The sequence below is a fragment of the Canis lupus genome, chromosome 22 (assembly GCF_048164855.1).
Source record: "Canis lupus baileyi chromosome 22, mCanLup2.hap1, whole genome shotgun sequence".
In the NCBI taxonomy this organism is placed as follows: Eukaryota; Metazoa; Chordata; class Mammalia; order Carnivora; family Canidae; genus Canis; species Canis lupus.
Window position 1 is genome coordinate 8,550,748 of NC_132859.1, and position 114,489 is coordinate 8,665,236.

The following is a 114,489-nucleotide window of genomic DNA, read 5'->3' on the forward strand; positions in this document are numbered from 1 at the left end:
CTGTGGCCTATCCTTCCCCCAGTATGTGCTTCTGCCTCCTGAACAACCAGCCCTGCATGACATGTGTGCCTCTTGTTTCTAGGGGAATTATAATATTTCTTTCCATGGCATTGGCCTCTTTGTGTCATCACAGAGTCATCTTTTATAAATTAAGACTCAGGCACAAATCAAAGTGTCAAGAGATATACCGAACGTATTACCCCAGCATGGAATAGAGGCAAGAGGGAATGAGGTTAAGCACAGCAAGAGAAAAAAAATGCTTCAAGAAAGCCACACATTGAGGGGAGCCTGGGTGGCTCAGTTGGTTAAGCATCTGCCTTCGGCTCAGGTCGTGATCTCAGGGTCCTGGGATGGAGTCCCCACATTGGGCTCCCTGCTCAGTGGGGAGTCTGCTTCTCCTCTCCCTTCCCCCCTCCCCCTCCCCTGCTCCTGCTTCTCTCCCTCTCTCAAATAAATGAATAAAATCTTTTTTTTTAAAAGAAAGTCACACATTGAAGTTGTATGCAATCAAACCTTGTGAATAGGTTATTCTTTAATCTTTTATAAAAATAACTCTACTATTTCAGTTCTCTTTCATTGCTAACAAATCATATACTTTGATTTCTACATTGCTCACAGCATAACAAGAATGGAGGAAATGGAATCCTTAAGCTGTTAGAAAACAAATCTTTCCCGTTGTGATGGGGTCATCAACACCATCGAGGCTTTTGCTAGATTGGAATCTAGACTTTTCTCTTTTCCTGCCTGTGACATATTTTGCAGAGGGTGATGAACAGAACCTTGACCTGTTAATGGGCAGCCAAAGGGGATATGGAGCAACCAAAGACCAATCTGTGTGATCAGTCCCTAAACAGTCATGAACTGAGCAGTAGAAGAGGAGAGGATCAGTCGAGATTGTGCTATACTAGTTCAAGTCAGGGGACTCATTATCAGAGTTCTGTACATAACCACACTCACTGATAAAATTCCAGAGTTACACAATTTCCTTTGAAAAAGATAACATCGTGGTGGTCTGACTGGTCATGTACAGAATGACCTGCTGTTTTATACTCAGCGCTTCCTGCTGTCACAAAGTGAAAGACTGTCCTTGGCTGCTTGTTTCTTAGTAACTCTGGTAAACTAGGTTAAAAGCCAGTTTTCATGGATCAACCAAAAAGAAACTCGAGGGTATAAACAGGAATCGTGGAGGTAAGGAGAGATTGAATCTTGCCGGACAGATATAAAGCTAAAGCTTCCTTGACTTTAGCCATTATCAGCCTCATGATCTTTTTCTTTTTTAAATCTTTTTTTTAAGGTTTTCTTTATTTATTTGAGAGAGAGAGTGCGTGTGTGGGCACCAGCACCAGTTGGGGGAGAGGGGCAGAGGGAGAAGTAGATGCTCACTGAGCTGGGAGCCCACCTGAGGACTTGATCCCAGGACCCTGAGACCATCGCCTGAGCTGAAGGTAGACCCTTAACCGACTGAGCCACCCAGGAGCCCCCAACCCCAGGATTTTAATCGCTAAACACAGGTAAGACTCACTCAATCCAGAAATCTTTAGGACAACAAAGAAAGAAATTGTGGAAAATGATGAAAACTTGTGCTATGTCACTCTACTCAGGTTATAAACAGTCACCTTGGGTGTGCAGTAATTACTTATAACAAACTACAAAGGTGTCCCCCAGGGTTCTGAGGTAACAACCTTCTGACAGCTGCAGGTAAGTGGATGAGCTATTTGGTCCCATCAGGGTTCCTCTCTTATTTCTTGCAATGCTCTGGGGCTGCGGAGCCTCTCCTGGTGGGCCCCCTGCCCTTCCCGTCTCACCCCAGCTTATGCGGAGGCTGGGACACATTTCTTGACCACAGGAGTTCTCAATTGCAACATTATTCAAAGTTCGCTTTTGAGTACCAACTCTGGAATCACTGTAAGGGGGTTTGCAGTAAATGACCCCATCAATGGCTGGTTGCTCATTAGCCCACAGCGGCCTCTTTTATTTAGACAGTCCTGAGGCTCAGAGCATTCCCCCTACTCCCAGCCATTCAGCAGCTCTCTGCCTTTTAGTAGGAAAGGTAACTGTCACAAAAGAGGACAGAAATATGGACTTCTTGACTCCTTCTGCATTGCAACATAAAATATTTACTCCCACTGGGCAGAGGTGTTACTATTTAACCATTTCATTTCACCACCAATATAAGGGATGCTATAGAAGACTTCAGTAACTACTTGTTAATGTTTTTTTAATTTAATTTAATGTGTGTGGGGGGGGCAGTGAGGTAGATGAGCTGAAAAAAGTGACAGGACTATTGCTGTGATCTGATCACTGTCCTCACATCCCTCGCGGCTGAGTTTGAGCATGGAGTAGACAATGAGAAAGACCGAAATGCCCAGCAAGTTGCTGGCTCATATGGTGGCTTTGTGCCATTCTTCCTTTGGGGGAATGAACTGCTAAAAGATGTCCCCTCTGAGTAGACCATTTGGAAATAGGAGCCCTTCTGAGGTTCCAGGATTGAAAGGGAACAGCATTTGCTGTAGGGGTAGATTTGGGGCAGTGGTCCTCTCAGTGGGCATGGGGGCACAATAGTTAAAGGTGGCTCTAGAAGGAGGTCTCAGGACATCCTGGGCAATGTGACTCAGCTTTCTGTATCAGGGCAGTTAGTTACCATTATTAGGACCTGGTGAGAGAAGCATCTCTACTATGTGCCTTAACATGATGGATCATTTCAATTACCACCTGGATATCAGTCTCCTGGGCCTGAGATTTTACAGGTGAGGAAACTGAGGCCAAGGTTAAGTATCTTGCCTGATGTGCCATGGTGCCATGAGATTTTGATCCTCATCCCGCTGTCTTCCCTGGCACTCATTATTGTCCCTCTCTGATTGGTTTTTCTCCATAGTACTTGCTGCTGATATTAGCTATTTCACTCTTCATTTGTACATTATCAACAAGTAGAAGGTAAGCTGATGAAGGTAGGGATTCAGGCACTTAGAACAGGGCCTGGCACACAGCAGGCTCTCTCTGTAATACTTATTAAATTAACGAATTGTCCAAACATCAGGATCCTTTCTCCTATACCAATCTATTTCTATAAACTTTGGGCAAATAATAGTGCGTTGAAGGATTCTGGAGGCAAAGGTCATATTAACACAAAGTGTGCAGTGTTACAACCAGGATTTTCTGCTAATAAACTTCTGTTTACTCTGATAATAAACTACCATTTACTAAGACCAACCTTTGCCTTTGAAAACAGATTTACTGATGTCTGATATCTTTAATGATAAAGCGGAATTAGCAACCCCTGTTATGCTCTGTTGGTTATTTGCATATAGCAAGGCAGAATAATCTGGTAAACTTTCTATGCAGGTGTGTTCAGAGCATACAAAATAGATAAATCCTTCAAAATAAGATTCTTGTTGTGGGGTACTTAAATTTGGCATGCTAAATACCATGTTTTGTATCATCAAGTTGCAACTAAGTATTGTTAGCCATTTCAAAAGTAAAGAGTGACCTGTTTTAAACCATTTTGCATAATTTCCTCCCAATTTATTAAAAGTTCGCTGCGTGCAGGGCACTGTACTGTGGCTTATTGTTCAAAGAACAAAGGGAGCATTTAGACATGATTTTTGCCCTCCTGGAATTTACACAATAAATGGAAGAAAGCAGTGTTATGCACACTCTAGTGGCTCCAACAATAACTGTTGACTTTTTATTTGTAATCAGAGAAGCCTGGCAACAGAAAACTTTTCTTTCTGGGCTTACGAGAACTGAGCCTAAGTGGGAAACGTTATTTGTTTTGACGAAACCATTTACTTTTGTGCAACATTAAGTTGTGTCAATCAAGCAAATAAAGGAAGAAAGCCTTATTTATAAAATTGTCTGCTTCTGATTTCACTTTATTGCTTCTCAGGCTCCACCAGGAGAAAAATAATGAAGATTTTGCTGCTGGGAATTTTTCTGTTTTTATATAGTAACTCAGCCTGGGCAAAAGAGAAGCATTATTACATCGGAATTGTTGAAACAACTTGGGACTATGCCTCTGACAACAAGGAGAAGAAACTTATCTCAGTTGACACGTAAGTCACTATTTTTATTGTTTACAGACCGAATTTATACGCTGTCAATTAAAAAATTGAAACAGTAAGATAAATTATTTTATTAATTTGTTGTCTACAGAAACTGCAAAATGTGGACTTGAAATCCAGGAAACTTTAATAAATCTTCTCTAAATTCCTGGGCATTTTTTGTCGAGGAGGAAGGCTTGTCCTACTTCTTTCCCTTTGGTCCTGGGGAGTCTGCAGGGGCTCCTTATTACCTCCTCTGGTTATTATTGCATCTTTCATCAGGGTCCAGTCTTCTTGTCTGTTTATGCAGAAGTTCTTTAATTTAAGCAATGGCTATGTAAAATGTTATATTCATTATGCCGTTTATTGATTATTAGTACATAAGAATACAATGTGTTTTTTCATTCCTTTAAAAGGTCATTCATAGAAATAAAACACAATTTTAACAAATATAACTGTGCCCAATACCTGTTGGATGACTCTGGACAGTTAATTTAGTTTGTCTCTCTCAGACTCAGCTTGCTAACCCGTAAAATGGGGATAAAGAAGACCTCATAGGGTTCTTTGAAGAGTGGGTACATATAAAGCTTTTAGTACAGTGCTTGGTACATCACACATGAACAAAAACTGTGAGTTATCTATTGCAATGGTCCCCCCCAAAAAGACTTTGTGTAACTTAAATGTTTTCATGTTTTAGGTGAAAGGCCCCTTATTTTAAGCAATAGTCACCATATAGAAAAACAAGAGTATGATTCTCCTTGACATTTTTATAATGGAAATTTATACTGAGGTCATTACTTTTAATGCTAATTATTTTTCATCACACCCAATGCTCACTACTTTAAAAAATGTATTTTAATGGTGATAAAGCGCAAATGAACCCAATGACCATCAGCTGGTAAAATTATATCCTTAAAAATAGCTAAGCAAGTATGCCAATTTTCTTAATTGTTGATTCTGTTGACGGGGTATATGCTGTTCTCATTCATTTTATGTGTGTTTGAAAATTTTCACAGTAAGAAATAAATGCATAGCTGACAATAATATCTAATTGTTAAATAATTAATTTCATAATATACAGTAAGAAAAGTTTCTGGCCTAAAAATTACTGATTGTTAACAAAACTAGTACCTCTTGCAATAATTTTTTCTTAAATCTGGTTTTGAGGTAGTATTCTCTTCTTCGGAAAACGACCTATTTTCATGATTTCACCAAATTATTTTGTATGAATGCAGTATTTTCCCTGATTAAATACAACATACATTATATTTCTATAAGGAAACAAAACATAAAAAAAAAAAAAGCACTGCTATACTCCTTGCCCCCATCCACCATTCTTCTGCTGTTATTCATGATCAAAAATCCAATCAGCTTTGCTGGGCATAAACTAAGTGCAAGACATTGCCCCAAGCAACTTTTAATAAAGAAATATGTAACTCCAAAAGTGAAAGAAGAGAGAGTTTATTAAGAATGGTGGGAAATGGGGTTGGGGGGCTGTGAATTCCTTTGGTTTTAAATATTCTTTTGTCTTGTCTGTGTTTAGGGAGGTTATGCAACATTGGTTTGGTAATCTATGGCTTCAACAACAGCCTAGAGTCATACGAACTCTAAATGGCACTGCTCATTCTGCCTGTGATCTTTTTTAAAAAAATATCTAAACTGTGACTATTTAACAGAGCTTTAGAAATTTCACCAATAGCATACTAAACTTTTTTGTATAGACAAGTGTAGGTAGCAACTTGCTCTCCCTTCTTTGTCTCCAATTACCAGCATGTCTTAGTTTGTTCAGGCTACTATAGCAAAATATAACAGACTGGGTAGCTTATTAACAATAGAAATATATTTTTTAGTTCTAGAGGTCAAGAAGTCCAAAGCCAAGCTACCAGCATGGCCATGTTTTAGTAAGAGCTCTCTTTCTGGTTCATAGCCTTTTCACTGTGTCCTCACATGGTGGAAGAAGCTATGAATCTCTCTGGAGCCTCTTTCAGAAGGCACTAATACCATTTATGAGGGCTCCATTCTCATGACCTAGGCACATCCCAAAGGCCCCATCTCCTTATCCATCACATTAGAGGTGGCCTTAAACCTCCAGAACCTGTGCATATGATGAGTTATCACTCTCATGATCTATACTAATTCAATGGTGCAGTTGACTTTAAAATAGGATGATAACCGAGCAAAAAAAAAAAACAGTCAAGAAAATTAAAAGGCAATCTAGGGAGTGGGAGAAGATATTTGCAAATGTCTTATCAGATAAGTGGCTAGTATCCAAAATCTATACGGAACTTACCAAACTCAACACCCAAAATACAAATAATCCAATCAGGAAATGGGCAGAAGACATAAATAGCTATTTCTCCAAAGAGGACAAACAAATGGCCAATAGACACATGAAAAAATGCTCAACATCACTCAGTATCAGGGCAATACAAATAAAAACCACAATGAGATACCACCTCACACCAGTCAGAATGGCTGAAATTAACAACTCAGGAAACAACGGATGTTGGCAAGGATGCAGAGAAAGGGGAACCCTCTTGTTCCTGTTGGTGGTGCAACCACTCTGGAAAACAGTATGGAGGTTCCTCAAAAAGTTGAAAATAGAATTATCCTAAGACCCAGCAATTGCACTACTATGCATTTATCCAAAGGATACAGACATAGTGATTCGAAGGGGCACATGCACCCCAATATTTATAGCAGTAATGTCCACAATAGTCAAAACATGACAAGAGCCTAGATGTCTATCGACAGATGAATGCATAAAGAAGAGTCTATACACAATGGACTACTACTCAACCATCAAAAAGAATGAAATCTTGCCAGTTGCAACCAGGTGGATGGAACTAGAGGGTATTATGCTAAGTGAAATAAGGCAGTCTAAGAAAAACAAATACCATATGATTTCACTTAGATGTAGAATTTAAGAAACAGAACAGATGAACATAGGGGAAGGGAAGGAAAAATAACATAGGATGAAATCAGAGAGGGAGGCGAACCATAAGAGATGCTGTACTCTAGAACTGAAGGGCTGCTGAAGGTGTGTGGGGGGGGGCTGGGATAACTGGGTGATGGGCATTAAAGAGGACTCATGATGTAATGAGCACTGGGTGTTGTATGCAACTGATGAATCACTAAATTCTATCCCCGAAGCTAATACAGTATATGCTAACTACATTGAATTTAAATAAAAGAAAGAAGAAGAAAGAAAGAAAGAAAGAAAGAAAGAAAGAAAGAAAGAAAGAAAGAAAGAAAGAATGTGCCTAATCTAAACCAGAGAATTCTTTAGCAGAAGAAGAGGAAGAAGAAAAGAGATTTGAGGTGATTCAACAAACTGCTACTGACTTGCATATAGAAGAGGCTACTTGAGAAGGAAAATGGGGGGGCCATGAAGAGCTGGTTAAGCCAAGGTCCTCTTCTTACCACCAGCCAGGAAGTGGAGATTTCAATCCTAGAACCACAGTGAACTGAATTCTACCAATAACATGGATGAATTTAGAAGTGGATTTCTCCAGCCCCTCCAAGATGAGCACTCAGGCCAGCCAACACCTTGATGTCAGCCTTGTGATAACCTAAGCTGAGAAGCCAGTTATGCCGTGCCAGACTTCTGACCCACAGAGCAGTGAAATAATCCATGGGTGTTGTTTTATTTTTTTTATTTTTATTTTTTTTAAGATTTATTTATTTATTTATTTATTTATTTATTTATTTGAGAGAGAGAGAGGCAGAGACACAGGAGGAGGGAGAAGCAGGCTCCATGCAGGGAGCCCGACGTGGGTCTCGATCCCGGGACTCCAGGATCGCGCCCTGGGCCAAAGGCAGGCGCTAAACCACTGAGCCGCCCAGGGATCCCCAATGGGTGTTGTTTTAGGCTGCTATGTGATAATTTATTATTTGTCAATAGAAAACTAATGTTCTGTGTCTCAACTGATAAAGCCAAGAATCCAGAAACTTTTCCCATGTATTATCCACATTTTAGTAATCATGTCTAAACATAAACCAAGACCACCCAAGTGCATTCTGAATTTATGGAAGGATGTAGCATTACTACCATCTTAATAAGGCAGTATAATTTTTTTAAAATTCCACTACCATTAAAAACTCACTTCTGAGTCTGAATCTACCAAAAATTGTAAGAGTTGGCTATAGGATTCTAGAAGTTGGGGTGGGGGATAAAAAAGAGGGATATGATTACTGAGAGGGAGACTATCTGTTGTAATGAGTAGAAAAGAGTATGTTACAATTGTCAACAGGAAGAACCGCAATTAATGTAAATTATCTGGTTCAAAGATCAACAGTAATGGATTCTTTTGACTGAATATCTGACTGGCAAACTTCCTGCAAGCTTCCAGTAACTGACCCTTGTCCCCAAGCTGTGCTCTTGAAATTAAATAGACATCTTCCATCTTCTAATGATCCTTTGATGTTCCTTTGGAGACAGAACATAATCCAATAGACCTCCCCCAGAGTTATCATGTGATACAAAATATTTCCCCGTTTGGTTAATTTTATTAAAAAAAAAAAAAAAAACAAGATGGGAAACATTTTGCATATTGCTGTGAATATAAAAGGAGTTTCAAATGTTAACAACCCCGAATGTGTTGTAACTCCAGATCAATTATTTCAAAAACAGTTTTTGCCTCCCCCCAAATCTCTGTGTACAAAGAATGAATCCCGAAGCTTCTGCAATGCTCCTTCTGTATGGAGAGGTGATTAGTACACAGGGGAACTTCCCTGCAATGAAGGCATTCCAACAAAACCCACTACATTTTATTGAAATGGGATGTGACATATTCTCAGGTGTTTCAGAGTCACATTCAGAAAATATAAACACCCAGTGTATTGGAGTGAAGCCTTAAGAATTTGAGGGCTATTTTAAAACTTTGGCCTATGTAAAATGTGTATCAACAGGGCATTTCAGAGCATGGATTTGAATCTCTAAGTATCACCAGGATGAATCTCTACCAATAGGAGACACCGGAGAAAATTTACCCTCAGATTCAGATGGGCCTGTGTGAGACCGCGTGGGCCCGGGCCTTCTGGTGTGATTGGGGAAGAACCTATCTCTGCCCTGGGAGCTGTGCTCCAGCTCTTGTGTGTCTCTCTCAAACTGTACTCGGGCACCTCCTCGCAGCAGGATGGGCTGGATGAATCTGCTTTTAATCTCAGCGGCCTTCAGTGCCTCAGCATTTTGCTGCTGTTAAAACATCTGCTTATTAAGACTGCTCTCGTTCATACCAACGCTGCAGTGTGAGAGGAACAATTCACACCCCTGGCCTGCTGTTTTCCTGTGCATTTTGATGTCCCTGAAGTCCCTCTGAGCCTCCCGGAATTCGTTTTTCTATTTTGTTCTAATGAAATGGAAACTCCAACATTTAGAAAATGAAGACAAATTAGGAGAAACGAAGCAAGAGATGTCCCTCCTTTGTTTTCTGACTTCCAGCTTGGCCCCCTTTCCATTAAAAGGGTTCATTTCTCAGCCAACAATTTGAGAATCCTGGAGTTCACACAATCTGGAAAAAGTGGGGTCCTCGGTGTGTGGGGACAATGATGAGATACTCATCAAAGTCCCCTGCTCAACTCAGGGCAGGGTGCTCTGCTATTTTCTTTAGGTTTTTTGTTTTTTTGTGTGTGTTTTGTGTGTGTGTGTGTGTGTGTGTGTGTGTGTGTGTGTTTTAGATTTTATTAATTCATGAGAGACACAGAGAGAGAGGCAGAGACACAGGCAGAGGGAAAAGCAGGCTCCACATAGGGAGCCCGATGCGGGACTCGATCCCGGAACCTAGGATCATGCCCTGAGCCAAAGGCAGATGCTCAACTGCTGAGCCACCCAGACATCCTGTGCTCTGCTGTTTTCAACACCTGCTACTGCCCGAATTCAGCCACCAGAGCCACTGCGGGGCAGCTGGGCTCCCTGGCTCCAGGACTCAGCTTTAATCTGATGTCCTCATGCAACTATACCAACAGGGGTCTGGCCATTGCCAGCCTATGTTCTAGAAACAGAGCCTGCCACTTTCCTATCTTACAGTCCTGAGAAATCCCACTGCCTCTGGGATTAGGCTGCTCTCTTCCCCTTCATTTTGGAGTCTCATGTTACCCAGGGCCCAGAGCTGCCTGCCCACAACAGAACACACTGGGGTGTCGGTCGGTCACTATGAGTGCCTGAGCCCCAGGCCCATCAATTCTGATGGTGCGCATCTGGGCTGGGCTCAGGAGCTTGCATTTCACCAACGTCTTCAGTAGATTCCCATGCACATTAAAACTTAAGAAATATTAGGCTGTAGCCCTAGATTTTTGAAAAACTAGCCATTTAAGTTCTGCAGCAACAGAAGTCCAGAACTCCCAGGCAAGCGCTCCTCTTGTCTTGAAGAAAAGAAGCAAAAGTATCTTTCACTCTTTCCAATGAACTTACAGCTGAGAAAAGAAGACGAAGTTTATTTTTCAGTCAGATCATCCGGCTCCACAGGGATTAAGGAGAAACCGTAAGGCATCAAAGGTCACTGAGGTGAAAGTTAGCAAAATACACACATACATACACACACACATACACTCACACAAAGAAACACAAACTCCAGATCATCAGCCTGAGTGTTAGCATTTTTATTCTACTGAGGGAGATCTCATTTGTGGTGGGAGCTTGCCAAAATTCGGGTTTAAGCGGGTCCTCCTAAATGGGTAGATGGTGTTACAAACATCTCACTGAGCTATCCAGAGCTTTCTGTTAAGGACAACATAAGAATCACTTTAAAAGTTTGAATACCACTACCTGAATTTAAATTTTTAAAAAAGTCTGAATACCAAATTCTCCTTCTTTTCCTTTCTTGTCCTTCTCGTCCTCTCCCCTCTGCTCCTCCAACCTGGCTACCATTTACTTTGCGAATATTTTTAGAAAAGTTTTGAGTGACTATTAATCAGCCGTGAAAGCAGAATATAAACATTCAATGTTCAAGTATTTTCAGTAGCAAGGGATTAGAAGAACATAAGGGCAAGATAATTTTAAAACCCATACATATTGCACGCATCAATTCCAATCTTTTTTTAAAAAGGTTTTATTTATTTATTCATGAGAGACACAGAGAGAGAGAGAGAGAGAGAGAGACGCATAGACACGGGCAGAGGGAGAAGCAGGCTCCATGCAGGGAGCCGGATGTGGGCCTCGATCCCAGGACTCCAGGATCACACTGTGGGCTGAAGGCAGGTGCCAAACCGCTGAGCCACCCAGGGAGCCCCAATTCCAATCTTGGTTTAGTACTTTTCTTTAGAAAGAAAAATGGTAGAATTAACTTACCATCATTAATGTTATTTAGGAAAACAAATATATACACGTGTTGAAGTCTCAAATATCCAGATTAACTGCTTATAAACTTTTCTTTTCTAGCAGCTGAAAGAGGTAGACCCTAAGTGAGTAATGTCTTACCTGCTTTATCTTAATATTTCACTTTAATTTTGTCTTCTATTTCATAATGCCTCTGTGTTTTAACATAAAAAACCTGTAAAAAGGTGTATCTTACCAGAGTAAGATACCACATGATTCTCTGCTACACACCTGACGTGGGAGGCCTCACATAATTAAAATAGCACGGTAAGTGCCTGTTCACCTCTTCATCTTTTGGAAGCATCCTTACAAATGATAGGCAAACATTTAATGTGATATAGTTATTAATTTCTCTTTAATTACATGAGGTGTTATAATTATAATGTATCCCCAGAAGTGATGGCTCCTGATAGAGTTGTCTTCTTTTCCTTTTCAGGGAACATTCCAATATCTACCTTCAAAATGGCCCAAATAGAATTGGAAGGTTATATAAGAAGGCCCTTTATCTTCAATACACGAACGAAACCTTTAAGACAGTTATAGAAAAACCTGTCTGGCTGGGGTTTTTAGGCCCTATTATCAAAGCTGAAACTGGAGATAAGATTTATGTACACTTAAAAAACTTCGCCTCTAGGCCCTACACTTTTCATCCGCATGGAATAACTTACCGTAAGGAATATGAGGGTAAGTTCAGCTCATATCCTAGCTGGAATTTCTTCTTTTCAGTAGGAGCATTTTTTTTTTTTTAAACTTCTATCCTCCCCTCCTGGATAAGACCTGTAACTATGTCGTTTAGCTCGAAACTATTTCATTAATAAGTATTTTGGTTCATCATAATAATGCCATGTTTCCCTTGGTGGTGCTTGCTTGTGTGCAGTGTGAACGTGGTGGGGCTTCTGGGTAGACTGGTAAGGTAGTCAGTGAGAACTGGGACTTCCCTCCCAGTGCCCCGCAACTCGCCAGCCAAAGAGAGTGAGAGAGCTAGGCACTGTGCATTAAGGCCTAGAAAAGGCAAAGATTCAAAGGGAGGAAACAGGACTCGAGATCAGGATCGTCTCACCTCTGAAATTCCTGTGTGAGAACATGATGTGGCCGTTGTCACGTCCCAGGCTAACTGGGGATAAACTCTATCTCTGCTAAGGCGGTCTGGGTAGTCTCCTACATCAGCCAAATGGTCCATGTGTCTGCATGACCCCAGAGTCACGGCTGAGATACAGGTAACCAGAAGGTCATTGGAATGTAGGACTTAGAAAAACAAAAACAAAAAAAGGAATGTAGGACTTAGAAACCTTAAGGATGGTATAGGAAGACACAGATTAGATTTGACATCTCTGATCTCATTTTTAGTACTTGATGATGGTAACAATGATGAAAAGAAGTGGTGTTTTGTTGTGGATAAGAGCAAAGGCTTTGAGAGCAATAGACCAAGCTTGGAAGACAGCCTTGCTTTTACTGGCTGAATGATCATAGGCAAGTTTCTTAAAATCTTTGTGCTTCAGTTTCCTCACCCATAAAACAAGGACAATAATAGTACATAGTAATAGCTCAATCAACATCAGGTATTATCATAAGCGAAAATGCGGAGGCTATGCTAATTGAAATTATAAAGATTAACTCTGGAAATGAAAATAAAATTAGATTTTTAAAATCAATTATTAGTTTTTTTAAAGAGGTATTGCTTTAGAAAGTGGTTGTTTTGACCATATATTTCTGTTTGTTCCTCTGACACAAACACATTCATAGCATAGAGGCTGACTGCCATCTTATTTCTTTTTTTTACAATTTCATGGTATATTAGGGCATTACTCATTTTTTTAAAAAATTTTATTTATTTATGATAGTCATCACAGAGAGAGAGAGAGGCAGAGACATAGGCAGAGGGAGAAGCAGGCTCCATGCAGGGAGCCTGACGTGGGATTCGATCCTGGGTCTCCAGGATCGTGCCCTGGGCCAAAGGCAGGCGCTAAACCGCTGCGCCACCCAGGGATCCCGGCATTACTCATTTTTAAGATATGGTAGTTACATTGTGTTTCTGTTAAAAGAAAAAAAAAAGAGTTCTTATCCTTTAGAGGTACATATTCAAGTATCTATGAATGAAATTATATGATGCCTGGGATTTGCTTTAGAATAATTTGATGGTGGGATGCCTGGGTGGCTCAGTGGTTTAGCGTCTGCCTTTGGTCCAGGGCGTGATCCTGGAGTCCCAGATCGAGTCCCATGTCGGGATCCCTGCAGGGAGCCTGCTTCTCCCTCTGCTTGTGTCTCTGCCTTTCTCTCTGTGTCTCTCATGAATAGGTAAATTTTTAAAAAAAAAAATTTTTAAAGAATAATTCGATGGTGATGGAAATAAGAGTGGGGGTATAGATGAAACAGGATTGCCCTTGAGTTGATCATTGTTGAAGCTTGGTTGATGGGTACATGAAAGTTCATCGTATTATTTTCTTAACTTTTACATATTTTTGGAAATTTCCAAAATTAAAAGTACAAAATTTTTAAAAATCCATAGTTGCTTCATGGGAAAAAATTTGATATCACACAAGATGTTTCAAATTATGAGAGAGTAGCCATTTTGCTCATACTTCCATACCATGACCCCAGAGCAAAAGTGGTTCTTTAAATTGTAAACCAAAAGTCGCTATTCTCTATTACTCCTCCCCTAAGATTCAGTATGTATAAAAAATTAAAACCAAATTTTCTGTAAAACTTCCAAATCCCCTAGTCATTAGCCTCTTACTCTTCTCTGTTCAAATAGGACATCACTACACCCCCAAGAGGGCACATACTAGAAATTGAATAAATGTTTGCTGAGTAAATTAATGGACCATCTATTCTCTCATTTAAGTTCAAATACATTCACTTTATAACTTTTTCCCATCCTAGGGGCCATCTATCCTGATAACACCATAGGTTCTCACAAAGCAGATGATAAAGTGCTTCCAGGTCAGCAGTACACATACATATTGGATGCCAGCCAAGATCACAGTCCTGGTGAGGAAGATAGCAATTGTGTGACCAGGATTTACCATTCTCACATTGATGCGCCAAAAGATATTGCCTCAGGACTCATCGGACCTTTAATAGTCTGTAGAAAAGGTACATTTTTTTCCTTATTCATCCTCATGTATCACCAAAAGGCAAGTGACAGGGCAGTTTGTTTTTAAAACATAAGCCAGGTAAGTTGGAAAGGGAGTGAATCCAGAAAAGAAAGAAAGAGCAGGGCAGGAAAAGAAGGGATAAGTGGAATAAGCATTCACTACATTGCTAAGCTGCAAGAAACACGCTTTCCTGGAAGAGAGGTTTGCTGTGTCCAATTTCCAACAGTGATGTCGAAAAGACGTGTGACTTTACTGAATGTGACCCCCTTAGCAGCACTCCATGGTGATAGGTTTGTAGTTATCCATATTGTGTTGGTAAATATAAGATCACAGTCTCTATTTCTAAATAAAAAAGATAACATAGCTCAAGAGTTTGAAATATAAATCTTTCTTGAACAATAATGAGTTATCTGCAAAGACTTATTGTCTCAGCTTATGGCTATATGCACCAGAAGAGATACACATGACTTTGAATTCCAACCTTCTCATTTGCCAAAAAGTGTTAAATAGCTATGTGGTCAGTGGACATCCAGGTATATAAGTATCTCCAATCCCAGGATACTTAATGTAAAATTTCCAATTTCCACATCTGTAAAATGGAAGTGACTAATCCAGATTTGACTATAAGAAAAAATCTTTAAAGCTATAAATCATCTACTAAAAAATACATGCTAAGGATTAACTTCTACTAAAATAGCAATTTTCACTTCAGATACCCTGGATAATGAAAAAGAAAAAAATATTGACCAAGAGTTTGTGGTGATGTTTTCTGTGGTGGATGAAAATCTCAGCTGGTACCTAGATGACAACATTAAGACCTATTGCTCTGAACCAGAGAAAGTTGACAAAGATGATGAAGACTTCCAGGAGAGTAACAGAATGTATTGTAAGATCATAGAAAATGTGTTAACTTTATCTTATTTTTCTTGATCCATTAAGTCTGCTAGGTTTATTCCTTCACATGAATAAGTAGTGTGTTTCTAATCTCTGGCCCTGAGAAGGAGGCATATTAAACATACAACTTCATATCAGCTAAACAGATCAAATCAAAACTCTGTGTCAGGTAAAACTAGGAATCCCAAACTGGGGCAGCCCCGGTGGCTCAGCGGTTTAGCGCCGCCTTCAGCTCGGGCATGATCTTGGAGACCCAGAATCAAGTCCCACGTCAGGCTTCCTGCATGGAGCCTGCTCCTCCCTCAGCCTGTGTCTCTGCCTCTCTCTCTCTCTCTCTGTGTCTCTCATGAATAAATAAAATCTTTAAATTAAAAAAAAAAAAAGGAATCCCAAACTGTTCCCAAACAGTATTTAATAAAGATAAAACAGTATCTTTATTAGATAAACAGTTTATTAGATAAACAGTATCTAATAAAGATAAAACATCAATTATGGTTTAATGCATATGCATGTCATATTTATTTATAAATATTTCTTTATCCTCTAATCTCATTCCAAAAATTATTTGAGGCAGCCTAAAATTATTAAACTAAATGTTTAAAATTATACTTATATCATAAAGCATTGAACTGCATTTAGGAACATAGTTCTAAAAGGTATTTCTTTTACATATACACTGTTCCTCTGCATCATTTTTTCTATCTTTTAATTCACTTTATTTCTTTTAGAAATGCTTTCTTTACCTCCTAGGCTTCTCTTTAATTCTTAAATCTTAAGTGTCCCCAGACACAAAATGATGAGCTTAGTAAGATTGCCTATCCCTCAGAATTTGCCTAAGAAATCACATCTGTTAACATCAACTAGACCAATAACTATAGATTTTTATTTGTGTTTAGCTTCTTCAAAACAATCTTTACTCAGAAATCGGGAATATAAAAACAATGACCAAAGCAGAAAAATAAACTAATTAATGAAGTATACGGATTTTTTTCCCCCAGCTTTTGTTATTTCTGTGTAGAAGGCCCTCTTTCTATACTTCAATCCTGCCTCTGTTATGCACTATTCATAAATAGATGTTAGAAAAAGATACTCAAATGTCTAGTCTGGGGAGGTCTGATTATACCTCTATTGTATCAGGTACATTCACGGTGCTTTCCAGAACTAATTTCCACCTTACTTCTAGACCACCAGGTTTGAATAGTGATACTAAGTTCCTTCAAAGGGTCTTGCTTGGGTCATCCTGCCTTTGAACTTTTAGAGCTTTGTGGCTCTGGTATTGGTCCTTGGGATCCTTTTCCTGAATTCCTTTTTCCCTCCTTCATATCTCTTCCACTTTTGTCTTCCAATATTAAAAAAAAAAAGTTTTCCTCATGTTCTCATTACAAAATTCATATTCACTGTAGAAAATCGGCAACGTTCTAATAAGCAAAAAGAAAACATTGAAATCATTCATATTACAACTATCAACATGATACATGACTGATTCCTAAACAACCTTCAGTCTTTTTAAAGTTTATGTGTGTACATTTTGTATATACGTATGCGTATATGCACATATTTGTATTTTCAAATACACATACACATGTAAACAAACTAATATGTATAGCTTATAACAGAGAGAGAAAATAGGTTTCATCTTCAGTATTGTGTTCATCTGCTAATGTTGTGTTGAAAAAATTCCTGAGGCTGAATTCAGGTCCAAAATAAGGGTGCTACAATTGATTAGCAATGTCTGATGTGGATATAGGAGGGAGGAATAGCAGCAGGATGTGTGCCAGGTGTTTTCCACCCCAATTTCATTCTGTTTCTATAGGGGTGACTATTATCCCAGGTATTCGTGTCTGTTAGTCACAATCTCTGCTCTTGATTCACAGCTGTGAATGGATACACTTTTGGAAGTCTCCCGGGACTCTCTATGTGTGCAGAGGATAGAGTAAAATGGTATCTTTTTGGCATGGGTAATGAAGTGGACGTGCATGCAGCTTTCTTCCATGGTCAAGTGTTGACTAATAAGAACTACCGGGTTGATACAGTCAATCTCTTTCCTGCTACCCTCTTTGAAGCTTTTATGGTGGCCCAGAATCCTGGAGAATGGATGCTTAGCTGTCAGAATCTAAACCACCTGAAAGGTAAGGCATCTTTACCTACAATGAACTGTCAGCTGAAAAACGAGTCATGTCTCAGTTACACTACCAATGGGGGTGATTATTGGGGATCAGAATGTAAAAGTTCAGTGTCTTTGGAATAATCTGAACTTTGAACGGATAATTTTGTTCCTATGATGATATGCCTCATAATGTAATAAAACAAAAGACTGAAAGACTGGAATTTTATAAAGTAATGAAATCTGAAAACATATTAATTTTGGGAAAAGAACAACTGGTCCTGAATGTGGAGTCCTGTCCTAAAGTATAGTGCTGTATAGAACTTCTCGGCTTTGTAAAATATACAATATTGTAAACACCAGAAGATCTGCATGTTGTGAAAAAAAGTAGCTTTTCTTTTTTACTTGGTTCTGTCAAATATTACCAACTTTGTTCTTTGAATCCAGCTACTCTTTGATTTAACTTGCTAAATCTCTCCTCCATCCTTCAATATGAGAACATTCCTAGCTCTTAAAAAATATTAGTTTGAAATAATGATCTCTTGAAGAAATTAACTCTAACCTGGGTCTTTTAATATGTTAACTCTGACCTCCAAACATAACCTCGCCTATTAAATATGACTTTGGCCTCAGAAGACCCAGGGCAATGGGTGCGTAACCATTTTTATTTTGTCTGAGAACAATAATCATATATGCTCATTCAATTCCTCCTACCCCACTCTACCCTGCCCCTTTAAATATGGCCAGATCTCTCTTCATTAACTTATCTATCAATGTGTCTTTTTTTCTCATCAAAAGACCTCCCAAGTGAAACTCTACAGAGATTGGTTCCATATTTTTAAAAATACTAGTATTAAAAAAAAAAAAACTAGTGTTTAAAATCTCTTCTCTGAGCCATATAGAGAAGTTTTACTGCTTGAATTTTCCATCTACAACTGTTTAATTTTTAATGTTGTTTCTAGCTGTATATTTCTTCAATTTCCATCTGTGATTTCACCAGCAGTGTTTACAAGGCAATAGAAGGGGAAAACATTGGCTCCATTAACCAATGTCTCCTTCCATGTGGATTTTCAGCTGGTCTCCAGGCCTTTTTCCAGGTGCAAGACTGTAAGAAGCCTTCATCAGAGAGAAAAATCCGCTGGAAATATGTTAAACATTACTACATCGCTGCTGAGGAAATCATCTGGGACTATGCACCCTCTGGACTAAACAACTTCACCAAAGAAAACTTAACAGCACCTGGAAGGTAGTTCAGAAAAAGAACTATTATTTTAAAAAATGCCTCCCTAAAAAAAGGAAGGAAGGAAGGAAGGAAGGAAGGAAGGAAGGAAGGAAGGAAGGAAGGAAGGAAGGAAGGAAAAAAGATGGATTCAGCAATTAGCATTTTAATTGGTACCTGCAACTGAGTAACTAGACTGCTAAATATTTATTAAGGTGTTTGCTATGACTCTCAGTTTGAGAAATATGACTTTTGAGTTCATGAAAGAAAATGGGTTTAAAAATTATTAGATCATCAACAAATTCCTCAGAAAATACTGAATATAAGTAGACTGGTTGATGCATTTGATTTCCTTTCATGAAAACACAGCATTGTGCAATCCAGCAGCATTAAGTACATTCACAAAGTTGTACAATCATCTACACTATCCATTTCCAGAACTTTGTCATCATCCTGAGTAGAAAGTCTGATTCCACTAAATAGTGGCTTACTAATCCCTGATAACTCCTACTTTCCATCTCTATGAATTTGCCTATTCTAGGCACTTAATACAAGTGGAATAATGCAGTGGTTGTCCTTTTTTTGTCTGGTTTACCTCACTTAGCATAATGTTTTCAAGGTTCATTGATGTCGTATATTCATTTCTCTTTAAGGCTAAATAATATTCCATTGTATGCATAAACCACATTTTATTTATTCATCTATCTGTTGATGGAAATTTGGGGTGTTTCTACTCTTTGGCTATTATGAATAATGCAACTATGACCTTGGAAGTACAAGTATTGTTTATATCCCTGCTTTTAATTGTTTTATGTACATATGTAGGAATGGAATTATATTTTTAATTTTTTGAGGGACAACCATACTGTTTTCCACAGTGGCTGTACCATTTTACATTCCCACAAGGGTTCCAATTTCTCTACAACCTTGCCAATATTTATTTTCCATTTTTTTAATAATAGGTATCTCATTGGGTGTGAAGTTGTATCTTATTGTGGTTTTGATTTGCATTTTCCTGATGATTAGTGATGTTGAGCATTTTTTCATGTTCTTGTTGGTGATTTGGAGAAATATCTGTTCAAGTCCTTTTCCCATTTTTAATTGGGTTGTTTACTTTTGGTTTTGATGGTGGTGTTATTAAAGTATATGACTTCTTTATATATTCTGGATATTAATCTCTTATCACATATATGGTTTGCAAGTATTTTCTCCTGTTCTATAGGTTTTCTTTTCACTATCTTGATAGTGTCCTTTGATGCACAGAAACTACTCCTGGACATGTCCAATGACCTCCACAGCCTCCTAGTCATTCTTCCCCACTCAATCTTCCTTTACTACTGTCCATTCTCCATGAAGCACCCAGTCTTTTGAAAATGATGAGATTGTATCACACCCTTGCTTCAAGCCTCTGCTCAAATATCACCTCCTAAGGAAAGCCTTATTTGCAACCTATCAACTTAGAAAGGTTTAGTAACTTATTCAATGAACCCCAACAGGTCAATAGCTGGGTTTGGTTCTCTACCCAGGTCTGTGACTCGTGAAGCATAAGTTTAAGTCCCAGTCTACACTGACATGCAGATGCAATGACTCTAAAGCTGGATCTCCAGCCCGGAAGGGTTTTGTAAATTGCAGGTTTGCATTTCCAGTTGCTTAAAAGACACCCCACTTGGATGAGGCCCCTCCAAATCAGTATGTCCAAATCTGAACCTATTGTCTTCTCTGTATATCTTAGTTTCCTCCTCTCTGTGAATAGTATCACTATCCATCCATTACTTAAGCCAAAACCTGAGTACCATCCCTGACTCCCCAGTTCACCACCCCCTCCTTTCCTCACCAAGCACTACCTCGTTATACCCTAAATGTCTCCAAAAAATTGTCTACTTTTTCCTCACATGAGGGATCCTCTTAAAACACTACTCTTGAATGCTCACATCTTTCTAAGCTTTCCCACTGCTCTGGGATGGAGTAAAACTTTAACTAGGTCCTGCTGCCCACCACCCATTTCTCCAAGCCTCATTCTCTCTCTTCTGCTCTCTCTCTTTTTGCTCTGCCCTGTACACTATGCTCCTGTCATATCTTGTCGAACAGGTCATATTCATTCTTTCCTTTGAGCCTTCCATAGGGTACTTCTTCTTTGTAAACACCCACCCCATCCTCCCCACCACATATACCTTATCTTTTTAACTCACTTTCCTCTCGATAGTTTTTAAAAATTGCTTTCTTTGGAAAGGTTTTGGGGCCTCTTCCCACCACTTCCTCCAATCCCAGGAGAACTGCTCCATAACACCCTGTGCTTATTTCATGTTATTAGATGGATTATATTGATTGGTTCATAGCCTGTCTTCTCTGATAGATGTACAGTGGACAGGGCTGGGTCCAGCTTGCTTATGGTTGGTTATGCCATCAGCACATAACAAGGTTCCTGGCAAGAAGCAGGTGTCCAGTACATTTGTCAAATGGGAGGAGAGATGAATGGGATGACTTTGGCAAGTCAAATATATGCCTTTCTGAAATTTAATTTCTTCATTTGTAAAATGGATAGAATAATGCCAACTTTGTTACCTTATCATGTAAGTTTCAGATAATAAATGAAAGCTCCTAAGTACCCGGCTGTGTTAATATGCAATAAACAATAGCTACTATATTTTTAAACCCTTCATAATTTGTTTAAAAGAGTCTATTGTAGAAAAAGTAATAACTATCAGAGAGAGGTTGGCATAGGCCATCTTAAAATTTTTCACTTCACTTGCAAAAGTGAAACTTCTACACCATGATACCCCACTCATGTTGAACATCTTTCTGTGAAGTGCCTAGTACCATCTGCTTCTGTTTGAATATTTGGCAAATCATAAATATTTGGCACTGGTCATAATTTTTCTCTTCAATTTCTCCTGTGTGACTACTTGCTTTCTGTTCTGCTTTCAACTGCAGTGTTAAACTCTTTTTCTTTTGGCAGTGCTTCCGAGGTATTTTTTAAACGAGGTACTACAAGAATTGGAGGATCTTATAAAAAGCTGGTTTATCGTGAGTACACAGATGCCTCCTTCACAAATCGAAAGGAGAGAGGCCCTGAAGAGGAACATCTTGGCATCCTGGGTGAGTCCATGCAGAGCATTTATGACTATCTTGCTCTTGTCCTGGGCGACCCAACTTCAGAAAGAACAGAAACTTCAGGACCTGCAGTATGATTTCTACATATAAACTAGGGATGTGGAAGGCCATTCTATAATTAAATGCAGCAGCTAATTACTTTCCCAGTGCAAATTACCAATAGTAAATCTTCATCACTAAAACCTATGCTGACTTCAAATGATTTTTTTTTCTTCAAGAGGTAAAGAGAACTGTGTGTTTATGACTTGGTTTAAATAGACAACAAAACTGTTAGCCTCTATTCTTAGCTGAAGGTACATTCCTGTAGAAATAAAATTCAGGCTACTAATAAAAAAGGCAGGGTCTGTCCTAGAGCCTTGTGCACAGCCCAGACACCTGTTCTTGCTCAGGCCTTCAGACAGAATGTAGTGGATGAGCACACAGAGTCTGGATTCAGACTATCCTCACTCCTCTCCTATTAGCTGTGTGATCTCCAAAAATACTCGGTTTGCTGTGCCTGTTCTATTTCTGTAAAATGGGGGCAATAGTAACAATAATAGGCCTTACCTCATAAAGGTGTTTTTAAGGATTAAAGGAGTTAATACACATAAACACTCAGAAAAGCACATGGGAAGCTCTCAATAAATATCATTTTATGTATTACATAAAATATGTACTATATATCTATGTTTTCATTTTGTATTTGGGAAGAATATTAATTTTGATGATGGAAAATCCACCAAAGTGTTACTGTTCACCTCCAAGACAATTTAACGTACCCTCTTTGAGAGGTCAGGGTTTACCTAAAAGCCCCCTGATGCTTGGGACAAATATCACACATCTGGCGAACAGAAGACTAGGATGAGGAGAGTATAGACATTGAATAGTTTGTATAAAGCTGGTAAACTGACTTGGATAAAAATGATAACCAATTTCCTTAGCCTGAATTTAAATAAAAAAGCCCTTCTTACCTCTTTCTAACCTTGCCATGTCAAGTTGATAACGGACTTTAAAGAAACAGGTCTTCCACAAATAGGATGTTGTTCCCAGCAGTTTCTGCCAGAGGATGAGCCAAAGAAAATAACTATCTTGTGTATTTTGTATTTTTTATACCGAGGAAGGATAACAATGCTCTCTTGGTTCCTAGGTCCTGTCATTTGGGCAGAGGTGGGATTTACCATCAGAGTCACTTTCTATAACAAAGGAAAATATCCCCTCAGTATTGAGCCAGTTGGGGTGAGAGTCAGTAAGAACTACGAGGGCACATACTATTCTTCACATAACAACACCAGGACTGAAAGTGAGTACAATGTTCTGTAACCAAACAACATTTAATAACCCACACTGCTGGTCGCCCAGGGATAACTGCCCTGCAAAAACCGAAGGCAGAAACTTCCAAGGAAACTGCTCCTATATCATTCCTAGGCACCATGCCAGGAAGCAAGTAAACCTCTTCTTCCATTTCCAATTGGTGTATGGAATTTGGTCCTGCCTTAATTGCATGATTTTTAACAATGCTGGTAGTCACTTATGGGGATTATATCAGCTATACACTTCTAGAGTACTATTTGGGTGATTTTTAAATTTGAAAAATGTTCTTGCAATGATAAGGTTAGATGCTCGTTTTAGAATATTTGAAAAATATAAAAAGGTACAGCCAAAAATATGACCTATAGTTCTATAGACAACCCCTATTACATTCTTAGATAATTCCTCCACTCTTTCATCTGTGTACATATAATATATATTTTAAATGTGGTTGAGATCATACTGTATAAAACACTTTTCATTGTAATTATACTGAGTTTGTTTTCTTAGCATTATAACATTTTGATATAACTTTAATAACACACAATATTCCGGTATGCATGCATTTAGGTATTTTTATATGTCAGGCTGACTGATGAAGCCTAGCGCCTTTGCCACCCTCTGCAGTGTGACCGTGGGCATGTTATTCAGTCTTTCTGGCCTCAGTTTACCCAAGTATAAAAATCAGGATATTTGAACAGAATCATCTGCAGTTGCTTTCTTTTTTTTTTTAAGATTTTGTTTATTTTTTCATGAGAGACACAGAGAGAGAGGCAGAGACATAGGCAGAGGGAGAAGCAGGCTCCCTGCAAAGAGCCTGATGCAGGACTCAATCCCAGACTCCAGGATCACGCCCTGAGCTGAAGGCAGATGCGTAACCGCTGAGCCACCCAGTTGTCCCTGCAGTTACCTTTTAGTTCTGAAATTATTTTCAGTTCAGTTTTGTTCAATAGAAAATGTATGGATTACTCTCTGTTTTCTGTTGTTCTAACAAAGGAAATGTAGGGATAACGTTTGCTTCAAGAAAGTGAAGTTCTGTTTGTGGGGGAAGTACACATAATCTAACATGAAAGTGTTGGGGACATCCTCAGGCGCTGAGAGAGCAGCCCTGTCTTAGTCCGTTCAGGCTGTTATGACTAAATACCACAGACTACGCAGCTTATAAACAACAGAAATTCATTTCTCGCAGTTCTGAAGACTGGAAGTCCAAGATCAGAGGGCCAGCATCGTTGGATGAAGACCCTTTTCTGGGTCTCAGACTTCTTACTGTATTCTCACGTGGTGACAGGGCCTAGGGAGCTCTGTGGGATCCAATCTCTTGTAAGGGCACTAATCCTATTTGGAGGAGCTCTACTCTCATGGTCTAATCAGCCCCCAAAGGGCTCACCTTCTAACACTATCACATTGGGCATTAAGATTCCAATATGTGAATTCTAGGAGGACACAAACATTCAGACCATAGCAGGCACCAATTGTGGTTAAGAGGAAGCGTCCTAAAGGAAATCACCCCCATCCATGACCTGACATAGGAGCACACGTAGGTCTCCATCCAAGTAGGGTTTCATTGTAATTCATAATAAGGAACTGAGAAGTGGGTCTTAGACTGAACCCAGTCTACTCTGTGGCTCAAATGACCACCTCAGAAAGCCTGCCTAACCTCTGCAATGTGACATATCTCATAGGTACGCCTCCTTCAGCTTCATATGTGGCACCTGGACAAACATTCACCTATGAATGGACTGTCCCCGAAGAAGTGGGACCCACTTACAAAGACCCTGTCTGTCTATCTAAGATGTATTATTCTGCTGTGGATCCTACCAAAGATATATTCACTGGGCTTATTGGGCCAATGAAAATATGCAAAAAAGGAGGTTTACAACCAAATGGGAAACAGGTAAGTCCCATAAGGGAAAATAAAAATGATTTCCCAATCCCTGTGAATTATCATTATCTCTTTTAAAGATTTTAATTTATTTATTCATGAGAGATACAGAGAGATAGAGGCAGAGACACGCAGAGGGAGAAGCAGGCTCCCTGCGGGGAGTCCAATGCAGGACTCGATCCCAGCACCCTGAGATCACGCCCTGAGCCAAAGGCAGACGCCCCCCAGGAGTCCCTGAATTATCATTATTGTAAGGAAAATTCTGGGCTTTGAGACACTGAGGATTTAACACATAATATTTATTATAAAGTTTTCTCAGGCTCCTGAGAGCTGTATTGTGCAGATTCCCTGGCTAACATGATAATTTCAGGATGAGCTGGAAACAGACTTTCTTTGGAATCCAAGGTCTTTTATGATACATTTAGACGTCAACACACAAATAAAAAGTGATAATTGGTCACTCAACATTCACTGAGGAAAATATTGCTTAAAACATTTTTTTAGAAAGGAAGAAATGACCTTTGACCAGGAAATAGAAATACCTAGCTCCATCATATTTTTATCTCTAAATTAAGTATTCAATATGAACTTTTAAAAGATAAGGACTCTTTTAAAAATACCTTCAATATAATTACCATACCTTAAAATCATCATCATAATAATCTTAGTATCATCAATTTTTTAATCAAATTTTATCATCAAATTTCCAATCAATGTTCACATTTTCCCAGTTGCTTCTTAATTATTTCAAGTTTGTTGTTTGAATCAGTACCCAAGTAATTACACATACACACATTGCATTCGGTTGATATGTTTCTCAAGGTTATTTCCTTGCATTTTTTTCTGTTGCAAGGGTCATTTATCCTATGGATGTTTCCCAGGCCTAGATTTTACTGATCGTATTCCTGTGGTGTCATGAAACATGTTCCTTTCCCTTTCCCTCAATTTCTTATAAATCAGTGGCTAGATCTAGAGGTCTGAACAAATACAGGGTAGATTTTTTTTTTCAATACTACTTTGTGTATGGCACTGGGTATTTCCATCAGGGAATATATAATATATAATTGGGAATGTTAAGCATTTCCTAGATTCGTAATTAATCTTTCATCTATATCTCCCTTCAGCTGCACTGAAAAATCTTTCTCAATGATACAACATAAACATTCACTCAATTCATCCCACACTATACATATAACAACCTCAGAATCATAATTACAACATTACAGCCAGGAGTAGAATTACTGAAAACAAAGTAAGATTTGTTTGCAGCCCTTTTTGTCTGTAGAGTAGATCTCACTGGGTATGTTCAGTCAAATTACAGAGTCAAAGCCACTTGGAATAGTTCCTCTCTGTGTAGTTTTGCCACCACCAGATATACAGGTTTATTTAATTAGCTTTATTTTTATTTCTTTTAGGAATTTCCTTAAAAACTATAATATTATTTTACAATAATGTAAAATATTTACCTGGTTCCAACATCAACTCTACAAAAAGAGGCATATTCAAAGAAGTCTAGCTCCTATTCTTTCTCCCCTCTCACCTATTCCCTTAGTAAAAGTACCTTTCATTTTTAGCTTTATAGTTTATTTTTTCAATACTATTTTTGTCAACTTAATTTCCTAGAGCACTTTAAGATTAACAGCAAAATTAAGAAGAAAGTACAGAGATTTCCCATATATCCCTTACCCCCCACACCCACAGCCTTTCCCAATATCAACATTTCCAACAGAGGGGTGCATGTGCTACAATTGATGAACTTACACTGACACATTGTTATTATCCAGAGTCCATAGTTTACCTGAGGGTTCACTCTTGGTGTTTACATTCTGTGGGTGTAGACAAATGTATAATGATAAGTATCCACCGTTTTGGTATCATATAGCATATTTCCACTGCCCTAAAAATCCTGTGTCCTGGGTGGCTCAGCGGTTTAGCGCCACTTTCAGCCCAGGGCCTGATCCTGGAGACCCGGGATCGAGTCCCACGTCTGGCTCCCTGCGTGGAGCCTGCTTCTTCCTCTGCCTGTGTGTGTCTCTGCCTCTCTCTCTCTCTCCCTCTCTCTCTCTCTGTGTCTCTCATAAAAAAAAATAATAATAATCCTGTGTTCCACCTATTTATCCCTTAATCCCAATCCCCATCCCCTGGTAACCACTGGGTTACTGGTTTTACAGTTTTGCCTTTTTCCAGAACATTGTATAGTTAGAATCATATAGTATATAGCCTGTTCAGACTGGCCTCTTTCACTCGGTAACTCATGTTGAGGTTTCTTCCAAGTCTTTACATGGCTCAATAGTTCATTCCTTTTTCTGCATAACGTTCCATTGCCTGAATGTACCAAATTGTCTATCCATTCACCTACTAAAGAACATCTTCATTACTCTCAAGTTTTGCCAATTATGCATAAAGCTGGCATAAACATCCATGTGCAGGTTTTTGTGTAGACAGGTTTTCAGACCCTTTGGGTAAATACCAAGGAGCCTAATTTCTGGGCTATACGATAAAAGTGTAATTAGTTTTGTAAGAGAATGCCAAACTGTCTTCCAAAATGGCTATACCATTTTGAGGGTTTTTTTTTTTTTACATTTAAAAATTTAGATTCAATCAATTAACATATAATGTATTATCAGTTTCAGAAGTAGAGGTCAGTGATTCATCAGTTGCATATAATACTCAGTGCTCGTTATATCACATGCCTTCCTTAAGGCACATCACCTAGTTACCTCAGCCCCCTCACTCCCCTCCCCTCCAGCGACCCTCAGTTTGTTTCCTATGATTAAAAGTCTCTTATGGTTTGTCTCCCTCTCTGACTTCATCTTATGTTTTTCCTCTCTTCCCCTATAATCCTCTGTTTTGTTTCTTAAATTCCACGTATGAGTGAGATCATATGATAAATGTCTTTCTCTGATTGACTTATTTTGCTTAGCAAATACCCTCTAGCTCCATCCATGTTGTTGAAAATAGCAAGATTTCTTTCTTTCTTTCTTGTTTTTTGTTTTGTTTTGTTTTGTTTTTTTGACGGCTGGAGTAGTAGTCAGCCAGATTGATATACATATCAATCACATCCTTATCCATTCATCTGTTGATGGATGTCTGGGCTTTTTCCATAGTTTGGCTATTGTGGATATTGCTGCTATGAACATTGGGTGCAGGTGCACCTTCAGACCACTACATTTTTATCTTTAGGGTAAAATACCTAAAAGATACCCTCAATTTGTTTCCTAGAGTTCAGCATCTCTTATGATTTGCATCCCTCTTAATTTTCATCTTTTTTCCCTTCTCTTTCTCTATGTTTATCTGTTTTCTTATGTTCCACAAATGAGTGAAATAATATGGTATTTGTCCTTCCCTGACTGACTTATTTTGCTTAGCATAGTACCTTCCACTTCCATCTATGTCATTGCAAATGGCAAGACTTCATTCTTTTTGATGGCTGAGTAATATTCCTCTCTCTGTGTGTGTGTGTGTGTGTGTGTGTGTGTGTGTGTGTACACCATCTATTAATCCATTGCTGCTATAAACATTGAGGTGCATGTGCCCCTTTGAGTCACTATGTTTATATCCTTTGGATAAATACATAGTAGTGAAATTGGTGGGTCATAGGGTAGCTCTATTTTCAATTTTTTGAGGAAAATCCATACAGTTTTCCAGAGTGGCTGCATCAGCTTGCATTACCACCAGCAGTGTAAAAGGGTTCCCCTTTCTCTGCATCCTCAACAATATCTGTTGTTTCCTGACTTGTTAATTCCAGACATTCTAGTTGGTGTGAGGTGGTATCTCCTTGTGATTTTGATTTGTATTTCCCTAATGCTGACTGATATTGAGAATTTTTTCATGTGTCTGCTGGCCGTGTGTATGTCTTCTTTGGAGAAATATCTGTTCATGTCTTCTGCCCATTTCTTGATTGGATTTTTTTGTGGTTTGGGTGTTGAATTTGATAAGTTCTTTATAGATTTTGGATACTAGCTATTTATCTGACAAGACATTTGCAAATATCTTTTCCCTATCTGTTGGTTGCCTTTGGTTTTGTCAACTGTTTTCTTTGCTGTGCAAAAAGCTTTTTATCTTGATGAAGTCACAATAGTTCATTTTTGCCTTTGTTTCCCTTGCCTTTAGAGACATGTCTAGCAAGAAATTGCTGTGACCAAGGTCACAGAAGTTGCTACCTGTGTATATCTTCTAGGATTTTGATGAATTCCTGTCTCACATTTAGGTCTTTCATCCATCTTGAGTCTATTTTTGTGTATGGTGTAAGGAAGTGGTCCAGTTTCATTCTTCTGCATGTGCTGTCCAATTTTCTCAACACTGTTGAAGACTGCCTTTTTTCCATTGGATATTCTTTACTGCTTTGTCAAAGATTATTTAACCATAGAGTTGAGGCCCATTTCTGGGTTCTCTATTCTGTTCCACTGATCTGTGTGTCTGTTTTTGTGCCAGTACCATCCTGTCTTGATGATCACAGATTTGTAATAGAACTAGAAGTCTGGAATTGTGATGCCTCCAGCTTTGGTTTTCTTTTTCAACCTTCTTTTGGCTATTCAGGATCTTTTCTGGTTCCATACATATTTTATGATTATTTGTTCCAGCTCTGTGAAATAAGTTGATGTTATTTTGATAGGGATTGAATTGTATAGATTTCTCTAGGTAGCATAGACATTTTAACAGTATTTGTTCTTTCCATCCATGAACATGGAATGTTTTTCAATTTCTTTGTGTCTTCCTCAATTTCTTTCACGAGTGTTCTATAGTTTTCTAAATACAGATCCTTTGCCTCTTTGGTTAGATTTATTCCTAGATATCTTATGGGTTTTGGTGCAATTGTAAATGGGATCAACTCCTTAATTTCTCTTTCTTCTGTCTCATTGTTAGTGTATAGAAATGCAACTGAGGGCAGCCTGGGTGGCTCAGCGGTTTAGCGCTGCCTTCAGCCCAGGGTGTGATCCTGGAGACCCGGGATCGAGTCCCACGTTGGGCTCCCTGCATGGAGCCTGCTTCTCCCTCAGCCTCTCTCTCTCTCTCTCTCTGTGTGTGTGTGTGTGTTTCTCATGAACAAATATATAAAATCTTTAAAAAAAAAAAGAAAGAAATGCAACTGATTTCTATACATTGATTTTATATCCTGACACTGCTGAATTTTTGTATGAGTTCTAGAAAATTTTTGGTGGAGTCTTTTGGGTTTTCCACATATAATATCATGTCATCTGTGAAGAGTGAGAGTTTGACTTCTTTGCTGATTCAGATGCTTTTTATTTCTTTTTGTTGTCTGTTTGCTGACACTTGGACTTCTACTTCTATGTTGAACAAAGGTGGTGATAGTGCACATCCCTGCTGTGTTCCTGACCTTAAGGAAAAGCTCTGTTTTTTCCCATTGAGAATGATATTTGCTGTAGGTTTTTTTTCTAATTTTTATTTATTTATGATAGTCACACACACATACACGGAGAGAGAGAGAGAGAGAGAGAGAGAGAGAGAGAGAGAGAGAGAGAGAGACACAGGCAGAGGGAGAAGCAGGCTCCATGCACCGGGAGCCCAATGTGGGATTCAATCCCGGGTCTCCAGGATGGTGCCCTGGGCCAAAGGCAGGCGCCAAACCACTGCGTCACCCAGGGATCCCTGCTGTAGGTTTTTTGTATATGGCTTTTATGGTATTGCAATATGTTCCCTCTATCCCTACACTGTGAAGACTTTTAATCAAGAAAGTATGCTGTGTTTTGTCAAATGCTTTTTCTGCATCTATGGAAGGGATCATATGGTTCCTATCTTTTCTTTTATTAACATAGTGTATCACATTGATTTGCAGATGTTGAACCATTTTGCAGCCCAGGAATGAATCCCACTTAGTCTATGGTGAATAATCTTTTTTAATGTACTGTTGGACCCCATTGGTGAGAATTTTTGCATCCTTGTTCATCAGGGATATTGGTCGGTAATTCTCTTTGGTGGGGTCTTTGTCTGGTTTTGGGATCAAGGTAATGCTGGCCTCATAGAGTGAGTTTGGAAGTTTTCCTTCCTTTTCTATTTTTTGAAACAGCTTCAGAAAAATAGGTACTAATTCTTCTTTAAATGTTTGGTAGAATTCCTCTGGGAATCCATCCAGTCCTGGACTCTCATTTGTTGGGAGACTTTGATGACTGCTTCAATTTCCTTGCTGGCTATGGGTCTGTTCAGGTTTTCTATTTCTTCCTGTTTCAGTTTTGGTAGTTCATACATCTCTAGGAATGCATCCATTTCTTCCAGATTGCCTAATTTGTTAGCATATAGTTGCTCAGCCATACCATTTTGTATTTCCACTGGAAATGAATGGGAGTTCCTGTTGTTCCATATCTTTGCCCATATTTGGTGTTTTCAGTGTTCCAGGTTTTGGTCATTCTGATAGGTGTGTAGTGGTATCTCATTCTTGTTTTAATGTGAATTTCCCTAATGATATATGAAGTAGAACATCATATCATTTTCATATGCTTATTTTCTATATATGTATCCTCTTTAGTGAGGTGTCTGTTAAGGTCTTTGCCTATTGGTTAATTGGGTTGTTTGTTTTCTTAATGTTGAGTTTTAAAAGTTCTTTGATATTTTAGAAAACAGTTCTTTATCATATGTGTCTTTTGCAAATATTTTTTCTCAGTATGTGGCTTGTCTTTTCATTTCTCTGGACATTATCTTTTACAGAGCATAAATTGTAATTGTAATGAAGTCTAGCTTATCAATTGTTTCTTTTACAGATTGTATCTTTGGTGTTGTACCTAAATAGTTATAGCCAAGGTCATTTGGATTTTTCTTGTGTTATCTTTTATAAGCTTCATAATTTTGCCTTTTACATTTAGATCTGTGACCCATTTTGAGTTAATTTTTGTGAAGAGTGTAAGATATGTGTCTAGATTCTTTTTTTTTGCATGTAAATGCCCAGTTTTTACATCACCATTTGTTGAAAAGACTGTCTTTGTTCCAGTGTATTGCCTTTGCTCCTTTGTCAGAGATCAGTTCACTAAATTTATGTGAGTCTACTTCTGGTCTCTATTCTTTCCATTGACCTATTGGTCTATTCTTTCACCAATGCCATAGTGTCTTGTTTGCTGTAGTGTGGTAGTAAGCTTTGAAGTTGGAAATGTCAGTTCTTCCAACCTTGTTCTTCTTCAGTATTATGTTAGCTATTCTGGGTCTTTTTGCCTCTCCATATAAACTTTAGCATCATTTTGTTGCTATCCACAAATCATTTTCTGGTATTTTTATTGGGATTGCATTGAATCTATAGATCAAATTGGGAAGAATGGACAACTTGGCCATATTGAATCTTCCTATTCAAGAACATGGAATTTCTATTTAGGGTAATATAATACTGAACAGAAATCCTAGTTTAGATAAGGTGGATATACTGTTTGAGGTGAGATCTAAATTTCAAGGAGGAAGGCTTACAAAGATCTAGGGTAAAGTGGAGGGAAGTGCCAAAATGTGTAATTTAATTTTAAAAAATTTTAGATTACCTTGAAATTATTATATATCTCTTCTCCTTTGACCTGTAAGCATGACCAACTACATGAAGGATTTCCTAATGTTGAACCAGTTTTGCACTTCTGCGGAAAAACATTATGACTGTGGTTTTTTGTTTTTGTTTTTTCTTGTCGAAATTTTATTTAAATTTTAGTTAGTTAACATACAGTAAAATAATGGTTTCAGGAGTAGAATTCAGTGATTCTTCACTTACTACACCCAGTGCTCATCATAAAAGTGCCCACCTTAATACCCACACCCATCTAGCCCACCCCTCACCCTCTTCCTTCCATTCACTTTGAGTTTATTCTGTATCATTAAGAATCCTTCATAGTTTGTTTCCTTTTCTCTTCCTCTTTCCACATATGTTCTTATGCTTTATTTCTTAAATTCCGCACATGAGGAGTTCTCATGGTATTTGTCTTTCTCTGATGGACTTATTTCACTTAACATTATATACTCTAGCTCTATCCACAACATTGCAAATGTCAAGATTTCATTCTTTTTAATGACTAAGTAATATTCCATTGTGTGTGTATGTATGTGTGTATATATATATATATATATATATATATATATAAAATACATCCTCTTTACCATTCATTAGTTGATGGACATTTGGGTTCTTTTCATAGTTTGGCTATCATTGATAATGCTGCTATAAACATTAGGGTGCATGTACCCCTTCAAATTTGTATTTTTGTATCTTTTGAGTAAATACTGAGTAGTGCAATTGCTGGATTGTAGGGAAGTTCTATTTTTAACTTTTTGAGGAACCTGTGTACTGTTTTTGAGAGTGATTGCACAGTTTGCATTCCCATTAACAGTGCAAGAGGGTTACCCTTTTCCCACATCCTTGCCAACACCAGTTTCTTGTGTTGTTAATTTTAGCCATTCTGACAAGTGTGAGGTGGTATCTCATCATAGTTTTGATTTGTATTTCCCTGATGATAAGTGACATTGAGCATCTTTTCATGTGTCTGCTGGCCATCTGGATGTATTCTTTGGAAGAATGTCTATTCATGTCTTCTGCTCATTTCTTGATTAGGTTATTTGTTTTTTGGGTGTTGAGTTTGATAAGTTCTTTATAGATATATCAGATATGTCATTTGCAAATATCTTCTCCCATTCCATAGTTTGCCTTTTAGTTTTGTGGATTGTTTCCTTCAATGTGAAGAAGCTGTTTATCTTAATGAAGTCCCAATAGTTCATTTTTGTTTTTGCTTCCTTTGCCTCCAGAGACATGTCTAGTAAGAAGTTGCTATAGCTGATGTCAAAGAGGTGGCTGCCTGTGTTCTCCTCTAGGATTTTGATGGTTTCCTCTCTCACATTTCGGTCTTTCATCCATTTTAATTTATTTTTGTGTATGGTGTAAGAAAGTGGTCTAGTTTCATTCTTCTGCATGTTGCTGTCCAGTTTTTTCAAAACCATTGTTGAAGAGACTCTTTTTTTTTTCCATTGGATATTCTTTCCTGCTTTGAAGATTAGTTGACCATAGAGTTGAGGGTCCATTTCTAGTTTTCTATTCTGTTCTATTGATCTATGTGTGTGTCTTTATGCCAGTACCATACTGTCTTGATGATTACAGCTTTGCAATAACAGCTTGAAGTCTGGAATCATGAATCCTCCAGCTTTTCTTTTCTTTTTCAGGCTGCTTTGGCTATTTGGAGTCTCTTGTGGTTCCATATAAATTTTAGTATTGTTTGTTCTAGCTCTGTGAGAAATACTCGTGAGCACTGTGGTTTTTAAATATTTTTAAAATTAAAATTCTGTATTGAATTTGATAGTGTTTTATTAGAATTTCTCACCTAAGCTATAAGTGATATTATTTTAGATTTTGTGTGCTTTTTAAAAGTATTATATTATGGTTATTCTATCTTCATTAAATAAATTGGGACAATTTCCATGTTTTGAATACTTTGGAACTGTTTAAATAGATAGGAATTATATACTGCTTAGAGATTTGAAAGAAATAGCCTGTAAAATTATTTCAACTGTGTGATTTTTTTAAAAAAGTAGTTTGGCATTTTTCTCTTTTTTTTTTTGTCTCTTAAAATGTGTTTTAATTACATTTTTATTTATGCTTTTGCCTTTATTAATTCCATTCTCCTTTTTTCATTTTATTTTTCTAAAATTTTCAGATATTTAAAAACATTTATTTTTATTTGGTTTCACTTAAAATAAAGAGTATTTAAGGGGTGTCTGTGTGGCTCAGTTGGTTAAGCATCCAATTCGATTTTGACTCAGGTCATGATATCAGGGTCATTAGACAACCCCATGTCAAGCTCCACACTGGGAGTGCAGCCTGCCAAGATTCTCTCTCTCCCTGTGCCCCTCCACTCTTCCCACTCCTGTGCACACATGTCTGTGCACTCTCCCTCTTCCTAAAAGAAACTTAAAAGATATTTCAGACTCTTAGTTTATATGTTTAGTTATATTCCACACATTATGCCTTGTTCTCATGGACATTGCTTACTAAATATTTAGTAATCCATGTTTGCTTCCTCTCTGATCTAAGATTATTTAGATCAAATACGATCTTTTTAATTTTATTGACTTTTTGTCCCTTTATTAGTACTTTTTAGTTTTGTTGCATTATGATCAGAAGACATGGCCTGTAAACTTTTCACTGAAGTTTTCTCTATAGATCAGAATACAAGTGATTGTAGCAGTCCTCTAATTAGAATCCCTACACATCTGAGAATGTATTTCTGTTGTTTGCTAGGTTTAGAATTTTTGTATCATAATCTTTTTTCCCTCAAAAACATAAATGCTACTCCATCTTCTTCTAACATTTATTGTGCTAAAGAAGTTCAATGTTTATGATAATACTTTTAAAATGACTTATTGTAGAAATTTTTCTATGTCTGAAATTTAAAAATCTTGTCAAAAATATTTTTAAACATAAATCTCTATGACTACTTTTGCTTGTTTTCACTGAAGCTTTTGAATCTGAATTTTCTCTTTATGGTCGTAAACATTTCCACTATTACTTATTATCATTATGTCTTCCCCTTTTATAATGTCTCTCTTTATGAAATCATTACTATATATATTTTTTCATCTTTGAATCTTTTCTTCTGATTTCTTAAAATTATCTCCATCACAGGGGCGCCTGTGTGGCATAGCCAATTAAGTGTCAGACCCTTGGTTTCAGCTCATGTCATGATCTCAGGGTCATAAGATCAAGTTCTGCATCAGGCTCCATTCTCCATACAGAGTTTGCTTGAGACTCTCTCTCCCTCTGCCCCTAGCCCCACTCTCTCTTTCTCTCAAACCAATCAATAAATCTTTAAAAAATTATCTTCATCACTGATTCAGTTTTAGAATCTAACCTTCAGGTCTCTGCTTTTGTTAGTTTTTTAAAGTTTGATAATCAGGGATATCTGGATGGCTCAGGGATTGAGCGTCTGTCTTCAGCTAAGGCCGTGATCCTGGAGTCCCTGGATTGAGTCCTACATCGGGCTCCCTGCATGGTGCCTCCTTCTCCCTCTGTCTCTCATGAATGAATAAAAAAATCTTTAAAAGTTTGATAATCATGTTTCTCATCTGAAAAAAATATCTCAGAAGAAAGACATGCAATAGTCTCTAAATTTTTCTCTTCTCTGAGGGAGCATCTAGTTTTTAGGGGCTCATATGCTTTGATTTCTTAGACTGATTGCCTTCTTCTGAACTACTGAAACATTTCATAGACCAGATAGCATTTCTGCCTGCTTATTTTTCACCAGGAACAGGGGCAGAGGAAGTGAGAATGTTTTTCCAGATGACTGGAGATTGTGTGAATTCCTGGCCCCGCTCATTTGGCAGACTATGTCTTTACTTAAGATGGTTCCTATCTTACAGAAATTCTTCAAGTTTTCATGAACGCAGATGTCACTTTCCTTAATTTCTGGCACAGGCACCTATTCTTTCCACCTTAATCATTGTTTTTGGTGTGTTCACTTGGTTTGGGCAGAACTGGCAGGAAGGTGGGGAAAGGAGTCAAAAGTTGTGGGTGCCAAGAGAGACTTAGATCATGTTGAACCAAAAATCTTCTACACAGATAGTAGTGAAAACTCTGGTAGTCAGCTGGACTATTTCATGAGCCCCATCTACAAAGAGGAATGGAAACTTCTTATCCTTCCTTTGGTGAGTTTGTGCACAAATAGTATTGTGTACAGGGAAGTCTTTCTGCTTCGCTTATCCTATCTTCACCTCATTGTTCTTGTTTTACAGAAAGGTGTAGACAAGGAGTTCTATCTGTTTCCCACAGTCTTTGATGAGAATGAAAGTTTACTCCTGGATGAAAATATTAGAATGTTTACAACTGCACCTGATCTGGTAAATAAGGAAGATGAAGACTTTCAGGAATCCAATAAGATGCACTGTAAGTATGAATCATCCGCCAATATTAGGTTATTTCAGTACTGCACATGGAATGCTTTCAATGAAACCAAAAATACTAATAGCTTTGCCCATTGCTTAATTTTCAATAAATGATTAAATACAACTTGGAGGGTAATGTTGATATTTAAGGTATCAGTCAAATATTCTTCATTTTGCTTAATCTATAATAATAAAACATATAAAATAGAGCAATTAGATGCATGGTCCTTAAAATGTAGCCCCTGGATCAGCAGTTTCAGCATCACCCAGGGACTCGTTAGAAGTGCAAATTCTTGGGCCCCAACTCCTACCTGTTGAATCAGAAACTTTATTTTTTATTTATTTTTTTAAGATTTTAAATTTATTTATTCAGAGAGAGAGGGGCAGAGACACAGGCAGAGGGAGAAACAGGTTCCATGCAGGGAGCCTGAAGTGGGACTCAATCCTGGGTCTCCAGGATCACACCCTGGGCTGCAGGCAGCGCTAAACCGCTGCGCCACTGGGGCTGCCCAAATCAGAAACTTTATGTGTGGGGCTAGCAATCTCTATTTAACAAACCCTCTACATCATTGTGATACTTGCTTAAGTTTGAGAACTACTGGATTAGATGCATGTCTTGCCTGTGGTTCAATGGTGACAGCTTCATTTTATTATTCAATATGAGGAAAGATACAGTCTCTGTTTTCAATGAACTTCAAAGATTCTCACCCTTGTCTATAAATTAGAATCCCCTGGGAGTTTTATTAAAACTGTTAAAACTATTTTTTAAGTGCTCAGGGTAACCTCCAGGAATGTTTACTTCATTAAAAACCTAGCATCAGATTTTCTATTTAGTTCCCAGGGTAATTCTAAAGGTCTAGAGACAGTAAGCTAATTGTTCAGAATGTCCACACTGTTAATGGCCAACATGTAAAAATCACTGTAGTAGTAAGAAGAAACAAATGTAAAGTTGGGTTACAGACTGATGTTGTTTTTCTAATTGGATCAATACTAGTCGCAATCATTAAAATATTCCTTTTGGGTTTGCATTTTTGCATTTTGGAGAAGTTGAGACTATTACCTATTAGTCATAGCAGTGAGAGAAAACTTCCTGTATTCACTCTTACCTGTTATTCAAGATGAATCAGAGAATTTACCATCCAAAGCGACAAACACATTCCCAGTCCACAGTGCCCAGGAATAGCTGTTATTATTCATACATTTGGGTGCTTACAAATATGACTGTTGAGAGAACTAAGAAGTGGCTAGCTGGGAAGAACAGTGCAGAACTTTAAGAACCCCGCATTTGGCTCTTCCCCTTCCAGTCAGGAACTGTTCTGGGGTTGCTGGGTACAGCAAGGAGTTGCAGAGACACTCCTGACACATAAAGAGGTGGGGCAGGCATGAATGAGTCTTTCAAAAATTAAATAAACAAAGTTGGCTCTGGAAAATCTGGGAGGTTGTCATGTAGCAGAACATAAGGTCAACCACTTTTAAAATATCATTTTCCAACTTTACAGCCATTAATGGATTCATGTACGGGAATCAGCCTGGTCTCAACATGTGCCGAGGAGATTCAGTTGTGTGGTACTTATTCAGTGCTGGAAATGAGGCTGATGTACATGGGATTTACTTTACAGGAAACACATATCTGTCAAAAGGAGAAAGAAGAGACACAGCAAACCTCTTCCCTCAAACAAGTACTACACTCGTAATGCAGCCTGATACTCCAGGTATATTTCTTTAAAGTCAAGACAAGTCTCCATTGAATCAATTCATGTCATTTTGGTTTAAAATTTTGTGTTGGGTGATAAACTCATCTCTTCCCCAAGTCTCCCAAATGCCCTTCCTTCCGTTGAAGAGCACATCTGGGCCACTATTAGCTAAGTATGTGCCAGATAGGTCCATTTCCTTCCTGTTGAGAGGAAAGGAGTAACAAGTGAAGAGTAAACTGTGGTTTCTCCCATTTCCACATAGTAGAATCCTCAAACTGTTCTCTTTTTAAATTATGGTCCTTTTAAAGATAGCTGGCAAATCAGATTGAAAGGGAATGACTTTCATAACAGCTCTGCGGTTAAACTTTTTGTCATCTCTCTGCAGCTTACATGTAATGTTGGCTTGTTGGTGGTTTGCAATTGAGTGTCCTATACTAGAAATATAGCCATGCAAAATGAGAGATACCTATAGGCCTTGTTCTGAATGAGTAAAGCAAACTAAAACAAAAAAAGAAAGAACTTTAAACAAAACATGAAACATGCTAACTTGCTTCAGGCCCTATCTGGTTCATTCTATGCCATTGCAACATAAAACAAGTCCTATGTCATCTCTTCCATTATTCATTAGACAAGTATAAATAGAAGAGTGAAACAAAAATGATAAACTGCTCTTGTGAAATGGAAATTCTAGTGCAGGGACACAGACAAGAAGCAAGTATATTAATATATATAGCAAGTAGGGTTATCAGTACTACAAAGAAAAATGGCAGAAAAGGGGCTAGTGACTGATGTGGGAAGGTGAGTAAGAATTCTCTGAGATGGTGACAATTAACCAGGAGGCTAAATGAAGTAAAGATGTGAGCTATATGGATATTTTGGGGAAGAGTGTTCCAGGCAGAGGAAACAGCACGTGCAAAGGCCCTAAAGTAGGCACATACTTGACTTGTTCTAAGAACAGCAAAGAGGCCTCTGTGACTGGAGCAGTGTGAGTGGTAGCTGATGGGATCATCTAACCAAACCATGTTAAGGACTTTAGTGTTCATTCTGAGTGAGTTGAGGAGCCATAGAAGGAGCTGAGCAAAGGAGTGACATGCTTTCTTATCTACCATTCCAGGGACTTTTGACGTTGAATGCCTAACAACCGATCACTACACAGGAGGCATGAAGCAAAAATACACAGTGAACAAATGCAAGCAACAGTCTGCCTATGTAGGCCACTACAGATCAGAGAGGTTCTACTACATTGCAGCGGTGGAGGTGGAATGGGATTATTCTCCAAGTAGAGAATGGGAACGGGAGTTGCATCTCTTACAAGAACAAAAGTAATTATCTAGACTTTGATTCCCAATTTTAAGTTTTCTTTTTCAGAGAATTAAGAATTAGGCTAAATTATAGAAAAACAAACAGTTGCATTAATCAGTAACAACAGAACAATGACAAAATGCTTCCCAGCTGGGAACCTTTCCTTATTAATTTCTGTTCTCACAATTTTCTCATAGGAAAATTTCCATCTCCCTCATTTGATTCTTTTTTTTTTTAAGATTTATTTATTTACTCATGAGAATACACAGAGAGAGAGAGAGAGAGAGGGGCAGAGACACAGGCAGAGGGAGAAGCAGGCTCTGTGCAAGGAGCCTGATGTGGGACTAGATCCTGGGTCTCCAGGATCACAGCCTGGGCTGAAGATGGCGCTAAACCCCTGAGCCACCTGGGCTGCCCCTTCATTTGATTCTTTATAGTCACTCATCTTACTTTCTTTTCTGTTGGATTATCTTCTTATATTCACGTGCCATTATCTTGCTATCGATTTCAAACTTAAACAAAAATTAATGCCTATATTCAAAGCTAAAATATTATTTTCCTTACCAGCTGTTTGCTGCTTATCTTATCTTTCCTCCAGAGATTTCCTTATCAGTTCAGTAATCCATTCTTTTGCATTCTTAAAACTATCATGTGTGAAGAATATTTTAAATTCTTGAGGGCAGTGTAGTAGATATGAGCTCTGTCCAAGAACTTATAGGGAAAATATGCTTCAAAACCACCAATAACATGTACATTATGGAAGTGTTAAAAATAAGTTCATTGTGAATAAATATAAGTGCATCAGTTCTGGAGCTTCAGAAACTACATGTAGAGCAGTATCACTAGACACTTCTTGAAGATCCTTCCAACCACTTCCCACCCCCCCTCATCTTATACAACATGGATATGATTTGAGAGATTGGGATGGACATGTGTTCAGATCTGGGATGCACAACATGCCTGGTAACCTGTAGCTAAGCTAAGGTTAGCTGGTTAGTTTGACTGTGATGGGGAGTATGATTTGTAGCATAGAAGAGTAAAAGGTTATTTCAAGTGATGGAAGTAAAATAGTCAAGTGTCTACAGGAGCCATGAGGAGTCAATGCAAACTTTAGGGAAAGGGAGTGGCTGGAAACACAGGGCCATTTCAGCTCTTATAAACCAGAAATACTACATCAAGCAGGGAATTCTTCATCCATGAGATCTGGGCTCAGAATTTTGGAGCTGCAGAGAAACCTTAGAGATCATGTCATCTCCTACTTCACTTTAGGGGTGAGGAAACTGAGGGACCACTGGCCAATGACTAGCTGGAGGTCATTTTAGCTAGTGGCAGAGTCAGCACCAGGTCTCAGATGGCTTCGCTCCCACCTAGAAGCACTTCCTACCAAATCTTTCTGTTTCTAAAGTCTTATTCTTTCTTGCTGAAATAGGAGAGTACTATTAAAATTAGCATAATTACTTAAATGAAAACTGTATTTTTATTCAACATTTAAAATTCAACTTCAACTTCCATTAAGACAGATACTAACCTTAGTCGTGTGTCTGTTTTGTTTAAGTGTTTCGAATGCATTTTTAGATAAGAAAGAGTTTTACATAGGCTCCAAGTACAAGAAAGTTGTGTACCGGCGGTACATGGACAGCACATTCAGAGTTCCTGTGAAGAGAGAAAACAGAGAAGAACATCTGGGAATTCTAGGTACTTTAATCATCGGTGTGGGGTAGCGATGTGATACTATGTGCAATAAGAGTACATGTCCACAGGTTTAACTTCCCAGTTCATAGTCAAAGGTATTCAAATAAAAATAAAAGTTATACAATAAAAACAAGAAGCCTATACTTACTAAAGAATATGGCATAATAAAAATATCGCTTACCTCTCTTAGAAACAAAGCATTATCCCATATACTAATGAAATTGTATGTATTTGGTGTTCGTCAAATTGATGCCTATCTTTTTGGTGAAATTCCTAGAAATTATTTTCTAATGAAAATCTTAGTCAGACTCTCCCTGTTATTCTGCCCATCTCCCCCTCCCAAGTCATAGCTATTTGTCTTTAAAATAGCCATGTGAGTGATTAACTCCAAGAAATAAAAGTACATATAGACAAGGAAATAAAGAAAAGAAAAATTGTTGCTGTACACAAGGCATGGAAGAGTTGCTTTCCTTTTTTCAGAAATCCTTTTAAGAGAGAATGTCGAAGAATTTGACCAACATTGGTCTTGGGAAATTTCTTCAAGATTACCCAGTGCAAGGGACATCATTCCCAGCCCCACTGTATTTCCATACTAACAGAGTACCCTGGGGCTTGCTATCCTCAACCCCTGGAAGAAGACATGCGAGGGAGAATGGCATTGTTGCTGGGTCTCAGAAATTCTCCTAGCAGCAGACAAGCTAAGATTGGCTAGAGAGAAGGTAGAAATGGGAGGGGGTGGCCCCACCCACTCTTCCAAATGCAGTACTGCCATAAACTCACACTCAAGAAGGCCTGGAAGTCCAAATGCTGAGAAATGAGAGCAAGTGCTATACAATGACTCTTGGCCAGTGTAGGGTCATAGTTGACTCATCAAGATTGGGGCATTGCCCTGCAGGGGACTTTTAGGCCAAAACCTCCCATAGCACTCTTGATGAGAGATGCACCCTGGGTTTCCATTTATAGAGGCAACCATTACTAGTGTTTTTATTCTGAATCTTCTGAGGCCAGGTGTAAATCCAAGAGTAGTATAGTATGAAGCCAAAGTTTGGGCGGGGGGAGGAATAGACTCTGGCCTTAATGCTAAGAAAGTTACCTGCTATTTGCTTCCATTACTGAGTTAGAATTTTGCATCTGATAGGTATAAGCCACTCTTCTTTCTTACTTTTGCCAGGTCCACAACTTCGTGGAGATGTTGGAGATAAAATTAGAATTACCTTTAAAAATATGGCCACAAGGCCCTACTCAATACATGCCCATGGGGTGAAAACAGACAATTCTACAGTTATTCCAACTTTACCAGGTACTCATGCGGGGAGAGGGGTTGCATTTTATTAAGAATTATAATTTGGGATCCCTGGGTGGCGCAGCGGTTTGGCGCCTGCCTTTGGCCCAGGGCGCGATCCTGGAGACGCAGGATCGAATCCCACGTCGGGCTCCCAGTGCATGGAGCCTGCTTCTCCCTCTGCCTGTGTCTCTGCCTCTCTCTCACTCACTGTGTGACTATCATAAATAAATAAATAAAAAAAATTAAAAAAAAAAAAAAGAATTATAATTAAGGCTTTCTACAAATGACTGTTATCATCAGAGAGGCATTCTTTCCAAATGGATGGTGGTTAAGAGGGCATGCAGGGAGGTGTATCTGTGTGTATGTCTCCATGCATCTACAAGGAAAGGGAAGGGAAGGGAATGTTAGGGAAGGAGGAGTTAAGGACAGTGCTAAGGTTTTGGGCATCTGCTATGGGTGGCTGAGCAGGCTGGGGAATGGAAGATAAGGAAATGTTATTTTTTTGGTTTATGAAGTTAAGAGTATAGATGAAGAGATGATAATGTTCAGGTGGTGAGTCTATGCTTCATATTCTCAGTGAAATGTTCTGCTTAGAAAAAGGGTGATGAGGTAGGGGTAGGTAAGATGGAGAATTTGAGGAAAAAGTCTTACCACATCCCTTGAAACCACCCTTCCTGTCCTGCTTGATTGTCTAGAAAGCATTTGTCAGACTCTGGCTAATGAAAGTCTGACAGCATGAATATGTAACAGTGAGGCCTATGTAAATGGAGTAGATGGTGAGTGCCCACAGCTAAAAGTCAAATTGGACAAACTTGGACAAAACTCTAAGAAGACTGGAAGCAGAGATCGGCCTGGAGAAGAGCCCACAGCAAATGGAAGACAGTAAAGGCTTTGACAAATTAGAAGGGTGGAGCCACTGGCTATCCTCAAAGTGTCAAGGTCCAGGGTATGGCAGTGTCCTATATTTGACAGAGCTGTGACGAAACAGTGTATGGTATGACAGAATGGGACAGACCAGAGAGGGGGTCACTGTGATGAGTCAGTGACCCCTGAGATCACAAGGTCTAAGGGCTCCTCACCAGGAATTGTGGAATCACTAGGGATAATATTGAAAAAGGAGAAAAGGAAGGCCCTGGTAGAGCACAGGGAATTACTCTGGGCAGTCCAGGTATAAGCACAGAGAAGACTTGCACACGTGACTAGGGGACATCACTTGACAGCTGAAGACAGTGTTTTACAGAAACATACGTCAAGCTAAAAAAAGATGTGTCACAAAGTTCTTTCAAATTATAATACTGATATTGCCACCTCCTGGGTTGGTGGTATTGTATGTGTGTCATGGCTAGGTAATTCATAACTGACAAAGAAGATCTAAAAGTATGTCTTAAAAATAAATAAATAAATAAATAAATAAATAAATAAATAAATAAATAAATAAATATGTCTTACAGTTTGTCTAAAAACTGAATTCCTGAAAGCAATTTTGAGTTCCACTACTTTTTAAAACTAATTACCTTGACATTTCCAGTTTCTAGGTCACTGGTTATCAAGGCTTACTGTGTATATTTATATGTATATCAAATATGTACCAAATGTAACCTGATGTGTTAACACTTGATTAATCTAGGTAAAACTCGCATTTACACATGGAAGATCCCAGACAGAGCTGCAGCTGGTATAGAGGATTCTGCTTGTATTCCATGGGCTTACTATTCAACTGTGGATCAAGTTAAGGTAAACTTTAAATCATTTATGTTTTGTGAAAAACCCCAAGATAGACACATAGTTGAAGAAAGATGAGATTAGAGTTTTCCTATGATCCAGTTCTATCTTAAAATCCCAGCAAAGTAAGCTTCTCTACAATTCACTTTGGTTTCATTTTTTGGTTTGTTTCTTTTTAAGGATAGAGTTATAAACATATTAACCCTATGCTGATTATGGGTAACAGAATCAAACATTAATCAAACCAAATATGAATCTATGATTAATATGAATATATTAATATAAAAGTATTTCACCTCCCTTTTGACGTAAAAATACATTAAACCAAAGAGCTGAGGTACATGATTTCAGAGCTCTGTTACTGTATGATAATAAAAGTGTTGATCTCAGTAGTCAATCCAGCACAACTAAAGCTACTTGATTGAATATTTCAAAGCCACCAAAACACTCAACAACTGCAAATCAGAACTTGCTCCAAGATTCTTTTGCAGAATTAAATCTTGAGTCCAAATCTCTCTCCAGGACTTCTATACACCAGCCTACTGATCATCTCCACCAGCATGTCCCACCAGCACTGGAAACACAACAATTCTAACATGGAATTGAGATCATCCTCCACCTCTTGTATTTCCTATTGCAATAAGTAGCACCATAAATTCCAAATCTACTCATTTGTTCAATCTAGAATCCTGGATATGAAGTATCTAATTCTTCCCCCTGGCTCAGACAGGCAATTCAGACACCTACATATAGTAGTCTATTCTTTCTATCTCCATAGATCAGGTTCTTATAATTTGCCTCACTACTGCAATAGCCTCCCAGGCCCCAGCCTCTTTCTCCTTCAATCCTCCTTTCACTCCACCACCAAGATGATTGGCCTAAAATGCAAATCTGCTGCCATGCCATGTTCAATTTTTCAATGGCTACCTATGACCCATAAGATAAAATCTAAAATTCCTGAACATGATATGGCTCAAAGGCTCTTCCAGACTTAGTCTGCCATTGCTGACACCCAGCCAAACCAAACTTCTCATAGATTTGTCAACTATGGTCTTTCTCTTCTGTATTCTTCCCATCGCAACAAGTGATTCATTTCTTCCATTCTCTATTTCTTCTACTAGCCTGAGTTCCTGGAGGACAGGGGCTTTGTTTGATTCATCTCTGGATTTTTAGAGACTGGCATAGTGTTTGATTTATGGAATAGGCAAATCAGCACTATTCATTTGGGGTTCTTTTATTTTTTTTATTTTTTTTATTTTTTTTTTCATTTGGGGTTCTTTTAAATGGCTGCTCACTAGCTGAGCCAATATTTGGCTCTGGCACACATTTCTATTACTTCAGCATCACCCATTCGACCTACCTACTACTCATCATGAGTCCAATTTAACTACAAGTGGAAAGTGACTGACCCAACAGCACTATGGTAGGCAAAGCCCACTATTTAAATGAGTCCTCTTAAAATTCCCAAGGTTCCAGTTCTCTGAGATGCTGACTTACATCATGAGGATGACTGAAGTTTTTGCTTGTTTTCAGGATCTCTATAGTGGATTAATTGGCACACTGATTGTTTGCCGGAGACATTACACGGAATTCTTCCATCCCATATTAAAATTGGAATTCTCCCTTCTGTTTTTGGTTTTTGATGAAAATGAATCCTGGTACATAGATGACAACATCAAAACATACTCTAACCACCCTGAGAAAGTAAACAAAGATGATGAAGAATTCAGAGAAAGCAATAAAATGCATGGTATGATACATTATTTTAAACTCTATTTTTTCCCTTCTTTCAAATAAAATTAGCTTGGAGACTACTCATTTGTTTAATTTTTCTTCAAGATTTTATTTATTTATTCATGAGAGACACACAGAGAGAGGTAGTGATATAGGCAGAGAGAGAAGCAGGCTCCCTGTGCGGAGCCCAATGTGGGACTTGATCCCAGGACCCAGGGACCATGCCCTGAGAGATGCCCAACCAACTGAGCCACCCAGGCACCTTCATTTAATTTTTTAATAAACCAGTTCTGCCTCACTGTGCATGTGAGAATTCTGTTCAAAGCAAAAACCATCTATTAACTTCTCTCCCAATTCCAAAGTCTCATTCCATTTTAAACTCACAATTAGGATTAAGGCTTTTGGTGCTAAGTGACTAGAAAACCAGTGTGACATTATTGACCTTAAAGTATTCATTTCCTTATCTGTAGTGAAATAATTTCCATTACCTCAAAAAGATCCCTACATTAACCTATTGTCAGTGAAATTGCTATTGATTTAAAATATCCTAAAAGGTAATGCAAAAACCATGTGCTTTCCCCAGCTATTAATGGGAGAATGTTTGGGAACCTACGAGGCCTCAGGATGAATGTGGGAGATGAAGTCAACTGGTATCTGATGGGAATGGGCAATGAAATAGACCTGCACTCGGTACATTTTCATGGCCACAGCTTCGGATACAAGGTAAGAGTGATCCATGGTCATTAGTCTTGCTCTACTGGAAAATGTTTTAATTCAAATGAAGAAAATATTCATTAAAAAAAAAACGTTTCAAGAGACAACTATATTATTTTCAAAAAGTGAACCACACAGCAATTTCAATTGCAGTTACCAACTTCTGTACACATTGGGCTCTTTCTTGGATTTACAGGCTTTCGTGGGTTTTCATGGAATTCTGCTCACATATTGCTAGGCAAGGTATTTGGATAGAACTGTTAGCAGAGAGGTTAAGAATGTTCATATAATGATGAGTCAGTAGAGACAAGACTAATTTATAATCTCTACCTGTTCTAACTTCTGAATCTTAAATGGCCTAAAGTGAAAAATGTTATCATTTTGGTGTCAGGCAACTGATTGGTCCCCACATCTTAATGCTACTACTTCTACTTCTCACCCAGTGCTGATTTCAGCAGAAGTCAATAGCTCCCTTTCTTACCTTGAGTTAATGTAGAAAATTCAGAAGCAATCACACAGCCCATTGCAGGAAAGGCCATTTTGCTACCTGTATTTTGGTTTACATAGATGTTATATTCTTAGGGGGCTCTCAATTTTGTCCCTGCAGAAATGCCGCCCAAGGGCTCCGTGTCTAGTGTAGACTCTCCCTGAACTGCCCCTGGTTCTGACTTCTCCATTTGCCTCCTTTTCTGCTCCCTGCATTACCATCCCTGCCACAAACTTTCACAGGCCAACTAATCCAGGTTAGGTTCAGCAAAAGTGAAATTAGGACTGAAATAAGAAAAAAAAAAAAAAAAAAAAAAAAAAAAAAAAAAGGACTGAAATAAGATCAGAGCTAAATTCCCTTGCGTAACTGAAGTGCTCTGATAAAAAGGCAAACGGAGTGTAAGAGGAGCCAGGTAGACCTAAAGGATGAATGACTCTCATCACATCTTTTCTTCACACCCATTTTGTGGCCCATACTGCCAAGCATTTAGCAGGAGTTCAACGACCACACATCTCACTGTTTGTATTGGATGCAGAAATATGTAAAGTCTCTCTCTCTCTCTGCCTCTTTTTTAAAACAGATTTGTCCATTTTCCCCATATCCCTAAACTGGCCAATGAAAAAGTATTTGAATGAACTATTACATATAATACACATTATATAATATTTGTCATTTTTCTAATCAAGCACAGGGGCATTTATAGGTCTGATGTCTTTGACATTTTCCCCGGGACATACCAAACTGTAGAAATGTTTCCAAGAACACCTGGAACCTGGTTACTCCACTGCCATGTGACCGACCACATTCATGCTGGAATGGAAACTACTTACACGGTTCTATCAAATAGAGGTGAATATCGAGTTAGTAATTCTAGAAGTCGTGTATCATGAATATAATCAAGATGTGCTACTTTGCCTAAATACTTCACCCAGTGTGAAGCACCAGCTTGAGGCACTGTAATTATTCCTAAAACTGATATGAGAGTGGTTGTGTTATATACAAAAGACTGTAACTTATAAAAGATGCATTTCGAATTTAATTTCTTAATAAAAAACATTTAACCTTTTTTCTAGGTAGTACCTGATACACAAGGAAGTCTCCCCACCTCCCGCCCCGGTCCCCCAAATCAGTATAATTTCAAATAGTCAATCAGGCAGAAATGTCTTTCTGCACTTCTAGGGGTGAGGGGAAGTATTATTGATTATTGTTTGTCAGAGATTATCTAGTCCATTCAGGCTACTGAACAAAATACCAGACTGGGTAGTTTAGAAACAACACATATTTATTTTTATAGTTCTAGAAGCTGTTAATCTGAGATCAGGGTGCCAGCATGGTTGAATGAGAGCCCTTTCCCAGGTTGCAGACTTCCTATTATACATCCTCACATGGTGGAAGATAAGCTAGCACTCTGAGGCCCCTTTGATAAGGGCACTAATCCCACTCACGAGGGCTCCACCCTCATAACCTCATCACTTCCCAAAGGCCCTACCAAGTTCCTGTCATCATGGGCATTAGGTTTCCACATATGAATTTTGGAGGACACAAATTGTTCAGACTATAGCCAAGATCCAGGAAAAAAAAAAAAATCTAAATTTCCTGTTTCCCCCACCCCAGCACTAATACTCTTTCCTATGTACATACACATGTGCACAGGACACACAGAAAAATGAACAGCCCTTTAATGGGTAAATAGTCACAAACTGTGTTCTACAGAGGGAAATTCCTGCTGTGTGGTTGCAGGCTTTGGGTGTTTCCTGGGTCTTCTGAGTTCAGAATTGTTGGAGTTGGCAAAAACAAATCCAATAGGGGGAAATGATGCAGAGAAAATGACTCCTTGTGTTTCCTCTTCAAAATGGGCATAAATGGGGACAAATAAGTGGAAGAAAATATAGAAATAAATCTCTTAAAAAAATAAAAGTCACTGAAAGATCAACTGTTAGTGCAAACAACATGTTTTCATGTCTGCTCCCGCGTTTTTACACAAACACCTCGTAACATAAAAAAACTATTCTATTAAAACCCTTTATTACAAAGGGTAGTACTGAGAGTACTGGAACACCAAATACAGGCAAATAAACCACTGGGTTTAATACCAGTAACTACTAAATGAGGTGAAGAGTCAAATATGAGAAAGAAAACTTAAATAGTGTTTAAAAGAATATCAGCACACATGTAAACCACCACACAGAAGGATGGTCCTGCTCAGAGTAAAAACCAAGAGTGAGGGAACACGGAGGCAGACATTCTGGAAATTCATGTGTGCAAAAATGCATAACCTGCAGAGGATGCTGCTGCAGGGTGATCCTACACAGCCCGACACTGAAAAGATTCCTGCTATAGAATTAGCCTGGAAGGGGAGGGAGATGATTGCTTGGTTAAGAAAAGGGAGATTTTTTTAAAGCCATAGAGAAAACTGTAGAACAAATAGCAAATGTAAGGGAAATAGACTTACACTGGGTAAGAGATGAAAGAGAAATTATCTTTTATAGAAGGAAACTGTAAACTGAAAGAAGCAGTAATGAACAAAAAAGATAGTTGGAACTATAAACAGGAAAATGGGGAGCCATGTTTACCAGTCAAAATTATCTTTAAAGTTTGATAAAGCTTTGAGTAAGTCCATATTAATTCTGAATCTTAGAAAATTTTCTGGCTATCCTGACATAGAAAAGAAAGCACATCAGGTTAGAGTAAAATTCTGCAATATTATGCACCAGGAGACAGGCAATTTCCTCCACAACGAAAAATATCACTAGAAAAGAATTGCAGATATCCTGTCATACTTAATGTAATGCTTCATTTCCCTACTGGAGGAAGGATAATAAAGACCTCCTCTGACAAATAGAAAAGGTATTTTTTTTTTTTAAGATTGTGACATTTCTACTATAGTCAGATAACCTTTTGGAGGAGTCTGTAGGAAAAAAGCTTGCCTCGCTTTAAGTTACTTATAGGCAGGGATGGCATATTCTGTATTTCTTCTATTAAGTACCCCAATTCAATCCAATATTCTGCTTGGTAAATATCTAACCACCTGTTAATTCAACAACAACAAAAAAAGAATTTTAAAAAAGTTTTTTGGACAAAGTATCAGACTTACAGAAAATTTGAGAAAACAGTACAAAAAATTCCCATATACCCTTCACCCAGATTCCCCAAATGTTAACATTTTAGATAGCCACATTTGCTTTCCCGTTCACCTGACCCCCACCCTCTCTAACACACATACAATGGTAAATATATATACTCACATTTTCTAAAACTAAGGATATTATTATATATAAACACAATACACCTATCAAAATTAAGACATTAAAGATGATTCGGGGCATCTGGGTGGCTCAGTGGTTGAGCATCTGCCTTCGGCTCAGGTCATGATCCCGGGGTCCTGGGATCGAGTCCTGCATCAAGCTCCGGCAAGGAGCCTGCCTCTCCCTCTGCCTATGTCTCTGCCTCTCTGAGTGTCTCTCATGAATAAATAAAAATCTTAAAAAAGAAAGAAATTAAAGATGATTCAATACTACAGACCCTTTTCAAATTTCACAAATTATTCTAATCACGTTCTTCACAGAAAAAGAAAATCCCACTCATATATTATGTTTAGTTGGCTTGTCTTCTTAGTCTGGAACAGTTTCTTGATCTTTTATAACTTTGACACTTTAAAAAAAGATTTATTTATTTATTGAGAGAGGGTTGTGCAGAGAGGCAGAGGGAGAGGGAGAGAGATAATCACAAGCAGACTCTCCCCTGGGCATGGAGCCCAACTTGGGGCTCCATCTCATGACCTTGAGAACATGATCTGAGTTGAGAAGAATTGGGTGCGTAACCAAATCAGCTACCCAGGTGCCCTGACTTTAGCATTTTTAAAGAATACAGGGCAACCACTTTGTAGAATGTCCTTCAATTTGGGTTTGTCTAATGTTTCCTCAGGTTATGCATTTTTTGGCAAGATTCTTACAGGAGTGATATTGTTTTTCTCAGTACACATAACAAGAGGCAAAAGATGTTGATTTTTTTTCCTTTACCAATTATGTCAAGTTTGAGCATTTGATTAAGGAGATGACTGTCAGGTTTCTCTACTATAAAGTTACTATTTTTCCCTTTATAATTAATTCCCTTTATAATATAATTTTGCAAGGAGGAAAGTAATTTTTCTTTAAATAAAGCAGTACTAGGATGAGATGTATTTTTAAGTGTATGAAAAATGGACAGATGTCCATTGACAGATAAATGAATAAAGGAGATGTGGTATATATATTTGCAATGGAATATTACTGAGCCATTCAAAAAGAATGAAATCTTGCCATTTGCAATGACATGGATGGAACTAGAGGGTATTATACTAAGTGAAATAAATCAGTCAGAGAAAGACAATTATATGATTTCACTCATGTGGAATTTAAGAAACAAAACAGATGAACATAGGGGAAGGAAAGGAAAAATAAAATAGAATGGAATCAGAGAGACAAACCATAAGAGACTCTTAACTATAGGAAACAAATTGAGGGTTGCTGGAGGGGAGGAGGATGGAGGAATGGGGTAACTGGGTGGTGGGCATTAAGGAGTACATATGATGTAATGAGCATTGGGTGTTATATGCAACTGATGAATCACTAAAATCTACCTCTGAAACTAATAATACACTATATGTTAGTTAATAGATTTTAAATTTAAAAAAAACAAAAAGTGGAAAAATAGAAATGAATCAAAAATAATTAAACAAAGTAACTTTTAAAAATTAGAATATATTTAAACCATATGGTATATATAGTAGTCCCCCCCTCTTATTAACAGGGGATATGTTGATCCCCAGTGGATGTCTGAAACTGTGGATAATACTGAACCCTATATATACTATTTTTTCTCCTATATATCCATACCTATGATAAAGTCTAATTTATAAATTAGGCCCAGTAAGAGATTAACAACAACAATAATAAAATAGAACAATTATAATAATATACTAGAATTAAAGTTATGTGAATGTGGTCTTTTTCTCTCTTGAAACATCTCATACTGTACTGATCCTTCCTGTTCTTGTTATGGTGTAACATGATAAAATGCCTACATAACGAGATGAAGTGAAATGAATGACATAGGCATTGTGACACCGTGTTAAACAACTATTGACCTTCTGAGGAACATCTGCCGCTAGACACAGTTGATCGTGGATAACTGAAGCCATGGAAAAGGGGGGACTACTTACTGCTTTTAATAATGGTCTTAAAATTTCTTTTTCTATAGACGCCCAGTTTGGCTGAAAGAAATAAATTGGTGATAAGTGGAAAAAAAAGGAAAAACAATGATTCATAATAATGTACATGAAAGTGCTGAAGAAAAAGTTTACTTTGGAATGGCTATAAGCATTAAAAAAAAGACAGAAAATGTACGCTTTCATGAATTTGTGGGGGAAACTGTTACCTTGTTTCATATGAAAAGATCAACAGACACATGACTGACTCTAATACACTTACAATTGATTTATATAGGTCCTTCATATATCAGCACCAGAACTTTATAAAACTGTATTCTCCACTCCTACCCCCAAAATCTATGACCAGATGTTGTTCTTGATGGTTCTTAAAGGATCCCTATTAAGATTCATTGAAATGTTCCCAACCATTGGCTTCCCACATAAATCTCTCTAACATGGTGCTAACATCATTCCTAATGCATCAGGTGCATCAGGACATGAGGGCATAGGTGTAGAGAAAGTAAAATGTAAAAAAATCATCTTTAAATAATAGTAAATTAGGGATGCCTGGGTGGCTCTGCAGTTGAGCATCTAACTTTGGCTCAGGGTATGATCCTGGGGTCCCAGGATCGAGTCCCACAGTCCCACGTCAGGCTCCCTGCATGGAGCCTGCTTCTCTCTCTGCCTGTGTCTTTGCTTCCCTCTCTGTGTCTCTCATGAATAAATAAATAAAATCTTAAATAAAATAAAATAAAATAATAAATAAAAAATAGTAAATTATTTTTTAAATAAATTTTTTAAATGAAATAAAATAAAACGAAACAAGATAAAATTTTAAAAATTAAAATAATGCCAATCTATCTGGATTTTGTGAACCCTTGAAGAGATGGTCAAAAGGTGAATAATCTGGAACTGGAAAAAGCAGAACTGACAAACAGTTCTACAGATTAAATCCTGTAAAGATGAACACTGACATCAGGTGAAAAGTTTCAAAAGACAGCTGTGGCATGGGCAGCCCAAGTTGCTCAGTGGTTTAGCGCCGCCTTCAGCCCAGGGTGTGATCCTGTAGACCTAGGATTGAGTCCCACGTCGGGCTCCCTGCATGGAGCCTGCTTCTCCCTCTGCCTGTGTCTCTGCCTCTCTATCTCTCTGTGTCTCTCATGAATAAATAAATAAAATCTTAAAAAAAAAAAAAACATAGCTGTGGTAGATGCTGGGTGAGTAGCATTTTTTTCCCAGCTTTAACTAATGTCAAAGCACACTATCAATGAGCTGAACTTGGACTCAAAATTGTTTAATAAAAGATTAAAAAAGAAGACACAACTGTGAATGCAATGATATATTTCTTTATTTTCACATATACTCTAGCTAAAAGAGCAAAAGTACACATCAACAAGAAATAGAAACAAGGCTTTGGCTGAAAAACATGCATCCAACAAATTACATTAATGGCCAGACAAGAAGAAAGTTGACTTTGTAAATTCTACTTCATTGACTCAGGGAAAAACCACAGCATAAGTTTCAAAAGTAACAAAAAACTTTGAAATTTCTTACTGTGGGAAAACATTAACCTCTTTCACAAAATTATGAAGAAGAAGAGGAAGAAGAAGAAGAAGAAGAAGAAGAAGAAGAAGAAGAAGAAGAAGAAGAAGAAGAAAGAAAGAAAGAAAGAAAGAAAGAAAGAAAGAAAGAAAGAAAGAAAGAAAGAAAGAAAAAAAGAAAGAAAGAGGAGGAGGAGGGGGAAGGAGGAGAAGGAGAGGAAGAGGAAGAAGAGGAAGAGGAAGAAGAGGAAGAGGAGGAGGAGGAAGAGGAGGAAGAGGAAGAGGAAGAGAAAGAGGAAGAAGAAGAAGAAGAAGAAGGAGGAGGAGGAGGAGAAGGAGGAGAAGAAGGAGAAGAAGAAGAAGAAGACCACCTAATTGAGAATCTGGGAAAATCAAGAATAAATTCTGGACAACTTGGAGTGACATTCTTTCAAACATACCTACAAAATGGTTCTCTCACTGATTTGATGTTCCTTGTAATAAAAATCAGGGTATGTCTTTAAAAACATATGCCTTCTTTGAGAAAATTGTTTTGTAACTTTTTTACATTCTGGACAATTAAGTGGATGCAGATCATAAAGTACCAAACTAATATTACCACTACATAGTAAGGTAAGCATCCAGAAAGTATCTGCAAGAAATGTAGATATTCTATATGAAAATCCTTTATTTACATTTTTACCTGACATTCAGTTTGTTTGTTTGTTTGTTTTTAAGTCAGTCTCTTATGGCATTGTAGTATTTTTCAAATGATACCTTCAAGTCAAAGATTTCTTTCGACTGCAGTAGAGAAGATACGGCAAGAAAAAAGCTGCAGTGCCGTCTTCTGGGAGGACATTCAAGAAATCCCTCAGTTCTAGTTCCACAGCAACAACTGACAATGTTTCTGTTGGTAGGACAGAGTATCTGAGTTAGAACTGAAAGTCTTTCATCCAACTTTCTTATCACCCAACCAATTTGAAGCTAGTTCAGGCAACAAAATGTTCTGACTACGAAGGAAAAAAAAAAAAAAAAGATCAGTCTTTAAAATCCACAGACTGCTTATGGTTTTAACAACTTCTTACTCATTCTTTCTAAAATGCTTGGAGGCTTATTTTATATTAGCTCTATGCAGTTTTGACTATTTCATTGCTGGATTATCACATTATTTTTCAGTGTACGTCTATTAGTCTCTAAGGAAAAATAAAATCATTTGGATACTATCTTTAATGTTAGGGCTATGTTGCAGCTAATTTATAAAGATTGCTAGGACAGGAAATACTGTTAATTAATGGATGACATCTTCCTAAATCAGCTCCTCTCCATGAGGAGATTTCCATGTTATTAATAAGTACAAATCTGTCTTTATGACCAATTTTTCCAAACTGTAAAATAATGTGCTCTAGTGTAGACCTTCAATTATGAAGGGATTTAGTAGACATTTTTATAAAGAGAACGATGCAATTTTAGGATTCTACTGTTTCTTGATACATACGTGCTGCCCTCTGCTGGGAAGAGAAGGGGGTGATATTTAAGAACAGTGTTGGTAAAAAACACCAGTTCCATTTCCTGTGTGATCCGCACTGGCCCACCACTTATTCTATTTGCAGAGTGACAGAAATATAAAATCTCCTGCTCAGACGTGTGTGCATCTATTCAAAGTCATCTCTCTAATATTCAGCAACCTATGTCATCCCTTACACAAAGGAAATGACGTGCCCATGTTGCTAAAATGTTAATGAACAGATCAGCAGTGATGTATGGGAAAGATCCCTAGCTCTGGAATCAGACAGATTCTGTGACTTTAAGAAAGTCACTTAACCTTGTGAGTCCTAGTTTCTTCATCTATAATGGGGTGGTACCAATTGCTCGTAGCTTCTAGAGTCCTTTGAGAATTAAATAAAATATAATGATGCGTATCTAAAGTATTAATAGAAACTTAATAAACAATGACTACTAACTACTTTGCAAAACCCATATGAAAAACAAGAATTATCAATACTTTCCTATCAAACCAGTTTATGTAGTCTAAATGTGGAGCCTAAAAACAGTATCCTTGGTATTAAAAAACAGAGTGGGGGGCCAGTATTGATGTTATAGAGCCAACAAAAATCTTGCCACTACTCAGTGCTCCTCTTCTGCCAACCAGTAAGGGGCTAATATAGGTTATAACTTCAAGAATAAGGTCAATATTTTAAATCTGTAAAGGACTTTAAATCCTCCAGTGTGTCTAGAAAATATTCATCAGATGCTGAAAATCATTATTTCTGGCTGATGGGATTTTAAATGACTTTCTAAACTTCATTTTTGTAATTTACTACAGTGGTAAAATTTTCAATAATAAGCACAGTTCATTATGCCACAAAAACAGTAACAAATATTTCCTGGAAATAAGCCAATCACTAGCCCCAGTTTCAATGGCTCTGCATTAGCACAATGGTTCTCAACCCGCATGATTTTGCTCCCCAGGAACATCTGGAAATGTCTGGAGACATTTTTGTTTATCATAATTGGGGGAGCGCTATTGGTATTTAGTGGCAAAGAATGCTGCTGAACATCCTAAAACACACAGGGGACCGCTACACATAAACGAAAGAATTATCAGTCCAAAATGTAAAATACTGCCAGGGTTGAGAAATACTGCATTAGATAGAAAAGAAATCCAAACTCCTAAGCATATTATATAGATTCCTGACCTCCATCTCCAACCTTTCCATCTTATGATTTTGCCTAACGTTTATTTTGGAGTCAATCTTAAACTTCTCATTAGTCTTGGGATACTAAGGCACTGGCTTGTTTCTGGTCACTCAGTAGCAGACCTGGAACTAATCTTGCTCTCCTCTCAGTGTACTACAGCTGTTGAAAAAAATACTTTCCTTGAAAATGGACCTGAAGTTATTCAGGTGTCTCCTCTTCAAATCAATAAATACAGAATGCTTCCTAGGAGAGGCATACTGCTGGTGAGAAGGGCACAACGGGAAAAGTGAAAAAAACAAACAAACGCTATACAGTTCTTACAGTTCTCAAGTCTAGTAAACATAAGTTACACACAGCACTTAGTCCTATGAGCCACACACGTACACACGTACACATATCTATGCATACGCACTGACATTTTGATGATACGGGAAAATAGAACGTTTAGAGGAATGATGATGCATAGGTTAGGGGTAGAGAGTATGACGATGTGGATGAGAAAAGGATGAAGTCTTTTGACTAGGTAATGATGCTGCTGAGGTATGAAGATGTGGGACAGCTTCACTGGAAAGTGATCCATCCACACAAATAATCAGTTCCAGGTTATGTGATAAGTGTGACACAAGTAGGACAAGGCAATCAAATATCTGAAATTTCCACCTTCTGAAGACCAAAAAATCACCCAGAGAGATAGGTAGGACAAAAAGTTAGTATCAAGTCACCACAGCTTCACAGTCACAAGCATACAATTTCACTTAAAATGGGCAACTTCAGAAAAACACCTTCCAACGGCACTGGTTCTGCCTAACACTTTAAAAACCAATTACGTCAGTTGGAAAATACAGTTCCAGCACTGCCAGTTTCTAATCTTTTATGCACAGTGAAATCAATATAATCACAGCCTTTGTCATCAGGCCAATAATTATCTGGTGATATTAGCATATAAGACTAGAGAAATTGATAACCTGTCCAGATTGAAAGGTGGATTGATATCAACTTGTTGATAAATCTATCAAGATTTACAAGTAACTATGAATTATGAAAATTCAAACAATACCTATTCTGTAAAACACTGCACAATTTATAGATATCTAACTTTTAAATCCTTGAGAATCTTGTTATTCCTTAGTATTTGCTTACAATTATAATTAATAATAATAATCTTAATTTCCTATATGAAGTAAACTAAGCACTCAGAGCATCAATAAAAAATGTAATTGTGGGGATCCCTGGGTGGTGCAGCGGTTTGGCGCCTGCCTTTGGCCCAGGGCGCGATCCTGGAGACCCCAGATCGAGTCCCACATCAGGCTCCCGGTGCATGGAGCCTGCTTCTCCCTCTGCCTGTGTCTCTGCCTCGTTCTCTCTCTCTCTCTATCATAAATAAATTTTAAAAAAATTTAAAAAAATAAAAAATAAAAAAAATAAAAAATGTAATTGTATTAATGGCTATTCAAGTTTTAAAAATACTGAGATTGTGCATTTCTAGGACTATGATAATTTGTTAAGTGTTTGAAAAGATTGACTTAAAAGCATCAGCTCCATGGTTAGAAGAGATAAATGAATATCCAACGTGATGGATGTCTTGAGATGATAATGCTAAGACAGCGTCACATCATTTGAAAATCACATGAAAAAAAACTAGAGAAAGCAAGGCTTCTACAAATTGTGGGAACTAAAATTAAGACCCAAAATTATAATCAAGCAAAAAAGATTATTTTACCTTTTAATGATGACAAGTAAAGTTGACCTTTCTCTCCACCGCATTTTATTCTGTGACAAAGTTCAGGAAGCAGTTTTTTCCACCATAAAGTCTATCTTAGGAAAAAATGAATAAATTTTAAGTTTGATATATTTTACATTCAAATTTCCAATGAGAATAAGATTGTGCAGGAAAGCACAGGGCAAAAATACACTATTTTGATTAAGGCACCAAACTTTGTTACATCAGAAGTTACATCAGCAGCTAGTCTTCTGCTTAAATTATAACATAAATCAGGTCTGTAACTTGAAAAATCTAATGATATGTATGTTATACATGTGTACTTGGCTATTTTCAAGAAGAAACATAGACATGTCCTATTATCATCTCTTAAGTGACAAGAAGGAAGGAAGGAAGGAAGGAAGGGAGGGAGGGAGGGAGGAAAGAAAAGTGGGAAGGAAGGAAGGATGTAAAGGTAGGGAGGGAGCAAGAAGTACTAAAATGTAAAACTCTTCTAATTTCTAAGCTAAGGACCCCATAGCCCAGAAAATATTTTCCCATCACATGTTGTTTCCCAAATCTTCAGGTAATAGCCTACTTTATTTCCAAACAAGAAATTTTTAATGAAGATAGCATACAATTACCATATTTAAGTCTCTAACAGTATTCAAAGCCCATAACATGTTAAACATATATGGTCCCACCCAGACCTGTGAGATTGGATTGATATAATTTGTCTCCATTTTACAGATAAGGCAACAAGGCTATCAAATGTGATTATCGCTAATCAAACTTAAAAGACATAAACTGAAAAGCATACCCGATTCTCTTCTTTCAGTTCATGATTAGCATATGGAATGATCGCCTCTGGGCATCTTTCTAACAGTGTGTCTATACAGTGTTCATACTCTTTCAAACGCGTATGACACAGAACATGGACACTGAGGCCAGCAATAGTGTCTTCTGAGAGTGGTTCCAGGAATGGAATAATGGAAGCTATGTCAAATGAAGGACCACATATAAGAGACTATGAACAGAAAAGTGAAATGTTACGGAATGAGGCACCCAAAACACTAAAGCACAATATACAGAATAAAATTTTTTTTAAAAAAGACCAAAAAAAAAAAAAAAAGACCAAACATCACTTACTTTCCAAAAAACAGGAAACAAAAAGATGAATGCAGTTTTAGAGCACATGCATACGGTATTTATTTATATGTCTAAGAGGACTGAAGTATTAAATAATCTTGAAACCCACCTCTAATTTAAAGAATAAAAATCTGTTTAATAGAAAGCAATTATTTCTAAACTAACATGATTTTAGTTGCTTTGGAAAGACTGCCAATGAAAACTAATGGGAATGTTTTAGGACTCTTTTTGTTGTTGTTTTAGGACTCTTATCCTAAGGAAATAATCAACAATATGGTCAAAATTTATGTCCAGTGATGCTCATTTCAAGAGTAGTTGTAATACTGAACAAGTAAGATCTATGTTAAGTAAGGAATAAGTAGATTACAGTACATTCATATGGTGGAATATTATATAGCCATCAAAATTATTTTCTAAGGCTAGTTAATGAGAAAATGCCCATAATAAAATGAGGAGTAAAAAAATGTTAATACAAAATTATATTCAGAGCATGATCAGTTTTGTAAAATCTACATAGGTACGTGCACATATAGAAATGCCTTTGGAAAAGCACTGAAATGTGAAACAGACCAGCTTACTGGATGGAAGGACAAAGCCGACTTTTTATTTTTTCACACTTTCCAAATTTTCTTCCAAATTTTCTATAATAAGCATGCACTGCATACATAACGCAAACTAAAATTTAACATTTAAGAAAACTAAAGCAATTGCTAATAACCTAATAATTTGTATCAATGCTATCTGCCACAAGCTGAAAGACATAGAGAAGGTAGTAGGTGAGTATTCGGGACTGTACTAATATTTTACTCTTAAACATTTAAACTAGAAACACTACTTTTGATTCTACCACCAAAAGATTCTCTGCTCTCCCTTTCTTCTGGATAAAGATGAGATGGTCATATCCTGACTCTTTCTTCTTGTATCCTTTTTACTACAGCATCTTCTCAGACGCATAAGAGGATGTGGAATGTGAACTATTCGTTTATACTCAGCGCGATTATTTTATTCCATGTATCTACCAAGGAATGGACAGGAGCATAAGGTTGGTCCCTTTCCTTCCCTGCAAGTTTAAAAATCACCTTCATCTGAATAATTTCCTGACAAGAGAGCAAACATGACCATCTGCCACTTGTAGGATTTCCCATGTGAAAAAAAAAAAACATTATTTCTATATTCAACTTTTGATTAATTTGGATCGTGGGGAGGGTAGAAAGGAGCAAGGCATGAGTAACCCAAATCATGGTTAAATGAAACTAGTAGAGGCTTGGTACAAAACTGATTACCAAAAAAAAAACAAAAACAAACAAACAAACAAACAAAAAACTGATTACCCAGGAACTTTTACTTAGTTGTATCCATATCATCAAAAAGTTTAACAAAATAAGAAACACCAGAAAACACATATATCATTGAATTAAAAGTGGTCCAAAGGTTACTACTACTCTTGAAAATACTGTTAATGTTGTCTGCTTCCTAGCAGAGTGCTCCTTTTGTTTCCAGTATTGAAAATGGACTCCTTTCCATACCCAACACATGCACTGTTCATTTCCTTCTCTGATCTAGATCCCTCATCCTCAGCCAACGATGCAGGCCTAGAACCCACACTCTGTCTTCTCTACCTACACAATCTAAGGAGTGGTGATTGGCAAGGAAGTGGGACAGGGGACCAGGACAATTATGACAAAAGGCAGGGCATTTACTAGTTACTGTGTCTTTCCAAATAGCAGCTTTTTGACATGTAGATGATTTATAGATTCTTTTAAGTTTTGCGCAAATACACTATTACAGTGACTGAGGACAAGAGACAGACACTCATCAAATCTGCGTGGTGATGGTGGGATGCGGGAGATAGAAGAATCATACAATTTTGGAAAAGTTCTCCAGGTGATTCTGAACCTCCTATTCCTCTAGGTGAAAACAAATGAGATCTTTTTGTTCCTCGATGGTTATTTTTTACTTAATGATTAAGACTAATCAACCCACAGAGGATCTAGAAAGAGATACAATTAGGAAAATAATTCCTTAAAGTATAGGTTGGTTACATTTCTATCTTTTAAGAGCAAAGATTCCTAGAAGAATGCATTCTTCTTAACTACTTTAAAATGAATTTTTAAAGATTACTCAATTACACTTTTTCAAGTAGTGATTATAAATATGCTTAGAAGCTTTATCAGGTGAGATTTAACAGGACTTGTTACAATTATGATCTTAAATATTTAATACACATAATCTGGGAGGTCAAGGCCCTGCCTGGCTCATCCAGTGCCACAGAACACATTCACAGCACATGCTTGAGGAATATTTGCTGAATGAATGTATCTGAGGCTAAGCCCTATGGAACCTCTGTACCATAAGGGTACTAGATATACGAACCAACAAGAATTTTCTCTGGCAATATTTTATGAATCTCCATTTCTGGAGACAACTCAGTCCTGTCCTGTCTAAAGGCTGATTCTAAGCAATATGGGCTCTTGAGCTTCTCTCCCTGACCTCATCCCCAACTTGACATTTTGGTTTCTATAAACAATAACCACACTTATACCAGTTCCCAGTGTAAAACAGGGGTTGCAAACTCAAAAACCTAAAGAGGCCAAAGCAGATAATGAAAATGAGTGAGGGCAACTGGGTATAAGAAACATGGACACCAGACATCGTGTCTGGACCAGGAAGACCGAGAGATAAGAACTGTGGCAGACAGGACAACCAGAGCACTGACCACAGAGGGGAGCCACTAGTTCTCTCCAACTCTCAGGTCTCAGAGGCAGTGAAAGCCCAGGGTTACCAGTTCTGCTGAATTTTTCAAGAAAAACTCAAAAATCAGAATTCTTCATTTGAAATTTCAATTTTATTATATATTGGTACTACTTGGATAGACCAGACAAAGCAGGTGTGGGGGTTATATACTCAGTCCCTGGGCCACTGAACTACATTAAATAAAATCATACACATATCTAGCCCACCTTGTCCACCAAGTCAGAGAAGGACTTTATTTCTCATTTGTGGTCAAGACACTGTCACAGTCAGAAATCCTGATATTTTCTGATATTTATTTATTTTTTTAAAACTCCTCCTCAAGGAGCCAGATAAACTGACTACTTTAACCTACTTTCTATTAGACAGTGGTGGTGGGCTTGGGCTGGAAGCCAACATGTATGAGTACTAAACAAACAAACAAATGCCATCAATAAAAACACCGCTAAATATTTGCCATACTTTCATTTCACAAAGTGTTTCCAAGCACATCGAAAATGAGGCAAGACAGTCATGAGACCTGGTGAACTCACTCTCTGCAGGCAACAGAACCAGCCTTGGGAAGCTGCCAGCCCTACTCTCAGCAGTTTCAGGCTGAAGCAGGAATGTCCTCCAGAGCTCCTAAGTATGCCCAACTACACATTTTGTCCCCTATTCTCAAAAAAATATATACCCTCTAGATTAACAGGACACCCGAGGTCTTGCCAGGTTTAAATCTGACACTATATTGAACGCATATTCATAACAAAGAGACATTTTTATTTACCTGTAATTTTGAAAGGTCTTCTCTATAACTTTTATCCACTAATGAATCAGATGATATTAAGACATTAACCCATGGATAGATTAAGCCATAATGACTACAGGCATTTATCTAAAATGTAAAAAGAAATTTATCATAAGCAAAATACAACAAAACAAGATTCTCTTCGCCCATTTCACAAAAAGCAGGCAATTGCTAATCTTCCACCATGTCACAGAGTAAGGTATACACTTTTCTGGGAACAGGAAAAAAAAAATCTTTTAGAAAATATTCCCCTGGAAAAGTCTCGGCCTTGCTGCTTGTCACTGAATAAAACTGCACCAAAAATGGAAAAGGAAAAAAAAAAAACTGCACTAAATATTTCCTTATATATTTTTAAATTTTTTATTTCTTTTTTTATAGATTTCATTAATTTATTTCAGAGAGTAGGTGCCCACATGCACATGAGTGGCAGGGAAGGGCAGAGGGAGAGGGAGAGAGAGAGGGAGAAGCAGACTCTTGGCTGAGGGTGGAGCCCAATGTGGGGCTCTATCCTAGGACCCTGGGATCATGACCTGAGCTGAAGTCAGACACTTAACCAACTGAGCCACCCAGACACCCCAAGATCTCCTTATATTTTAAATTTTCAAATATTCCTAAGAAATAGGAATTTCTAGCAAAAAAAAAAAAAAAAAAAAAAAAAAGCCAAATCTGCTTTAAGCTAATTTTACTCAAAAAAAGTTAACAGTAATATTAGATTTTTTTTTATTTCTACTACTTTCCTTGTTAGGCAAAATCTCTTCCATAAGTTCGCAAGATACTTCTCATAAATCCCCTTATTCAAGAAGTAGGTAACTTTTCCAGTGAACACATATTAGGTACAACAAAAAGGAGTAGAGGGGGAAGGGGACAGGAAGTGGTAAAGAGTTGTTAGGGCTCCTGCAAGGGCTACAGAACAGCTCTTCTGTGTGCAACTGACAGGAAATGAGTCCAGTAAGGAAGTCTCTCTCCCACAAGCCTTCTGAAGTTCTTCTCCCACCATGAAGGTCTGCAAATGGGTCTTTTCTTGTGTTCTACTTTGTAGCTATCCCCTGAGGGAGTACAGATGTGTTTTGGGGAAAGCTCCTCCCCTTTGCTTTGTCTACTTCGGGTACCAATGTAAATAAGTAATCTAAGAGCAGCAGGGGGCATTCTTTACAAAACAAAATTATTTAACATGCAAGGAATTTACTCATGGACAAGTTTTAAATGTATCTTTAATTCCTGTCTATAAGATATCTGGTAATATAAATGAGGTTTGCTACTAAACCATTATAAATAAGAAGGTAAACTATTGTAATGTGTAATGTATAAGTTTAATTTAACTTATTATTCTATTTTCTCACCAGATCCTGTGATGTTCGCAATGGTATGGTGTCAGGGGGCTGCCTCTTGGATAATCTCCAGATGTACTGTGATGTGAGCTTGAAAAAGAGTTCCTGGAGAACCACATCTGGGAGACCTGCTACAAGCTGAGCTTCCCAAAGGTCTACCAAGAGCTGAGGAATTATATCTTCATCCTTGCCACAAAGTACCTTGAAAACAGTGGATCAAGCCCCCATATCCCAGATAAATATAGTATTGATCAAGTTACACCTAGTCTGAATAGCACTCCATCGTGTGGGCGATGCACTTAATAATTTATCATTAGCATTAATGACAAGGGGAAAGTAGATTCAGATATTTGAACAGAAAATAGATTCTTGATGGCATAAATGGAATTTTCTAGATACTTTTTTTTAATCTGTACTTTTATAAATTTGTTATGGGTAAGTCTTTTTTTAATAAACAAATGAAAACTCAGTCTCTTGTTCTGCTTCCTGTCCCCCACCAATTTTATCGGCCTATCCAGAACCATTACATTTTGAAAATGACAAACCTTAAAAAAGGAATCTGCTTCTTCAATTCCAATTTTGTTGTTCTTCTGTAAACCCAGAACTGCAGCCACAAGCAGTCCAGGCTGAGTGTCCTTCAAGTGTGCTGCAAGCTCAGTTGGAACAATCTGTCCCTTTCTCTGGTGCATCAGTAGCCGAGGTTCCAGAATGAAGCCACATACCAACTTCATCTTCAGATAAGATACTTAGGATCAAAATGTGCATTGCAGTCATCTTGAAAATATATGCCACTGCGCTCAAGGTTCATGGTTAAGCTATTAATATTTCAATGTCAACTTTTTCTTTAACTACAAAGCTCTTGCTTTAAGAAGGACATTGCTGTTAACTGTCTTTGAAGAAGTTATTAATATTTAAGCATCAGGATATCCTATTTTTATAGAGAGCCTTATATTTAAGTCTAGCTGTTTAAAAATAATATACCTTAAGAATATAAAAAGAATATTTCCTAAGAAAATTTATCTTTCTAAAATTGTACTCTTCAAAAGGAAGAGCACACCTCAATGTTGACTCGCTCTCTTCAGCATAACAAAACATGTCATTTGTACAATGATAAACCACTTCTGCTTTCTTGTTTTAGAAACTAACGTGATACTGTGGGCATTTGATCACAGGCAACAAAACAGCAGTATAGGAGCACAGGATCAAAAGTCATATTACCCGCTCCAAATCCTGGCTCAAACACTCACCAGCTATGTGATTTTGGACAACTCATCTCATTTATCCTCTCTTTGTCTTAGTTCCCTCATCTGTATAGTAGGTATAATAATAGCTTCTAACTTAGAGCATTGTTGTAAGAATTAGGTAAGATAGCATATGCAAGAGGGTTAGAAGAGACCTAGGAAGTAATGTGCTCAATTAACATTACCTTTTAATTTCTTCCCTTAATGTTTAACATCTTTGGCACATGGCCCTAAATGGGCTCTCTTTGAAAGAAAAACTTCCTTTTCCTTAATATATCATTCAAATACCAATGTTCCATCACGTAATTTGTAATTTTCCCAAGTGCAGGCCATTTCCTCAACTATTAGACTCCTAAGGCTCATGGTTAACTCACTTGCTGTACTTGAATACACAACACTCTATTCTGTTTCAGTGGACATACCATATCCCTCACACTAGACTAGACTGTCCCTTAGGGCAGAGCCTGTATATTCTTTAGTACCAAGTACTGTGCTCTGAAAGTACCTAACGCAAAGTTGAAAGGTCTTTGGATACCCGTTGCTCCCACTGATCATTATTTCTTTTCCATTTACCAGATCCAAAGCCCAAGCACTCCCACTCTGGGTCACTTCTTTTCTAACATTAAGTCTATTTTCCTTTATGACTAAGAAAAAAATGAACTAGGCAGAGGCCAGAAGGAAACACCTCAGGACTACCAGGTTCTGTTTCATCCTGCTGTTAATACCAAGCAGGGCACTGTACCTCTGGATGGCTTTTCATTTCATTTCTGTGCATGTCAAGATCTCCCATTTTCAGAGCCAGTGCTGCTTTGGTCAATGTCACTAAGATCGATGAAAACCCAGAAGTATCCAGCTTTCTTAGATAGCTCATGGCAGTTAGAGGATTAATATTCTTCATAGAAGGACTACAGAGAATATGGGGCAGTTGCTTTGGCTCAGCCACATGGAACATCTGAACGACTTTTGCTGCTAATTCCTTTGGTGAACATAAATAAGAAATAAAGGGTCAGTTAACCAACAGAAAGCAACAAAGTCAGGAAAAAAAAAAAGCGATACAAAGCCAAGATATAAATTTCCAAATAAGATAAAATTATAACATTTGAATTAAAAAAAGACAGAGTTCGTGGTGATAATGTGGGAGACCTGAGATGACCTGACGTGATCTCTTTGCTGAGTTATAATGAAGAAAAAGCAGTGAAAATATGTACCAACTTGTGGCTAACATTTCCAATTTTAACAGGAGTTCAAAAGAAGAGAATAAATATTTTATTAAATTACACCTAAAAGTCCATTAAAAAATTATAGCTTATTATAAAATATACTTAATGAAGTAATTTATGCAAAAAAGTTTCATTTCTCTCAAAACCTTAAAACATTTGGGTCTTACAACGTCCAGCTTTATCTATTTGCACTCAGTTCTTTTTAAAAATACATAAGGGGCTAAGAATAAGCCTAAAGATGTCTTAAGATCACTGGGCCAGGATTTCATAAGTGAAGGTTTGGACATTTGGGAGTTTGGGAGAACTAGGGTTGTACAAAGGGCTGTAGATAAGAAGGAAGGCAAGGCCCTGGGTGTGTGTCATTCTTCTAAAAATATACTCCTGTCACATTGGGCAGGTCACTCAACCACAATGGACTATGTTCCTCCATGTATATAATGAGAAAGTAAGAGATGGTGATTATAAATTCTTTTCTAAGCTATAATTCTAGGTTTATTAATGAAGAAAAGGGCACATTCATTACCTTTTAGGAACAGGAGAAAATAATACCAAAGAACAATATTTGGAAACTGACTTCTAAACAGTACTACATAAAATAAATTGCTAAAATGAAGAGTTAGGAAAGTTAGGTATAAGTAAATAGAAAACTATATTAACTTCACTTAATTCTTCATCCAGGTTTTCATAAAGTGAATGATTAATGTAAAAGATTAATCCCCTCTCGTATTTTTGCGATCCATCCTCTAGTACCCAGTCTGCTCGGGTTAGAACTTCAGCCATGGACAAACCAGACATCTTATAGTAGGGCAAGGCGAGGTGGGAATACTGGGTGTCAAGCCTAAAGGGAAGGAAGTAAAAAAAAAACCCTCAAATTTGTCATTTTTAAGCCTGGATGTCTAACATTTGATAATAAAACAGATAATGCTTTCCAGACGACATAAATCTCAAAATACTCTTCTACTGCCATTAGCAGTTGGAACAGGTTCCCAAGTTTTATTCTATAAAGTCATTCTAATTACAGTTTCTTTTTGCCTGCTTATAATTAAAATGGAAAAATAATTCATAAGGTGAATTTCAGTATTTATAATGTGGCTCTAAAATAATGGTATTGATAGGCACAAAAAGTCTGTTTTATTAATTTATAATCATTCCCATGGGTCAAGTAAGCCTCTGAAATAATCATATATAAAAAAATCTATAAAGATCATTCTCAAAAATGAAAACCACTATTCATCCCAGTCCTTTTCTGAAATCATAAAAGCACTAACTACTAAGATTAAAATCACAGGCCATCCAACCAGTATTTTTCCCTTAAGGCTAACAGGCAATAAACTAGTAATAACAGCTGTTTCCAGGATTTTCATGGTCATGAGCATCCCAGAAGGCCTGAAAGAAACTTAATTCCTAAACTAAGTGGAGGGAGACTCATGAACTAGAGATTCATAGTTCATCTAATAAATTATAACTCCTTGAAGACAGGAAAAAGTCCTGATCATCTTTGTAACCCAAAGCTTAGCATAGCACCTGGCAAACGGTATGTGCTCAACAAATGCTTCTGGAAAAAACATTGAATGAGCCACCTCCCCTCATGGACTCCCCCATTTATCAGGTAGCTACACGGAAAAGCTAGTACATACACCCAAAGGTCAAAATGGCTTCTTTAACGAGTTTCCAAGAAGCATCACCAACCTGCTATAGCAGTCTCCAAGGTGCCCACAGCTTTCTTTAAATGCTTCCAAAAGCTCTGCTTTTTCTCCAGGTTCCAACTGACTGGCATCCATCAAAGCAGCCCTTACTAACAGATGAGCCTCACTAAGAAGGTGGATGCAGCTCTGGGTTTTTGCAGTCTTGTAGGTATTACTGTAGTCTACCTGAAACAAAAAAAGGCCAATGGCTAATATTGCTGCAGAAAGACACTCAAAAGTCTCCTGGTTCTTAAGATTATCTATATATTTTGTTAGTAAAGTTCATAGACACATTATAATCTAAAAACTAAAAAGTGGTTATTTAGCATCCTGATAGGGCCTAGCTGAGGTGTTCTTTTCTCCCACAATCCAAGAGCCAGTTTAATATATGGTTGAAAACATTCCCTTGTTAAACAGTGCTAATCACTAGAAAAGGTATAAATAACATTGTAACACTGTTAATTTAGCAATAATTTGGTCATAGGTCGATAAGGCTAACAAACCTATATGAAGAAGTTAACTTTTTTAAGTTCTGTGATTTAAATCTTTCTTAAACTCAGACTGAGTATCCTTCCTCTACTGTAGTTTCAGGTGATAAATTAGGTGCTACTTGGTCTATTTCTGTAACCCACAGTGGACTTATTAAAATTATCACTAGCTAATCTAAGTCAATCAGTATTTTCAGATTCCAGCAAGCAAATCATCTAGACAAAGTCTTAAGACTTTCAATTAAGCAAGATTAAAAGGACAGGGCAAAGCTGATACAATTATCAGCATTAAAATGCCAGGGACAAATCAGGCGAAAGCTTGACCTGATGATCAAAATTAACATTACCAGTGAGAGGCCCGGATCTCCTGTGCTTCCTGATGTAACACCCTGAGAAAGGCACAATGTTACCTATGCAACATATTGGCTGAGAATGAGCATATGTAACCTGAATCTAAACAAGAAAAATAAACAAATAATAAAAAACTGTAAAAAGGTGGAGGGGCAAAAATTTATTTTAAAAAAAATGTCTATTCCATAAAAAATAAAGGCTTTGAAATTATTCCAGATTAAAGGAGGCCAAAGAAACATGACAATTAAATGTACTACCTGATGTTAGACTGGCCCCTGTACTAAAGAAGGGAAATGCAGGCAGCCCTGGTGGCCTAGCAGTTTAGTGCCGCCTTCAGCCCAGGGTGTGATTCTGGAGTCCCAGGATCGAGTCCCACATCGGGCTCCCTGCATGGAGCCTGCTTCTCCGTCTGCCTGTGTCTCTGTCTCTCTGCCCTTCTCTCTCTCTCTCTCTCTCTCTTCTCTTTCTCCCCGTCTCTCGTGAATAAAAAAATAAAATCTTAAAAAAAAAAAAGGGAAATACTGGTAGTTTGTTATTGAGTCAACTGACAAAACTGGAATGTGTGTCATGTTAAATGTATTAAGCATTTGACTGTCCTGCAATGATGTAAACAAATACCTGGATTCTTAGGAAACATACAATGAAGTATTTAGGGGCATTAGGCTCCGATGCATACAAATTACCTTCCAATGAACTGCGATGGGGGCTGGTGAGGGGGGATATGTGTGTGTGTTTAGAAAGTACAAGAGTACGGGCAGCCTGGGTGGCTCAGCGGTTTAGTGCCGCCTTCAACCCAGGGCATGATCCTGGAGGCCCAGGATCGAGTCACATGTCAGGCTCCCTGCATGGAGCCTGCTTCTCCCTCTGCCTGTGTCTCTGCCTCTCTCTCTCTTTCTCTCTCTCTCTCGGTCTCTCATGAGTAAATAAATAAAATCTTAAAACAAAAAAAGTACAAGAGTACAAAAAGAGAGAGAAGCAAAAGGGGTAATATGTTGACTACGGGTCAATCTGTGTGTAGAATTTACAGAGCTTTATTTCTACTATTCATTTCCTTGCAACTTTTCTGTAAGTTTGAAATTATTTCAAAATAAAGAGTTAAAAAAATTGCCAGTGATGAGTAGGCAGCCGTCACTCTTAAAAAAGGAAGAGGAGTGCCCCCTCTGGGCTGTACCCACAGGACAACACTGCAGGTGCACAGGGCCCTAAGATAATCTGCTAATATTTCAAAGAGTGAGACAGGGATAAATGATCTAAGATTTCTCTCAGCTCCATTTCCTGGTTCTCTTTGCTAGGGTTCAAAATAAAGGTCAAAGGCTATTTATGTTTAGACTGGTTAATCGATCCTCTTTGAAGGGTGAGTATAAATAAAGAAGTCTTATTTTAGTGAAGAGAATTTCTACTGGCTCCTCAAATGTCAGGAGCTGTGAAAATGAGAAGGTAACAGAAAGATATACACTCTACTGTGAGATAGAGCTTGCAAGCTGGTTGGCTGTGGCATTCTGAATGTGTGATAATTAAAATCAGTATCTGGTCATGAATTTCACTCCAAATTTCTATAAATAAGAGTTGGAAGTCAGAAAGGAGTACCATTTCTTTGTACAGTTGCACTGGTGAGATCGTATCCACAATATACAAATTCCACCCAGCCTCAGCTACAGGAGGTGTTTTAAGCTTAACACTGGTTCCTTTTCTAGAACTAAAAGGCAAAACAAAGAACAAGAATTGTAAGATATGACATGGCAATTAATAAATGGCAATTTTAAATGGTGAGTATTAGATACCTAAAAAGAACTATGCAATCATTTTCATTTAGTGTTTTCTTCAGTGATTAGCTGTACACTAGATTTTTCTATAGGACATTAATTAGTTCACAATGCTATACAGGCTTACAGCATTTAATATTCTACAGCTCTCATTTACTGATAAATCAATTGCTTCCAATTTACTCCACAAGAATTCTTAAATGGGCAAAATGCTCAAAGAACAGGCAAGACCCTTCAAAAGGAAGAGGGACTTGGCTGAGAAAGTGCCTGTGCCCAGTATCTTTCTTGCAGATGGTCTTTATGAGTCCAGCATGCCTCATGCCACCTATCTAAGCAGAAGCTCCAGCAGAATAATAGGCAAAACACTCAGGGCTGTTGGGAAAATGCAGAAGACACATATAACCATGGGTCTGCTTAAAGTACTATCTTATCTCTTGCTTTCACTATGTGATACATTTTCTTTAGTATACAATCTTTCTAAAATGTAGACCTCTGACCAAAGAAATCTTTGAATAAGTTAGAGTTTTAAAAAATCATTTAAAAATAGAATTTTTAAAAATGTCATATGTGCAAGATTGAAAATTGTTCTTCCTCTTGCCAGAAAGCTTTTAGAGTCAGTCAGTCTCAGACCATTCTGTGCACACGGAGTGTGCACTCTGAGTGACCAGTTACCCAAATCAACCTCTGATTATTCCTGTTGGGGGCACAAAGCACAGACACAAAAAATCTGAAAAAGCGAAAACAAGTTAAAAATAAAAACTAATGCTTGACTAGAAATACAGCTCTTCTTTGACTCATGATGAAGCCACATCCCAGTAAACCTACAAAAAATTGAAAATGTCATAAATTGAATACACCTAACCTCCTGAACATCAGAACTTAGCCTAGCCTACCTTAAACTTGCTCAGAACATATACATTAGCAATCATCTAACACAAAGCCTATTTTATAAAAAAGTATTGAATATCTTATGTAATTTATTGAATACTGTACTGAAAGTGAAAAATAGAATGGTTGTATGGGTACAAAATGGATGTAAGTATATTGATTGTTCACCCTTGTGATCATATGGCTGCCTGGGAGTTCCTGCTGCTGCTGCCACTGTGTAGCATCACAAAAGAATATCGTACCACATGTTGCTAGCCAGGAAAAGATCCAAATTCAAAATCCAAAGTATAGTTTCTTTTGATTGGGTATTGCCTTCAACACCATCATAGTCGAAAATTCGTAAATCAAACTATCATAAGTATGGGACCATCTGTACACTATCTGCTTCTCTTCCCCCAGACAGATTTCTTTCCCAATTAAATTATTCATAGGAGAACATAAAAATCATCATCATCTAATTTCTACCATTAAAGTTCACAGAACAGAAAATGTTGAACAGAGGCATAACTAGTCTGAAACTAAGCATTCTATTCCAAAACTGTAAAAGCAGAAAACCTAAGAGTCAACCAGAGATTAGTGTTACCAAAATGCAATTTTATCTTAAGGTAGATCATACATACCTATTCTCCTGAATGTGCTTTAAGGTAAGAAATGCATTATTAATTTCTTTTGAGTTGAAATACTAGAAAATAAAACTTGGATAAAAATGTAACCCCTGGGGGGGAAAAATGTAACCACTGAAAGGTCAAAGAAAAAAAGTAGTAAAGAGCCTTGGAATTTGGATTAGCATTAGAGGCTCTGTCTTTCCTATTAATTACACTGAAGAGCATGTTCTGGGGCACCTGGGTGGCTCACTGGGTTAAACATCTGCCTTTGGCTCGGGTCATGATCTTAGGGTCCTATGATCAAGCCTTGTATTGGGCTCCCTGCTGAGTGGGGAGTCTGTTTCTCCTTCTTCCTCTGTGTGCTCGCTTGCTCTTTCTCTATCTCTCTCAAATAAATATAATTTTTTTAAAAAAGGGCATGTCTTTGAACTTATCTAAAATGACACAGGTTTTTACTGGAACTATTTTATAATTCCTTTTCTTCTAAAATTCCAAGATTAATATAAAGAATATTATAGAGATCATTGGAACCTTCTTTTCCTTCTCTGGGGAAAAAAATACATAGACAAACCATCTAATCATTCAAAGTTTTGATTTTAAAAAAGATAAAGTAGGACACACACAAAATATACCAGTAACAATTCATTCCAGAAACTTTGGCAGGAATGTGGGGAAGTGTGGGGATGCTTACAGAAGCCTCTTGGGTGATTCTCTTCTCTCTGGAATGGTCTCAGGGTCTGCCTTGGTCAAAAGTATGAGGTGGTTTTTAAAGTGACAGATGGCTTTCAAACCTATGAAAAGCTGTATTCTTAGAGCACAGACATCCATATTGACAGGTGGGCAAGCCTAGTAAAGGAAAAATCAAATTTAACCAAGGAATAAAGGTACATGAACTTTAATCTTCAAAAATCAGTCTATTTATTTGATAAAATCCTGCTCCCCATCTCGGCCCCGTTCCAAAGAAACCATCTAAATTCCTATTCTTATCAGAGCAGGAGGTCATCCTGTCTAGAGTTATGTAACCAACTACTTATTATATATGTGCCTGCCAAAGAGCTACTCAGTATTTACTGAGTGAGTGCAGACAGCAGGTACTCTTGAGCCCTTGACAGCTGTGGGAACCCCTGTCTGGCTTACAGAGTAGCTCTAGGAGTACAGCTATGGGCTAGTAACCCACACCTAGAGAAATCCCCACTAACAGTGGGCTGGTTCAGGGATATGCCCCAATGTAGTTTCTAGGAAAACTCAGACAATATAAAAGGTCATTCTACTGCACAGAGAGAACATAAATGGTTTCTTAATGGATGGGTGTGCAGAGGAGAAATGCTTACATTTCAGAGAAGGACCTTGACTGTTAGCTCCTTAGGTGCGAACATTACCTGGAATGGATGACACACAGTGGGTGTGTCAGGTAAACAGAACAAAATCCTGGACCAGGAACCAGGCTCCTGTCCCTGTAAGGGAGCACTAACTCAAGCAGAATGGATAAGCTAACAGAAGAGCCATTTCTGGAAGCTCACAAAATGACGCTGCCAGGCCTGTGCCCTTTCTTCCATTAACATTATTTTGGTTCTGAGGTCATCTTCATTGTCCCTTTGTACAAAGCGATTGGGGAAACACCTCCATCTACTTTTTCATTCCTAAGAATAGATAAGATGACCTTAGCTAGTGCTGAGGAGCCAGTCTCAGAGGAAAAGGAGATAAGATGTACACTTTGGATCAAATTCTGAGATTGTGAAATTTTTCTCAGACACCATAGCTTCCAAAGTCTGAGTGAGCAAGAGGGCTAGATATGTGCTGGTTCAACTGGTACCTAGAATTTAAGAATGGTAGAGTCACAGGAAAGAGGGAGCCATGAGGTATGACCATTACTGTCCTTCCCTCTGCCACTTTCAAGAGGACTGGCCTCAAGGACAGCATCCCCCACCAGCTAGCTGCCCATCTCTCTTATCTCCCTTTCTCTCTTCCTTGTTCCTTCTCTCTGGTTTTAGGAGACTCTGAGAAGATCTGCAACATGATTTCATTTCAAATGTAGATTGATCCTACCTCAATCTACTATGTACCCCTCACTCCAGCATCACCACCTATGTAAGCCTACATCTTTCTGGTTTGAAAAACAAAAAATAAAAAGGCAAAGCAAAGTGTGGAGAGAAGAGAGGGACAAAGAATCCGTTGGCTCTCCATCTTTACTAGGGAAATAACCCTTATTTCTAAAATATACTCTTGAAAAGGCTATGTGTGTATCCTAAACACAGACAGAAAGGCATGGGAAAGCTGTAATTCAGATTTCTTAAGAGGCCAAAGGTAGGCAGTAGGCTGGTCAGTAACAGCTATAGGCAAGCCATGCCATGAAAGTTACTGAAGAGAACTCAGATCACATAAAACGCTATCGCATATCACAATTGGGGTGGCGGTAATAGTGGAAGAGGACCTTGGATACATTAAGCACTACAAAGTGCTGGCTTGTTAACATAACCATCAGTACTGAACACTTATTTTTCTAGGCAAAGGTGTTCTAGGTACCAGATATACATAAACTAACTTATTAAAATATAGGCCATCAAAAAAATAAAATAAATAAAATAAATAAAATAAAATAAAATAAAATAAATAAAATAAAATAAAATAAAATAAAAAAATAAAATAAAATAAAATAAAATAAAGGCCATCATAATTTGGTAGTTTCCTGCAGCATGTAGCTTTATAACACACATCCAGTCAAGTAGTTTATACCTGAGAAGTGGAATAGCATATGATGACTATCACACAAAGGATCAGTCTATTTCTGAGAACAGAAATTCAAGGTCAGAAAATAAAGAATTTCATCATAAAGCTGCCTATGGTTATTCTGTGGTCAAATGCTTTTCAGAGAGGGACAGACAGATGGATGGCTCAGTGGTTGAGCATCTGCCTTTGGCTCAGGTCCTGATCCCGAGATCCGGGATCGAGTCCCGCATGGGCTCCTTGCAGGGAGCCCGCTTCTCCCTCTGCCTGTGTGTCTCTGCCTCACTCTCTCTCTGTGTCTCTCATGAATAAATAAATAAAATCTTAAAAAAAAAAAAGCTTTTCAGAGAATAAGCATATTACTTCTCACTGAAAATAAGATTCATAATCTAGCACATCCATTAACTCTTAGATTAAGACTACAGAAATGCATTATAGGCGTATCTGATAACAGAATGAATAAATAATTTTAATGCATTTGTGCTCTTGAACACACTGATTTCTGTACTGCTTTGTTAATAGCTATATACAACTGCCATCAGTATCTCCATTAAAAAAGAATAAAATTGCAGTAGTCTATATTTGTAAAATACTCTCTCTGATGTTACACTACACATATTCTCCACCAAATTTTACACTTGATCTTAGCCAAAAGGCCGAGAAGCGATCTCCACCAAATTTTAAAAACTATGCACTCTACCTAAATTCTGAGTGAAATATTTTCAAAGTAATTTTAACAATTGTCATCTAAACCATGAATCATAAAATGCTTACAACTTTATGTTCAAAAGTTCTATTTTGATAGACAAGATATTAAGATCTTTAATCTTTAATATTCACCAACTTAGACCCAAGAGCAAATCTGCAAGCATTCACATATTCCTTTTTGATCTTAAGATTTTGTTGTCATCATAAATAAACCAGGTCTAACCTTCAGGGTGGTGTCCACATAAGGGTCTTCCTCACGAGCTGCCGCTGCACTGCACCGCACTGTGAAACACTGTAGGTTGTTGCTAAGGAAGAGGACAGATAGAGATGAGCAAAGCAGAGGACAATAACCAACATGCTGGGAGGATTTCACAGAGGCAAACAGAGCAATGGTGGGGGTGAGGGAAGACACAACTATTTGCCACACGTTGATGACTAGTCTACTTCCTAACAAAGAGAGTACTTCAGAAACTCTGTGGAGTGTTTTTAAAAATATACGACTGGAAAAAAATATATATACAACTGGGCCCCACCTTACACCCCTACTGAATCATAATCTCTAAGGGCTGAATCTAGATATGTATATTTCTACAAAGCGCCATGTGTGGCTCTGTTGTACACTTCTAGTTAAGAACCGTGGATCTGGAGGGTTGGGGCATGGGGTGACTGGGTGACGGGCACTTGATGGGATGTGCACTGGGTGTTATAATATACGTTGACAAACTGAATCTAAATTTTTTAAAAATCTCATTTTACAGACAAAATGATGTCCGTAGGATCTGCTCAAGGTACAAAGAGGAAAGAATCAAAGCCAAGATTAGAACCCAAGTTTCCTGATTACTACCTCAATCTCATTCATCTCAGGATGAAATTGAGCCTGGATTAAGCTGGATAACACACTTAGACTATGCAAACACATATCCAATGGTAGTACTGAAGATCACAGGCCATCTGAAAGAATTTTGAGAATTATCTACCCCAGAAGCTTGTTTTAAAGATGAGGGCATGGAAGTCTTATGACTGGTTCAAGACATCTCTGGAGAATGGAGCCAAATTAGATCCCAGATCTCCTTATTCTTCACACTCCTCTAGCCTTTCCATAGCCTCAGGCTGCTTTGAACTGTAAAATGACCTAGAGAACCCACAGTCAGTACACTAGTGATTCCTGGTGACTAGTTGATAAATCAACACTCCAACACTGACATTAAAAACAGTTAACTTAGAAATTGCTACAAAACCCACCTTGTAGTGGGTTCACAGGAATAATTTTTATTTTTTCCCATAGGAATAATTTTTTAAAAACAAATTTTAGAAGTAGGAGAATTAAAAATGAACTATGTTTAAATAAAGCAAACCTAGCACTGATCTTATAATAGAAGAAATACTTCTTGGGGTGCCTGAGTGGCTCAGTCAGTTAAGCATTTGCCTTTAGCTCAGGTCATGATCCCAGGGTCCTGGGATGGAGCCCCATGTCACGCTCCCTGCCCAGCAGTAAGTCTGCTTCTTCCTCTCCCTCTGCCCCTTCCCCTGCTCATGTATTCTGTCTCAAATAAATAAAATCTTTTTTAAAAAATAGAAGAAATACTTCTTTATAAGGAAGGCATTCTGACATTTTCACAGTTGGGAGATTTTGTACTAGGGAAGTAAGAAGTATCACTTAGGGCATTTTCCCCCTGTTTTGGGGAGAGACAAATGGCAGCCTCAGCCCATTGCCATCTCTATTTCCAAAATGTTCTAGGACATGACATCTGGAGTCATAACAATCACTGGAATAGTAGCATCACCACTTAGAAATCTAGAATAGAGAGTTAGCACCAGGAAGTAAAATGAGTAAAAGGGACTCTGAGATAGTGAGAAGCAAAAAAGCATGTCAGGTGGGGCCAGAATGACAAGTAAAAGTAGCTATGGCTATAAAAATAAATGACCGTTAGGTTCCAGAGATAAAAAGGCTTGTCCTCTGACTCACCTCCACCTGCAATAATCCAGCTATTGGCTATTGCTGGAATACTAAGCAGCATTATAAGAGAAAAATGAACTGAACTGTGTTGGCATGGAAAGATGTCCAGGATGTGCTGCTAAGTGAAGCAGAAAGTTGCTGAACGGTGGACATCATATGATCTACTTCTACAAAAAAAAATAAAAAAATAAAAAAAACATAAGTAGTAAATGTACTGTTTTTTAAAAAGTTGAACAAATATAGACTAATTGTTTTTTTTAAGATTTTATTTATTTATTTGAGAGAGAGAGAGAGAATGAGTGAGTGAGAGAGCACAAGCAGGGGGAGTGGCAGAAGAGGGAGAAACAGACTCTCTGCTGAGTGGGGAGCCCGATGTGGGGCTTGATCCCAGGACCCTGGGTCATGACCTGAGCCAAAGGCAGACACTAATATATACCAATTGTTGACATGGTTGACTCTGAGGACTAGGATTATTTCCCATTTATGTATGTCTAAAAGGATGGATTTACATGATTCTATGTTGTTCTTAGAGTCTTAAAGTTTTTTCTGTTGCTATTTTTTAAACCTACTTGTCTTCAAGAAACTTTTCTTTTTTTTTCTTAATATTTTATTTATTTATTTAACAGAGAGAGAGAGAGAGAGCGCACAGCAGGGGAAGCAGCAGGCAGAGGGGGAGGGAGTCTTTCCTGCTGAGTGGAGAGCCTGACCGATGTGGGGCTTGATCTCAGGACCCAGGGATCATGACTTGAACCAACTGAGCCACCCAGAAGTCCCTAAAGAAACATTTCGAGACAAACTTATGGGTCAAGATATTTCTAAAATATGTATTTATCGGGTAAAATAAGATGTAAAAATAAGTTTAACAAAATAGGATTGTAAAAATAGGGGTGAGGATCCTTATTAAGAATCTGAATTTACATATAACAACGGCTATTCCAATGTCTACTGCTTCCACAGTCAAGCTAATGATGTCAGAGTGTATTTTAGTGCTGATATTAAGAAAAGCTTCAATAACTTCTTACCCGGAGATAGGCAAAACCCATATATTTTTAAATCCCCATAACCATATTTTTAGGACTCTACATTCCAAACTAATTCATGACTTACATTTAAGAGAGATGGGGAAATATATTTAGGAAATCAAATCACTAAATTCTCAGTATCCTTTATATCTATGCAATCAGATAGAGAAAAGATTAATATTTTGGGACAGTAATTAATATTTTATTCTTTCTTTCTTCCTCTAGTTTTTCCTTGACTTCTAAGATGCTATAGTTCCATAGGTTCTTTTGCGTCCTTGAAAATCCTTCTGTTCCTTCCCTCCCTTCCTAAACACAACCTTCAGCAGAGTTTAGTTTTCCAACTACTTTCCTCTGCTACATACTCGTGGAGCCATGATTGCTACTATGACAGCACATTTGGTGGTAATAAGACATCTACATTTTCCTTTCTTTTCTAATCCCCGGTTCTGTGTCCAAAAGCCTATCTTACATTTCCCCTTGATATTCCCTAAGTGCCTCAAACTCAAATGCCTAAACCAAACTTCTTTTGCCCCACACTTCACCAGCTTCTATTCTTTCATAAAAGCAGTCTCAACATTCCAGTGGGGTTTTCCAGGCCTCCTCCATTCCCACCATCCCATCAGACACTAAGTCTTGTCATTCTCTGCTGAAGCCTCGCCCATCCATTCTTCCTCATCCTCTCACTGCTACAGCTCCTAGTTATCCTTCCCTGAACCAATTTACTCATGTTCAATCCATCCTGCATGACAGCCACCACTAATTTTCCTAAAGCAATGCTTTTACTACACCACTTTATTGATCAAAACCTTTAAAAGTCCTTAATTTTCAAAGCCCTGAGCTCTCTCTTCAAGCATTATTTGCACTACTTCTCTGCATTCCAGCTGCTTCATATGAAGTTAAAGAACATCACTGTGTGCAAAAGATTGGAAATTACAGACTAGCTATTTTCACAGTGTTCACCTAGGAGACATACAGTAGGATTTCTCCTTACACCAGACAACGGGAGGAAAGGGCAGCAACCATGCTCTGAGTGAGTAGCAGAATCTCCAGGGGAGTTCAATGTAGTCTGAATACACTGTAGCACCTGCTGTAGCTTCTGATTCTATCATCCAGTTGAAAAAAGTTAAAAATCACTGTCGTATGCAATTAATTATTAGATGCTTCTCCAAAACTAGACATAGACTTTGTTCCTAATCTTCCCTGTATCTATAGTGCTCTTCTCTTCTAATCTACTTCTGTAGATTCTAACTTGCTTTTCTCACTTCAAGCACAAAAAACTTCCTGTATGACTCAGACAAAAGTGATTTCCCTCCTCGCAGTTCATACACCACTTTCACAGTCGTATTTTTCACAAATCCCCTAGTGTTTGTGCCCCATGTATGTGTCTCTGGCCTTCTTTCATGCTGTTGCTTTAGAAAGCAGATGGTGTACCTTATTCACAGTTGCTTGGCCAGAAGGCCCAGTGTAGTGGCTTGCACATAATCTATTCTCAAAAAAACAGGAAATAGAACCAGAAGCATTGGTTACTGTTAAGATAAAAGGAAATGAGATCAAAATTCTGCTCAGGAACCCAGGTTACGTGCCAGCATATTAAGATAAGGCAACTCAAAAGGCATCTGCCACCAATTAGCCGCATGACCTCACCAATCCCAACCTCTGGATTATTTCCCCATTTGTACTAGTCAGAGGTTAGAATCAGATAGTCCTTCTGGCTCCTTCACAGATCTAAACCATTATGAAATAACTCAACTCATAAAGAAAGGATAGGACAGAAAAGAAAAAAAAAAAAAAAGGAAATCTAAAAGGAAATCCAGAGGTGTCCTGACTGGCCCCACTGACTTATCATTAAAATTCCTTATGAACATTTTTCCTCATTAATAACTGTATTTACAGAGGCCCCTATTCAATCTAAGAAAAAAAACAAAGGCAAAACCATAATCTATATCTTTGATATTGAAAAGGTAGATATGGGCCGTCAAAAGACAAATATACATCATTAATTTATAATGCTATATGCTGGTTCACGCAATTCTCATTTAAGTTTTCGGAAGCACCCCAAGAATTTACAGAAGAAAAAGTGACTTAAAGGCCAGCAAGTAACACTGTAACATACCTTGCGATGACATGCAAAAATTGTGGTGTGAGCACCGCCTGCTGAGACTTCTCAGGATACTGGTAAACTGACATTAATTCAACAGATTTGACAACCATGTAGAGATAGCCCACATGAGGTAATGAGAAAAAACAGAAGAGACTCAGTAACTCTTTTTCCTGAGACAAATTTTTTCTACCAGAAGTAAGAGAACCTGCATGAAAAAAAATGGGGGGAAAACCCATGAAACTAGTAAACAAAAGAAATTGGTATCTTAACTTTTCCAAGCAAAAAAGTCTATCAGTGGATAACCAAAGAGTTGCTTAGGAAAAGCTGCTCTTCATAGAAGAATAACAGTAAAAAATGAAAAGGGAGGGGCACCTGGGTGGCTCAGTTGGTTAACTATCTGCCTTTGGCTCAGGTCATGATTTCAGGGTCCTGGGATTGAGCCCCACATTGGGTTCCCTGCTCAGTGGGGAGCCTGCTTCTCCTTCTCCATCTGCCTCTCCCCCAGCTCTTGCTGTCTCTCTTCCTCAAATCAATAAAAATCTTAAAAAAAAATAATGAGAAGGGAGTGATACAATTAAAATATCACCATTTTGCAACCTCTAATAAATTAACAGATCTAATAATCAACAGTGCTATTAACATCACAAAAAAGCCAACCAGATACCATGTACCTTCCAAGAGATGTCAGCACTACTTGTGCTACCAAATCATCATCTTCATAAGCATCACTATCATCATCATCTAATCATAATCTAAATCTAGACCAGCATTGTAGAAATATAACATGAGCCACATATGTAATTTAAAGTTTTCTAGTAATCACATTTTTAAAAAGTAAACAGAAACAGGCAAAATTTTCAGAGTATATTGTATTAACTCAATATATTCCTATTACCATTTCAATAAGCAATGAAAAATTAATGAGATATTTTATATATATATATATGTATTTCTGTACTAATTCTTCAAGATACGGTGTGAATTTTGCACTTAACAGTGTATTTCAATTTGGATTAGTCACATTTTAAGTGCAGAAGAGCAGCAGGTGGCTAATGACTACCATACTGAATAAAAAGCTTTAGATCAAGCTATCAAATCACCGGAAAATATAGGGGATACAGGAACATGCTAAATGACACTGTGGGGAGTCAATTAGCAAAAATTCAGATTCTGGGAAATTCTATAGTGTTAGTCTAGCTTCTTGCTAAATAGACTGCAAAGAAAAGAGAGAAAAAGGGAGAAGCCATTAGATAGAAGCCCTCTAACATGGCTCTTTGTCTCCAGCGTTGTCTCATGACCCTCTGCCTTGCTCTACTGCTAGGTCTTGACTCTCTGTTCCTCAAATAGAAGATTCTTCCTCTATCACAACGCCTTTGCTGCTTCCTCTGCACCAACCGTATCTCCAAATCAGCCCTGATTCACTCTTCAGATCCTCTTTCCTGGGAAGCCTTTCCTGACCCCTAAATGAGGTTAATATATTTGTCACAGGCTCTCAAGGTAGGGTTCTTTTTCCACAGAGCACTCATTTTGTATGTAATTGCATATTCCTTGAAAATAATCGAATGTCTGCTTCCTCCCCAAGACAATAAGCTCCACGAGTGCAAGTACTTTGCCTACTTTTGCTCATTACTGGGCCCCCAGTATTCAGCACAATACCCAACATACACTGGGTGTTATACTATATGTTGGCAAATTGAACTCCAATAAAAAAAAAATTTAAAAGAAAACAATACCCAACATAGTAGGCAGTCAATAAACAAATGTTTTCTAAAAGAAAGAAAAAAGTAAAAGAAGTTTATAAACACGTTGTATCAGAATAATATTTATATTGTCCCAAGGCAACATCTAAAGATGTTAGGCAGGCCAGGACTAAGTATAAAACCCAATGGTGATTCTCAATCTTGGTTGTCCATTAGGTTCCAGAGGAGCTTTTAAAAAACTATTGGTGCCCAGGCACCAGAGTTGACTAATCAAGTCAGATTCTCCAGTATGTAGAGCCTGGGCATCAGTATTCTTTAAAGCATCCAAGTAAGTCCAATATGCAACAAGGTTGAAAACTACTGCTCTGAATGAATTTCCCATTCAGTCAAGATTTGCCCACCTTGCTCATAAGGCCATCAGAAAAAGCTTTGCCAAATAGCCAGCTAAAAAACCCCAGTTGTAACAAGGTTCAATTTCCCTTTTTGAGCCAAGTAACCATTTCAAAAAGGGAAATGCATTTCTTCTGTCGTGTCCCCTTCATGGCTTCTTCTAGCAGAAACAACTTCCCTTTCTATGCTCACAGGAGCACTATTTAGCATTATTTGCTAAGGAACCTGTTCAAGGCCACAGGAGACTCAGTAGAGGAACCTAACATATTACCACATCAGACTCCCCTCCAGCCCAGGCCTTTTCACCTCACTGCACTGTAGCACTGCCATACTTACCTGTTTGGTAAATGGGTAGCAGCTGAAGTGAATGTAACTTGATGTCATCAGCTAAGACATATGATGAAATATCAGGAGCAAAACGTCTGTGAGTTTACAAAAAGAAAAAAAAGAAGAGATCTAACTTCTATGTACTTCTAAGCCGGCAAATATATATTAAATGCTGGTGAATGGAAAGCTTTGTAATACTTATAGAGCAGGTGCTGAACGTGGTAATATTTTATTTTTTCGTCAGCTAATCCAGTTGACTCCAGTGTAACAGATATCCCAGACTGGCTACTTTTTTCACCAAGAAGTTCCATGGGCTTTTGACAGATAACAAAATCATCTGACTCAAGCTGCAAAGTTTCATTACTGGCACCTTAAGAAATAAATTTTGAGAAAAGAGTTTAATACCTCCAAGTACTACTTGAATGAAAATTAAGTTTCACAACACCCCCATACGAATTAAATATATAGAAATTTTATTTATTTACACACACAGACATCTCATATATTTGCAAGCCATTATGGTTTTGAAAAGCCTTAGCACTTCCTCATTTATTCCTCACAACCGGTAAAGTACAACAGGATATGATCAACCTAATTTTACACATGAGGAAACTGAAACTCAGAGATGGTATTCCTAACCCAAGTCCATCCAACTTATGAGAACTGGGGCTAGAAACTCCTCTGAGCTCTTCCATTATTTCTATTGACAAGTATATGCTGAAACATGTTGACATGTTACAAACTAAGATAGGGGCAGCCAGATCGTAAACCCAAATCCCATGTATCAGGAATAACTGGATCTATAAATACACACACACACAGACACACACACACACACACACACACACACACATCCTTCAGAGATCACCAGAAGTAAGAGTTTTCTCTACACCTAAGAAATTAAGTTAAATTTATCATTTACCTTCTGTCTGTTTCATTGGATTGTTGGTCTTATGTGGCTGGTGATTAACATTCTTCCCATTTTTAGGGTCTGACTTCAGTTTTAGGATTAAGACTTCTAAGTCTGACATGAGAGCAATATAACCAACACAAAAAGAAATTTCAACAGGAATGATATTATTTATGTGTATAATTAAAGAACGTTCAAAGTCCAGTATTGAGAATTCTTCATTAATGATCTGACACTTCAAACTAAATAAGACTAACTTATTGGTACAACCAACAAGAAGGTCTCCTTTCGCTGGGCAACAGGAGATGCACAATGGGGCCTCAGTAAGCGGCATTTCAATAATCGACATCTGGTCCTTGTAGGTGTCATTGAAGGGCGCCTCCACATTATGTCCCACCATCCGGATACACACGCGACAGTTTTCAGTCCTTTTACTTCTCCAGTTCACATATGCACGTAGAAATGTTGCTTTGTTTTTCTCTTCAATTGCTGCCAAATAGTCTCCTGAGGAGGAAATAAGATTATACTCAGAATTTGTAATTAGAAACAACCACTTTCTTTGTGCCATAAAAAGGAACTATTAGTGAATCCTCCTGTAAATGGTTAAAGATTGATGAGAACAAAACCCTAATTAATAGGATCTTAGGCATATATATATTCTTCAGGATTTTATTGATTTATTTGACAGAGAGAGCAAGCACAAGCAGGGGGAAGAGCAGAGGGAAAAGCAGACTCCCTGAGGAGCAGAAAGCCCGAGCAGGACCCCCAATTCCCAGGACCCTGGGATCATGACCTGAATCAAAGGCTCAACAGACTAAGCTCCCAGACACCCCAGATCTTAGGTATATTTTTAACTGACATCAGGCATTTAGGTTTTGAAATAAATCTTTCCTCATTATGTCTTAAGGTAATCCATTAATAATTTGTGTAGCTTACATAGAAATTGTACATTTTATTCCTTATATTAGCTCTGAGTGTTTCCTGTGGCTCTCAAAGACCCTCTTCCCACAAGTCACACCTTCATGTCAACTCTGAGAAGTAGGATAAAGCTATACATATTAAATAAAACTTAAATCCAAGTTGATTTTCCCTTGCTGATTTTTTCCAATTATAATTTTATAGTTACTCTCTGTTGTGAGAAATCAAAGCAGTAATGAGATGCAAAATGAAAAGCATTACCTCTTTCCTGCAGTGCAGCCTTTGAGAAGCCAGCGTTAACGCAGAGCTCAATATGTGTCCTTATATACCTTTCTCTCATATAAACATAGATCACAGACTAGTGCTTTAATTTTTTCACCAAAATGGAATCGCATGGAATATATTTAACAATCCTCAACTTCTAAAAGTTATCAATAAATCTTACCTTCCATATCAATACATGGGTATCTAACATTGTCTTATTGAAAACTATCTGATATCCTATGTATGCATGTGCCATAATTTACTCAACAATTCCCCTATTAATATATATTCAAGTTTTTCCAGTTTTCCTGCCACCATACTTCATGCTAACTTCATAAATAGGCCTATACCTATATATTTATTTCCTAGGGGTTTGTTTCAATGGCATAGATTCCCAAAAGTGCAAATGTTGGGCTGGTGCATTTTAAATCTTGAGATATTGCCAGAGTCTATCACAATTGCATAAGATGAACTCATGTTGCCAGCAGCACTGTTTGGACATGCCCATTTCCCCATATCCTCACTGACTCAATGTGATGGGGTTATTATAATGTATATTTTCCAGACCATTTCTAAAGCTGGCCATCTTCTGTGTTTATCAGCCACATGTGATTTTTCTTCTGCAATTTATCTGCTTAATTAGGATGTTTGATTTGTTTTTCTTAATAAGAAATAGCAGCTCTCTGGGTGAAAGCGATATTAATCTTTGGTTGGTCATGAATAGAAAATTGTTTTTGTAGTCTATTCTTTAACATTTGATTTCGCTTATGGCATCTTTTGCCATAGTAAAAATAATCAGATATGTATGTAGTCGGATATATATCGTTTCCTTCTTGGCCTCTGAATTTCCTAATTTGCTTAAATAGTCTCCTATGCCCTCCAAATTACATAAATATACTCTTACGTATTCTATTTTAGTGGCTTTTTAATTTGACCTTTTAATCTTTAGAACTCTGAGAAGGTAAGTCAAGGTTTTTCCAAATGTAGAACCTACTATTTACTAACAATATTTGGTAAATAAGCCCTTTTCCAATGAACTGAAATGGAAATGCTGCTGTTAGCATAATGCTTTCCCATATACACATGCATCAAGCAAGCAGCCCCTTTCTGCAAACACTCGCTGGGCTGGCCAAGTCCTCTCCTTGTCCAAAATGAGCCAATCTTCCAGAAAGGCAAGCCTTCTCTTACTACTGGTTCCTCTGATACCACAGAAATGGAGCCTGTTCATTCCCTGGGTGTCTTGGCAGAATGCCTAACTGCACCCTGCAGGCTCCATAAATTTGCTTACTCTGTTCCGAAGAATCAGTTGGATGGAGTTGGGTCAAAAGATGTCTTATCACCTCCATCATCCTAGAATTTCCTCAGTAAATGATTTTTTTTAAAAACATTTTATTTACTCATGAGAGATACAGAGAGAGAGAGAGGCAGAGACACAGGCAGAGGGAGAAGCAGGCTCCATGCAGGGAGCCCAACGTGGGACTCGATCCTGAGACTCCAGGATCACGCCCTGGGCCGAAGGCAGGCGCTAAACCGCTGAGCCACCCAGGGATCCCCAGTAAATGATTTTTTTAAATTTTTTATTGTGGTAAAATATACATCATGCAAAATTTACCATTTTCACCATTTTTGAGTACACAATTCAATGGTATGTAGTATATTCACGTTGTTGTGCAGTCACCATCATCTCTCTCCAGAGCTTTTTTATCCTCCTCAAAATTCGGTATCCTTTAAACAGTAACTCCTCATCTCCCCCCCCACCCCTAGACTCTGGCAGTGGCCATTCTACTTTCTGTCTCTATGAATTCACCCATTCTAGATACCTCATATAAAGTGAGTCATACAGGAGCACCTAGGTAGCTCAGTCAGTTAAGCACTTGCCTTTGGCTCAGGTCATGATCCCAGGGTCCTGGAATCGAGTCCAACATTGGGGTCCCTGCTAGATGGGAGCCTGCTCCTCCCTCCTGCTTGTGCTCTTTCTCAAATAAAGAGTAAAATCTTAAAAAAAAAAATAAACTGAATCATACAATATTTGTTCTTTTGTGTCTGGCTTATTTCACTTAGCATAATGTCTTCAAGGTTCATTTGTGTTATAACATGTGTAAGGATTCCCTTTGCTTTTTAAGGTTGAATAATATTCAATTTTATGTGTATACCACATTTTATTTATTCATCTGTTTAAGGACATTGAGGTTATTTCCATGTCCTGGCTAATACAAATAATGCTGCAACAAATGTGCAGGTGCAGATATGCATATGCTACATTTTGTTTATCTTCTCTTCAGTTAGTGGACATTTGGAAGGCTCTCATTTAAAAATGCTGTGAACACTGATGTCCAAACATCTGCACAAGTCCTGGCTTTCAATTACTTTTATATACTTCCAGGAAGTGAAATTGCTGGATCATATGGGAATTAATTTTTTGAGGAGCACCACACTTTTCCACAGCAGTTCTACCATTTTACATTCCTGCAGTGCCCAGGGGTTCCAATTTCTCCACATTCTCACAAACATTGGCTGCTTTCTTTCATTTTTAAATAACAGCTATCCTAATGGGTATGAAATGGTAATTCATTATGGGTTTGATGTGCATTTCCCTGGTGACTAATAATATGAAGCATTTCTTCATGTGCTTGTTGGTCATTTGAAGAAATGCCTATTTGCCCATTTTTTAAATCCTTTTGTAAAGATTTATTTATTTATTCATGAGAGACATAGACTGAGAGAGAGGGAGAGACACAGGCAGAGGGAGAAGCAGGCTCCATGCAAGGAGCCTGACGTGGGGCTGGATCCTGAGTCTCCAGGATCACGCCCTGGGCTGAACATGGCGCTAAACCGCTGAGCCACCCGGGCTGCCCCTATTTGCCCATTTTTGAATTGGCTTTTGTTGTTGTTAAATTATAGGAGTTCTTCATATATTCTGGATGTTAATCCCTTATTGGGTATATGCCTTGCAAGTATTTTCTTCCATACTGTGGATTGCCTTTTCAATCTCTTGTTAGTGTCTTAGTGTCTTTTGCAGATGCTTGAAAGTTTTTAGCTTTGATGATACCCAATTTACTTTATTCTTTTGTTGCCTGTGCTTTGGTGTCATATTCAGATTAATAAATGAATTTTAAAACTAAGATTATTATTAATTGTTAATATTAATATATTAATTGATCTAAATAACATTGTTTTTTCATGCATTTATAAACATATACCTATTTCACTGATAAAGTCTATATATCATTTATATATAACCTGCAAACTACAGATAGTGCCCATACTGTCTTGTATGTTTTCAGATTAGTAACTTGTTTTATAAATGATGAACTAGAACTGGCTAAGTGCGATTACCTGACAAGCATTATGATCACAGATTTAGAGTTCTCTCAGTCAATCCTGACAACAAACCTTCAAGATATTATCTCATTCTCCATTTTATAGATCAGGAATCTGAGGTTTAGATAAACTACGTAACTTGCCTAAGGCAACACAGCCAACAAAAGAATAGTGCTGGGACTTAAACCTGGATCTAGTTAACTCAAAAGCCAATGCTCATTCTCCAATTATGCTATTTCTCAAAATGTTAAAAAGGAGATATAAGTCTAGAGGATTCTGTGGAGGTTAATAGCACTTTATCAAAGAAAGACACTAAACTTTTTTAAAAATTTAATTTATTTAAAGAAACAAATAACAAAAAAAATAGTTCACCTGTTTCCCCAACCCCCACTCCCCACCCCTTGCAACCACCAATTAGGTTTTTTTGTTTTTTATTTTTTAGATTTTAGATTTTACATATAAAAAATAATATCGTATTTGTCTTCCTCTGACTGACTTATAAACATTTTTTAGGCATTATGTAAAATAATGACCACATATGTGGTCAGGACTTTATTTTACTTACTTTACAACAGCTTCTGTCTTCACTAAGTAAATTAAAAAGTCATTCTTATATTTATTCTTAAGCTGAGATTATTGATTCTTTAAAATAATAAGGTTCCTTTTATATAGCAAGATCATAATCCTGGTTAATACTAATACCAGAATAAGGAAAAGGCTGCTCCTATGACAAAACTGACATCAAAAGGCAGAAATAATATATGATGCATCAAAATATGTTTTATGGCTCTAGAAAAGTTAAGAGATGGTAGGTAGTATTTAGAGGGATGCAGTAGACTCATTTAATGCACTTGTGCTAAAGAACAGGCAATGAGGGCCATGTGGTCTTGTTCTCCATGCACCACCAGCTTCAGACACCCCACAAACATACACCCTGCACCAGAGCTCCCCACACAGCACTCAACCCTGGCCACCAAGTCTTTCTCCTTTGAGAGCAATAAGCTTTCATGTGTCCTCTTCCTTACTTCACATACAAAGCCTATATTAAGTTTTCATTATCAATAACGATGTTAGGGACGCCTGTGTGGCTCAGTGGTTTAGTGTCTGCCTTTGGCTCAGGGCGTGATCCTGGGATCCAGGATTGAGTCCTGCATTGGGCTCCCTGCAGAGAGCCTGCTCCTCCCTCTGCCTATGTCTCTGCCTCTCTCTGTGTGTGTCTCTCATGAATAAATCAATAAAATCTTAAAAAAAAAAAGAAAAAAAGAGTGAAATCTTTTAAAAAATGATGTTAGGACCCTCCGTCCTTCAAAATTTCTACCTACTTTCTCCCTAACAACCCCAAATTTTATAAAACAAGAATAGTAACCTGCTAATTAGATTTTTAAAAATGAAAATATTTTCTACTTGGGTAAGACACCTGCAAAGCACTTATAATAAATTTAAGTGACTCATATAAGATTCATTCTGTTTCTCACAAAGGAGATTTGCTACAGAAAAGACACTAGGCACTTAGAACAGAAATCCTCATGTCTAAGTAACTGTAAACGGGAGGAAAGAGACCAAAAGTAAAAAGTTAAGAAGTGGAAGACAAGTTATCTGGGTATCAGAATAGCTGTGAGTCAGCTACGCGTGGATTAACAGTACCCAGGGGTTGAACCAGTCTTTAAACTGAGGACTGAGTGTTACCCTTAGCCACCTGACCCATGCTAATGACATACCACATGACTCCTGAACTTTCTTTAGGACAGCCAACTGGATTATAAAAAGTCTTTGTTTTTCAAGGCCTCATTCATAAGGTTACCAGGCTACTCACTGTCTACAGCAGCCAGTATGGCACTAGGTCAGTGGTTCTCAACCTTGCCTAATATTACACTCCCCCAGTGCTGGGGCATACCCCGGAAAACTGACAGTTTTCTCTGGTTGTGGTTCCAGGCATCAGCACATTTTCAAGCTTCCCCAGGTGATTCTGAAGCACAAGTAGTGACATTAAGGATCCCAAGAATCACCACTACTGACACAGAAGAAAACTAGAAGTTTACATAACGCCTGGCACTTCCAATTCCAGAATAAATGTCCATTTAGAAGAATGGGGCAGATCATGTAGCTATAACTGTCACTGCCTCTCTCTCTCTCTCTCTCATACACACACACACACACACACACATCACACCTTGAGATTGGTAAGTTTGCCAGTCATTAGAGCTCTTAAAGATAAGAACTTCTATCTTAAAAGGGGAGTGGGGGACGCCTGGGTGGCTCAGTGGTTGAGCATCTGCCTTGGGCTCAGGTCATGATCCCGGGGTCCTGGGATTGAGTCCTGCATTGGGCTCCTCACAGGGAGCCGGCTTCTCCCTTGGCCTATGTCTCTGCCTCTCTCTCTCTCTCTTTTTCTCATTAATAAATAAATAAAATCTTTTTAAAAAGGAGGGGGAATGGGATGGGGAAACTACTAACATTGAAAAACGATGGAGAAGCATTTTTACCAAATACCCAAATCACAATCTTTTCCTGAAAGAGAACATACAGATCTAAGGAGTGGTTTTAAACATTATCTGTGAACCAATGCGGGCTTCTGTTGATATCTTCACTAGTCAAAAAAAAAAAAAAAAAAAAAACCAGCATAGTAAGTTGTTCATAAAGCAAAGGTATCCAATACATAGGTCTAAGTGCTTTCTTCTCTGTTACAGTAAATAGTACGGCTTTCATTTTTAGAAATACTTATCTCTACTTGACAAAATGAATAGTCAGATACTAGGTATGACAGCCCCCTGGTTTCTTACAAATCCACAAAATCCCAATGTCTAAAAATAATTGATCTAGTATCTCAACTTTAAAAACAAACAAACAGGGATCCCTGGGTGGCGCAGCGGTTTGGTGCCTGCCTTTGGCCCAGGGCGCGATCCTGGAGATCCGGGATCGAATCCCACGTCGGGTTCCTGGTGCATGGAGCCTGCTTCTCCCTCTGCCTGTGTCTCTGCCTCTCTCTCTCTCTCTCTCTCTGTGTGTGACTATCATAAATAAATAAAAATTTAAAAAAAATTTAAAAACAAACAAAGAGATCCAAAAGTTTCTATTAACTCTCACCCAATCAGTAGCAGACAGAGTAGGAATGAGAAAGAGATCTCCAATCCTCCAAGTTAATGCTCTCCGCCTCATTAGCAAGCTCCTGAGTCATGGGCTTTTCTCTACCATTAATACTGCAGTTTATACCTTCACACTCCTCCTGAGAAGCAGGAATCAAACTTTAAGTGCATGATTAGGCAGTTCAAAGAAGCCTGCGGTAAATCCCCTTTTAATCCTAAGTACCATATATTTTTAAATGTTGGGATTTTTATAAAACAGAGATATAGTGGGGGATGCCTGGGTGGCTCAGCAGTTGAGCATCTGCCTTCAACTCAGGTTATGACCTTGGGGTCCTAGGATCGAGTCCTGCATCGGGCTCCCTGCGAGGAGCCTGCTTCTCCCTCTGCCTGTGTCTCTCTGCCTCTTTCTCTGTTTCTCATGAATAAGCAAATAAAATCTTTTTAAAAAGGAGGGGGAATGGGATGGGGAAAATACCAACATTGAAAAATGATGGAGAAGCATTTTTACCAAATACCCAAATCACAATCTTCTGCTGAAAGAGAACACACAGTCCTCTGTACTGTACCTCTCTCCTAAGTACCTCCTAGGCGCTGCTTCACATTTCGGTGGAAAAAGGGTAGTGGGGCAGCCCCGGTGGCTCAGCGGTTGACCACCTGCCTGCAGCAGCCCAGGGTGTGTGTGACCCTGGAGTCCTAGGATCGAGTCCCACGTCGGGCTCCCTGCATGGAGCCTGCTTCTCCCTCTGCCTGTGTCCCTGCCTCTCTCTCTCATGAATAAATAAAATCTTTAAAAAAATAAAAATAAAGAAAAAAGGGTAGTGGACGCCGCTAGCGGGGGAGGGTGGTGGTTACGACTCGAGCTCCGCTTGCATAGATTTAAACACCAGCATGTAACCTGAACTTGCAAAAACCCACAAGAAGCGGGTAAAAGGTATAGACGGAAAAGGACCGGCTACGAGTCCGCGTCACTGTTGACGCCGCGAGCATCTGGGGTTTCGGATACTCTTCGCCCTTCCTTTGTACATGTTTGAGGTTTTTCTTTTTTTTTTTTTTAAATCCTTTTGAGTTGGGTGTTTGGGGTATCGCTCGTTCAACCACAGGCCTTTCCGGCGAGCGAGCGAGGTAGAGAGAGCGGGCCGGCGCGCACCTGCGGTTGCCACGGCAACGACACGGCGCCGCGCTCCCCGGGCCTCCCGGGCCAGGCCCCGCGGGACCGGCCGGCGGGCTCCGGGAAGCCTCTTCCCCCGCACCCGGGGGGCCGCCGGCGACGCTCCGTGCTCGGGGACGGCGGCCCAGGCCCCGGCGGCCCTGCTGCTACTCACCGGCCTCGCTGTAGGCCAGGCACAGCACCCTGCCCAGCGTGGAGAAGGCGCACCTCGGCTGGCACAGCTCCTGCCCGGCCACGGCGAACGCCTCCACCTTGCAGCCCGCCGCCACGAACAGCGCGTCGCGCCCTCCGCCGCAGAAGCGCTCGGGCTCCAGCTTGCAGGGCACCACCTGCTGAGACCCGAACGGGTGCAGGTTGTACAGCTGCACCATCCCGGCCGCCGGCGGGCCCGCTCCGGCCCGGAGACCCCGCGCCCCCGCGCCCCCGCGCCCCCGCGCCGGCGGCGGAGGCTGGACCACTTCCGCCCGCAGCGGCACGGGGCCGGGTCACGTGAGCGCCGCTCGGGCCGCCTGCGGCTCCCCTTCTTAAAGGGGCTGCTACGAGGCGGGGCGGGGGTCGGTGCGCCTGCGCGGCGCGGGCTGCCAGGCCGTCGGGGGAGGCCCCGCCCCGCGGTCGCCGTGCGCACCTGCCCCCCTTCGCGTTACCGCTTTGGGCTAGACGAGATGGTTTTTGTTTTGTTTTTTTAGGATTTTTATTTATTCATTCATGAGAAACAGAGAGAGAGAGAGAGAGGCAGAGGCACACGCAGAGGGAGAAGCAGGCTCCACGCAGGGAGCCCGATGCGGGACTCGATCCTGCGACCCCGGGGTCACGCCCTGGGCTTAAGGCGGCGCTAAACCGCTGCCTCCCCGCCAGGGCTGCCCTAGATGAGATGTTTTAGGGCCTCGGATACGTTTCAACATTTGATTATCTACTATCTTGTGCCATTGTGTACTTGCTTCAGGGGCATCACTTCTGTCTCCCCGATGGCCCGTGAGCTCCTGGAGCATAGGGCTGTGAGCCCTGCAGTGCAGTGCACAGGGCCCGACTGCGCCCTAACACTGAGGAGTTGTTCCAAAATATCGGAAATTCTAGAATGCTTTCATTGGAAAGAACACACCTGGATTGTGCTTAGCAAAATAATAATAAATAAAATAAAATAAAATAAAATAAAATAAAATAAAATAATAAATAAAATAAAATATAAAATAAAATAAAATAACATAAAATAAATAAAAAAAATAAAAAAATAAAATAAAATATAAAATAAAATATAAAATAAAATATAAAATAAAAAATAAAATAAAATAAAAAATAAAATAAAATAAAAAATAAAATAAAATAAAAAATAAAATAAAATAAAATAAAATAATAAAATAAATTTTTTAAAAAATTACGTGTGTGTGTGTTTGCTGAAGAACCGTGGACATCGCCTGGTGAACTCCACCAGTATTTGACCAAAGATTTGTTTTGAGCCCCCAGAGGATGGAATGACTAGGGGTGAAATCCACTAGCTCTCAGTCCAGTGCTCCTAAGACTACTCTTAACCTGTATCCTGTACCTATTCCTGATATCTCAATGCTGGAGCTCATGGTTGCAATCCCAATTAAAACAAAAACAGAACACCCCTCTAGATGAAGTGAGCATTAGAGCTACTCTTTACAGTTTATCCTGAAAATAATATATGTAAGTATGGGATTGAGAAATGCTCTTACTTTTGGTGTCCCTTTGTGATGTAGGGACAAAACTAAAAAAGCAAATTTTCCTTTGGTCCGTTTCCAGTTGTCAGTCTCATGAATCCTTTCTTCCAAGAATTTACAAATTAGGTGCAGTGGGATTGAGGTTAAACCTACCTCCATTTCCTGTGCCATCTAGATGAATAAAGTACTCCCCTTAGTAGTATCTTACTGTCCTTCATCTAACCCAACCAATAGGGACTTGTGGGAAAACAACCAGGTACCAAACTAAGTGAGGCCAACAACTGGACAAGGAAGTTGCTCTGGTCAGCTGAAAACTCATAGAAAGCTCTTAAAGAAAACAGCCTAGGGATCCCTGGGTGGTGCAGCGGTTTAGCGCCTGCCTTTGGCCCAGGGCGTGATCCTGGAGACCCGGGATCAAATCCCACGTTGGGCTCCCGGTGCATGGAGCCTGCTTCTCCCTCTGCCTGTGTCTCTGCCTCTCTCTCTCTCTGTGACTATTGTTAATAAATAAAAATTAAAAAAAAAAAAGCCTAACAACTGCATACAAATAGCTCATTCCGATACAACACTCACAAACACCCCTTTCTCCACAAATATATGCCATATTGTCCTTTTGTTATTTCCTCCTTAAAGACTGAAAATTACAATTTCAGTACTAAGTTAAAATTTCAAGACTAAAATAACAATTTAATTGTTTAATTTTTTTAATTTTAATTTTAATGTAATTTCACCTACATTTAAAATGTCTATTTTGGAGAAAGAAGTGATGTTTGCTCAGAGCCCGGAATTCTAATCCCTTCTAGACGTAGCCACTTCTCCCTAAAATAAGCACCTGGTTTGTTTAAGATTCTTAGGGAATAGACATGCTAACCAAGGGAAGGTGGGGGATGCGCCTGGTTTCCATGGATGTCAGTAGCTATAAAGGGGTGCTGTCTGCTTATATTCCTGTTACAAATGCAGGGGCAGCAGTAGGCACACCATAATTTCCTTATAAGAGGCTGTGTTAGTCTGCTAGGGTAGCCATAATAAAATAGCAGAGACTGGATAACTTAAACAGAGGATTTTTTTTTTATTTTTATTTTTTTACAGTTCCGGAGGTCAGAAATGCAAGATCAGGGTGTCTACAGTTCTAGTTTTCCCTAAGGCCTCTTTCCTTGGCTTGTGGATAGCCACTGTCATACTCCATTTGAGCTATTATAACAAAATATCACAGACTAGGTAGCTATAAGACATTGGGAATGCTAAAATCAAGGTACCAGCATATAGTAGCTAAGAGTCCTCTTTGAGGATGTAGACTGCTGACTTCCTGCTGTGTTTGCACTTGCTAGAAAGGGCTAGGGAGCTCTGTGAGATCTCTTATATAAGAGCGCTAATCCCATGCGTGAGGGCTTACCCTCATGACTTAATCACTTCCCAAAGGCCTTAAGTTTTAACACCATTACATTGGGCATTAAGATTCTAATATGTGCTCAGCGGCATTAGTCGTTAGGGAAATGCAAGTCAAAACTACCATTAGAGATCACTATACATTTATTGTGATAAAGAAACTTTAAAACACTGATCATAACAAGTGTTGATGGGGGTCTGGAGCAATCAATGTGGGTGTCGAATGGTATAACAACTTTTGAAACAGTTTGGCAGTCTCTCAGAAAAGTTAAACATACACCGACTGTATGGTCCAAACATTCTGCACCTAGGAATCTACCCAAGAGAACTGAGGCATATATCCTTAAAAGGACTTGTATGCACATTCTCATTGTCATGAGAATAACATATACTATATGTGAACTAATTGAATTTTAAAAAGTTAATAAAATATATATATAAGCCAAAAAAACTTTAAAATATGATGTGGACGGCAGCCTGGGTGGCTCAGCGGTTTAGCACTGCCTTCAGCCCAGGGTCTGATCCTGGAGACCCGGGATCAAGTCCCATGTCAGGCTCCCTGCATGGAACCTGCTTCTCCCTCTGCCTGTGTCTCTGCCTATCTCTCTCTCTCTCTCTCTCATAAATAAATAAATAAATAATCTTTAACAAATATGATGTGGATTGGAGTTCAATGGTAAATAATGTCCAAGATATTTGCTATGTTCAGGAAAATATTTTAAAATTCTAAATGCTTTTTACTTTTTTTCTTAATAAGGGAAAGAGAAACAGTGTCACGTTCATACTCAAAACATTCCAGTGGCTTTCCATCATCTTCAGATCAAAACTAAAATTTCTTGGCTTGGCCTGCAAGACCGTATATTATCTGGTCAACCTCATTATCTCTCTCCAATCTCCTTTCCTTCCAGTCCCTTTCATTGTGCCACAGACAGAGAAGCCCTCTCTATGTTCTCTAAACATCCCCTGCTCATTCTCTTAGGATTTTAGCACTTGCTGTTTCCTGTGGCTAGAATTTATTCCCCCATCTTCCCATGACTATCTTATTTCTTTTTTAGGTCCTCTCTAATATTACTTCCTGACATTATGTGTACATTCCAGACCATGTAGACTCACTTTTCTTCTTTATGGGTTTGCTGAAAGCAAGAGTAATAATCACAAATGTAACTCTAGAAAACATATTATGTTTTTCAATTTATTTTGTTTTAGAGGGGGAGAGAGCAAGCAAGCACATGCCAGAGAGGATAGAGGGAGGGACAGAGGGAAAGAGAGAATCTTCTGACTCAGGTCTAGATCTCATGACTCTGAGATCATGACCTGAGCCAAAATAAAGAATTGGACGCTTAGCTGACTGAACCACTCAGGCACCGCTAGAAGATACGTTATTTTCATAGAACCATTGTTATTAATAGGAATTTTAGATGCCTCAAGCAAAAATGGGTTCCAGCTGCAGAGCTCTCTTGGAAGACTGCCAGGACCTTGCTGGGAATCCCTCATTGTGATATGCAAAGCTACAGTATTCAGAGACTGTTACTCAGACAATAAAGTGACACAAAGATCATAATTGCTTACTCAAGTGAGTCCTACTACTTTTAGTGTTTAGATCAGTTTCCTGGCTTCTATAGAAATGTAGAGTTGCTCTCAAAATCACTCCATGAACTTCATTTATTGATCAACCCTTACTTGTGCTATGTGTGCCCCTTCCATTTGGTAGTATCCCATCATTTGTTAATAGACTGGGAAGGGAGAGTGAAATTGGATTGGCTGTCCTTCAGCCTGCAGAGAAGTTTGGGATCGGTTTCTACATTTGCAGGACTGGTGAATATAACAGCTAGAGACAAACATCAAGGCATCACACAGACCAGTAGGAATACAAAGCAGTACCTCCTTGTACTATTTTCACTTTTGCGCCCTTTCCACATAATATAAAATCTTTTTAATTCTCTGCTGTAGCAGAGAGTTGGTCTCCCTCTTTGACCTCCATGACTTTTCTCCTTTTTCTGGTGACACTTTTAGGCTCAGCACAGTGTAGAGTGTGCAACTTAGATGGGAATAACCACAACAGGTTCTCATCTGATTTCTTCTAAGTCCCAATTCCGAACTGAAAAAACAGGGTCTTTCACGTTGTTTTGCTTAAACGAGACATTTCTTTCTTTTTTAAAAAAGATTTTATTTATTTATTCATGAGAGACACACAGAGAGGCAGAAGGAGGCCCCATGCAGGAAGCCTGATGTGGGGACTCGGTCTCAGGACTCTAGGATCATGCCCTGAGCCAAAGGCAGATGCTCAACCACTGAACCACCCAGGCGTTCCTAAACGGGATAATTCCAAGAGTTATTTTATTCATTCAATCAAAAAATATAGAAGTCAAAACCTACTGGTCGTGTTTTTAAAACCTGAAAAGTCCAGAACAGCTTAGAGAATCTTCAATCAGGAAACACTTATCTAAAGGAACAAAATATCCCAGCTCAGAATTTCTTACTGATATATCACCTCATGTCTTTTTTGCAGTTTTTTTACTTAAAGAGACCAACTTATTAGGGCAAGGGCAGGGTGGGCAAGTCATTCTAGAAGTTTAAAATACTAGATGTTATTAAAGCAGAATTTATGGATTTCTATAGCAACCCAAAATATATTGATATCCAGAGCTTGTCATGGGCTTTAAAGAAAGAGTGAATGATACTTCATTTAAAATGTCAGGTAGCAACTGCATGTATGTCCAAGTTGCCACCAAAACCAACATTTACTTCCATTTTCCTAACATCATGTATGGCCACAAGAGGACATTCACATGGGCCTTTTGATTTATTTACCCCAATGCCTTCACTGAAGCCCAGCCAGGCCAGTGTTATCCTATCCTTCCCTTTGGCAGCTCCCATCCCTGCCCACTCTTGGCCTTGGGATTCCTTCTCCCACAGGGCTACTCCTAAAATCGATCTGCAGGTACTCTGAATTTTGAATAATTTTGCTCCTAACTAAAGTTAGGAAAACGAGACAAACAGGTAGTAACCATAAATAACAAAATGTGTAAATTTGAAAGGTTATAGATTCTCACAAAGTTCTCAGAATAGTCCTGTGGGCTAGAGGTCCCAATTTCTTTAAAGAAAGTACATTTCTCCTTATACCCAACTCACACACAAACACACATTTCCAACCCTACCTTTTCACCCAATAAAGCAGAGCTCCTGGAATAAATGCCTCCTTTGTTCAAAGGGACAATTTACATTTCTGGTGACTCCCAGACTGGATTTTGCCTGGCTTACTCAGTTTCTCTCTTATTCAAGACTGGCCCTTTCTGGAATTTCCTTATATGGAATGACTCCTAGCTTGAAAGAATTGGTAGAAAAACAAATAAATAAAGAAAAAAGAAAAAAAAAAAGAAAGAATTGGTAGCATCCTCTACTGAGCTAGGTTAACTGAAATTGTATGAAAACTGTTTCCTAAATAATCACAGAGCTCTCAGATTCAAACATGGTAAGTACATATTCCCTTTTTCCCACACTGGCAGACATATATAAATGTGTTATACCTAGTATAAATATATCTATTTCATGAGTTAACATTATTTTTCTATGAACTATGAATTAACAGAATTTTCTATGAACTATTTGTATTAGTTTTTCAGGAAGATATACCTGTTAAACACATAAACTTACAATTACTGGCTTTCTACTGCTTTTGTCACAAGAGTCTAATTCTATACCTTTTCAGAAAGAGTTATGCTAGGCAATAATTTTATGGTAAAAACTAGGTTGTTGACAAAATATTTTAAGTGACCATTTTCTTATTTCTGGGCCAGACAAGTCCTAGTCAAGGTAAAATATAAACAGGATAAATGATTTTTTTAAATCCCATTATACAAAATCATTAGAGACTTTCCATTTGTTACATATTTCTTAACCCAAACAGACACTTCACACTAAAACAGTGGCTCACAAAGGTGACCACACATCAGATATGCCTAGGGGGCTTGTTAAGACACTTTGCTGTGCCTCCACTTTCCAATTTAGGAAGTCTACAGTAGAATCAAAGAAACTGCATTTCCAACAAATGCCTAGGCAATTTTAATGCTACTGATCTCCAGACCAAACTTTGAGAACCATTCAGTAAACTATTTGGCTTCATGAATCTGAATCTTATTACAACCAAAAATTATTTACAGTGGTTCTAAGTTTCCATATGTATAATGTATTGCCAATCACAATACCGATCATTTTGACATTAAAATAAATCAATCCAGGCACCTGGGTGGCTTAGTGATTGAGCATCTGCCTTCAGCTCAGGTCGTGATCCCCCGGGTTCTGGGATCAAGTCCCACATCAGGCTACCCACAGGGAGCCTGCTTCTCCCTCTGCCTGTGTTTCTGCCTCTCTGTGTCTCTCATGAATAAATAAATAAAATCTTTAAAAAAATAAGAGCACCCGATAATTCTTTGCTACTACTACATACAAGCCAAGGTGCTGAGTGAAGTGAGTAAGTGTGAAACACAGCTTTCTCCTTAGCTGGGACATAAGGTACATACTCAGCTGAAGCCAAAGGGAAATCCCATATAATGGCGCTTCAGAATTCCTTCCTGGTGGAGTTATGTTGGGAAAACCACCTCTTCACTCAGGTTCAGACTAAGGGAATTTGGACCTGTTCTATAATATTAATGATATATTTAACAGAGGAAACTTCTTCCCCCTCCTTTCTTTCTTTCTTTCTTTCTTTCTTTCTTTCTTTCTTTCTTTCTTTCTTTCTTTCTTTCTTTCTTTCTTTCTTTCTTTTTTCCTTCCTTCCTTCCTTCCTTCCTTCCTTTTTCTTTTCCTTTACCTTTTTCTTCTTTCTTTCTTTCTTTCTTTCTTTCTTTCTTTCTTTCTTTCTTTCTTCTTTCTTTCTTTCTTTCTCCCCCCTTTCCCCTCTTTTTAATAAATACTTATTGGGATAAGACAGATGGCAAAGCCCTGAGTAAAGTCAGGGCAAACAGCCTGAAACAAAGCCAAACAGCTGAACAAGTTACTTTTTTTTTTTATTTTTATTTATTTATGATAGTCACACAGAGAGAGAGAGAGAGAGAGAGAGAGGCAGAGACACAGGCAGAGGGAGAAGCAGGCTCCATGCACCAGGAGCCCGACGTGGGATTCGATCCCGGGTCTCCAGGATCGCGCCCTGGGCCAAAGGCAGGTGCTAAACCACTGCGCCACCCAGGGATCCCTGAACAAGTTACTTTTACCTAATCAACCCAATTTCTTCAACTGCAGCACTGTTATTGTAAGCCTCATATAAGATAATACACATAAGTTTTAGTGAAGGCCTGTCACATGGTGAGAAAGTGTTATATCCTTGTATCTCCCCAGAGTACACAGTGTTACGTAGTGCTAGAAATTTGAGTAATTTGGGATCCCTGGGTGGCACAGTGGTTTAGTGCCTGCCTTTGGCCCAGGGCGCGATCCTGGAGACCCGGGATCGAATCCCACATTGGGCTCCCGGTGCATGGAGCCTGCTTCTCCCTCTGCCTGTATCTCTGCCTCTCTCTCTCTCTCTCTCTCTGTGTGTGACTATCATAAATAAAAAATTAAAAAAAAAAGAAATTTGAGTAATTTGAAAATGAACAATGGCCAGAAATATGGGCCTTGGAGATTAGAGTAGAGAATGAAGGAGAGATGAAAATGGTTGTGAACACTAATGGAGGGAACATAGACCAAGTAGGGATAAAAGGAAAACGATTCACTATTCGTGGATTAGGAAGTAGAATAGCATGGAGATTAAGAGTTTGTGCTCTTGCAGACAGACTATCTGGATTTGAACCCTGGCTTTACAATTTACTATTGTCTTGTGTGATCCTGGACAAATTACTTAACTATTCTGACTCAGTTTCCTCATGTATTAAATGGAAATAATGATAGCTCTAGCCTTTTATTCTCAAGATTAAATGAACTAGGGATGCCTAGGTGCCTCAGTGATTGAGTGTCTGCCTTCTGCTCAGGGTGTGATCCCAGAGTCTGGGGATCCAGTACCCCATCCGGCTCCCTGCAAGAAGACTGCTTTTCCCTATGCCTATGTCTCTGCTCCCCTCTCTCTCTCTGTCTCTCATGAATAAATAAAATCTTTAAAAAAAGATTAAATGAACTAAAACCTATTAAGGGTAAGACATGCTTGGCACATTATAAAAGCTTCATAAGTGAAAGCCGCTATTACTATTAATTTTCAACCTAATTCCCTGGATCACCCCAGGAAAGCTCTTGTTCTTGGGAATACTAAATAGCACAGAGAAGCTGGCAGTGTTTCTAGTCGGAGCTGCATCAAGTGGATCTCTGAAATTGCTTCCTTGAGGACTCCTGCTTTTCTCCTATAAAGTTGATAACATACTGAGATCAGGTTCACATTCCTTTCTTAAAACTGAGCAGGAGATTTAAGGCTGCGGTTCCCAAATTTCACCACACATTAGAATCCCCACACTACATCCCTTATCAGTGAAATTAGAATGTTAGGAGACAGGGCCTATGAGTCTGTATTTTTTAGGGATTCCAATTTGAAACAAAGTTGGGAACCTCTGGCTTAACGGACTGGTTTTACTTCTGAGTTTAGGGTGCTAAATAAATTGATGCTTTTATCTGGGACCTTGTTTCATTGTTCTAAGCAAGGTGTGTGAAAACTATGACAACCATAACAGGGCTGTTCATGTGGTAAACGAAATTGCTCATCAGACAGTCAATAATGCCCTCTGGTGGTGCGTTTAGAGCCTAACATAATCTACTTTTCTTGGGATAAGAGTGCTTTTAACACAGGGAAAGGCGGGCAGTGAAGACTATTCCACCATACCTCTGTGCCCCTCTACCACATACACGTATATCTAGAAAGGCAAATGTAGATCTAGAGAATAAGCTAACCAAGAGCACGCAAGAATCATTAATAGCTGTGGAATTGAAATGTAATTGGTTCTCCAAGTTTCCCTTCCTCTCAAGGGCATCCTCCCCAAGTGGCCTCATCTTCATAGCTTCCCAGCGTGAACACCACCAGTATGCATCAATAGCTTCTGGATCCTATTTCTAGCTCCTAAGCATGATCTTGATCCCTTCAACTGCCAACCACAGTCACATAACTGATCGGAGCCAGAAGTACCTGGAGAGGAGTAATTATCTCTTTCCTCCATGGCTTAGGGTTTTATTTCTTCTGTAGGGTAGAAGGCAAAGATTGCACTGCTGACTAGGAAAGTCTGACTTACTGGGCCTTCTGATTAAGGGTAATAACTGTCACCACTTTACAAATGAGAATAAGGCCTAAAGAAAGGTATTGCCATCATCAGTAGGAAATGAGTCATTTTTTTAAAAGGTTTTATTTATGCATTTGACACAGAGAGAGTGAACACAAGCAGGGGGAGTGGCAGGCCGAGGCAGAGGGAGAAGCAGACTCCCTTAGGAGCAGGGAGCCCAATGTAGAGCTGGATCCCAGAACCCTAAGATAATGACCTGAGCCAAAAGCAGACGCTTAGCCGACGGAGCCACCCAGGCACCCCAGAGATGATTCATCTTAATATGCCTCTTCTCTCTGTTCTGAATCCAAGGGGCTTCATATATCAAGTGGGGAAACTGAAGCCCAAGTACAGAATTGTTCTCTCTAGGCACACATCCGAAAGCCCTTGGCTAACCTAGAGCCTCAGCCTAATGGAGCACTAGAGATGTGATATGCTCAATAGGAGATAGCAATGAAGGATGCCACAATATCAGCAAAAAAAATATGGGACTGTAGGGTCTGAAAGAAAATAGGATATCAGTGTTAGAGAGTAGAGGCTGAAAATTTAGGGACTGGGGGGGGGGGGCGGCGGAGAGAAGGGGTAGGGGGATCCTTGAGCACAGAATGACAGAGTTGAGTCTCTGAAGCAGAAATGGAGTGGAACTGAGGATCAGGAGCAAGGATGGAGGGAGGTCTGGGGTCTCGGTTAGGCAGTTTCCCTGGAGACTGAGGCTGAGAACAGCCAGCGGCTCCTGCCCCCAGCAAGCCTTCTGCAGCAGACGCCTGGTGCACCGCAGCGTGACTCCCAGGACGCGGGGTTTCTGGGAACCAAGACACCATCCTGGCCAGCGTGACGGGATAAGACCCATGGGGGCCTCAGCCACCTGCAGTTGCTCGATACAACGCGGGCTCCGGCGCAGCGGTCTCCCCGCCCCTTCCACTCCTTCCAAAATCTCGATTTCTTGGAACTTCTGGCCTAACAAACTGTGACAAGTCTCAAGGAGGCTTCGCTGACGCCATCCCGGGGAAGCTAGGGATTGCCTAGGCTCCCGCGGCAGCAGGAAACGTGCCGGTTAATCTCGCCTTTTGCATTCTGATGCAAGCAAAGCTTCCAGCACTGACGGAAACCTTGCAGGAGGTCTCCAGGACCTTGAGCCCTGGATAACGAGGATGCATTTCCAGGAGGATTCTGGGATTCGTAGTTTTTTGAGGGGGTCTCCAACCGCGCAGGCCAAACTCCGCATGCGCCTCGCGCCCCGGAGCCCGGCGCTTGTTCTCGCGCGAGGTTGGCACGTGCAGGTGGCACCTGGGGCTTAGATTGGAGCAGCTCGAAGGCGGGCAGGTCCAGCTGCCGCACGTGCCTCTGCTTCTTCATCGAGCTTCTAGCTCACCTTTCTACTGGGTAGGATTTATTCATCGCGGAGCTCTCAATCTGGAAGGGGCTAACAAGCAAACTGACGAGTGGCAGGAGTAGAAGGGCAGGTGTTTTCATTGCCGTGGAGCAGAAAGAAGCGAGTAGGGGAGAAAGGTTTCCCAGAGCGACTAAAGTTGGAGCTGAAACGCGAGGGACTGAGTCCCAGGAGGAGCTGGCCGAGAGGTATGGTCAGGGCCAAGGCTTCCAGTAGAGTCCCAGGTGACTGGGGAGCCTGGGTGGCTCAGTCGGTTAAGCATCAGCCTTGGGCTCAGGTTATGACCCCAGGACCCTCCCTCAGTGGGCTTCCTGCTCCCTGGAGCGCCTTCTCCCTCTCCTCCCTACCTGTACTCTTTTGCTCTCTCTGTCTCTGTCTCTCTCTCTCTCAAATAAATAAAGGAAATCTTAAACAAAACAAAACAAAAAAACAAGTATAACGTGGTTTTAGTTTTCTGCTCCCACCTGAAATTTTTACTTTTTAAAATAAACTTAATTTCTCAAGTACTTCCTAAAATGCCCAGTTTTAGTAAAACAAGTAAACTTTTGTGTTTTTACCCAAGTTTAGGCTGTTAGTGTGATGCCACCTATAGCTGTTTTGTGCACTTTTTTTTTTACCATTTATTTTTGTGTGACTTTTATTGTTTTGGTGTATGTTAGCTTAAGTTGTTGCTAGCTTAAGTTGTTAGCTTAAGTTGTATGATATGAGGGAGAACATGACACTAATCTTGGAATCAGGAAATGAGCATTTAGACTACAAGCCTTTGGGATAATTAATCCTCAATAATGAAGAACGATATGTTATTTATTGTGCTTCTTTTGGGACTTTGAACTATCTCAAGGATAGAAATCTAAAGCAATAATATTTGTAATGATTCCCTAGCTCTATAAATAAGAATATTTTATAGTGATGCCTGGGTGGCTCAGCGGTTGAGCGTCTGCCTTTGGCTCAGGGAATGATCCCTGGTCTGGGGGGATAAATAAATAAAATCTTTTAAAAAAAGAGAATATTTTATAAATATGTTGAAGGAGGAAATGGATAACAACATCTGGTTTTACACTAATAGTACGGTAGGATTTTTAGGTTGATGTGGGCTTTTACTGTTTGGGTAGTGGTTTTTTTTGGGGGGGTAGTGTTTAATGTGGATGGGGTAAGAATAAATCTTTTGGGGTACAGATCAATTATGAAGGGTTAAAGAGACCTGTGATGGTCTCTTAGTTTTGTTTTTTGAAAGATTTTATTTATTTACTTATTCATGACACACACACACACACACACACACACACACAGAGGCAGAGACATGGCAGAGGGAGAAGAAGGCTCCATGCAGGGAGCCTGACACGGGACTCGATTCCAGGACTCCTGGGCCAAAGGCAGGAGCCAAACCACTGAGCCACCCAGGGATCTCCTGGTCTCTTAGTTTTGTTTTGGATTTGTGTTTGTTTTGCTTTCTATTGTTTTCATTTTACAGACAATCCCTGACTTAACAATAGTTTGACTTAATTTTTTCTCTTTACTGTGGTGCAAACGCAGTATACATTCAGTAGAAACTGCCCTCAAATTTTGGATTTGGATCTTTTTCTGGGCTACTGATAGGCAGTATGATACTCTTTCATGATACTGGGCAGCAGCAGAGTGGCAGTGAGCTGCAGCTCCCAATCAGCCAGGAGGCCACAACGATAATCAACTGATAAATTTACAACCATTGTGTTTTTCACTTTCAGTACAGTATTCAATAAGTTACACGAGATGATCCACACTTCAGGGTAAAATAGGCTTTGTGTTAGATGATCCTGTCCCCCTGTAGGTTAACAAATCTGAGCATGTTTAAGGTAGACTAGGCTAAGTGATGACATTCTGTGGATTAAGTGTATTTTATTTTTAAGATTTTATTTATTCATTCATAAGAGACACAGAGAGAGAAGCAGAGACACAGGCAGAGGGAGAAGCAGGCTCCATCCCTGGGACTCCGGGAGCAATGCCCTGAGCCAAAGGCAGACACTCAACCGCTGAGCCACCCAGGCATTCCAGATTAAGTGTATTAAATGCATTTTCAATTTAAGATACTTTCAACGTAGGATGAGTTTATCAGGACATAATTCCATAATAAGTTAAGGAAGATCTGTAGTTTGTTTTGGGCAGAGACAACATCCACTAAGGAAGATTCTTGCAAAGTGTGGCATTGATGGCAAGAAACTCCTGAGGTGGGTGGTGGATAGCAGGACAATCTCTTGACTAATTAACACCAACAAAAACCATGTCAAATCTTAGTGTTTAGGAAGATATTTACTACCTTAGTATTTTGGTAGTCCACCTCAAATTCTATGTTAAATTGGTATTGAGAAATACAGAACTGCATTCTTTTGGGATTTACTTGGATAAGATTTTCATTTCTCTGTTTTATACAATCTCATTAGACATTCTTTTTTTTTTAAGATTTTATTTATTTATTCATGAGAGACACAGAGAGAGAGAGAGAGAGAGAGAGAGAGAGGCAGAGACACAGCAGAGGGAGAAGCAGGCTCCATGCAGGGAGCCCGATGTGGGACTCCATCCCGGGTCTCCAGGATCATGCCCTGGGCTGAAGGTGGCGCTAAACCACTGAGCCACCCAGGGATCCCCTCATTAGACATTCTTTTACCCAAAACAAGCACTTCATCATATTTTAAATGGGCTGCTTCTCTGACTTGGTAGGTTTTTTTTCTCCAGCTATAAAGACTCCTCTGCAACACACTCATTGAGATTGTCATTCCCCAGGGCACCTGGATGGCTCTGTTGGTTAAACTTCTAGCTCAAGTCATGATCTGAGGGTCCTGGGGTTGAGCCCTGTGTTGGGCTCTGTGGGCTCAGTGGTTGGCCTGAGGATTCTCTCTCTCTCCCTCTGCTCCTCCCCCCACCCTTACTCTTGTGCATGTGCTCTCATTAAAATAAATCTTTTTTAAAAATTACCATTTTTGTTATTTTTCTCTAGCTTAGCTTCTTCCTAGTTCATGAAGCCTATGAACACCCTTTCCTAGTTCCCAGTATTTTTTATCACTATTATCCACTTTGTTAATCTCCCTTGTAGTTTAGTGATTTGTATCTCATTTTGTGTACTTTGTTGCTTTATAAACTTATGCAAGACATGCAGTATTTTTTGCGTTTATTTAGAGACCATATATTATCTTTTATTTTATTTTATTTTTTTTAAGTAGATTGCACACCCAGTGTGGAGCCCAATGCAGGGCTTGAACTCATGACCCTGAGATCAAGACCTGTGCTGAGATCAAGTCAGATGCTTAACCAATTTGAGCCATCCCTGTCTTTTATTCCTTTTTTTTTTTTAAATATATATTTATTTAAGAGAGAGAGAGAGAGAGCACAAGCGGGGGTGGGGGGTGGGGGTGGGGAGCAGCAGAGGGAGAGGAAGAAGGAAGCTCCCAGACAAGCAGGGAGCCTAAAGGGGGGCTAGATCCCAGGACTCCAGGATCATGACCTGAGACAAAGGCAGATGGTTAAGTGACTGAGCCACTCTGGCGCCCTTCCCTCCCCCGCCACCGTCTTTTATTTTTAATAGTCATGTACTATTCATTTTTATATGTGTATATACAAATGTCTAACGCATAAATCTCTGTAATTCCCAGCCTGAGGCCAGGAACCGCTGGCAAATTATCCACCTATTTTTGATATTAAAAAAAAAGTGTAAATATATCTCCTCAAATAAAAAAGTGTAGATTTGAAAAAGCTTTTAAAAATTATTTTTACTCAAAATATATAATTTCAAGTTTGTTAAAAGCTAATTATAAACTCTTGATTAAAAACCTGAATAAAGTTTAAGCCATTCTTTCAATAACAAAGGGATTCTTGGGAATCCCTTGATTAAAAACCTGAATAAGGTTTTAGGCAATCTTTCAATAACAAAAGGATTCTTGGGAAAAGCTTGAGAACTATTCTACTTAGTACTTAGTTAAAAAAAACAAAACAAAACAAAAAAAAAATTAAGAGGAACCCAAAAGGGATTTTGGGAGAAAGCCTCTTTCCAATCTGGTAGCAGCCATTTAGCTCAAAGGTCAGCCGAAGAGGGTGCTTACAAGTACGTCCTGGGGCTGTGGAGGAAGAAGCAGTCTGATGTAATGGGGTTTATTCTCAGAGTACACTGCTGGCCTGTCTGCTCCCCAGGATACCCTGCCCAATCTAGCCTGATAAAGTGCACAGATTGGGTTAGAAGGCCAGGCAAATTTATGTCATATATCAGATTCATGTGCACTGCGGCAACTGCAAATGCCCAATTCCTAAGGGTGTTATATATGGCAAGATTGTTCATCATGGTGTTAACCAGCTAAAGTTGACCCCAAGCCTTCAGTCTTGCCTAGGAGGGAGCTGGATTCTACTGTGGGCCTCTGAAAGTCCTGAATTCTTACTGGGTTAGTGAAGATTCCACATACAAATTCTTTGAGGTTATCCTCATTGATCCATTACACAAGGCTATCAGAAAAAAATCCTGATACCCAGTGGATCACCAAACCAGCCCATAAGCACAGGAAGATTTGAGAACTGAAATCTACAGGCCCCAAGAGGCTTGGCCCTGGAAAAGGTCGTTAAGTTCCACACCAAGCAGCTTGGAGAAGACGCAGTACTCTCCAGCTCCATGTTACTGCTAATATAAGTAATGTTTGCAAAATTCTTGCTAATAGACAATTTACAACAGTCAAAAAAAATTTTTTTTAGTATATGTGTGAGTTTGCCCCTTCTTTCCAAAATTCAAATATTCTCTTAGGAGGGAAACTGAGTGGGGAAAAATTAGAGAGGAAGACAAATCATGAGACTCTGGACTCTGGGAAACAAAGGGTTGCAGAAGGGGAGGTGGTAGGATGGGGTAACTGGGTGACGGGCATTAAGGAAGGCACATGATGAGAAGAGCACTGGGTATTGTACTCTATGTTGGCAAATTGAATTTAAATAAAATATATTTTAAAAAACAAATTTAAAAAATTTCTTTTAAGTAAATAATTTTAAACAAGGTTTTAGTGATTTATCTCTTACCAAAAGTATCTTGAAAAAGCATACCTTAGAACACCAGGCTAGCTTTGTTTCTCTTCCTTTTAAAAATTCTATATTCATGTTATGGGTTAAAATGTGTGTATGGTCCTTTTAATTATCTTTTTCAAAAATTTATGTAGACAACTATTGATGCTTATTGATAAGTTCAATTTTCTGAATATTAACTGCCATCTGTGTTGACTTCAGTGTGCTAACCTAGGTCATCAATGCTTTAATGTTCACCTGGGGGTGCATCAGACTTTATTCTTTTTTGACCCCAACACGTTATCTAAAAGTATTTGAGAAATGGAAATTTTATTTATAAATACTACAAAATTAGCAATTCAAACAGGATGTTAATATATTATGACCCTAAAATTTCATCTGTTTATGAACTTGAGTCTTCTGAATTTCTAATTCTATTAGGTCAGGAGATTAAATTCCTCTAAAAATCTATTCAAATACTCTTTTTTTCTTTAAATTTGAGAAATGTGTTTGACATTTTGCAGGTTTTTTTTTTTTTTTAACTTTCCAAAGGACTTAATTCTTAAATCCATAATTCTTAAATCTTAATTCTTGGTTAGCAAAGCATAATCCCATAGGCTGTAAGATGCAATGGTTAGGCTGTAAGATGCAATGGTTTGGTGAATTATGATGATGACTGATGATATGAACTGATTTGCTAATGCAATATAGTTTCCCACATTAAAGAAATGTTTCAATAATGTCTAAAGTGTATTTAGAGTTGAAGTTTTAGTTTTCTTCTTTAGCCATAAAGGAGACAGAAAAACGCTCATCAATCCTTGCAGTATTCATTAAATTAAGAGCTTCACCACGGCCATAACAAGAAACCTAAATAATTCCATGGCTCAGAGCTGTGCTTTCCTGAAGTTAGGAAAAGGATCCTGTGCAGGACACAAAGGAAGGGACAGATCCGAGGCAGGCCTGATTCTTCAGCAATTCTGGTCTTCTGCCAAGTAAGAGAACTTAATGAGTCAAGGCCTGAAGGAGGAGGAAACTCCTATCTCCTGGGAAAGGCCTCTGTAATCTGGAACACCACAGATTTCTCCGAATGGGAGTTCGGATCAGAGTGTCTCCTGATTCTTGATGGAAACAATTCAGTGTGATCAAGGCCACACACCTGGTAAAATGACTGGCTTCTGGAAACAGTGTTATTCTGGTATTTAGGAATAACCCAGATGCTGAGCACCAGGAAATAAGCTTTAATCAACTATATTTCTTGTTAAGCGCTAGAGGACTCATTAGATAATAATTCTGTTAAAATAATAGTAATGACAATAAGCATTTATTGTTTACTTCAAGGCAGGCACTTGATATTCATTATATTTTTAAGGCTTGGCATTCTTTTTATATTACTTCCTTTGCCCTACCAGCTGTTATACCCAGAAATCTGCCCCAGAAACTGTTGGGGTCCTGATTAAGTCTGAGAAAATTCTGTTGTAAATAAGTCACAAAACATTTTATCTTTTATCATTTCCTGTCTTCTCTATTAAAAAAAGAGTTCAGAAATAGTTTTGTATCATTGTTAATTTCTTGACTTAGATAATTGTACTATGATTATGTATGTTAAAATAAATGGGGTAAGAGATATGAGGGAACTTTTTGTGGTAATTTTGCAACTTTTCTGTAAATCTAACATTAATTAAAAGTGAAGTTGAAAAACTTCATAATTTCTTTACTACAATTTAGTTTATATTTTTTATTATTTTTCTTGTGGCAGAACAGCAATACATATTCAATACAGGGAACACTTTACATGCTTGTAAGAAAAAAGGTGAAAATGAAAATCCCCTAATTCAACCAGTTAGAGGTATCTGCCATAAATACCAGTTGTAAATTCACTAAGAGGTCTGTGTATATGGATGTATAGTATGAATGTGTTAATTTTGCAATGACTGACTCCATTTGCAAAGGTAAAACTTTGATTTTTTTTTTTTTTTATTGAACTTAATTTATCTTATACCTTCAGTTTGCCTAGTGGGAGGTAACTTACTTTAGTCACTTCCAGATAGTTCAGGCATTTTAAGATTTAAAGTCAACTAAATATAGGTTTCATCAGATTCAGTCTCCTTTCTCTTACCCTGTAGGCTGTTTGGGCTCCATTCACCTCCAGCAGGCACCAACTACTGAGCCTTCACAGCGTTGGAGGCTCACTGGGGACTATGATTAAGATTTTGAAAGGCTGCCCTTGAGCTCCTTAACAGAGCCACCTTATTAGCTTTTACTCGTTTATTGCCCTGGCACATTTCTGATCTCTTAAGATCTACAGAACCTTGAGGCTACACTCTGGAAAATGAAGCATAGCTTCCTTTTTTAATGGGATCTCCAGAAATTATTGGGCTATTATCCCTCCCTTTGTGGTGCTTGGCCTAGGGTGATGGCATTTGGGGGGCCCTTTCCCTGAGATCTACTTAAGAGATTTACTCTGGGAACTCTCATATGTAATTCCTGAAAATTCTCTTTCATTGAACTTTGTCTCTATCCCCTTATGGGTGAATAAAGCAAGCAAACACAAACATCATACATTCTTTGAGCCTATTTGTTATGATTTAAACTTGAAAGTTTTTCCAGAGTTTTGGGAATTCAGATTCTTAAAGTTATTTTCTTTGCCAAGGGCTTCAAAATTCTATTTTGTTGACAAACTTTAAAAGACCAGTTTTTTTTTTGAGACAATAGTGAAAATATGATTATGTTATTACAAGTTATTAGAAGACACCAACAATTGATTTATTATTAATTTTGCTGGGCGTTGAGAATGGCCTTGTGATTCTGTATGAAAATATTCATGATTTTTAGAGTAGTTAGTGAAAGCCATTATAGGCAGACTGGGTTGGGAAGTGATAGGAGTGGGAGGCACAGAACAGAGCCATACCTGCTATTCTTTGATTTCGTGCTCACAGCATCAAACGGGAGAGTGATATGATTAATTTGCATAAAGGAGGGTGAGAAAGTGTGTTTGTGACTGGGAGGTATTTTTTATTCCTGGAAGAATTTTTTATTCCTTTTCCTTGCTCAGCATCCATACCCAAATCCATCAGCACACCCTGTTCGTTCTCGCAGCTTCAGCATCTCTTAGCTGGACACAATTGTTTCCTAGTTATCAACTAAACAGTCTACTTCTGTTCTTTTCCCCTACAATCTCCACAGAGTTGACAGAATGAATTTTTTAAAGCCTAACTCACATTGTTATTTTCTTGCTTAAACAATTAGGAGTCTACCGCATTTAAAATAAAATACAAACTCTGCCATAGACTATAAATTTCTATCTGGTTCTCATCTTCCTCACCATCCTCTTTGTGTCATGACTAAGTGAAAGAGTATTCAAGTTCAACTGCTAGATCTGAGATGTTAAATAGTGACAAAATGGGCAAAAATGTTGACTTTAGCCAATTTTTTTTTTTTTTACCTTAATCTGCCTTCTTTAACAATGGGGCAGTCATTACTCACAGATCTTACGGAGTCAGGTTTACCTGTATATTCATATTTGCAATTTTATCTTTCAGTCTAATGAGCACGCAGCAGCGTAAGAAGCTGGTGGTGGCTTTGAACCTCACTTAGGGCCCCGTGTGACTGTGTGACTGTCAAAGATCAAAGAGTAGATGTACTTGTGAAGAGGTCAGTATTGACCCTTGCCCTTCGTAGAGTGGTCCATTTTACACTTCCTTCGGCACAGTATGAAGAGTAGTCAATAAGACAGCTTTTCAAGAGGCATTTGTTCATTGCCTTAAGCTATCCTCGTGAGCATGAACCAGTAATGGAAAGAGAGATCGAATTTGCAGGGATTTATTTCATTTCAGTAAACAGAAGGAAGATGATGAGGAAGACGAAAATGGTAGCTTTTTTTTTTTTTTAAGATTTTATGTATTTATTCATGAGAGACACAGAGAAAGAGAGAAGCAGAGACACAGGCAGGAGGAGAAGCAGGCCCCATGCGGGGAGCCTGACGTGGGACTCGATCCCAGGTCTCTAGGTCACACCCTGGGCCAAAGGCAGGCGCCTAACAGCTGAGGCACCCGGGGACCCCCAACAGTGGCGTTTCTGATGAATTTATTTGCACCCAAAGTCCGGTTCTCCTCGGGCTCTCCTTAGGCTCCCGAGCCATCGGTGGAGCTCAGGGACTTCCTCTCACCTGCCCACCTGGGCCGCCAGGTGCTGCAGGCGAAGCTGGTTCCGCCCACCACGCCCGGGGGTCACCGGTCGCCGCCAGCCAGTCCCCCCCGCCACCCATTTTAGGTCTGTCCTCTAACTCAGGAAATGAACATATTTCCCTTAGAAGAAGAAGAAGATGAAGAGGCAACTCCGGGGGGGGGGGGGGAAGGGGGGGGGAGTGTCAAAATTCATTTTAAAACAATATATTTTTACTTAACCTAAGGGGTCAACATTCCAGC

The 114,489-nt window shown here is 38.7% G+C and overlaps 2 protein-coding genes, 1 long non-coding RNA gene and 1 pseudogene across 19 annotated transcripts; 2 read left to right on the forward strand and 2 right to left on the reverse strand.

Annotated features, from left to right (window-relative positions):
- Nucleotides 1–1,026: 1,026 nt before the first annotated feature.
- LOC140613862 (ceruloplasmin-like) lies at nucleotides 1,027–65,012 on the forward strand. Of its 6 annotated transcripts, none has more exons than XR_012014746.1 (22): nucleotides 1,027–1,188; nucleotides 1,295–1,511; nucleotides 3,887–4,052; nucleotides 11,792–12,039; nucleotides 14,236–14,448; nucleotides 15,163–15,336; nucleotides 17,219–17,473; nucleotides 18,523–18,694; nucleotides 21,624–21,763; nucleotides 22,905–23,057; nucleotides 24,748–24,959; nucleotides 36,645–36,795; nucleotides 38,294–38,506; nucleotides 39,603–39,810; nucleotides 41,346–41,485; nucleotides 42,654–42,782; nucleotides 44,395–44,501; nucleotides 46,023–46,239; nucleotides 46,807–46,946; nucleotides 48,116–48,273; nucleotides 60,615–60,719; nucleotides 64,559–65,012. XR_012014746.1 is itself a non-coding variant. In XM_072792321.1 (22 exons), the coding sequence occupies exons 3-21, from the start codon at nucleotides 3,907–3,909 to the stop codon at nucleotides 60,716–60,718; spliced, it is 3,285 nt and encodes a 1,094-aa protein (XP_072648422.1). In that variant the 5' UTR covers nucleotides 1,027–1,188; nucleotides 1,295–1,511; nucleotides 3,887–3,906; the 3' UTR covers nucleotide 60,719; nucleotides 64,559–65,012. The 6 variants fall into 6 exon arrangements, 5 of the variants coding, with proteins under 5 accessions (XP_072648422.1, XP_072648424.1, XP_072648425.1 ...); XM_072792321.1 differs by having other exon boundaries at nucleotides 48,111–48,273; XM_072792323.1 differs by lacking the exons at nucleotides 60,615–60,719; nucleotides 64,559–65,012 and adding an exon at nucleotides 53,981–54,122 and having other exon boundaries at nucleotides 48,111–48,273.
- Nucleotides 11,074–12,555, reverse strand: LOC140613864 (uncharacterized). The gene is made up of 2 exons (XR_012014754.1): nucleotides 12,416–12,555; nucleotides 11,074–11,296 (listed from the first exon to the last, which is right to left on the reverse strand). It is a non-coding gene; the product is annotated as an uncharacterized lncRNA (long non-coding RNA).
- HPS3 (HPS3 biogenesis of lysosomal organelles complex 2 subunit 1) lies at nucleotides 53,943–93,814 on the reverse strand. 12 transcript variants are annotated; one of them, XR_012014748.1, is made up of 17 exons: nucleotides 93,532–93,813; nucleotides 84,636–85,127; nucleotides 83,912–84,083; nucleotides 83,723–83,808; nucleotides 81,309–81,501; nucleotides 76,440–76,521; nucleotides 73,476–73,630; nucleotides 71,116–71,224; nucleotides 68,694–68,875; nucleotides 67,662–67,842; nucleotides 66,527–66,760; nucleotides 65,089–65,274; nucleotides 64,556–64,744; nucleotides 63,195–63,302; nucleotides 59,349–59,524; nucleotides 58,550–58,640; nucleotides 53,943–55,039 (listed from the first exon to the last, which is right to left on the reverse strand). XR_012014748.1 is itself a non-coding variant. In XM_072792326.1 (17 exons), exons 1-17 carry the CDS (start codon nucleotides 93,746–93,748, stop codon nucleotides 54,912–54,914), a joined length of 3,012 nt encoding a protein of 1,003 aa, XP_072648427.1. In that variant the 5' UTR covers nucleotides 93,749–93,811; the 3' UTR covers nucleotides 53,943–54,911. The 12 variants fall into 12 exon arrangements, 5 of the variants coding, with proteins under 5 accessions (XP_072648427.1, XP_072648428.1, XP_072648429.1 ...); XR_012014749.1 differs by having other exon boundaries at nucleotides 58,550–58,644; XR_012014747.1 differs by having other exon boundaries at nucleotides 58,550–58,644; nucleotides 59,349–59,555; nucleotides 93,532–93,812.
- A 12,996-nt stretch (nucleotides 93,815–106,810) lies between these two features.
- On the forward strand, nucleotides 106,811–110,541 carry LOC140613746 (large ribosomal subunit protein eL15-like; annotated as a pseudogene).
- Nucleotides 110,542–114,489: the final 3,948 nt, after the last annotated feature.

Bases quoted from the DNA above. Each gene is read 5' to 3' on its own strand.
- LOC140613862 (XM_072792321.1), top strand. From the start codon at position 3,907: ATGAAGATTTTGCTGCTGGGAATTTTTCTGTTTTTATATAGTAACTCA. The intron at 17,474-18,522 runs GTAAGGCATCTT...GTGGATTTTCAG, and splicing joins GAATCTAAACCACCTGAAAG to CTGGTCTCCAGGCCTTTTTC. The intron at 38,507-39,602 runs GTATATTTCTTT...CTACCATTCCAG, and splicing joins AATGCAGCCTGATACTCCAG to GGACTTTTGACGTTGAATGC.
- HPS3 (XM_072792326.1), bottom strand. From the start codon at position 93,748: ATGGTGCAGCTGTACAACCTGCACCCGTTCGGGTCTCAGCAGGTGGTG. The intron at 76,522-81,308 runs GTATGTTACAGT...CCTCTTCCTTAG, and splicing joins TTTTTGCATGTCATCGCAAG to CAACAACCTACAGTGTTTCA. The intron at 59,556-63,194 runs GTAAATAAAAAT...TTCTGTTCATAG, and splicing joins AAGACCTTTCAAAATTACAG to TCTCTTATATGTGGTCCTTC.